Source organism: Lacerta agilis, chromosome Z (genome assembly GCF_009819535.1).
Source record: "Lacerta agilis isolate rLacAgi1 chromosome Z, rLacAgi1.pri, whole genome shotgun sequence".
Classification (NCBI taxonomy): Eukaryota; Metazoa; Chordata; class Lepidosauria; order Squamata; family Lacertidae; genus Lacerta; species Lacerta agilis.
In genome coordinates this window covers 38,137,777-38,259,672 of record NC_046331.1, presented here as the reverse complement: position 1 = coordinate 38,259,672, position 121,896 = coordinate 38,137,777, and the positions used below count along the sequence as shown (strand labels likewise).

At 43.9% G+C, this 121,896-nt stretch overlaps 1 protein-coding gene across 3 annotated transcripts; it reads right to left on the bottom strand.

The window, feature by feature from the left end:
• Positions 1–1,083: 1,083 nt before the first annotated feature.
• NRK (Nik related kinase) lies at positions 1,084–112,967 on the bottom strand. Of its 3 annotated transcripts, XM_033137425.1 has the most exons (31): positions 112,328–112,966; positions 103,133–103,198; positions 85,883–85,939; positions 79,353–79,478; positions 76,696–76,806; positions 75,738–75,828; positions 73,202–73,332; positions 71,481–71,535; positions 69,818–69,896; positions 68,638–68,813; positions 67,479–67,551; positions 65,390–65,597; positions 63,237–63,398; positions 62,655–62,819; positions 57,120–57,272; positions 47,881–48,012; positions 47,052–47,119; positions 46,197–46,312; positions 45,621–45,694; positions 44,183–44,307; positions 41,417–41,510; positions 36,594–36,773; positions 35,504–35,633; positions 33,437–33,595; positions 27,159–27,302; positions 22,298–22,432; positions 20,703–20,803; positions 18,294–18,443; positions 13,567–13,726; positions 4,151–4,290; positions 1,084–1,877 (listed from the first exon to the last, which is right to left on the bottom strand). In XM_033137425.1, exons 1-31 carry the CDS (start codon positions 112,382–112,384, stop codon positions 1,794–1,796), a joined length of 3,702 nt encoding a protein of 1,233 aa, XP_032993316.1. In that variant the 5' UTR covers positions 112,385–112,966; the 3' UTR covers positions 1,084–1,793. The 3 variants fall into 3 exon arrangements, with proteins under 3 accessions (XP_032993316.1, XP_032993318.1, XP_032993319.1); XM_033137427.1 differs by lacking the exons at positions 71,481–71,535; positions 73,202–73,332 and having other exon boundaries at positions 112,328–112,967; XM_033137428.1 differs by lacking the exons at positions 73,202–73,332; positions 76,696–76,806; positions 79,353–79,478; ... (1 more) ...; positions 103,133–103,198; positions 112,328–112,966.
• Positions 112,968–121,896: the final 8,929 nt, after the last annotated feature.

Below are 121,896 nucleotides of genomic sequence, written 5' to 3'. Positions count from 1 at the left end.
AAGAAAGAAAAGGGGTATCGCTTTAAGGTGGAGATTCTAACGAGGCAATTGCTTCAGGTGTGGCTTCCTTGCAGCTGCTTAATCTGGTGTAGTTACAGGTAGGTGTCCGTGTTGGTCTGCCATAGTCAAATTAAAAAAAAAAATCCTTCCAGTAGCACCTTAAAGACCAACCAAGTTTGTTCCTGGTATGAGCAATCTGGTGTAGTTAGCCGTACTCAGCCACAGCTGCAGCTTCTAGAATAAAATCAAAGAGCTTTCTCAGACATCTGAAGTCAACCTGATCAGAGCACTCCAATATCTGTTCTGCATATTTTAGCAATTAACTAAAATTGCTATAGCTTTGCATAGGTACATAGGGAGTTGCCTTAGTCAGGCTTTCTAGTGCAGTATTTTATGGTTTGACAAGCATTATCTCTCCAGTTTTTTCCCCAGTCATGCTGCTGAGATAATGCCAAGGACGGAATCTGAAACCATCCGCAAACATAAAATGCGTTACTGAGCTACAGTGTCCTTAGAAAACGTATCTGACTGAACATCCAGCATGTGTCTTATGTGGCCTTCCAGCTTCTGTTCTGGCACATCTCTATATTAATTTTAAAATACTGTACTTAATTCCCCCAACCTCCTATTCCCCCACCCCACCCCAATAAAAATTGCTGTATATCTATCTTGGATAAAAAATATTTTGTATCAAGTTTTCAGTTATTATATAATCATAGTATGTAGTACTTTTTATAGTGCTTTGCATTTTTCAAAGTATTGCATGAACTTTAGCAAAGTCACAATTGCACATGTAAACCTGAAAGCTGAAGTCTAGAGTAGCCCAAAATATAAACCCCTGAGAATATAATTTCATGGTGGAAAAACACCAGTGTGTCACTATTGCTCAGACATAATTCATACACAATGTGTATCAGGAGTTTTCTAGTTTTTAAAGGCTAATCAGTTTGAACAACTGGCAACTTCTGCTGTGTTAAGATCCCACTGAAATGAGAAGGAACCACCCCCATTTCAGCAAGAAGTCCCCAGTGAACTGTGGCCCTTGTTTCTTTGGGTTGAGAAAAGAAAATATTTACAGACTTGTACATAAATAGCAATTTCTATTGAAACCAGATTATGTCACCAAAAAAACTAGAAGGAGCTTGGATCCTGCACTTGAAATAAGGGCCACTTGTGCAAGCAAGATTTGTAGGATCCATCAACAAACACCCCATGTCTGTAAGCAATAAATTGCTGTTTAAAATATCATTAGAAGTACATTATACTGTAATGGTGTATATAGCAGTGTACTGTCATTATGTATACAAGGTTTCAAAACCTGATAAAAATCAGGATGTCTCCAGGAGAACCCAGCAGCCCCAAATGACTTAAGGCCAACAGATCACTGGGGAGTTCTCCTGGACTTGCCCCAACTGAAAAAAGAATCCAATAAGTCATTTTTGCTGAGAAGTAAAAGTTGTAAGTTCTGAGATGAAGATAAATACTTCTGGCTAAGATTTTTCAAGAAGAGCAAAAGGGTACAAAACCAATTTAACATCAAGTGGATTTCCAGCTCACAGCAAGACATATATCTACATATTGTTGTCCAGAATGAAAAGATAAAACACTTAGCAAAACAACATTACAATATTTATGTGAAAAGAAAAGAAAATCGAACTTTTCCACAGCTGAAGGACGGTATAATGATGGTAGGGTTCTTGTTACTCCTTGTGGAAAAATATGGAAACGTCTGTAGCCAGCTTCCTTTTTACATCCAGTGGGAAAGATCAAACGATATTTCATTCTTATGTGATTTACCAGTTGAATAGTATGTTCTGGCCAAGTGTCATAAAGTAAATTTGACTGCTGCCTCCAGACTGAACAGATGCAAAGAACACCTTGAGAAGAAATGGGGGGGGGGGAGAGCTAATGTTACTCTATGTTGATAAGAACATTTTAGCCATATCTGAGAATGTGGCACATACATCTACACCCACCCACCCACCCACACCCACACACCATGTTAATTCAAAGAGATATGCACTTCTTTTACTGTTTTAAAAATACAAAAACTGTCTAGCTGAATCAGACCAAATTTCACCAACTCCAATGTTCTGCATCTAACAGCAGCAAGCCCAATGAACCTTGGTGTTTACAAACAATACATGAAAGTTTGTCCTAAGGATCTGGCATAAAGATGTGCACTGCTGCGGCACAAGGAGGTTCTACTCAGTGACCAATACCGGTCCTAGGCATCTTCTTAATTATTTTTTTCCTCATTCATTTTTTAAAGGCGTCAAAGTAATGAATCTCATAAGTTAATTACACAGAAGCACTTCCTTTTGTTTGTCATGCTGATTATTATTAAAAGGGTACACTAATTGTCACTGCATGGTGTATTCTCCATTCACACGCATCAGAAAAGAAGATTCTTAGAACCATTTATCAATGGTTTCAAGTGGGCGGTAGGCTCAGTTATAAAAGAAACAGCAATTTCCCCAAGAAACTACAGGATTGATATGGAGTGTGGCTAATGTCATGTGCGCACAGGATGGATTCATAAATGGTTAAGTGCACAGATAGCTCCCAAGTTCAACTTCTGGATCTTCAGCAACAGAGTAGTCTGCCCAGACCACAGGGCTGGCTGGGCCTGATGGGAATTGGAAGGCAAACAACTAGCAGGCATCAGTTTATGGAAAGATGGCTTAGACCCTGCTAGACTTGATGGACCAATGCTGTGATTCAGCAATTGACAAATGAATGTTAATGGTGGTTGATGGCTTCTAAATAGATCAAAGGGCCAGAAAAATATTATTAACTGATTTATTGATTGGACTTATTAGCTGCTTGTTAACCAAAGGTCTCCATGGAATTTACAGCACATTTAAACATAAGCATAGATAAATTATACCATAATCATGCACACACAACACTCCTATTATTCATTTTTATATGTTGTATTTTTAATTGTAACCCACCCTGGGACCATGGGGGCGGGGGAAGGAAGGGCAAATAATAAATTAAAATAACTTGACACCACCACCAAACAACACCCCGTTAAAATTGGGAAATTTCTCAAGAATGTTATGAATTTAAAAAAAAGGGGGGGGGATGAAATTTGATGCCTTTCCCAAGCCTGAGTGTATCTGTGTAAAATAGTAGAAGCAGGTTTTTGGATATTAAAACAAAACAAAACAAAACAAAACAAAACAAAACAAAACAAAACAAAACACAAAACAGCAGTTTGAGAGAGATGCAGAGAGAGCTGAGTTGGGGGGTGTGAGCTGAAAACATCTGGGGATCTGATCACAAAAAGCAGTAGGTCTGCTAATTGCAGGAGTGCTTAGATTATTTATGCTTTGCCTGTACACATGTGAATAAATCCAAAGATTACAAAACACCAGGAGGTTGGCGGCAATGGGGATACCAGTACCCATTGGGGCTACTGGTGCAGGGCGCCAGCACCCCCAGGAGCGCCCCCGCAAGCGGAGGAGCCATGCAACCCCGCCGGTGGCTGGGCGCTCGCGGGCCGGCAGCACTGCCGCTGCCACCCATGCCGCTCCCAGGCAGGCTGCAATCGCCCTCGCGAGTGGGGGAGTCGTGCGGCCCCGCTGGCGGCCGGGCGCTTGCGTGCCGGCAGCGCTGCTCCCCAGGGAACAGGGGCGCCGGAGGGATCGCCGTGCCAGCTGAGAGTCTGGGGCCCGAGAGTTTAGTCCGGGGAAGAGCCCGCCCGTCGGTCGGAGCACCGCAACAGGCTCTTCTGCTGCGGGTGGCTCTGTGCCACGAGTTCGGGGGTGACCAAGCCAGCGAGATGCTGAGGTGGCTGGCCAGCTCCACACTCCTGCGCGCCTGGGACTGCGCAACCGGGGGTGGGGGTGCCGGGCAGATCTTTGCACCCTGGCGCCGCATATGCTTAAGACAGTCCTGTGCCCAATGGTAGCTTCCCCTTCGCAGGGATTTTTCAGGCAGGCAAAGGTACTCCAACAATACCTTCTGGGTGCAGAGCTGCCTCCCTCAGCAGCTATAAACAACTGACAGCTTGCTGATCCTCTCACAAGCCCCCCCCCCCCAATCTGATGTAGAGCCCTGCCTCTCATGAAGAAGAGAACCAATGCAACAAATTGTCTTTCTTATGTTGGGTGTGTGATCTTGCAGCGTTTAGCACATGTACCTTATCGTTCCTTTCACAAAGAAACTTCAGCTTCTGTGCTTTCTTGTGCATAAACACACCTTCCAGGCTTCCTGTCTCCACTGAGCGCAGTTCAATAGCTTTCTCTCCCCAGCCCATAACTTGGTTCGATTGAAGGTAGGCTTTAAAAACACAAAAGGAACACATGTTATTAGAGTAAAACAAAGAAGGCAGGTGTGTGACAGTGGCATATGGGAACAAGGACAGGGAGGGACAAAAATAAAAAAGATAATTCTCAGGGTTTTTTTTTTAAAGGGAGTTTGTCAAGGATGTGGGAATGTTATGTGGTTGGGGTTTTTTTTTGGTAAGCAATATAAAACAAATAACTATAAACTATAAAAATTGTGCATTATGTGTTGAATATGAAAGTTCAGAAAAATTACCTGAGAAATTAAGATTAATCATGGTTCTGATTGGTTCGCAGTGCTCATGGGAGCACAGATTCCAATGATGTCAACCCAAAAGCCCAGCTCTGTCCCGATACTGGGATATGCAGTTATTGTAGCTTATAGTGTCCAAAAACAGGCATACTGTGCTGGCCATGCAATTATTCTGTTTTTATCATTGCTCTCACAGGTGCATGATGCCAGCAGTGTGGTGAGGGGTGAACCATAAAAATAAACAGGAAATTTGCAAGCTTGGTTTAGTCCTCTCCACCTGCAAGTTGTTGGACCCGTTGAAATTAGGCCACCCTGCCAGGCCACCGCGGCCAAAGTCAGAGTCACCAGGCATTCCCTTACAGCATGGTCATGCGGGAAGAAGATGGCACTGGAACTGGGCCATGGCTGGGGGGGGGCAAACATCGCTCCACGGAGCCCCAGGTGAGCAGAGATTAATGTAAAATAATAATAATGCCAAGTTGCACAGAATGAGTCTGCACCATTGGTTCCCTTTATAACTCATAACTGATGTCTTCATTTTCTAGAATCCCTTTATTCTGACCAATCAAAATGTCACAAAATGGTCCTCAAACATTTGAGTTCACCAGAACTCTTCGTCAGGTCCAATGTGAAGCAAGAAAGCTGCCTTGGAATTGAAACCATAATGTCTGCATTGATCAAAGGTTCATTCTCGTTGTCTAGTCTTAGAAGGGGTGTGGCTATGGACTGTCTGTCAGAATTTATATCTGCATTACTGCTCACTAAGAGTTGGCATTTGCATTGCTTCCTTCCTTAATATGCAGCCAGAGCTTTATATGCTAACAAACAGAATTTTGGGTTGGTCAAGATTCCTCTCCTTACCCATCTCCCATGTGTGTGGAGAAACTATTATGAATCATGGTTCACCTCCTGCTTCCTAGTGGTAATATCATCTCCCAAGGGAACAGTAAATGCGTTTGCATTGGTATTGTGGAGGAGTCCCAATATCTTTAACTGAATTCTCTTTGCCTTCACTGAGTAGAACTCTCAGGATTCTTTGAGCAAAGGTGTCACAGTGTTATACTAAATTTTCCAGGTTAAATATAATTCTCAGGGAGGCTGCAACAGTTTGGGCCAGGTTTCTTCCATTTCTACAGAGCAAGGCTACAGTTAGCTGACATTTCTAGAGAGCCACAAAGCATCCTCAGAAGTGTGCTGGCAACCAGAGAACACAGGATGTGTGTTTCCTCCAGGGCAAGTCTGAGCTTGCCTGATCTATTGTTCAGTCATCCAGGTATCATGTTGTGGCTTAGCCTTCCTATAAATATATAGCTAACTCTGTTGTTAGATGCTTGAGAATAAGTCTCTGGTCCAAGAGATTCTGGATTTCTAACCTAGAAACTTCTGGGTTTGTTTGTTTTTTACTACAATTCTCCTGCAATGAAGTGAGATACAGTCTAGTTGCGTATTACTCCGGTTTCCGCTGATACAAAATTCTGGACATTTGGAGCACAGCAAACTACCTTACACTGGTCTGACAAATGGCCGTGCAGCTCAGAAGTGCCTACACTGACTGGCAGAAACTCAAGATTTCAGACAGGGGACAATCCTAGCTCTACTAGCAGATGCCAAGGTTTGAACCTGGAATCTTCTGTATGCAAGGCAGATGTGCTACCACTGAACCATGGTGTTTCTCTGTGGTGACTCTGTTAGGAAAATTCTATTTCCTTTGTGCATTTGTAAATTTCTTCTTAAAGTAAATCTGTGCATTCCATTCTTTTTGCAAGAAAATAATATGGAAAATGTTATGTACTGAGCTGAATGATAGAACAATAGGATCCAGAATGCAGCAGTTTGATTGGTCTGCAGGAGCCACCCAATCCAGCTCCAGGTGGAAGTGAATCAGTGACCTGATTGGCCTGCAAGAGCAGCCAATCAGGCTCCTGGAGGAAGTGAATCCGCAACCTGATTGGCCTACAGGAGTAGCCCGGAATTAGCCAATCACGTGGGGCCCATTGTGTAAATAATGTATATATAGCAGACGTTTTGGGGAAAGATTCATTCACTGCTACTATCAGCTGAATAAAGAGCATGAAATTCACACTTGACTCCGAGTATATTTCAGAAAATTTTAACCAAATTTATCTGCCCGTGTTAATGCATTTGTATTTTCAGCCACATTGCTAAGAAAATATAAGAGGGACATGCAAAACTAAGCAGGGTCCGGCATGGTTTCAAACTGGAGGGGGGACCATGTGTTGAGATTCCTGCATTGTGGAAGGTTAGACTAGATGACCCTAGGGGGACCTTCCAACTCTTCAATTCTATGATCATATCACTTCCCACTATTTTATCTTCACTACAACCCTGTGAGGTAGGTGGGAGACAGTGGCTGCACCAAGCTTTCCCAGTGAGTTTCAAGTTTCCCCACCCTAATCCAACACCTTTAACTACCATATTATACTGGCTCTAACTGTTAAAACTCATTGCCAGTTTTGATTTCTTAATGAATGCTGCTATTCTTGATAGTATGAAGAGGAGACTGAGAGGAGATATGATAGCCACCTTCAAATATCTAGAGGGTTGTTACATGGAGGGTGGAGCAAGCTTGTTTTCTCCTGCTCTGGAGAGGACTCAAACCAGGGTAATGAGGTAAAAACTCTCCCAAGGATCACAGAGACATTATGGAAGCCATGACAGTTAACTAACTAGAATAAAACCGATATATGCTTGTAGTGTAGATTTGGGGAGGTCCCACTTTTGGATAAGGTAAATTTCAAACTTGCAGCTTCTGTTTCCAAAGTATCATCCTCTCTTCCTGTCCGACAAAACCCCGTCTTTTAGTCATACACCTCTAGAATAGTCAATAAATTAAATACTGGAGTTCTATAATTTTAATTTCCCCATGGAGTCAAGTTTCCTCATTCCAATTACTAAATTGGCTACATAGCTTCTGTCAGCTTAAAATGACTATGATGGGTTTTTCTTGTCCTGCATCGATAAATTATATTTCATCCCTTACCAATTTTTGCAAAAGCCTTCTTTTTATTCCTAACATTGTGTAAGTAGCAGTTAGTTGCAATTCAGAGCTAGCCTATATTCCTACAAACTTCAAGACAATTGGGTGGCTATGGGGATCTGTCAAAAAGAACAATTTAGCCTTTAAACGGCTCAGGACCGCAACATCTCAAAGACTGCCTCTTCCCATATGCAGTGACCCAAAACTTGCAATCATCATCCGAGGCCCTTCTTCATGTGCTTCCTCCATATGAGCCAACTCCTAGCGGCTGTGGGGCTACCTTTGAAGGTGACTCGGAAACTACAACTAATCCAGAATGCAGCAGCTAGACCAGTGACTGGGAGTGGCCGCTGGGACCATATAATAACACCAGTCCTGAGAGACTGGCATTGGCTCCCAGTATACATTTCCGAGAACAATTCAAAGTGTTGGTGCTGACCTTTAAAGCCCTAAACGGCCTCGGTCCTGTATACCTGAAGGAGCGTCTCCACCCCCATCGTCCAGCCCAGACACTGAACTCCTCCTCTGAGGGTCTTCTGCTGGTTCCCTCACTTCGAGAAATGAAGTTACAAGGAACCAAGCAGAAGGCCCTCTTGGCAGTGGCAGCCTCCCTGTGGAATGCCCTCCCATCAGATGTCAAAGAGATAAAAGTATTACACAACTTTTAGAAGACATCTGAAGGCAGCCCTGTATCTGGAAATTTTTAATGTTTGATACTTTACCATGTTTTATATATGCTGTAAGCTGCCCAGAGTGGGAAACCCAGCCAGATCGGTGGACGGGGTATAAATAATAAAATTATTATTGTCTATTATTATTATTATTATTATTATTATTATTATTATTATTATACAGGGTTTATTGTCTGTCTCTTTGGTTATAAGTCACTTTGAGTGGCACTGGGCAAGACAAAGCAATTGAGAAACTTAACCACAAATAAACAAGGAAAGAAAGATTTCTCTTGTTGGAACCTAGTCAAGCCTGTTGTTGTTTAGTCGTTTAGTCGTGTCTGACTCTTTGTGACCCCATGGACCAGAGCAAGCCATGCACTCCTGTCTTCCACTGCCTCCCGCAGTTTGGTCAGACTCATGTTAATCAAGCCTAGCAAACCCCATTAAATAATGTTAATGGTGCATTTGTTTTATTTATTAAGAAAATTTACAGCACATCATTTTGCATTGTTGTTGTTTTTTGAACAAAGAAACTTAAGAAGAGACCTGCTGGGTTAGACCGAAGGCCCATCTTATCTATCTTGTTCTCACATTGGCCAACCTGATGTTATTGTGTTGTTATTCTATCTACAGAAAGTCTGCAAATAGGACTGAAGTGCAATATCTCTCTCCTGTACGTGATTTCCCAGAAACTGGTATTCAGAGAAGTACCACTTCCAATATGGGAGGTGGTCCATAGCTGTCATTCATGATTATCGGTAGTTGCTACTGGCTACCTTATTTCCATGGTTTGTCTTAACCCCCTGTTAAAATTAACAATGAACTAATCCTCACAACATTCTAGTGTATTTGGTTGATCCATGACATTCTTGTACCCTCCAACATTTCTCTTATGAACATAGGGATGTTCTATTCGATGATGATGATGATGATGTTATTATTTATACCCTACCCATCTGACTGAATTGCCACTTTGGGCAGCTTCCAACTTATTTAAAAAAACATAATAAAACATTAAGCATGAAAAAAAAACCAACCCTTCCCTATACAGAGCTGCCTTCAGATGTCTTCTAACGGTTATCTCCTTGGCTCGGGGGTCGCATAACTCCATACCCTCCAATGAAAATAGGGATGCCCTAAGGAAAAGCAGGACATTCCAGGATCAAATCAGAAACCGGGATGGCTTCTGCAAATCTGGGCCTGTCCCTGGAAAATAGGGACACTTGGAGGGCCTGCATTCTTTATATCAAAATCAATTCCAGGAAAACCTGAGGGAGCTCTCAGTTGTGGGCAGACCATTCTGACCCCTCAGTGCTGGTTGGCTGCCAGTACCAGGCAGGAGAGGGGAAACTTATGATGCTGTGATACTAGGGGCATAGGTAAATTTATTATTCTCATTCACCCTCACGATCATCCTCATCATAAATTAGCAGCTTAATGCTAACCTAGACTTCTATGCAGTTTATGAAGTAAACCCTAGTAAGCACCCTAGTTCCAGTAAAGCAACATAGCAATTTAAACAGAAGACTCAGTCGGAGATGAAGGGAATGCTTCTTTAATTGTACTAGAAGGTCACAGAGGGAGTTAATTGGACGCTGCTGCTAGAACTACACAGCTGCATCGTATCACTGTTTGGGGGTGTTTTACGTGGGAACAGATACTAGAGTAAAATAACTTCAGAAACGAAGGCCATCTGTCTATGAAAAACTGTTTTCTCAGTCATTATCATCAGGTAGGATAGATTGACTTGGGAAATGTTCCAATATGGGGAAAAAAATGCTGTCTGAAACACTTCTGGAATAAAACACCTTCTTGCTTCTCCTTTCTACTTTAAACAGTCCTCCAAAGATTCCTGGGAACCGTAGTCTTCTAAGGTTGCTGAGAGTTGTTAGGAGACACAACATCTATTCCCCTCACAAAGCAACAATTCCTACCAGAGTGGTTTAACCCTGGGAATTGTAGCTCTGGGAGGGAACTAGATGTCTCCTAAAAGCTCTCAGCACCCTTGACAAACTACAGTTCCCAGGATTCTTTGGTGGTGGTGGGGAGCATGATAGTGCTTTAAATGCATCGTGCAGACCGGGCCCTTGGCACTCATTCCAATTATTTGATCCCTCCTCTTGTCCCAAGTCTGAAGAACATAAAAATAAAACAATTCCATCTCTACCATTTCTTTCGCTGCATTTTTTCAAGGAGCAGAGATACACCAGGGCCCTTGGGGAGATAATATTGCACCATAATAAAACACACACACAAGCACAAATGTTCTGCTTCTAAAGCAGCATGCTGGCCTCTCTTGGGGTTGCCATATTTCAGACGGAAAAGTTGCTGAGGTTTTGTTTTTAGGTGTTTATATATTTTTTATTTTTGGGCAAAGTTGTTGAGCTTTCTTGGCAAAATCGTAAAAAGAAAAGAAAAGACGTTTTTGAGGTATTCTGGGTATTCCTGATTCCCTCCAAAACTTTATGTACAGAGCTGCAGTCTCTGTGGGCATTTTAAATCAGGCTTTTAAACAGGTTCAGTACCTAAAGCTAGATACTTAATCTTACTGGCTAATGATTCTTCTACCTTCGATAAGGCTTCACGCCGTGCTACTAAGGCTAGATTATCAGGATGCAAGGACTCAGCATCGTATATCCAGTGTTGAAAATTAATGTGGCATGGAAAAGAAATATCTTGGCATGTGTTAATTATATCTTACAGCTCTGTTAAAAATAAAATAAAATTGGGAAGGGGAAAGAACGAGGACTATGATGCCAAAAAAGCAGCAGCGTACGGTGTCCAGCCTTGCTCTATAAAGAAATGAACCATTTTTCAAACAGAGCTTCTCCATGCTTTTGCCATGAAGCTCTGAATCAGGGGTGAGCTTGGCAGCTGCTGCCCAATGAGGCTATAAGAACATACACTATCAACAACCTTTGCTGCTCAAGGCTAGACAAGCCCTCGGTGAACAGCATCTGAGAACACAAATGTTTCTTGGCCTCCCAAGGTTTTTTTGTGTTTTTCTCCCTTTCTTCCCTGCTGCACCTCAAACACTGTCATATATTCCTAATTTAGGCCAATGTGAATTAGAGAAGGATACCGGAGCTCAGAGTTTGCTTAGAAATGTCAGCCGCGGCATGGGGCTGGGGGAGAAACCAGCTTGCACTGCACTGGGACACCTTTGGAAAGTGGATCACAGCCTGCAGATTGGTCCATTTCGTTTGGGAAACAGTTCCAAGAATACTGGCAGGATCTCCTAGAGCATTGGGTGGGGAGCAACAGAGTGACCTTGGCATGGATTAGGGAGCCACCAGTATAATCCAGTAGATGAGATGAGAATACTTTGGTATTCTCCCCAGAATTTGCAACATTAAAGCAATGATGGCATACTAAATGAGACTCTGAGCTACTCTGGTTCATAGGGATTAAAAAATAATAATAATGCCCCTGATGCAATGTGGCTGCAGCTTTGTGGAGGAAGTAACATGTATGCGACAGGGCTTGGAAGCTAATGCCTGAACCTTAGGAAATCACATTTGTATGGTTTATCTCCCTCTGAAAGGGAGGCAGAAATAGAAAGAGCGGAATGGCAGGGACACAGAACCTGTGGCCTGTGTATTTAAAATATATTTACCCTCTCACAAAACTACAATTCCCAGCACCCTTAACAAACTACAGCTCCCAGAATTCTTTGGGGATAAGGCCTGAGCTTTAAATGTGTAGCATGTGCATAGCTCAGCTTCCACTAGCTCAAGTCAGCTTGTCCCTTAAGTCAGGAATACAGTGGTGCCCCGCTAGACGAATGCCTCGCTAGACGAAAAACTTGCTAGACGAACGGCATTCGTCTAGCGGAAGCTGCCCCGCAAGACGAAAAAGTCTATGGGGCTGCTTCGCAAGACGAAAAATTTTCGTCTTTTTTTTCCTTTTCGTTTAGCGGAGCGCGGCTGTCATTGCCACTTCGCTAGACGAAAAAACCACAATACGAAAAAATTCGTAGAACGAATTATTTTCGTCTTGCGGGGCACCACTGTAATGGAAAACTGAGTTCAAAAACAATGACATTCATAGTGCCACAGGTTCCCCATCTCAGCTCTTCAGGACCAGGCTTCAGTGCAGACAACTCTGGCTCTTACATGGCTTTCCCACATGACTCTGGTAATGGATTTTTAATGGGGGCTTGGTGATAGTAGGCCCCTCAGGGTGGGGGAGAGACTTATCAATGCCTGCAAGCAAGTATCCTGATTCTGCCCAGCCCTGGTGCAGATGACTGATGCTATTCAGAGAATGACTGAGCTTTTTTAATGCGCACAGCCCAATTGCTCCATTTAGTCCAGCATGCTGTTCCCACAGTAGCCAACCATGACTTTACATGCCCTAAGTCTCATGCCTGTCAGATTTTTTAAGGTATTTATGTTGTTACCATTCCCAAAAGAAAGGCTTCTGGTTTCTTGGGAAATGTTCTTTAATTTAATTTAATTTAATTTTAAATCGTTATAAATGAATTTGTTTAATCCACTTTTAAAACCATCCAAGTTGGTGGCCATCATCACATCTTGCGGGAGTGAGTTCCATAGTTTTAACTGCACACCGTGTGAAGAAGGAGTTTCTTTTGCCCACCTGGAGTGTCCCAGCATTCAACTTCTTTGGTTGTTCCCAAGTTCTCACATGAGAGGGAGATAAATGCTTTCCAACTAGGTGCCGTGTGCCTTTTCCCCAAGAAGAAAAGCCAGTGTACGGACAACAGGAGCAGAATGATCTGGGGCACCTTTCAATTTTCTGTTTTGTTAGTTTAGAAAAACAGTGACTAACAGGAAGCATAACAGAGGTTTATTGAACTGTGTATGGAATGGAGAAAGCAAAGCAATGATTTTCTCCCTCTGTCGTAATACTGGAACTCAGAGTCATCCATATGTTGTGAACCACCCTGAGATCTACAGCTGAAGGGTGGTATGCAAATTTTAATAATAATAATAATAATAATAATAATAATAATAATAGGCTCACACCTTCACTGTCGTCTTTTGGGAACCAGCTAAAAACATTTTCGTTTAGGCAAGCCTATCCAGTTATGTAGAATGTTGACAGGTGTTTTAATCTGGTTTTAGTTGATGGTTGGATTTAATTATTACGTTTTGATTGTTTTAGATAATTGTTTTTGCTGATAACTTCATTGTTTTGTTCTTTTTGAGGTTGTTGTTGTTTAAGGATCAAGTGGCATATGATTCTAATTAATAAATAAATAAAGATTCAGCTGGCCACTGTGAGAACAAGATGCAGGATTAGATGGGCTTTGGGCCTGATCCTGTTTAGTTCTCATTTTCCCTCCCTTGCATGGCATCGGGGCGGCTGTATTCTTTTCATACTTACCTACAGATGCTGGCATTTCTCCCCACTGCAAAACATTTTCCTTTGAGAAACGTCCATATATGTTGATGTAGACCCCTTCATCTTCGTAGGTAAGAAGAAGTTCCACTCCGCTGGTATTAGGGAGTATGATAACAGCATGAGGGTGGATATTCCCTTGGATCTGAAACAACATTTTTATTGAGATTTATATCATGGAAAACACTGTCATTTTAGCAACCGCAGTCCACCAATCCTGACTGAGCATTAAAACCAATGAACATTCTGGAAGCCACAATAATAATAATGATTGCTTGAAAAAGGTCTCTATGCTTCTTGCTGCCATTTGGCGATCTAGAGACCATAGAAATAGCAAGAAGTACTGAGCTACTAAGTGAAAAGCCAACATGGATGGCTTCAAAAGAGAATAAGAAAATTTATTGAGGGTAAGACTATTAAAGCGGTATAGAAATGAAATTAATAATAATAATAATAATAATAATAATAATAATAATAATAATGACAACTAACCATGCTGGCTATCTTCTACCTCCACTGTCAGTATTTAAAGGGGGGATATTTAACTATTAAAAAGCATACAATAGTCACTGTCCAAGTCCAATATTTCATTTTGTATTCTGTGTCTTGTGAGCAAAGAGCAATTTCAATGCAGTAAGACTAACAAGGGCATTATAGAAAAAGATTATACATTATACTTCAACTTAGTGATTCTCTTCTTTAAAACATTTGCAAGCAAAATTTTAGAAACCAAACACTAAACCATATAAAACGAAGTCTAAGTTGACAAAGTAATATTAAAGCTATATAGACAGATACAGATAGATATAGATATGAATGGACAAAGAATAAACTTTGGGTTTTCTTTTCTCTTAGTGTTTTTCGACAGCATAGCAGACATACTTGCTGCTCTAAAAAACAGTGAGGGGAAAGCTGGGATTAGAATTTGTTAGGTAGTGTGCGGATTTCATATTATCTGACCAACATTGTTTCCTTTCCAGAACTAACTACTTGTGTGGTGACAGTGATCTAAGGAGGATTTGGAGGGTCGACTCACTTGGCTTCCCCTATTTAAATAAAACTGCATTGTATGCATTGCATTTACTCATCAATGAGCTAGAGGCACAACAAAGATATAAAAAAACTGGTGCATTAAAGCTTTGCAAGAGAACTCTGGATAGTCTGCATATATTAAAAGAATTCAGCATCTAAACTTGCAAATAAGCAGACAGTGCAATAACACAGCAAAAGCTCCCATTGTTACAAACAGTTTACTAGTCTGGGTGTCATATTTAGCACATGCTCAATACACAGTGTAGCCCTATTTATTTTATTCTATTTATTTCATTCTAAGCACCATTTGCCATCATTCAACCTCTTTCTTCCACTTTGGAGGGAGAGATTGGCCTTCTGCCCTGATAGCTTTTGTCTCAACAAAATCCTGTGCTAACTTTAAAAGATGCACTGCACAAAGGTCGGCATATCAGCGAGTCAAGTTGGGTACTGCGTGGGAAAACTCTCTCAATATCTGTTATTCGCTTTGGGAAGGAAGGAGAAATCAAGCACCCTCCTACACACACCTGTAGCAAATAGCAGTGTTCAGATAAGAAGCACTTAAATGAGGGAAATATAACAGGGTGGGTGAGGCACAGTTAATCTCCTTCTCTCAGCACCAAGGCCCTCATGCAAGTGTCTCCTCAGAGGTCTGTTAACCAGAGAAAGAGCCATGTTTACATTCCCCTCTATCTGTGCTGTTTAGTCCTAGGCATTTTCCATGCAAAGTTGGCCACACCCAAATTTCTCTAAATTGGGTCTGCTCCAGATGTTGGGACTACAAATTTCATCGTTCCTGACTATTGTCCATGCAGATGGGGGCTGATGGGAGTCCCAACAGCATCTGGGGGGGGGCACTAGGTTGGGGGGAGGCTGCACAGACCTATTGCTCAAAGCTCATTCAGAAGTTTATGTTCAAAGCATGTTCAAAGCATGTCAAACACACACACACACACACACACACACACACACACACCCAAACAAACAAATACAGAGGAAAAGCAAGCAGCATTAAAGAATATACACATTCAACTCACTCTCAGAAAAACCTTGTGATTCACACTGTAAAATATTCAAATCCAAACTCTTCTTAAGCAATTTAGAAAATCTCAAATCCCAGCCCACTTCCAGAGGGGGGGGGGGGAGGAGAGAGAGGATTTGTAGTAAGTACACATGAAAGAGGGTTGTGCTTTGTTTTAAGGAACCTTGAGATAAAAACGCATACTGAAAACAGTCCTAACCCATCCTCTATGGTACCAGGAATAGGATTAACCTGAGTATCTAATTCAATTATGAAAGATCCATGCAATTAGCATTTTCACAAGGAGAACACCAGAACTCCCCTATTGCTTTTCATGAAGCGCAGAGGCACATGCAACTCAAAGGACATGCATTTCTGTGCCACCTCAATGCCACGTTTACCCATAAAGGAACCACAGATGCTTTACTTGCCAAAGTGAGTATACCGATTCCAGCCATGCAGTCTGGTGTCTCTGCAGCCACTATCCGTAGTACCAGGACAGGTATCCAGAGCCGGAGAGCAATTTTGATGTGTTGCCTTGGTATTACTTGCATGACCAATTGATGCAGAACACACACACACACACACACACACAGAGAGAGAGAGAGAGAGAGAGAGAGAGAAAGAGAGAGAGAGAGAGAAAGTGGGAGCCAGACATAGATGTGTCTACACCTAGTCTGCTGCCTTTAAAAGAAGCCTAGGATGCCTAGGATGCTGATTCCAGAAACCTCCTTGAAGAAAATTATATAGCGAACCTCTCACATTTGGACCCTTCCTGGAACAACAAGTCCCAGCAGCTGCAGGAATGACACACTTATTTAAGCTCCTGCACTCTTGGGGGTAAAGTGTATTTTTAGTGCACTCTGTCTCATGGTAGACAAGTGAGCAGAATAGAGTCACAACCATCCACGGGGAGCTCTCATATTGAGGGCATTGAGCTGGGAAATATTGCTTCTCTACATACCTAATTAAATTGGGGGCTGCTGTGACTGGCATCATTTTTCTTTTGAGGCTCTGACATTTCCCCTTTGCCATTGTACCTTCTGCTCAAAAGGTGGTGCCACCTCTCACCCTCTCTTTACAAACTCTTCTCAAAACTCACCTATGCCATACCTTCCAACAGGTTGCAACAAAAAACCAGGACACCATCTTCCGGGGCCACACTCCCATGTAAGTCACGTGACCTATGCGAGATTGTGCCCCCTCAAAAAAGGTGACCCATGTGAGATCATGCCCCTCCCAAAAACTTTTTTTTGGGGGGGGGGGGAATCACAGTGCAAAATCGTGCAAGATCACAACAAGACAAAACAGGATGTCTTAGGTTTACCAGGTGATTAACTATATGTGCAGCGCACAACCTTGTTTTTATTAACACACCCTTTCGACAAAATAATAAATTTAAAACATCATAGAGGCACCCTCGGTTGGACCACTGGCACCTCTTAGACTATGTAATTGTCTGAGCTGAAGATCGCCGTGATGTGCTCCTTACCAGAGCTATGATGAGAGCCGATGACAATCGCAGATAACAATGGCTCTCAAAGTGAACCATTAACATTAGGATCAGATCACTCAAATAGTGGGCCAGAGATCTAACTATCTTCACACAGGGGGACCATGTGGAGAGTCTGGCCGCATTAGATAGTTCTTGATCAAGGACAGCGTCCCTAGCAAGAATCCAACTCTATTCATTATTTTCATTGCCATGATCCTACACATTGTCAAAGGGAAACTCTCCACCAGAGTAGAAATCATATACAGTGATACCTCTGGTTGCAAACGGGATCCGTTCCGGAGGCCCGTTTGCAACCTGAAAAGTCTGCAACCTGAAGTGCCGTATTTGCACAGGTGCGCTGCATGATTTGGCACTTGTGAGCATGCGCAAAGTGCGATTTAGCACTACTGCGCATATGCGAGTGGCGAAACCCGGAAGTCACCCTTTCCGGTACTTCTGGGTCACTGCGGGACACAACCTGAAAAAACGTAACATGAAGCAAACATAACATGAGGTATGACTGTACCAGGACAGGTATGCAGAGCTGGAGAGCAATTCTGATGCTTTGCCTTGGTATTACTTGCATGACCAATTGATGCAGAACACACACACACACACACACACACACACACACACACACAGAAAGTGGGAGCCAGACACAGATGTGTCTACACCTAGTCTGTTGCCTTTAAAATACCCAAACTGCATGCACAGAGAGGACCAACTTAGATTTATAAAGCTCTTTATATCTTGAATGGTGCCACAATCAACAGGGATACTAGATGTTAAAATATTTTTCTATCCAGACACGTAGACATTACCTTGTTTGAACCTTATACTGCTAATTTTAATTATCTTTTAAAATGTTTTAAAATTTCTCATTCTTAACTGTTTCTTGTTAATATTTAATATTTAACTGCTTTCATATTTATTACAAACGACTTGGAGGTATCGTTACATTTATTGCAATAAATCTTGTTAAACAAATGAGAATTTCTGGCTTCTATGGACCCATGTGGATGCAAATGTGGAGTAGAAAAAAAATCAAATAATGGTAATAGTCACAGCATTAATAGCGATGAGACCCTCTTTAACTGCATAGGCTGAAGAAGAAGAAAACCCCCCTGCAAACTGTCATGATTCATAAATAATGATGTATCTTACATGTGTGGGAAGGTACAGGTCATACACTGAGCCAGAGTCCACATCAATAGCATGAAATCCAACTGGTGAGCCATAGATCACTTTTAACCTCTGTCCATTCTCAACCGTCAAGTCAACCAACAGTGGTTTGTGGTGAAGTGAAGTGAAGGACTGCAAAGAGAAGAATCAGACACTGTGCATCTTATTGTTAATTAAACATGAAACCAAAATGAGTCCTGATTAGCTCATCTCACTTTCAGGCCAAGGCGTTTGTCCACAGACAGTTTTCTGGTTCATGTGGCCAGCATGATTAAACCGCTTCTGGTGCAACAGGACACCATGACAGAAACCAGAGCACACGGAAACACTGTTTACCTTCCTGCCGCAGAAGTACCTATTTATCTACTTGCACTGGTGTGCTTTTGAACTGCTAGGTTGGCAGGAGCTGGGACAGAGCAATGGGAACTCACTTTGTCATGGGGATTTGAACAGCTGACCTTCTGCTCAGCAAGTCCAAGAGGCTCAGTGGTTTAGACCACAGTGCCACCCACATCCCTTTTCACAAAGAATGACTGCAGTCACGGACTATGAGTTATGAAAACAGGATACAATGAATACCTCAGTTGGTTAGAACACAGTGCTTACAATGCCAATGTTGTAGGTGCAATCCCCATAAGAGAAAGCTACGTATTTGTGCATTGCAGAGGGCTGGACTAGATGATCCTCAGGGTCCCTTCCAACTCTATGATTCTATGACATATCTATGAGATAGCCCAAGTTATGCGAGCTGAATTCATGTTCCCATAAAGCTCCCTATCTAATCCCACATCAAAATAAATGAATGAGAAAAATAGTGAGTTTGGGCAAACACATGCTACACTATAAATTTATAGCAGCCTTAGACCACTTTCCTGTCATGGCTTCTCCCAAATAATTCAGAAGAAGAAGAAGAAGAAGAGTTTGGATTTGATATCCCGCTTTTCACTACCTGAAGGAGTCTCAAAGCAGCTAACATTCTCCTTTCCCTTCCTCCCCTACAACAAACACTCTGTGAGGTGAGTGGGGCTGAGAGACTTCAGAGAAGTGTGACTAGCCCAAGGTCACCCAGCAGCTGCACGTGGAGGAGCAAAGATGCAAACCCGGTTCACCAGATCATGAGTCTACACCACACTGGCTCCCTGTAATTTGGCAAAATGCTGAAAGGCCTTTTGTTTGAAATCTCTAGCCTACCTTCACAGAACCATGGTTCTCAAGTTTATCTGGAAAGAGGGAATGGGCAGTGAAATCATTTTAATACCGTGGTGCAAATTAGGCAGTAGTGCTGCAACCCTTGCCTGATTAATCAGTGAGATTACGAGATTATAAATCTTTCTGGCCAATGAAGAAGGCAGCAGATTTTGATTTTTTTAAATAACTATTAGTTAAGAAGTTACTAAAGTAAATTAGAACTGAACGCAGAAGAGGGAAACGGGGGAAGTCCCCCCAAAGAAGAATAGAAATGAAGTTAGAGTAAATAGCTTTTTTGTTTGTTTGTTTCATTTGGCTGTTTTTGTTTAATTTGTAATGTGTGTGTTGTTTGTTTTATGTTTGTATGGAAAATTCAATAAAATATTTTTTTTAAAAAAAACAGATTACTGCTGTGAACTGAATGTGAGTAAAACTCTATTCTTACTTAAAAAAAAAATATTTTAATGCACCAGAACCTATCTGCCTTTTACCAGGCTAGTCTGTTTTCCCATCTAAACCGGTGGTAGTGGCTCTCAAGAGGTGGATCTAGACACAGTATAGTTATAATATATATATATATATATATATATATATATATATATATATATGGAAAATCACGTTTTAAAATTTCCTGCTGTCTGGTGCCCTCTGGTGTTGCATGTTTATAGTGCATTCAAATCACTGTTTCTTTACTAATGTAGCTGAGTCCCAGGATTTCAGGCAGAGAAGGGTCTTCCAACTCTACAATTCTAAGTATTTGGCTTGAATCCCCAAGAAAGCACTCCTGTCCAGTGTTAAAAGCAGCATAACCTAGGTGATAACCTAGTCTCTGGCATGCCTGGCTTACCTGGGTTTAGCAGTTACAGTATATAAGGAAGGGAACAAAAACCTGGATTGGGCAGACCCCCCTCTGCCTTCCATTACATTGCCTTCTGTGATACAGACAAGTTCCCTCTCATATGCAAATTTATGCAACTTTAGTTCAGTTAGGTTACTAAAACTAATATAAGCAAGCATAAATATTTGGGCGCCATCCCATAGGTTATTTGCCACTGGGTGTCCAATAATTGTCAGACAATGATCTTTTATCATTACAGGATGAAACAGAGACATGATCAGAACTCTGTTCATATGTGCGTTTTGCATGCGCATGCGTAGAGAATACTATGGAAAGCAAGTATGAATCTCTTCTTACTTACTTACCTTGAATGCCATAAATTTGTGATATGGTTTAGGAGCCCAGGCGTAGACTTCAACGGAGTTTTTCACAGCGATCACAAGAAATTTGATCCTCTCGTATTTCACTGAAAAGTAATAGTTTTCTTTTTTAACGAGCTAGGCACAGAAATTAGGAAAGACTCTCTAAATCATTCTTTGCACAGCAAAAGTATGAAGAATAAGTTTTTTAAAAACTCAATTTCCCAACAACAACAGCAACCACTATTCAAACGATACAAGCTAAATAATAATTAATCAAGACGTGTTCTAAGGGGGAGGGGGAGGGGTGGTCGTGACAAACCCAGAGCTCAGACACTTAAGCAAGTAGAGCTGTATAAGAAGTCCATATATCACACTGAACATAATGAATTTGGCTTACAATAGTGTTACGTGGCTTGAATTCATTTGTTTACATAGTTATCTATCCTGATATTTCAATCCCGAGACCAATAACAGTCTTCGATTTATCCATACACTCAGGTTCACATCAGAGGTTGGAATGAAATGACAGTCATGAACCCTCTAACAGAATTGTTATGTAACCATTTAGTATATAATTTTATGTACAATGTACAATTTAAAATAACTCATTTTACATTCTTAAGATATCAATGACTTCCCTTCTTCTCTTTCCATGGTTCATTTTACATAGCATAAACACCTGCATATTTTACAAAAACAAAACCATTCAGTATTCCATTATTGCATCCATCAAAACTTGTTTACACTGTTTAATTTATCTTAACGCTGCCACTGTTTTCAGCTGTATACATTTCCCATAAACTTTTTCCAATCATCTTTAAACGTATGTTCTTGTTCTCTTATTCTATATGTTAAATCTGCGAGTTGTGCATATTCTGTCAATTTAATTTGTCATTCTTCTTTGGTTGGGACCTCGCTCATTTTCCATTTTTGGGCTAACAAAACACCGGCTGCAGTAGCAGAATACACAAACAACCTTTTTTTGACACCTGGGAATTTCAGTCTGAATTATCCCCAACAGAAAGGACTCTGGATTTTTTTTGAGAAAGTACTTTTAAACATCTCTCCCTCCCCCCAATTCATTATGGATCATTTCCCAATACTCTTTTTGGGTCCACCACATATGAAAGAACCTTCCCTCTCTATGTAACCATTTAGAATCAAAACTTCTAAGAAGTGATAATGCAAAATCTTGATGGGATATTGCTCCTAGTTGGCAGTGCCTGTTGTTCCACGCGCAAATGACCATTTCAGCATGTGGATCTGAATGAAAGGCCTTGGAAATCTTGCTCATGTAGACAATAGCTATATTATCTCAGTGGTGTCAACCTCTGAATCTGGAGTGTTCAAATAAGCCCTCAAAGAAGGGGTGAGGAATCTCCATTCTGTAGGAGGTATACAAGATGACACCCAACCACTCCAGATTTGCACAGGGTTTACTCTTTAGCTTTTTCTCCTCCTGAATTAACAGGAAACTAAAGCATTATTTTAAAGATCTCGGAGTGAAACAGAATGCATCACAGTTAACAACAACAACTGAAATCTTGTGCTAAAATTGGCTATTTTATTGGCTAGCAGCCCACAAGGGGGAAACTCACCAACTTTGTAGTGTATGCAGCCTTCCAGGTCACCCACGGAGACCCAGCCTTGTCGCTTTTCCACATCCGGATCATTCCGCAAGATCTTATTCCTCAGCCAGGATAGATAGTAGACACGTAGCTTGTTCTTTTTGCCTGCCAATTTATTGGACCAGAAATAGAAAAGGAATTTTGTTTACAAACTTAACTTCTCTACATGACTGTGGAGTGTGCTAGGCTGTATCACACCACCAACTTGGCTGGAAGTAGTTTTGAGGTTGGTAATATATTAAACTAAGAGGAAAGGTACCCAATATCAAGCCAGTATTGCCTATTCTGGCCGTGTAAACACCATTCTATTAGGACATATTTAAAACACGTAGCTTCCTCCCCCCCAAATCCTGGGAACTGTGGTTTGCCCCTCACAGAGATGAAATTCCCAGCACCATTAACAAAGTACGGTCCCCAGGGTTTTTTGGGGGGGGGCAGGGGGAAGGGAAGCCAAGTGCTTTGAATCTGTGGTGTGCATACCAAACCTCTGTCTTGCAGCTGTTTCCACAAGGACAGAGGTCTTTCTAATATCTAATATCTTTCTAATATCTACTTGACTGATATCATTTTAAGCAGAGATGTCAGGCAGCGAAGCCAGGGTATTTCTGCGTGCAAAGCTCATGCTCAGTGACGGATCTACTGGTATGTCCTTGGATCATTGCAGTCAGACAGTAAAGCAACAGCACCACTCTGTGGTGAGAACGTATGTAAAAAAATAAATACTTGTGTATATGTGCCCTCAGATGTGCTCCTAGTTCAGTTAAGCTTTCGTTGTGTGAGCTGAGACTTATGAAAGGCACCACTCCTTAGTATCACTAGGACAACTGCAGCTCAGGGTGACGTTCCAAACAATCTGTTTTGCACCCCAGCCCTATCTGTTGGATCTCCTTTGTATACTTTGTAGTAGCTCCTTCACTCCACACCATATAAAGCAAAGGGTGGTGAACCTTCAGCCCGGATTTGTATTCACGTGCAGCCCAGTGCTGTGGTGGAGATTAAAATTGCCCCATCTCAGCACTGGGCAGGGTGGAGTGGTTTAAACTGTGGGGATGAATGTAATGTGTGGTGCGTCTGTGTGTCTGTGTGCGTGTGTTTAGGCATGCATATAGTATATATAGCAAGGAGAGACAAGAGGGCCTTCTTAAATGAACAATGCAAAGAAATAGAGGAAAACAACAGAATGGGAAAAACCAGATATCTGTTCAAGAAAATTGGAGATATGAAAGGAACATTTCATCCAAAGATTACCATAATAAAGGACAAAAGTGGGAAGGACCTAACAGAAGCAGAAGACATCAAGAAGAGGTGGCAAGAATACACAGAGGAATTATACCAGAAAGATAAGGAGGTCTCATACACCCCAGGTAGTGTGGTTGCTGACCTTGAGCCAGACATCCTGGAGAGTGAAGTCAAATGGGCCTTAGAAAGCACTGCTAATAACAAGGCCAGTGGAAGTGATGATATTCCAGCTGAACTATTTAAAATTTTAAAAGACGATGCTGTTAAGGTGCTATACTCAATATGTCAGCAAGTTTGGAAAACTCAGCAGTGGCCAGAGGATTGGAGAAGATCAGTCTACATCCCATCCCAAAGAAGGGCAGTGCCAAAGAATGCTCCGACTACTGCACAATTGCGCTCATTTCACACACTAGCAAGGTTATACTTAAAATTCTACAAGGCAGGCTTAAGCAGTATGTGGACCGAGAACTCCCAGAAATGCAAGCTGGATTTCGAAGGGGCAGAGGAACCAGAGACCAAATTGCAAACATGCGCTGGATTATGGAGAAAGCTAGAGAGTTCCAGAAAAACACCTACTTCTGCTTCATTGACTACACAAAAGCCTTTGACCACAGCAAACTATGGCAAGTTCTTAAGAAATGGGAGTGGCCTGATCACCTCATCTGTCTCCTGAGAAATCTCTATGTGGGGCAAGAAGCTACAGTTAGAACTGGATATGGAATAACTGATTGGTTCAAAATTGGGAAAGGAGTACGACAAGGCTGTATATTGTCCCCCTGCTTATTTAACTTATATGCAGAATTCATCATGCGAAAGGCTGGGCTGGATGAATCCCAAACCGGAATTAAGATTGCCGGAAAAAATATCAACAACCTCAGATATGCTGATGATACAACCTTGATGGCAGAAAGTGAGGAGGAATTGAAGAACCTTTTAATGAGGGTGAAAGAGGAAAGCGCAAAATATGGTCTGAAGCTCAACATCAAAAAAACTAATATCATGGCCACTGGTCCCATCACCTCCTGGCAAATAGAAGGGGAGGAAATGGAGGCAGTGAGAGATTTTACTTTCTTGGGTTCCATGATCACTGCAGATGGTGACAGCAGTCATGAAATTAAAAGACGCCTGCTTCTTGGGAGAAAAGCAATGACAAACCTAGACAGCATCTTAAAAAGCAAAGACATCACCTTGCCGACAAAGGTCCGTATAGTTAAAGCTATAGTTTTCCCAGTAGTGATGTATGGAAGTGAGAGCTGGACCATAAAGAAGGCTGATCGCTGAAGAATTGATGCTTTTGAATTATGGTGCTGGAGGAGACTCTTGAGAGTCCCATGGACTGCAAGAAGATCGAACCTATTCATTCTTAAGGAAATCAGCCCTGAGTGCTCACTGGAAGGACAGATCCTGAAGCTGAGGCTCCAGTACTTTGGCCACCTCATGAGAAGAGAAGACTCCCTGGAAAAGACCCTGATGTTGGGGAAGATGGAGGGCACAAGGAGAAGGGGGCGACAGAGGATGAGATGGTTGGACAGTGTTCTTGAAGCTACCTACATGAGTCTGACCAAACTGCAGGAGGCAGTAGAAGACAGGAGCACCTGGTGTGCTCTGGTCCATCGGGTCACGAAGAGTCAGACACAACTAAACGACTAAACAACAACAACAACAACAACAACAACAACAACAACAACAACAACAGTATATAGGCCTATATAATGTGTGTCAGTGCAGAGAGAGGGTGTGTTGATATGTATTTATTTATTTCCACGGTGATGTACACGGTTGCTGTGTGGTCTGCCTGTGTGCTGAGTGCGTCTGCTGCACAGGTGGGGTTGTGTGTGTGTGCATGCATGCATACATGAGAGTGTGCTTGGTAGCCCTCAGTTAGCAAGCATTGAGCATTGGCCCTCATTGTGTGTGTGTAAAGCCCCATTACTTCATCTTTCAACAAGTCACCCTGTTTTGATTTTGTCAGTTCAAAACATGTCCTAAAGGTTGAGGGCATTCTGTTTTAGTGAGTCATCGACCCCCCTTTTTTGGTCGTAAGCCAGAATCTGCGTGTGTGGTGCATCAGCATTGTTCAAAATAACAACAAATATGACCACTCCTGTAGCTATAGGAGATAACTTCACATGGGAGAGTTATGGGTCTTATCATGAAAAACCACCTGGATGGGTCTTCCCATGCTTTCTGACAAAGAGCAATTCGTAACGTGGAAGTCTGAACACTCTGTAACTAACAGTTTGTTCCCATAAAAGTTAGTACTGAATATAATTTGCAAACTTTAGTGGAGAGTCTAGGGCTGGATTGAAATCCACCCTTTAAAGGTTATTAGAACAATATTAAAAATATCATTCTAAAACGTCAAGGCATTTGGTTTCTTCCTTCGCTTCCTTTCCCAAAAGGTTTACCAGGTATTTTTTGGGATGGGGATAGCTCTGCAGTGCCCTCTAGTGCCACATTTAAACAACACATTACTAACGTTTGAAAAGAACTTCCTATGCCAGTGTTTTTCAACCTTTTTTGGGCAAAGGCACACTTGTTTCATGAAAAAAATCACGAGGCACACCACCATTAGAAAATGTTAAAAATTTTAACTCTGTGCCTATATTGACTATATATAAAGTAATTTTTCAATTTTTCCCACGGCACACCAGGCAACATCTCGCGGCACACTAGTGTGCCGCGGAACAGTGGTTGAAAAACACTGTCCTATGGCAATATGGTTATCAGAACCATTTTTGAAATTCATTTTTAGCATCAAAAACCATGAGTGCACATCCACCCTAGGTCACACCTACCACCATCATGATCATTACTATTAATGTTAAAAATGTATATCCTGCTTTCCAATGCCCAGGTGTCAAAGCAGCTTGTACAGGTACAAGATGCAAATTTTTAAACATAAATGAACTTTCAAAAATTTAAAGCCTCAGAAACTTAAAACCTCAGAAATGCAAACAAACAAACAGATTCTAAAGCATCAGAGAAGCACTCATGATGCAAAGCCCTCCTGAAATAAAACAGTTTTAACCAGGCATCCCAAATTCCATAGCAATTGTGCCTGTCTGACTTCTAGTGGCAGCGAATTCCATAGAGGAAGACTCATAAGACTGAAGGCATCTCTTCTTGTTGGCGAGAATTGTGCTAACAGGACTCCCTCAGATGATACCAGTGATCAAATAGGGATGGCCAGGGTAAGGTGGCCGTGACCCATAATTTCAGAACACTGATATCAGACATATACATGCCTAGCCTGTGCTCAGGGAGGAATAATTTAATGGTTGCTGCCATCAGCTTCCAGGGCAAGGATGGAAGCCACATTAGAGAAACAAACACAAAGAGATTGATGCTGTTCGACTCAGAAGCCAGCTTTAAACTAGTTTTAAGTATCTGGTGTACTCTATAAATCTTGCAAACCACTTTACATACTAAGCAGGCAATGAAACACCCTGAATCACATCTGCCCTAGATACAAGGATTGTAAGCATCAGGAGGAGCCGACAAGTTTTTACAACTCAATTTGCAGTCTAATCTTCTTTGTAATTGCTTCTGGTCCTACTGTAGGTCAGATGGTTCCAGGCACCAAACAAACCTGAGATGGTAATTAGCACATTGAGTCCTTCGAGCACATCCATCTGTTGGAACCGCCTCCTGGTTATCAATGAGTAAACTCTTCCTTGGCCGCTTCTGTCTAGAAGCCACAATCCATTCTCAGTCCCCACAAGCAAATTCACCCCTGTTAAAATATGGAAGAACACCAAAATCAGCGCAAGTAATCCTGACAATATAAACCATCTAAAGTCAGTTTGGACCACTTCCTCACTGGAGAGAGAATGGATGGAACAGCACTTTGGTTACTTTATTGGTATTCAACAGCTCTTACTCAAGACAGGTGGGACTGCAACGTAGCCTGTGCACACATTGCAGTGGTACCTCAGGTGACTCCGCTCACCCAGAAATAGTACCTTGGGTTAAGAACTTTGCTTCAGGATGAGAGCAGAAATCACGTGGCGGTGGGGGTGGGAGGCCCCATTAGCTAAAGTGGTACCTCAGGTTAAGAACAGTTTCAGGTTAAGAATGGACCTCCAGAACGAATTAAGTTCTTAACCCGAGGTACCACTGTACTGTCTTCAAGCACATCTAGGCTGTTGGTTTTCTCAATTCCTGTGGAAGCTGGTTTTGGGGGGGAGGTGCATCAAAACACAGCATTTAATACAAATCAGAGAATTGTAGAGTTGGAAGGGTGCCCTGAGTGTCACCCAGTCCAACCCCCTGCAATGCAGGGCCTCTCAACTAAAGCATCCATGACAGGTGGCCATCCAACCTCCAAGGAAGGAGAGGCCACAACCTCCTGAGGGAGTCCATTCCACTGCTGAACAGCTCTTACTGCCAGAAAGTTCTTCCTGATGTCTAGTCAGAATCTCCCTTCTTGTAACTTGAAATGGCAGGACAGAAATGGATGCAGCTAATGTTGTGTGCATGCTGCTTTCCAAACCAGCAGTGAGAATGCACGGGATGCAGATGCAATGGGAGTGTGTGCATGTCCTTAATGTTGCACCGTGGCCTGCTCTTGTTCAGGGTGCAAGCCAGCCAGCCGGCCAGCTGGGACCTTTCCCAGAATGCTCCATTCTCTCTCTTCCCCCCTTCTTGCCCTCTCAATAGAGAGCATTCCATGGTCACTGAGTAGGCTCAGTCCTCATTAGACTGTTTGGGGGGGGGCTGTTCCACTCCACCCCCAAATGATTTTTATTGGGTTTCGATAACAACAAGAAAAGCAGTGTTAACAAAAACTGAACTAAGCTAGCGGAGGTATCTATCAGATGGGTCTTACAATGCACATATTGTGAGTCAAAACTACTCTTTGTCCATTTGAGTCATTTCCTCCCCTTAGTAAATCTCTCATTTGTCCATCAGGAAGAGGGCACATTTAAAGTATAACCCCTCCACAGACTGACGACTCGAGTTGCTGGAGGTTCTAGCAAATTCCGATTCTTATTGACATATGCCAGAAAAGGCATCCAAATCACACCAGATTAGTGATTTTCCACGCCATCCCTCCAATTACTGTTTGCTGTTTTTCTGCCATCCCTGTAATCATACTATTGTGGTATGTCAGCCTTTCAAAGAAGGCCAAGACTTGGATATTATCTAGATAACCTTTGGCCATAAATCCTGTTTTCCGGTGACTTGCCAACTCAGTATGTGCTGCCGCAAACAATAGTGCTACCCTACTGATTCTTTGAGAACTCTACAGAGGATCAAGCCTTGATCTTCCTCCTAAAGTATTTAGAACCTGGGGGTTCCCCTGAGCCTGCTCATGCCCCACTGTTGTGAATGGGCATTCTGATTTTAGCTATATTAGTATATTCAGCGAAAGTTTCATTCAGAGGCAGCATGCCAGGGAATAACCCCTGCTGTGGGCAGAGGCATAGGAAGGTCAGGTGGTACCCGGTGCGGAAAATTTCTTGTCAGCCTCCCATGGATTCCCCCCCCCCAAAAAAATGGTTTTACATTATTTCATTTTTTTTTACAATGGAATAATAAAAAGTAATAATAATAAAAAACTTTCATTTATATCCCACCCTCCCCGGCTGAAGTCGGGCTCAGGGTGGCTAACATCAGATACATAACATTGGTATAAAATCAAACAATACTTAAATTACCTCCTAAAAAAAATCTCAAAATCAAATTAAACTCTAATTAGATGGCTTTCCACAGGGTTAGGGTTGGGAACAGTAAGTGCTCCACTGAACTGAAATTTCAGCCTTCACATAGGAAAACAGCCAAGTAAACAGCTATTTTGGTGGAGGAGGGTCAAGATATTAACCGATATGCAAGAAATTTCATATATAGCTATATAATCCCTAGTATAGTAAGATAAGACCTTCGGAGCAGGAATTTTTAAAAAAAAGTTTTTATGAACCGCCCTAGTAGGGAAGTAATTGTTCCTTGATAATTTGTCACCCCCTCCATTATGGAACCTGGGGCAATTCACCCCCTATGCCCCCCTTGCTATGCCCCTGGCTGTGGGGCAGATGTGGGGTGGAGCAATCTGCCCTCAGGTCCTGCTTTGAGGGCATCTGGTCAGCCACTGCTAGAGTCAGGGTGCTGGACTAGATTGTTTGTTGCTCTGATCCTGCAGGGGTCTATGTTTGTTTTTTGTTTATATTTATTTAATTTGGGGTGTTTTTTTTGGGGGGGGGTTATTTGCATTTCTCTAAAAGCATTTAATAGGGACCAGTATACCTACGAGATCGCCTTACTCCACATGCGCCCAAATGACTGATCAACGGAATTGGCATTACTGCAGGTGCCAAAGAACACAGTTTCTGCATTTGTAAGAACTCATTTTGTGTGGCAGCACCCACACTTTGGAACTCGCTGCCTATTGATACCAAGCTGATGCCTTCACTGTACTCTTTTTGGTGCCTGCTAATATATATATATATATTCATGTTTAGATAAGCCTACCCAAATTCTTAGAAACGCTGGTGTGAATTTTAATCTGTTTTAGTATTTTAACTTCCAGCACGTTTTAATGCATTGCCATTTTCCCTGATTTTATAGTTTTATCTTTGAGGGTGTTCTTTTTTTAAAAAAAAAATATCAAACAAGCGTGTAAATTTTATTAAACAAACAACTTAATATCTAAACATCCCCAAATGGCATGTGAAAATGATATGAAACAATCAAAGTGTTATAAAAGCTGCAAAACGGCACTACGGAAACAATTTTAAAAAGTAAAAAAGATGATTTCAGAAATAGCAGGGTTCAATTTCATGGGTCAGGAAAAGTCTAGGCAGAAAGAGAAGCCTTCACAAGATGTCTGAAGCAACTGATGGACGATGCTTCATGAATGACAGAGGAAATGACATTCCACAGAGCAGAGACAACGGCATAAAATTCCAATTTTCGGGTCACCACGCAGTGATAATCCATAGAGTCATGGCCTAAGTCAAGACCCTGGGGGAGCAGCCAATATGTGGCATTTAAAGCTTACACCTGTCACCCCAACCCCATGTACCTAGGATTAAGTACCACTGACTCCAATAGGCCTTACTTCTGAGTAGGCATGGTTAGGATTGCTCTGCCAGTTAGCTTTTGTGGGGAGAGAAGGGAACATTGCATGGTAACAGTTTTTGAGTTCCCATAGATTTGTCATTAAATGTCACTTGGAGTGGGGTACCCACTCTCGAGAAACATCCTAAGAAGTTAAACAAGACTTGCAAAATTTCTCTGGGTGAGACCCTCAAGTATCTGTCTACAGTTAAATTGTTTTCAAGCCAGGGGAAGTGCTGAGGGGACTGTGAATTCGAGCTGACACCCAACGGGCGAGGATTCCATTTGGTTGCCATGTTTCGATAAGGTTTCTTATCGATGTGTTCCTGGCGGAAATAATGAGATGGCATAAGGTATTACGCAGCACAAAAAAGAGAGAGAGAAAGCAGCGGAATGCTAGCAATGGGCTGGTAAGAACATAGCGCTCTCCACCTCAGCACACATATCATTTCCAGCTTTGCTATGGTGTTCTGTTCTTAATTTAAAATCTTGGCCTCCTCCAAACATACATCACATGAAACCCAGAGAGCTGTAAACTGTAAATCTACATTTCCTGGGATAATTTCTTCCGGCATTTCATTCATTTATTTTGTTTCTCATTTAAGGCTCGAATCAAGGCAGGAGGTGTGGGTAAAATATTGTATCAGCTCCATGGAGCTTGTCGTCGTGCTGCCTGGTGTCAGGAAGATGGAAAATTAAAGCTGATGGGGAGCTAAGGCATCAATAATGAGGATGGATCTTTAAATGACAGGTGGTGCAGTCCACCCAGCATTTCGGTATATCACACTCAGATGTAGGAAACTGGGCTTCATGTCAAGGCTAACTTAGAGGCAGAGAATTGCACTGAGGATCATAGTACATTCTGAGACCAATGGTAGCTGAGATACTGGTGGACACCACAAGGCTGCAATCCTGCAAACCTTCCAGGATTTCTGTTGCAGAGTGTTCTCCACTTCAGAAAGTGATGGACTCAAGTTATTGCCCAGGATGGAAAATGTACTGGTATCACAAGTCGGATGTGAGGGCGATCTGGCTGCGACATCTGTCACCCCATTGATAGCCAGGGTTGATTTGGCTGATCTGGCTGGCTAGGCGGGTGTCCCCTCCCTCCCTCACCGCTCCATGTGTGTCCCTCCTGAAGCTGTGCACTCGGTGGAAGAGGACTACCATCCCAGATAGAAGGAGTGTACCGTTCTTCGGTCAAGGGTATACGATAGCTGCGCTCCCCTGCTAGAACCTCCAAACAAGCTCAAGGTATCACAAGACCTCCCATCTCTGGGCATGACTTGAGAGGCAGAAAGAAGCAAAAAACTGACACATGCTCTAGACCAGGTCCCTACTAATGCTCCAGAAATGGGAAAGACTGGGTTACAGAAACTCAGTTGCTACCTAGCTGTTGCTCAAGCAACATCTCCTGTTGGACAGCTCCTCTGATGCTTTAGTGCAGGGGTCAGCAAACTTTTTCAGCAGGGGGCCGGTCCACTGTCCCTCAGACCTTGTGGGGGGCCGGACTATATTTTGAAAAAAAAATATGAACAAATTCCTATGCCCCACAAATAACCCAGAGATGTATTTTAAATAAAAGCACACATTCTACTCATGTAAAAACACCAGGCAGGCCCCACCAATAACCCAGAGACGCATTTTAAATAAAAGGACACATTCTACTCATGTAAAAGCACACTGATTCCCGGACTGTCCGCATTTAGAAGGCGATTGGGCTGCATACGGCCCCCAGGCCTTAGTTTGGGGACCCCTGCTTTAGTGCACTTTGTATTGAACCTGATCTTGCCTTGCTAGTAAGTGCTCCAGCTGCATTCCAGGACACTTCACCCCAACAATCAGGGTGAGCAGGAACAGGGCAATTTACTGAATGGGAACAGAAACAGGACTGCAATACCTCAAGGACCGCCTCTCTCCCATATAAACCGTTCTGGACTCCGTGTTCACCCTTCTTCGTGCGCCTCTTCCATGAGAGGTCCAGAAGGTGGCAACATGAGAATAGGCCTTTTCTGTGGTGACTCCCTGTTTGTGGGATGCTCTCCCCAGGGAGGTTCGCAAATCACCTTCATTATATATATATTAGCTACCAGGTGAAAACATTCCTTTTTAACCAGGCCTTGAGTTGATGAATATTCTATAGCTTTTTAAATGTATCTGTGGGAAGGGGGGAGGCTATGGCTTAGCTGTTGTGTTTTAATTATTTACTTGTTTTTACCCTGTACTTTATTGTGAACCACCCTGTGGCCCTTTGATGAGCAGTATATAAATCTAACAAATAATAATAGAAACATAGGAAGCTGCCTTGCAATGAAGAAGAAGAGAAGAGTTTGGATTTGATATCCCGCTTTTCACTACCCGAAGGAGTCTCAAAGCGGCTAACATTCTCCTTTCCCTTCCTCCCCCACAACAAACACTCTGTGAGGTGAGTGGGGCTGAGAGACTTCAAAGAAGTGTGACTAGCCCAAGGTCACCCACCAGCTGCATGTGGAGGAGCGGAGACACGAACCCGGTTCCCCAGATTACGAGTCTACCACTCTTAACCACTACACCACACTGGCTCTGAGTTAGGCTATTGGTCCATCTTCCTGCATATTGGCTACACTGACTGGCAGCAGCTCTCCAGGTTTCAGGTGGAAGTCTTTCCCAGTCCTACCTGGAGATGCTGGGGATTGAACCTAGGATCATGCAAAGTAAGTGCTCTTCCAGGGTGCTATGGCCCTTCCCCCTATATTTTTAAAGACCTGAACAAGCCTCCAAGAACCTCACAACCACAAGCCATCTATTTCTGCTTCAGATAAACTTTCTTACCCCACAATGCGGAACACAAGATCTCAGAGTTGAACTTCTTTTTGTATTTGCGGATTTCTGGGCTGTCACTCTGTGGCCGGATATTGGTGGGGTTCACATTGACAACGGAACCTTTCCTTGCGTTTTGCCTGCTGGTGGGCTCTGGTTTCACACTGGATGCTGGGGAAAAGAAGCAGAGGGTTTTTTTTATAAAACGATTGTTACCGGTATGTTTTCTTGCACAACACATGGCTTGTTCTTGGTATGAGCTTTCGTGTGCATGCACACTTCTTCAGATTTCGTGCATGCACACAAAAGCTCATACCAAGAACAAACTCAGTTGGTCTCTAAGGTGCTACTGGAAAGAATTTCCTATTTTGTTTCCTATTTTGTTTCGACTATGGCAGACCAACACGGCTACCCACCTGTAACTGGAACACATGGCTTGTGAGGCAACTGTGCCCCACACTCTAAGTGTGTCCCTCATGAAAGCAGGATTTCTAATCTCTTTTTGAATGACATCTAATATGCCACACCCACAATATACATTTAAAGCACACTGCTTCCCCCCAAGGAATCCAGGGAGCCGAGGCTTGTTAATGATGCTGCAAACTATAGCTCTGTGTGAGAGAATTTGCTTTAAATTTATGGTGTGGATGTGACCTAAGTGCCCAACCACAAGTGATGCTATTCATTTGCATTTAATGTGCGCATTTTAAAAATAAAAAATAACAACTACCGGAAGGAACCTGATAATGTCTAGGATCAGAGCAGGTGGGGTACAGGGAGTTTTGTCAGTCTTGACAAAAATCATTCCTTTGGAGCAACTATTTGCATGGTATTCCCTATGCATTGACATTCCATATTGGCACCATTAAATGTGACAGACCAGTGTATTCAGCCCACAGAACAAATAATTATCTAAGCAAATAAGGTACTTGTCTGCTGGGAGAAGGTCACTGGAGCCTGCCTTCTACCAGGCGAATTTGCAGGTCATGGAAAACCGTACATAATGGTTTACCATTCGTGGTTCACTTGAATAAACCATGAATTGGAAGCCAAAACTGAAGTTTGGCTTGGAGCAGAGGTGGATTAGAGTAGTGCGACATTGGGCACTGGGCCTAGGGAGTGCTCCAGGGCATTGCAACTATGATGCAGTGAACTGAGCAGAACAGTAGGCAGGAGGTGGAGGGGGCATCAAATTTTGGCCTTGCACAGGGTGATGCATAAATTTGAAAGACCCAAGTCCACCCTTGCTTGGAGTGAAGCAAGCCATGATCCTTGTAAGGCTAAGAAAGGGACTGGGGTGGGTGACCATGTCAATTTCATTTTCTCCCAGTTTCTCATCTTTCTAATTTTAAGTTCAGTTCTCTACATTTCCATATCAGTTTGTGATTTAAAAGACAACATTTCAGTTTAGTCCTAATATACACCTTTTTGTATGCATTTCTGCCTAATGTACATATTTTTTCCAAAGCAATTTCCTGCATATGTATGTGGTTTTCACTAATATATGCATTTATATGGCCACTTTTGTTCATATGTGTATTTTTGTACACATTGCTTGACTGGAGTCCTGCTTTGTAAAATTTGGAGAAGGGCACATTATGAAGCATGCCTGTGCCTTGGTTCATGCATTGTTTCAGAAAGTGCAAATTGGGTAAGTTCATATTTAGATGTGCAACCAAACTGAATTTCTCCCTTATCGCTACCCAGGAATTGCGGTTTGTTCTACTGGTGCCAGGGGAGAAGCAAAGTAAGAGTACCTGATTATGGAAAACCATTGCGCGTCATTTACAAGCGAATTCTACCATTGAGCCAGACCATTAGTCCATCTAGCTCATTATTGTCTACACTGACTAGCAGAGGCTCACAAGAAATTCAAATGGGTATCCCACTCTGTCCCTGCCAGCTGCTCCTAGAGATGCTGAGGATTGAACTTGGGACCTTCTGCATGCAAAGCAGATGCTCTGCCACTGAGCTATGGCCCTACCCTGCATTCTAAAGAGGGAAACAATGTGTGTTTCCCTCCTCCCCTCCAAAAGAGGCAAATATGGCATGTTCTGTAATAAAAGCAACTGTACTCACGAGAACCACAGTTTGGCCCAGTTGGACTTGAAGGAGGTGACATTTGTAGAAGCCTAGGATCTATGAATGATGTGAATGATGTCGTAGATGAGGAACTGTTTTTTGAGGGGGCGTTGTTAGTGCTCGGTGGCTAAAATGAGGAAAAAAATTAAGATGAAACAAAGGAACTTAATCACATCTGACTGCATTGATGGTGCTACATGTATACAATACAGTGACCTTTCCCAACCTTGGGCCCCCAGATGCTGTTGGACTACAACTCCCATCATTCTTAAGACAGCAGAACCAGTGGTCAGGGATGACGGGAGTTGTAGTCCAACAAGATCTGGGGGCCCAAGGTTGGGAAAGGCTGCTGTCTCTGGGATGGATGGTTCTACTTCAACACCCTCCTTTAAAAAAAAAAAAACCCAAACTAAACTAAAACCTTGCTTTGAAAGTGATACTACAACTTAATTACCTCGGTTTACGAACTTAATCCATTCCGGAAGTCCGTTCTTAAACTGAAGCCATTCTTAAACTGAGGTGCACTTTCCCTAACGAGGTTTCCTGCCGCCCTTCCCTTCCATCGTTCAGATTCTCTTCCTAGACTGAGGTAAAGTTCATAGACTTCTGGCTTTGCGGACATTCGTAACCCGAATAGTTCGTAAACAGGGCTGTTCGTAAACCAAGGTACCACTGCAGAGCTTATGTACATTGCATTCTACTGGGTTGCTGCACTAAATGCCCTGTGGCCAATGCTACTAGAAAGCTACCTAGGCTGTGAAGAAGAAAGTGGGGTAATATGGGAAGGAGCAGTAGGTCTGACCAGAACCCTAGTTGGGTGAGTAGCAGAATCTGGCTCACTGCATTGAAACCCATTCCAGACATCCAGTAAGACTGGGTACTTATCAGGGCTCTGGAATGGAAGGTGTGCAGAAGTTCTAGCTAGGGTAGCTCTGTTGGTAGAGCATGTGGCTCTTAATCTCAGAGTCATGGGTTCAAGTCCAGTGTTTTTTGATTGGAGAACTGCATCATAATATTCAGAGAAGTCTGAATCTCAAAGGAAGGGTTGCATTTCAGTTTGTTTATTGTCATAATATGTGACATTTACCTTGTTGGGAATAGGCTTGCTCTGAGGTTCCGGAAAATGGTTCTGAGCAACTTTCAGCTGGTTTGCTGAACAATTCGAAACCTGGCTCTGTTGCAAGAGGTCTGGGAGAAGATAGTTTTGGTTGCTCATGCCCCAGAATCGTTCCTGAGAAGTGCAGCTGAGCTTTCCTGCAACACAACCCTGCACACAATGACAACTTTTTAAGAGCTGGTCTGTGACCTAAGTCAAGTTATTCTCCCCTCCTTTCCTCCCAGCATGCAGCACTGCTCACTTGTGGCAACACTTATGGTAACAAATGCTGGTGAATGTTGGAAGTCTAAATCTCTGTAGTACATCACAGCTAATGAAAATCAGATTATGGCAGGAATGTCAGCGCATCAGGAGAAAAACGTAATAAAATAAAATGACACTGGAAATGGGATTCTGATGGATGGGAGCTGCTTAAAGGACACTAGTAATGCTGCATGTTTATACAGTGAAGTTCATCTTCAAAGCACTTCGCAAATGATATCTAATCTATCCTCTCAGGCCCCCATGACAGAGAGGCAAAGAAGCATTAGCATTCCAGCAGCAAGGTAATGAGGTGGAGTCTCTTTAAGAAGCCAACATCAAAACTAGAAGAAGGGTGAATCTCAGCGATTGCTTCACCTTGTAAGAGTGCCTCTTATGATCTTCTACTAGGGAAGCTCTACCCACAACCCCTTTCAGATGAAGCCAGAAAGGTGGCTGGGAGGAGGACAACCTTTTTTCTTCTGGCAGTGGTGCTGAGGCTTGGTATGAACTATAAAAAGGGGGAACTGTGACTCCTTGCTGAGCCTTCAGAAAACAATAAAATATAAGGCTCACATATTTCTTTTATAGATCTTTGGAAATGAAGCCAAAGAGTTTAATCTGGATGTTTGCTTGGCACCGAAACTGAATTTAGCCTGGATTATTTTTTTTTAAAAAAGGATTTTCAGTAAAAGGAGAGGTGGAATCTATCCCCCCCCCCCCCGGAGGGCTTCTTGCAATCTATCTCTATGTTCAGATTTCTTTCCAATGGTTACTGATCTAAGCTTTTTTCTTTTTTGGTGGCGAAGGATTTGGACCAGAATTGACCAACTATCCTAAAACTGCCTCTGTTAGGGAGCTATAGCCAAATAACTACTGGACAGCCACAGATTCCCCACTCCTGGGACCAATCTATACCAGTGAATTATAACATTATAAATGTGTTACATTACAAAAACATGACAGCAGCCACTGTACAGCAGTCAATGAAAAAATTGCATTGAGAGCTATATAACTTTATTTTTCTTAGCATTTTTAAGATCAGTGTAGATCAGGCATAGGCAAACTCGGCCTTCCAGACTACAACTCCCATCATTCCTGACCACTGGTCCTGTTAGTTAGGGATGATGGGAGTTGTAGTCCCAAAACATCTGGAGTTTGCCTATGCCTGGTGTAGATCAAGTCCTGGTGCAAAGGGTGAGGGGTCACAAAGAGGGAACCCTTAAGATATGAGGAAAGGGACACCATCTGGGGGGGGGCAAGGCTTCCCAAAATGTTCAAGGAGGGGGCCAGGTCTGCTGAATATTCTACAGCCTGCAGGGGACCCCGCCAGGCCTTTCCTGCAGCCATGGTGGGACCTGCCAGACCTTCCTACAATTACAATGGGCCCCCCTAGGCCTACCTGCAGCTGCGGCAGGCCTTGCAGGATAGGCGCCAGTGAGCCTCCCTGTGGCCCCCAAAGTTGGGCAGAACCCTGTGTGGGTGCATGAGCACAAATGCGGCGCCAATTGCTCAGCTGGTAGGTAATTAACCTACTGCCACTTTGAGGACTCTGACTATCATACAAGCTTATTTTAATTAAAAAGCCCTTTTTAAAATTAAGATGTGCAATAAGAGCAGGCCTCTTCTTATGTTCTGAACTCCAATGCTCTATCACATGGATTTATTATGGCGAGTGCATGCCATAAAATGACTGGCTATGGACCAGTAGGTGATCTCTGACCTCTTCCAGTCCTTTGGTCCCATGACAGCTGGAATGCTCCAGATGCCTGTGAAGGATGCAGTATTTGAATACCTGACAGTTCTGGGAAGGATGAGGCTCCCATTAAAAACCAAGATGGATGCTGATAGCCTTTGCACAGCCATTCCCCCTCTAAGCTCTGCTGAAGCAATAACCCACAGAGATGTATTTTATGGCTGGCACCAAAGATAGAAACCAGTCTTCTGTGTGGTTTGCTACAAGAGATAAACAATGGACTGGAGCTAAGCATCTGCGGGTGCCAGCCTGTATGTTTGCAGGCAAACCGTGAATCTTAAGTAGTAACAGCCTGATGTTTCAAAAGCCAAATCGCTAATTGGAAAATGTGGAAATGAGAAGGAGGCCAGGAAGCATTTTGCCTCCTGCTTAGCATTAAGAAACCACAACAGTAAAACATGAATTGCAATTCTTTCTCTCTTTTGAGTTCCGCAAACCTTCTTACAGATTCAGCTCTTAGAACAGGAGCAGGGAGGAAGAAGAAGAAGAAGAAGAAGAAGAAGAAGAAGAAGAAGAAGAAGAAGAAGAAGAAGAAGAAAGGGAAGAAGGTTTGTACACCTTCTCCTCTCCTCATCCCCTTGCCAGGCTCCCAACTCTGCTTCAATGTACTGGTGCCTTTTGAAGGCTTGGGCAATCCTTCACACACCCCGACTTTAGGACCTAACTACATCACAGCCAAATTGGCTTAATAGCCATTCTCGAAACCCTGGAAATTGTGGACCTGTGATAGGGAAGGAAAGTATCACTAACCAAATTCTTGGCATGCCGGCCAAGCTCCAATTCTACAATTCTTTGAGGAGATATACAATCCCCTTAAATTTACAAAGTAGGTACAAACTGAGCTTTGTATTGTCCATAACCTATCATGTTGCAGAGCCACCTCACTCTCAAACAATGGCTAAACAGAAGAGCAAGCTTAAGCAAAAGTTACAGAGGAGGGCTGGTTTCTTGACAGCCACAGAATTTGTTTCAGAAACTGGTGTTTCTAGAAGAATTGAGATTTTCTGCAATAAGTGGTTATGACCTAGGTCACATCCACAGCATACATTTAGACCATGGATGGGGAATTGTTTTCCCCCCCTCCACAGGCCAAATTTGACAGGTGAGTGAGGCCACACACCTGCCTATCCCCTGATGTCACTAATAATGTCAGGGGATTGGGTGCTTTGAAGTCCTGGAGTCAGGTTGGCCCTTTAAGACTCTGGATTTCACCACAAAGGGAGGATGCAAGTCTGGTCTAAAAGGCCTCAGTCTGCTCCCAGCAGACTGGGACTTCCTGGAACAAGTTGCTCACTTTGGACTTATCTGTGGTCCTACAACTTCTGACCTGCCTTGCCTTCTTTTCCATGGGACCCAGAATCGGGCAGGGAACACAACAATAGCATTCTGCTGGCTGGCAAATTCCTATCTATATAGGTCTGTGGGCTGAATACTTTCCTGGGTTGTCTTGTAGGGATTCACCTTAACTGGCTGCTGCTCTGTTTTCATTGGAACATCATCTGCCTCTGAGACTCTTAATCACAGGGTCATGGGCTTCAGTCCCATGCTGGGCAAAAAGATTTCTGCATTGAGGGAGTTGGACTAGGTGACCCTTGTGGTCCCTTCCAACTCTACAATTCTATGATTCTTTCTTAAATTTTTTAATACCCTTTCAATCTGATTACTCCAGTTTTCACAGGTCAGGGATGAGAACATATTTCAGCCTGAGGGACACATTTCCTTCTGAGCATCTTTCTGCCGGCCATGTGCCAGTGGTGTGAGGGGCCAGGGTCAAAAGTGAGTGGAGCAACAGACGTACAGTACAGTAGGCTAGTTTCTATACATGCTCACACAAGGTTTAAAGCAGCTCCATTTTAAATTCAGGATGCTTTGCTGTGCCACAGAAGTGTAAATGAAGCATTGATCTAATAGACATTTAATCTGGTTTAATAACCTTTCATAATTCCCTCCCTTAACCTGATTACTCTAATTCTCATAAAACGCAAGGATAAAATATGGCTAGCACATTTAGCACATTCATTCCAAAGTATGAGTAATTAGGGGTAGAATCCAAATGTACAGACTAGCATACAGAAAACTGGAAGTATGAGGACAGCAACTGCAAATTATTGTGGGATGCAAAGCTCGCCTGGAACATTAGGGGTCAGTAGAAACTACATGGGAGAATGGGTCAAATGAAGTCATTAATTTGTCTTGGGTCAGCCACTATATTTCTGCCTTAGTACTTTCCCAGGGCCAGTTTCTATAGCAGCCCATCCATGCATGATGCTTGCAAAGGGTAATATTAGCAATATTACCACAGAAGATGGCAGGATCCCCAAGGGCATGCTCTATGGGGTGCTGGCTTCAGGCACTAGGTCCGTTGGCAGACCAACTCTGCATTACAAAGATGTCTGCAAATGTGACATTAAAGCTGGCAACATCAACCCCGCCATGTGGGACTCCCTTACAGATGAACACAGTGCTTGGAGACACAAAAGTTGTGCACCCCTAGTAGTGACCAGAGGAGGAATGACCACTGCAAGGAGCATAGAGAGAAGAAATGCCATGGCACATCTGCAGCAGCACAACCAGACGCCTTCATTTGCCCCAGCTGCAACAAAACATGTCACTCCCATATCAGTGTCTACAGCAACTGTGCAGGCGCTATGACCTTCTGACAGTTAGACTGCACCCTCCATTGTCTCCAAAGACAGATGGATGCCAACCAGCATGGCTGCAATATTAGCAATCAGAATTTGATCTCTCTAGTTCTATGCACAGAGAAATGCCCCTTTGAAATGGATGGTTGAATTACCTTCTGATCCATTACACAACTCTGAGGGTTCGGTTCAGTCTCATCTGGAACTCTTGCCCTTGAGAAACCCATCACTCCATTGCTGGGTGGTTGCCTAGTAACAAATGCCAATTAGTGAACAGAGATGGGGTAGGGAAGGCAAGAAAGGAAGGAAGGAAAACTCAAAAGGAAAAATCCACATGCATTCTAAACAAAAATAAAATAAAGTTACTCAACAGGAACAAGTGTCATGCCTTTCTTTCTTTCTTTCCCTACAGCACCAAGCACATCAAGAGTAAAATTCACATTTTACTTTTAAAATTTTATTGATTTATACAAATATTTGTATACCACTATTCATGATTTTTTAAAAAAAATAATAATAATCAAATATCTTCTCAGAGTAAAAAAAAATAAAAATCCTTCCAGTAGCATCTTAGAGACCAACTCATACCAATAACAAACTTAGTTGGTCTCTAAGGTGCTACTGGAAGGAATTTTTTATTTTTTATTTTGTTTTGACTACGGCAGACCAACACGGCTACCTACCTGTAACTTCTCCGAGTAGACATACTGAAAGACATGGCTAACTTAGGTTGGCTACAACCACTAGTTTAAAAAATGCAATATGAATCGCCTCTGATCTTGGGATGGTTGATATGTGAAATCAGATATCAAGGGCTTCCTGAGTCCCATGGAGTTTGGAGTGGCTCTGCCTGCTTTCAAATAATCATGGCCATTTGGGCAGCAACCAATGGCAGTTAAACAGGATTTGCTCCAAAGATATACAGTCCTATCAACCAAAAGTGGCTTTCAAAAGGAAACGGAACAATGTTCTTGTCTTTTGTTTCTCTTGGTCCAGGGGTGGGAAACTGGATCCAGAAAGATATGACCACTGACTATTCAATCACCTGGCATCATAGGGCATCAAGTTATTAAGACTTTGGAAGGAAGAATTGGGAATGTACTGAAATCTGCCTCCCAATTATTCCATGAACCCCAGCTTTCATTTAAGTTGGGAATGCAAAGGAAGAAACTTTACAGCTGTGGGCTTGAATTCAAGCTAGGGCTGCTAAGATTCCCACTGAAAGTGGGGCATTGGTCTCAGCATGAATTTAAACCCAGCACTGACTGCAAACACAGCTTTCTGTAGGAGGTCTTGAGTGGAAGCAGTCCCACTGAGGCCAAATTCAGTGCCAAATTTAAAAGGCACCGTAAGCAAGCTCTGCTTGCCGAAGTATAACCACGAACATGCTTTAAGGTTCCCAATTGCTTCCCTTTGCATTTGTGGAGCAAGTGTGGGACAGGTGGGTGTGGCCGGAGGAAAAACAATACTGTGAGCCAAATCAGGACTCTTAGCAAGCTTATTCCAGCACATAGGCTGGAGGTTTCCTGTGCATGTATTAGCACCTGGAGCTGGATTGGGTGGCTCCTGCGGACCAATCAGACTGCTGCATTCTGGATCCTATTGTTCTAGGACCAATCAGACTGCTGCATTCTGAATCCTTTTGTTCTAGGACCAATCAGACTGCTGCATTTTGGATCCTATTCAACTCAGTACATAACAGATCCCATAGTGGGGAAGCGGAATCTAGCATTTAACTTAAATGGCAAAAGACACAGGTGGTGTTATCAACTGCAAATGACACACATGCTCTCAAATCTCTGGCTGCAATATGTATGAACGTGGTCATAAAAGGACAGGTCCTTCTATGTTTGTTACTGGGAAATGTTTGTGTACCATGTACCACAGATGGTGTCATTCATTCTTTCACCATTTCAGTTGTGAACAGGCATTTTACTGGGAAGCACAAATATATGGATTGTTTCTTCCTAGGGCTTTCCAGATTTTTTGATGCAGCACACCGAGACCAACAGTTATGCGAAAATTGTGCTAGGAATGAGTGTTGGTGTCAGTGTTGACAGACGGTATGTGAATAAAAGTCACATGGACCCTCCTGGTATGATATGTCACCTTGTTTTTGCAGGTATCAGGAGAACTAAACTGAAAGAACAAGCAGCCTTTAGACTGGTATAGGGCACACTGGAACGACAAGTGCATCTTAACTACCCTCCTTTGCAGAAAATTGCACCCAATTTTTATGGAAGTTTGTCGATTCTCCTAGTGCAATATGAGACAAACTCCAACCAACCATTACTGAGACAGTTCGTATCTATTTTTTCCTTCTCCAGCGGAATATAATAAATGAAATTAAAATTATAAGAGGGAATTAACTTCTGGTTCATGCATTAAATGTATTATTTGTCTATATAAAGGGTCTGGTCTCACCAGTGGATGAGTTAAGTATACATCTGCTAACTGTTGCTTGAATAGCAATCTCCAATAACCATAAAAATCATGGGCACTTATATTGTAACCCCCGGGCTGAATATAAAGGGTGTCGGGGTTTGCTCATAAGGTAAAATTAAGCAACATGGTGAGAATGAGGGAAGGCAAGCCACTTGATAATTTTTAAAATTAAAAATGGATTTTTAAAAAATGCATTGGTGCAACAAGATGTAAGAAAATACCTGCCCATTTGTACTGCTGGAAACACAATCCGAAATAGTATTTTTTAATGAAGTCTCTGACCTTTTGCTGGATTATGGAAGTGTGTTTGTGTTTATGTTTTTATACATACTGTATGCATAGAAACACCTGTGAGATGTTTCTTTATGCTTCATGCTTGCATTATGCTCTCTGATACAACAATGGGGTATGTGCGGAAAATCTAACTAATCTTCAATTTATAATGCATGGACAGAGGAAAGTGTAGGAAAGCAAACCTTATCTGATTGCCATCGTTGTCATCGTCGTCACTGCTGCACACCTCATCACTGGAGGATGAATATTCTGATGATTTCTGGAACAAGTTGCCACCATCTCTCCCCTTGCCAAAAAAGGGTGGACTCTGGAAAAAGAAGAACTGATTGCTTCTGTCCACACTGGAACTCACATCATATGAGGAGCCCAGTTTAATTTTTCTTTCAGGTTGTCCTAGAATAAGGGCAATCATTCTAAAATTATACTGCAACCTTCCCCAACCTGATGCCCTCTTAATTGGGCTACAATTCCCACCAGCATGAGAACCAAGTCGAGGAAGGCTGCCACAGTGGAACCAGATACTCCATTCAGGAGGAAGTTTTGAACCCAGGACAGAAAACTCCACTGGATTAAATGGGGTGTAATTCTGAGCAAAGTAACAGTGGCTCAAGCTGCACATAATGGTGGTAAACCTATTTGTTTAAAACTCAGCTTGTGCCAATCATGTATAAATAGCTTGTGCCTCCCCATTTTTTAAACAAAATGAATGCACAGGTTAGGTTACCCTAACCATCACTGTCCCCACTGCTTATCACCCCACTGCCTTCCCCACACCACCGTTGTCCGTCCCGTCCCCCTGCCCAGACAGGTTCCCTTACAATTCTAGAGGCCACCAAGGCAGGGGGAATAATACTGGGCTGAAGAGAAGTCAGCTATGGATGAAGAGCTTGGCACCTGTTTTGCTCAAATAGCACCAATACCTAGTTGCCCCAACCCCTGCTTTATAGGCGATTGGAGAAGATCCATATTTAAACAAGTAGGTCTGTTGCTTCCATGTGTAGGGTGACCCTAAAGTAAAATGGCACAATGGTAGAGAGCATGCTTTGCATTATCAAGTGCCCGGGTTCAATCCTTGGCATCTCTAGGAGGGTGTGGGAAACTCTGGCAACCTGGTGCAAATAATCATAGGCACTACAGAGCTAACTTGGTGTAAGGCAGCTGCACACATCCACATGATTGGCTTCCTCTAGAAGGGGAGAGTAGCTAATTCTTATCAAGATATTTATTTTAAGCACATAGATCAAAGGTTCCCTTGTCTGCAATCCTCTCTTTGAAGATAATTTGTCACTGCAGCAATAAAAATAAAATCTAATTTGCTCTGCATGTTAGTTGAAGCCTCATGATCTAAATCTCGGAATATTCAAAACACCAACTGAGAGGCAAAAAACAAATGAAGTATGCTGCTTCCTTTTGATCTGTGTTACACACACACACACACACACACACACACACACACACACACTGCCCCATTGACTGATCTATTAAAAAGACCAACCCCCCCCCCATACAATCAATTAAAGGTGTGTTTTATTTTAAAGGGCAACAAACATAATCATCAGAAGGAGCCAAAGAAGAATTGCAATAGTTGAAAAATATGCTTACAGTAAAAATAAAACCTACTGAAATATGAAACTGATGAGATGCATTTCCAGGTTTCTTGTATGACTGGTGGTGGCTGTTTAGCCTGGATGACCCTGGGTGTCCCAAAAAGAAAATTTGAGAATGAGAGAAAGAGATATATTAGTTCATCAATCATATCAAACATGTAAATAAGAGGATCCAATCTCAAGGCATGCAAGTGAGGGCTGGCCAGGTGGCCACAGCTGCATCTTGTGGGAGCCAAGTCTGTTGTTTGACTATGCACTCTGTCACTTTCATTGGATGGCCCCAAGTCCTGGTATCACAAAAGTTCTTTCTCCATAGCATAATTTTATACACCTTTATCATGTCCTCCCTTACACATTTCCACCACCACCCCATACTAGAAAGAAATAACAGGTTGCTGAAACTATATATAGAACTATATATTTAAAAAAAAAAACCAGAGAAGAAAACCTGTATCAACAAACTAGAGGCGCTTAGCAAAATTATATTATGAATAGAATGGCCTTGCTATCATGCCCTGTCCCACTGGGAATGGAAGTGCCTCACAATAATTGCTTGTGTGGACAGAGAAAAGTGTGACCTGTGGATTACCTGAAGTCGATCGCTTGTTCTGATGAGATGCCGACTCCCTTTGTCTGCTGCTGCTGGAGTTGCAGCAGCTGTTGTTGGTTTTCGTTGTGGGTCCCCCCAGGGATGGTTGCTGTGTGCTGTAGAGAACAAAGACCAGAAAAGTGTGTGTGGGGGGGGGGAGCAGCAACAGACGATGAGAACTCCCACTGCACATTGTTCCAGGGTCTCAAAGCCACTTCTAAAAACAGCCCAACCAATGCTCACAATATCCTTAGGGGGGTAGCTATTATAATATCCAGGTGGAAACTTAGCATTCCTGGAATGGGATTCATGTTTAAAATATGCAACAATATTAGGGACACTTCCCCACTCCCCAGACATGGAAATAGGCCTCTTGGGGACATGTAATGTTTGATTCAAATATTAGATGAGCTTCATGACCCCTCAATTCTTCTCTAGCTTGGATTGCAATCTGAGTTGGCGGGGGGGGGGGGGGAAACCACTTCTCTCTTCAACCCAGTCCCTGTTGAAATCCTCTCAACTCTTTCTGTCTCCATCAAGTGGTTTAGGGACACTGATGTTTTCTACCTCTCCCACTCCCACTGGCAGCTACCATTATTGGATTAGCAGCAACACCTTTGCACAAGGGTGGAGCAATGTAGGGGGCTTATCCATGCATTTATTTATTTCAAGGATCATTGGGGAGTGATCAGGTGGGATGGCCTCAGAAAGCAAAGCAGATTGCCAGTTATGCCATACTGTTCCCTGATTATCTGGGGGAGATGGCTCATAGATGGCATCTGCCTGCTACACTGCGATGAATTTGTACAGACATATATCAAAGGAAGTTTAAGGCGGAATCACCAAGGAGCTTACCTTGATGGGTAACTCTGGTGACCAAGATGATCTCTGGTATAAATCTTTGAGGTTGTCCTTTCAGGAACCTTAAGGATCAAAGCAAATATGCCTGTTCACTGTTCTTACATACATACATGCATAAAACAATGCATAGCCACCTGCCTATAGTCAGTATAGGCACAGAGTATTAAAAACGTAGCTCATCACAATCATTTTACTGATATTCAGAAAACCTAGTTCCCAAGACCCCAATGGAAAATATATGAGCAATATTTGGTTTTATTTAAAAGGAAAAAAGGGGGGGACAGGGACTTCCAGTGGGCAATGAGTAAGAATTCAAGGTTCCATAAGAAGATCTCAACTGGGTCAAACCAAAGGACCATCTGTCCCAACAACCTGCTCTCATAGCCACCAGCCTGATGCCTATGGTAATCCTACAAACAGACTTGTCCCTTGCCTTGGCTAGTGTACAAAAATTAAACTACATAGAATAAACAAATCACCTTCATGAACTTTAGAATCCTACTATTTCTTCATACAGAACAGTTTTGGCCAACTGGTGGTCCTCAAGATGTTGCTGGGTGACAACGGAGATGATAAATTTGGTTTATTGCCCACCCTTCACCATACAATCCCAGGGAAGGTCACAACAAATGAAAACTTCAGTTCCCATAATCTCTGACCATCGGCCATGTTGGCTGGGGCTGATGGGAGCTGGAGTCTAGCAACATTTGGAAGGTCACAGGTTAGCCACAGCTGACAAAGGACTGGGTTTACTTGGGGAACATAAGTTTTATATTTCTAAACTCTTATTAATCTATAGACAATCCAAAGAATTTCCCAATACCTTTGGAGGTTGCTCTTCGCTTTGACATATACTCCAGAAGACATCGTCCTGACTGGGGCTTGCTGGGATGACAGCCACATCAGACAATGAACTGCTGTGATACATATCTCGACTGGCCCGTAGGTTTTCACTCTTCAAACAAATAAAACATACAGCAAGTTCATTTCTCATGGGAGAAGGGGACGACAGAGGACGAGATGGTTGGACCGTGTTCTTGAAGCTACCAACATGAGTATGACCAAACTGTGGGAGGCAGTGGAAGACAGGAGTGCCTGGCGTGCTCTGGTCCACGGGGTCACGAAGTGTCAGACACGACTAAACAACAACAAGTTTTTACTCAGTGTAGACTGAATGATGGCCCAGCATCAACCAGAGGACCAAAGGTTCCCCATCCCTGTTGGGGTTACTTTCAGGGCAGCCACCAGAGTTTGGAAGAAACTCAGCAGGGTGTAGTCTAGGGCCCCTTGCTAGCTAAGCATCTGAGTGGAAGACCTCCTTAGTCAAGAAGGTTGTGTTGGAGGTTCCCTGAAATGCAGTACAGTAAAATGCCTGATTGGTTGTGTTTTTTTAAATCATTGTGGGTTTAAAAACAACCATGGCCACCATCTCACGAAAACATGGTTTTCAGAAAAAGAAAAATGGTGGCCCGGAGTGCCAATCCCTCAGGGACCAGAATGCAGGGTTCAAGCAGTAGTAGGTGTTCTCATAGTTGGAAGGCTCTGGCATTTACTAAACCAATGTTCATGATTGTGCTGTGGCTGATTTAGTCAAAAAGCTTCACATGATGGGGGAGATTTGAAAGAAAAGAGCTTCACGTTGGTGTTCTGGAGGCAGTTCAATTCTTAGAGCCAGAACCATAGCTGTCAACTTTCAGATTTGAAAATAAAGGATCAGCAGCCTCACCTATGACAGTCACATGGCAGTGGTGGGCAGAGCCAGAAGCAAAAGTGGGCAGAGCAGCTAGAACGCGTCGTCCAGGCATGATAGAAATATGATAACGATATTAATACAAAGAATACTTTGCTGTGCCCTCCCAACGCCTTCTCGCTCCAGCACCCGCTGTTCTGAAGTGGGAAGAAACTGAGAAGGGGAGAAAGGCCTTTCCCCCGCAGGTCAAGCCGCATGGCCGGCTCCTCTCTCTCCTCGCCGGTAGCCATTGTGTCCGCCCCTTTTCAGGTTACCTGAAAAGTGGCGGGGTAAAGCGCGCCTGGCTCCTGCCGCATTTTCCTGCACCTGTGCCACCAAGACTTCCTGCCCGGACCTACCTCGGTCGGGGGCAGCACAATTTGAGGACCAGGCAGGCGTGTTTCCTCCCTGCCCCCTTCCCAAGCCGAGAAGGGAGGCGGGGGACGCCGCTACTGCTCTGACAGCTGTGAAGGCCTTCGCTTGCAAGGCGCGCTTTGCATAACAAGCGAAAGGTAGGTGTGTGTGTATGCGCGCGCACCAGTGGGCGTAAGTGAGGCTGCTGAGAGGCAGGAAGAGGGACGCGGCCGGAGCGAGGGAGGGAGGGAGGTAAGGGAGAGAGATGGGGGGGGTTTCCTCCTCCGGAATGTAGCATGCATGGCTGGGGGCTCCGTCAAGATGCAGCCCCTGTGTGACAGGGCCGACTCTCTGCTCATCAGCAAGAGCTCTGCCGGCGCCAGAGACCAGTAGCAGCAAGTGCAGCTGCGGCAAAAGCTGAGGGAACTGCCGGCGCTGCTTCGGAGCGGACTCACGCTGCGGAGGAAGAGCTCAGCCGCCGGGGGCCGGGTAAGGGACAGCCTCCTCCGTCTTCTCTTTCTCTCTGCCCCGCCGAGCAGGGCAGGCAGGCAGGCAAGCAGTCCCTCCGGTGAGCAGAGGAGGGCGCAGCAGCCAGCCGGGGAGGAGAGAGAGAGAGAGAGAGCTTGGCCAGGCTGCCGACTGAGCGCTCCCCCCAGTGGCTTTTCGCTCGCTCTCCTGGCTCTCCTGCTCCGCTCGCAGCCAAGGGAAGCGCCACCGGCTTGTCTCTCCTCCCCCTGGGCATTCCCGGCCCTCTGGCCTGGGCAGAGGGGAAACCCCGAGGGGGAGGACTCCACCTCCGCTGCCTCCCTCCTGCTTTCCCAGGCCGAGGAGCACCCGTCGGGCCGCTGCCCCAAAGCACCCCATCCACTTTCTCACACAACCTGGGGATATACGGGTTTTTTAGTCATCTGGGACAGCAGCGGGAAACGTGTTTAAAAACGGGGGAATCCCGGCCAATACGGGATACTTGACACCACTGGCCAGAACATGCCTTCTCTGCCAGTGTTTTTGCACTGGCTGACTTGAGAGGGTAAACCTTCCCACATTGGGCTTTCTCTGCTTTGTACATTGGTGCAGTTGGGGAGATTTGGGCAGGTGCAATTTGTCACAATACGACAACCGCTGAAATCCTCTCACTTATGCTTAACCATTAATAGGTAAAGGATGAAGTTTTGACAGAGCAAATACAGCATTTTGCAGAGCAATACTGTAAGGTTGTTTCTGATAGTTTACGGACAAAGTAAACTTAGAGCAGGCCTGGATAGCTTGCAGGCAGCAATACATTGCTCAAACTGAGGAAATGGGCCACAGCTGGAGGCTTTATGGAGCCAGTAAGATTCATATTAGCCACTTTAAACCACCTTATAACCAGGGATGGGGAGGAAATTAGATTCTGATCACAATGAAAGGTGAATCCACTTAATTCACACTTGGTAGGGGGGAATATGAGAAACAAAACCCAGCCATGTTTCAAAATTCACAGCTCTCTGAATTTTTCAACGCAATTCTCCAGTTCTAAAAAAATGCATGAAGTGTACATAAAAATGTGCACTGAAAATAACAGAAAAAAGCAGAATATTAGAGGAGATTGCCTTGCCAAACTGTGTATTATGCAAAATTGTACACAAACACACATATTAGGAATAATTTGCGGTAAAATGATAATGAATTTTTATGACTTTCTTTTTTAATCACAAACTGATATGAAAATGTGGAGAACTGAACTTAATACTGGAGAAAAGAGAAACTGAAATTGCCAGATTTCATGGGTCATAGCACCCATGAAAACGTTTGCCTGGTGCCACTGGGCAGCCGCCCTAGGAAGAAAGTCATGGTGCAAAATGTGGAGGTACCTTCTAAGTGATTTCATGAAATGTGAGCGAGTGTGATTTGGCTTCCTTGTATATTTTTTCCTCTCATAATTGCACCTCTCTGTGTGTGTAATGAATATTGTGTGATCTCCACAGTCAGGGATACTGGGATGTAGCTTACTTCCCAAGGTAAGCATAAGGCTGTTGTTGGTACTCCCTATCCTGACCCTTCCAGTGACGAGGAAGAGGAAGAGAGTATAGATTTACAACAGGGGTTTGAGGGAGGTTGCAGCTCAGAGGCAGATGAGGGAATGAGCTGGGAAATCATGGGAGAGTTGGAACAACACTCAGCTGACACATTGTCATTAGAAAGCATTTCAGACCCTCCATCTCCCAGAACCCAGTGAGCCTTAAAGTAGGAGAGCAAAGAGCTCAAAGATAGAGGACACTTAGGAGCACCCATAGAGGAGGTGATGATGATGAATGAGGAAGTGGGAGTGATGGGGTGTGGAGATTCACTCAGGACAACGCCATTATCCAAGAGGCTGGGTTCTATAGCCTCTCTCTGTAAAGATTGAAATGAAAAAGGACGGTAAGAAACTTTTCCTTGTATTTATTTTTTTCCTGGGCACAACTAGCTGGGAGCTGCTGACAGCATCCTGACACTACCTGTGCCTTACAACTTACAGCTTATTCCGCAGCCTTGATTTATAAACTACTTTATACTTAAATACAGTTGGGGGTGGGGTGGGGAAAATATGGCATGCAATTGCAAAACAACACCAAGAAAAGTCTTGTCTTCCTACTACATAGAAGCCTTTTATACAACACACCCTCAAGCAGGGCTTGCGATGCCAGACTTCTGGCTCAGCATGAAACAGAACCACTTTGAAATCCATGCATCCATCGGGTGACTGGGCTATGTACATGATTTAGATACTTCAAAGGAGAAGAGCAAAAAAGAATCTGTTTAAGAGATGTCAATCAACATTCCTGGATTCCAGAAATGAATGGTAATACGAGGGCCATGGTCTGGCTGCATTTTCTGATGGTATGTGCAACTAAGACAGCCCTCTTGAGTGGGCTGATATACAAGGGCTGGGTTTCAGGCACTCTCTCTCTCTCTCTCTCTCTCTCTCTCTCTCTCTCTCTCTGTGTGTGTGTGTGTGTGTGTGTCAAAAGCCAGCATGTCTTTAGCTGGAATATAAGAGCTTATAGGACAACTCATAGCAATTGCTAGAGATCAGGGGGCGGGGAGGAGAAAAGGCTGCCATCGCCACAGCCCAATCCCACGCTATGTGCCAGCTTTTTCTAAAATTTATTTATTAGTGTGTGTTTTTCTTTTTTGGAAATACACCAAAGAATAAAATAAAATTGGGATCCATCTCAGGATGGTGGAGGGTGTGTTCACTGGTGGTACTCACCCTTCTTCTAATAGGAAATGCTCGGGGGGGGGGAATGGGGGGGTCGAGGAGTGTCACTCGGTGGGGAGTGAGACATGTCCCTATTTTCGTCTGAGGAATGGTAGAGGGTATGGTATCCTCCAGTTGGAAACTGCAGGACAGGAGAGTGCTGAGAAAAAGGCTGCTGGACTAGATGGGCCACTGCTCTAACCCTGCATAGCTTTTCTTATGCTCATGTGATGGGCTGAAACCCAAGTCCCTGACAGACACCACAGCCTTCAAAACAGCACAACCCAACAACTCAGGGAAGTCCAAGATGTGAATCTCTAAAGGCCCCCTTCCGCTTCACTCCAGGACACCTAGTGCTGCCTTTGTGTCCCTCTGCCACTGCTGCTGTGAGCCTGGCTCATACAGTTCCTATATCCTGATGTGGCCCTGACAGAAATATGGAGAAGGACGCCCAGAGCTATACCATCTTGTTCTGCTATTCTGTCAGATATCACATGCTGAGAAGGAGCGGAGCTCTCAAAAGGGGTATTCTTTATTCATTAGCAGACATTTCCCTCCTCTGAGTCAGAACGGATTCAGGGTCACAATGCACTGATAACTGCTGTGCTTCAAACTCACTCCTTCAAATGCAAAAGAATAAAATATTTATTTTGAAGATGCCCCCCCATCCCCTGTAGCTCTTAAAGATACCCTGGCAATTTTTGCAAGAATAAAAAAAGAGTTTAAATGAATGATAATGCTACTTAAAAAAAATAAAAAGCCCTTCTGTGGGGTGTGTGTGTGTTTTTTTTAATAAGAAAACACCTGTATGAATAATTCAGCAGTAGCTTGAGTCCTAAGCACACTCAAGACATTCCATTTTCAATATGCAGCGTCTGTCTCCATCCTCCCAATATAACCTTGCAAGGAATCACACAACTAAACCAATTTGGAAACAAACAAACAAACAAACAAACAAACAAACAAACAAACAAACAAACAAACTAGGGATTTCAGAGGTTGCAATGCAATGTACGTTTAATTTGGAGGAAGTTCTACTGGGACTCCAAAGGGATTCACTTTTGAGAAAATGTGCTGTGTGGCTGCTAGACGTCCATAGGGAACTGAAGACAAAACTACAAATTGCATGTAGCCCCACAGTTCTTTGGGGACGTTCGCTGTGCTTTTAAGTGGAACACTGCTGGGAAGGTAGAGGGGCTTCTAAAGCCCATTTTCGTTCAGACTGCATAGCTCTTGAAATTCTCTCCCCCCTCCCCGAGATATTTACCCCCTCCTGGGGAAATGATGGGAGTATTTCTGGCCACTTCCAAACTACCTGCTCCTTCTGAGTTCGTCCTGTTTTGCTTGCTGGGTGGCTGGACAATGCCAGCTATTTAAAAGTAAAGGGACCCCTGACCGTTAGGTCCAGTTGTGGACGACTCTGGGGTTGCGGTGCTCATTTCGTGTTACTGGCCGAGGGAGCTGGCGTACAGCTTCCAGGTCATGTGGCCAGCATGACTAAGCCGCTTCTGGCGAACCAGAGCAGCACACGGAAACGCCGTTTACTGGGCATTAATTCTGATTTGTTTGTTTTGAGGCTATGTGACCTTGTGTCAAGCAAAAGTTGCCCCACACTTTCTAGTGCATATGCTGTCAGTTTTCTTATTGAAACAAACAAACAAACAAACCTCTGGTTTGGGGTGGGGAGAACTGGGCTCACTGCACAAATGCTCCAAATGAACTTGAACAGGGTACCCTGAATTTGCCGGTATGTGATTGAATTCTTACCAGAAAATAGACACAGACTGGAAGCATCCCATGCCTCTCCTCCAGCAAAGAGGTTAGGGAGGTGTCTGTCCCTGGAAAAATAGCACAAGGGCAAATGCCCTTGTGCTATTTTTTCACGAAAACCTTCCATGTGTGCCCATGAAGGTACTGTAGGTCCTTGAAGTTGTTCCTTCACCTATGTTCCAGAAGAAACATAGCAGAGTGCTGATGGTAGAAATGTGAGTATTTACTTCCCTGCACTTGCTGCAATGCTAAGTGGGGCAGGAGGGGGGAGAGAGAGATCTGTTACTACAAACTTCTGCTCTTGCCTCCTCATCCAGCAAGGTGTTCAGCTGTTTTATCTCAGTTCTTGGCAAATATTTTACCTTTTTCAAGCAAACAGCTTTTTCAGCAGGTATGGCATCTAATAATATGGTACTTAAAAAGACTTGTTTTCCTCTTTTTTTGTCCAATATGATTGCAACTAATGATAGTATTTATTTAACCAGACTAGTTTGTAGTGTCAAGCTGTTCTCAAAAAGCAGCTAACCCAGGTATGAGAAGGTAGGCGTTATCAAGCCTGTTATCAAGATGCCTGTCATTTCCCCAGAGCCTGAGTCAGCAAAAGGCTTAAAGCATTTTCTGAACCATAAGCCGTTCCAAAGGAACAACTGAAATCAGCAGAAGGAGCTGCTTGCATGCTTGAAAGTTCGTGCTGCCAATAAGTACCTTGGTGACCTGGATGGGCTAGATGAGTGGCATCTGAGAACAGCCCATGAAGCATCCAGCAAGCAGCCATTTGATGAGTTACGAAACTAGGGCTGAGTGAAAATTGCTGTCTGTTTCACTGCCCCACTTGCAGGAAGTGTAATGGGGGGAGGCCCTTCCAGCAATTCAAGGGGTAGGGATGGCAGATAAAACTTAGCCAGGAAACTGACAATTGCCATTACTTCCAATGAATGACACAGAAGGATAATGAAGAGCACGTCCATACAGCAACTTCCTGTGGACTGCTTGTGCATGCATGTTTTGCATAGCATCCTCACAATATCATCCTGTCCTTTGGGTGAAAGATTCAAGGGACTGGATCATAAGCTTTAGTACATTCAAGTGTTCAAAACACTTCACAGCACTGGAAGAAGCCCCAAAAGATCTTCCCCAGGATGAGCATTTGGGTGCTTTGCTTGCTTCGCTGGGGGGCTGTGTCTTGAGAAAAGCTGAGATCCCATTTTCAGGAGACAAGCCCACAATGGTTCTTGAACTGGTGGCCCAGGAGATAATCAGGCAACAGGTCAACTTGCCTGCCACCACCCACCTCAGGCCAAAAATGAGGGAACTTTCAGGAGTTTAGCCATGCCAGCAAAGATACCTCTTAATTCTGATGGACTAAAGTGGGTCAGGTGGAAACTCAACACCTTCTTATGCTCCCAAGTCAGGTTGTTTACCAGTCTGAGGTGCAATTAGCAAGCTTATATGGAGTCAGAGCATTGGTCTAGCTAGTTCAGTATTGCTTACACTGACTGGCAGCAGCTGTCCAGGGTTTCAGGATGGAATCTCTCTAAGTTCTACCTGGAGACACTGGGAACTGAACCTGGGGCCTCCTGCATGCAAACAGATGCTCCAGCACTGAGCTACAACCCTTCTTCTGCTTCTCAGCTCAATGATGGGTGCTGCTTGTCTGTTTTCTAATCCCACCTTTATGGGGAGCAGAGTCTGACACAGGGAAGCCACAGCCCAAGCAAACAGAGACAGACCCTCCTACCCAACCTCCCTCACAATGACCTCTGTAACTAGGCCCTCTGGGAAGAGAACCTTCCTTCCTTCTTGCTCTGCCAAACACAAAGATACATTTATTGTGCACTATGAATTATGCACAATAAAATATTTCCAATGGAAATACAGCAGATGTAGTGGGCCAAGGCTTTTTGTGCAACATGCAAGAATAATATCCCAGAATTTATCCAGTCAGGCATTAATGTCATCACAAATAACAGTCATTTAAGCAGACCTTGCTAGGCTTGCCTTGCATCTCTCGCTTATCGTTCAGCAGGAAATGGAAGTATTAACAAACAATTGATTGTCACAGCCCAATTCTCTATTCTGTCTGAGTTCTTGGCCAAAAGTGGGGAGAGAAAGGGGAAAAAAAGAGAGGGGATTCTTGTCCATTTGGCCACTGCAGAAGCTGACACGAATTGCAGGAGAGGGCAACTGTATTTCTGGAAAGGGATTTAGTGGAACAACATTTGCTTTGCATGCAGAAGGTCCCTGGTTCAATATCTGGCATCTCCATGCAGGAGAGACTCCTAGTTTGGAATCCCAGAGAGCTGAAATTGATGTAGATTATATTGAGCTAGATGATCTGTATCACCTGATTTACTTCCTTCTCTATAGCACAGAAAACATAAAAGACAGAGAAACTGGACTGCACCATCGAATAGAGGACCTTTTAAAAAGAAGGAGAATTGAAACATATGTTTCGGGAAGAAACATTGTTTGGACAGGGTAACAAACCAAGGCTTGGCATCATGCCTAAACCATCTGTAGGAAGAGGGGAGAAATTTGATTCCATTTACCATACATTTAAAGGAAACTTACCTAATTATTTCCAAAACAAGAAGCAAAACAAACCACAAAATTCTTCAATTTTCACAGCGCAGTTCCCCAGCCAAGTAATATGTACAAAAATGCATACAGTAGCATATGCATATAAAGTGTGCATTTGAATTAATAGAATATTGAAAACAATGTAGAAAAATGTATTATATTTGGAAAAATGGCTTTGCAAAAATGTGTACATTAGGCAACAATGCCTGAAAAAATGTAGAATAAATTCACACTAAAATGTTAATGAATTATCCTGAAGATTTTGTGTGTGTGTGTGTGTGTGTGTGTGTGTGTGTGTGTGTGTATCAGAAACTTATGTGGAAATGTGAGAAAAACCAAAATTGACAGATCCTCTCATCTCATAGACCTCTACAACTGTAAATAATCTTCAGTGGGGATCTCCTACCTGAGCCATCACTGCTCTTTGCAAAGCTGGAGTACAAGGGCTGGAGTTGCTTCCAGAACCTAGTCGACCATGTGAGGTGGCATCATGCCCAAGAACGGCTGCCCAGTTGAGATCAGTTTGGATACTATCACTCTTCTCACACTTGCTCTCAGTCTGGAAACAAACCAACAGAGGCAGACATATTCAACAAATTCAACAATGAGATGGTGGGAAGGGTGTCTGTTTTACCCGTTTTTGTTGAGTTGCCCTGTGTATAAGGAGATAAGTTGCCCTGTGTATAAGGAGGCACCTGCAACATTTTCTTGCTTGCATTTCCTATATTTGCTGTTAAATCAACAACGTTAAAATCCCAAGGGCTATCCAACAGCAACGGGTATGTAAATGAAATGGTGGTTTTGTTTGCCTTCACAGTGGAGACTCCCCCACACCATGGGCATGTCGTGAATTGTTCTAATGATCGATGACCATATGGGTTTTGACATCCATTTTATCAGATTATGGTTTTTGCCATGACCTATGGTTCAGAGAAATCCATATATGATGTACCTGTGCAGTCCCCTGCCGTTTTTGGATTTTATTTTGCCCTGGTAGCTCGGTACTGTTGTTATGGCTTAAGGCCAAACCAATAAATCTACTTACCGGTACTTTTGATATTGCAGCTAGGTCTTATGCAGTATGACATACGCCGGTGTAGATACAAAGCCCTACTTTCTTCAGCTAGACTTCCCTGTGCATTTTCTTCTGGCTTCGCCCTCTCAACCCGGTTTTAAATTCATTCTTCACTAGTTACCATTACCACAACTCCTCCTCCTATTTTATAATGATGCTAATGCAAAAGGGACTGCTAGATTAGTACTAGAAGTTATGTAGCAGTCATGGGATTCCCAGTCCTGTGTCTGCACCTACCGTGACTGGAGGCGCAGCTGTTTGGAGGGGAAGTGGAAGGCAGGACATTGTGCATAACCCTTCCTTTCTTGTGTTGCTGCTGACTGGTGTGTGTGTTTGGGGGGGGGGAACATGGCTAAGGATGAGGGGGAGGAGGGGGAGGAGCATGAGGCAGGGGATAGTGATATATTCCTTCCACCCACTGATTCTCCCTTGCAGTCATCTTGAAAGGCTTCTTCATGCTCATCTTAGAGGGTGAAACATGGGGTTGGGAAGCCAGGAACTGGCGAACAACATTTGCTTCTGCCCTTGGCTAGGCTAAGACAGGGGTAGAGAAGCTTTTGCAGTCCAAGCACCCCACTCTCTTATGGGCAGCTTTCTGAAGGCTGCATGGCATTGACGGGTGAAGCAGGGCAATGGGTGTGATTCCTACTTTTGTACAGTAGGCTTCATTCCAGCCAGTCAAATGCCATCTGTTTCTACACTTGTACACACCTTGTACACAGCAAGAGGCTTTATTGCTGTTCAAGGACACATTTCAGTCACCCAAAAGCACTCAGGGTGGGTGTGTTCCCCTCACATACCCTCCAACATTTCTCTGATGAAAATAGGGATGTCTTTGCCATCGCCATCCCTTTATTATGAGTACCCCATCCATCTCGCTGGGTTGCCCCAGCCACTCTGGCCAGATTCCAGCATCTATAAAAACACTATACAGGGCTGCCTTCCCATGTATTCTAAAGGTTGTAGAATTCTTATCGGTTCAAAGGCTGCAAAACTGCATATCGTCCAGCATAATAGGGACGCCCTAAGGAAAAGTGGGGACGCCCTAAGAAAATAGGGACGCCGTAAGGAAAAGTGGGATATACCAGGATTAAATCAGAAACCAGGATGAACTTTGTAAATCCAGTACTTTGTAAATCCAGGACTGTCCCTGGAAAATAGGGATAATTGGAGGGTCTAGTCTCCAAGAAGAAGTGGCTCGGAGGAGATGCATGTTTCTGAGCACAATTGGTGCTGACCTTTAAACCCCGGGCCTAAACGGCTTCGGTCCTGTATACCTGAAGGAGCGTCTCCACCCCCACCATTCAGCCCGGACACTGAGGTCCAGCACTGAGGGCCTTCTAGTGGTTACCTCACGGTGAGAAGTGAGGTTACAGTTAACCAGGCAGAGGGCCTTCTCGGTAGTGGCGCCCGCCACGTGGAACACCCTCCCATCAAATATCAAGGAAATAAACACTTTTAGAAGACAGCCAGTTTTTAATGTTTAATGTTTTATCATGTTTTTAATATTCTGTTGGGAGCCACCCAGAGTTGCTGGGGAAATTCAGCCAAATGGGCAGAGTATAAATAAAATAACAACAACAACAACAACAACAACATGCCCAAGAGCTAGACAGAGAAGCCTGAAGGACAAGGCTTGAAGCCAGATTGTGGCCTTTAAGGTTTCTCTAATATGGCCCTTGTGATTTTCCACACCTCTTCTTTCCGAAATCCCCACTGGCTCTGCTTTGCCCCCTGAATGTTTTCACCTAGCTGGAATGTATCCAGGGACTCTGACAAAGCCCCTAGCTTGTCTGGAAGGAGGATAGAAAGTGATGTGTGAGTGTGCACAGAACCTAGCCTCCTGTGCAAAAGAAAAAAACTGCATTAGTTCATACACCCACTTTTGCCTCTGACCCCCCAGAATGTGCCCAGATGGGAATGCATCCATGCATCTGGAGAAAGATGATATAAATAGTCACTTAATAACTTCTCTCTCAAAAAAAAAATGCAGGCCCACATTTTATTTTATTTTTCGACATGCAGGCTGCCATGCCTTCCTCCAAGCAGATGGCGACAGCTTCCTTGTTAATATAACGCCAGGAGATTCACCTAAATGACAACCATCTTGATAAGAAGTAATTATTATTTCACAGGGGGGAAATGGTTTGAGTCAATGATTTTGTCCCTGTGAATCCTAACAACTCCCCTCCCTCCCCGAGCAAAATCGACATGGTGCCAAATGGGATTAAAGGAACTGAACAGGCAGAACCACAACGGCAGCGGCATAGCGTTGGAAACACACGAAGCACAATCAGCACTTGCAAGAGAAACTGCATATTTATGTCAGGCCCAATTTGCTTCCTTTTAATGCCGCACACTTCCAACAGAGACTCACTGCCTACAACTGCTAATGTCAGAAATCCACAACAGTACATTTCGATTAAAATTTAACAGTAATGGCATGGACTAAATTTTACAATGTGTTTCATTCCAGTACAAAGAGGTCATTTATGGAATACATGTCAGCGACGCAGATGAATATTGGAGCTGACATTTTGCGATGTGTGTTTTCCCCCCCTCAGGCTACAGATTAAAATAAAATAAAATAAAGGAGAAAGTTGAAACAATGAAGCTGAGCTGCATTTCCCATCCCTTAAAGCAGAATTGGCTAACCTGTAGTCCTCAAACTGTGCCTGGATTTCTGACTCTTATTATCACTGACCATTGGCCTTGCAGACTGGGGGGTTGTGGGAACTGCAATCCAGCAATATCTAAAGGGCCAAAGGTTAGCCAACCCTGCCCTAAAGCCTAGAACAGGCATAGGCAAACTCTGGCCCTCCAGATGTTTGGGACTACAATTCCCATCATCTCTAGCTAACAGGACCAGTGGTCAGGGATGATGGGAATTGTAGACCCAAACATCTGGAGGGCCAGAGTTTGCCTATGCCTGGCTTAGAACTACGCAACTAACCAACCAACCAACCTCTAATAAGTCATTTATATTGACTCTCTGCTGAACCCATGATTTTGGGGAGCCCCCAAACTAGTGACCATAGGTGGCCTATAATCAGAGAGTAGATCAGAGCTTTCCAAACTTTTCATGTCGGTGACCCACTTTCTTGACATGCATCATTTTGTGACAAAGTAATTCAGTTTTACTAGTAAACCAGAGGTTAACCTAACCTCTCCAGCCCTGGGAGGAGCATGGGGAGTGTTTGCACAACACACCAAAGTCATTCAGGTTTACTAGCAACCTGGAGGTGCACAAAATTCCTGAGCATCATCTACCCAGATGATGAAAGAGGAGTTTTGCCATTCTCAATCCTATTGCTGGCTAAGAATGGTGTCTCTCAGTCAGCTGCATTATCTAGACAAGATGCCCATCTTTATATTCTGCACTTATTCACTTGAACATACACCCTGGATGCATACTGACAAACACCAACAATGATTAAAACCCACAACCCACCTTTCAGTACGCACTGAAAGTATACTTTAAAAAATTCATTACCCTAACTGGGAGTAAAATAAGATTGTTCACTTAGTTCTCACTGAAGCGGTAAATTTCTGTCTCAGCTGTAAAATTCAGACTACTTGGGATGGGCAGGGCTGATGTTTATTTACTTATTTAAAACATTTTTTAAAAAACCACACTCTTCAGCTGAAAAAAGGCTCCCAGAGCACCTAACCATTATCAATAATAACATGGGCCCTGCCACTGGTCCCTAATACACAACATAAATGGAAAAGGAAGAGGAGGAATGGAATGCATTCAAAGGGAGGAGAAGTAAAAGCTGCTCATTTCTTTGCAGGCCTATCTCTCCCTCTTCTACAGCCTGATGAATGGTCCTCTATGTGCACGCAAAACACTTCATGCGCTTAGAAATACAGCATATCAGGGATAGGCTTAGGCAAGAACACTTCTCCATGGCATGCTAGTTTTTTCTAGCCAGATTTTTTTTTTCCTGCACGGAGGAGCATTCAATCACTTCAGCTCACACTGCTGGTCTGAATTTCTACAGTTGTTCCCTCTCAGGCTACAACCATGAGGAAAGCAACAAAACTCCTTAGCTTTTGTTTAAAGGCTTTAACCAGCTTCCTTTAGTTTCTTCAGAGGACGCCTGTGGATCTCGAGACTCAGATAGCTGTCCTTCTTTGTCACCCCTTAGAATCCAGGCTCCTAGAGCCTTCCATGTATTTGCAGAAAATGGCTAGCTTTTCCCTGATTGCTTAGCTACCCACAAATAGTTTCTTCTTTTTTTAAGCACCTGCTTTTTCCCTTTCCTTTTAAAAAAAAATGAAAATTCTTGGTTGCATTTCTGTACAGCCCAAACAACAATCCATTTGTCTGCAGGCTTGAAGTAGAAGCAAATGGTTGCCAGCCATGTGACAGCTTAAACCAGAGATGGGGAATTTTTTTTTCCAGTCTAAGGGACAGAGTCTCTCCCAGGCAACCTTCTGGGAAAGTTGTATGCCTGTGGTGGGTACACCGGAAGCAAATGTGAGTGCTGTAAGGGATGTGATTCTCACTTTTGTACAGGCTATGTCCCAGCCAAGTCAGAGGTTGCTGCAAATGTGCACATACACACATTCTCCAAACTGACATGAAAGAGGCATCAAGCTAAAAGTACATAAGGAAGGTGCAGAGGAGAGCTAGAGATGCATAGGGCCTGGGGAGAATCCCAAAGGCCATACAGAAAGACATCAAGGGCCATATTTGGCCCCTGAGCTTGAGGTTCCCCACTCCTGGCTTAGATAAACAAAGAATCTCATGGCTTCCTTTTTCTCCAAGTGAAATTTTGAGCATGTTTTAAAACCCCCACCTGCCTAAGCAGATCATTTTCAATCCAGAGAACAGCCCATTCCCAGAGAGCTGCAATGTACCTCTTTGCTCGTACTGTTCGATGGGAGACGGGTTTGGGGGCTGAGGAGCTTCGGAGGATCTTTATTCTTCTGCTTGTGGTCATGCTGGAGAGAAAGCAGCTGTGTTTGATCTTTAGGAAGAGTCCGATGAAGCTTCTTGCCATGATGCACTTCTTCAACTTTTTTCTAGGGGGGGGGGGAGAAGCAAGAAAACACTGTGAGGAAAGAGGAACCCAAAAATTTATAAACCCAATGGACTTTTGGCTAGGTCTGGTGAACCATCCCTTCCCTCTAAGGATGAGTGCAAATGCCTGAATCAGGCACAGGGTCTGATTCAGGCATTTGGAACCATGAGAACAATGTGACTGGGAGTAGACATAGTGAGGACATGTGCCTAGTAGAATTCAAATAGGTGGGACCCACATCTAGGGATGTGAGGAAGCAGCAATTTCTGTCCTGCCCTGGGTTTGTTGCAATCAGCATTGCTTCCATTCCACTACAGTTCAGCTTCAGTTAAAACTTCAATTTTTCTTCCAGGCTCTACATCTCACATTTGCCACATGAAATGTGGAGAAGTTCTCTTTTGCAAAACTACATCCACACCTGATAATTTTCCAGTTTCCTGTCTCCTTCCACTTTGCTCCACTCATCTTCATGACTTTGCAGGTCATCTTTATCCTTCTCCATTTTGTTTTGAGCTGCCTTGATCTCTGGACATCTCCTTTCAAAGTCCAAATGCTTCCGAAGCTCTTCTCTCTTCTGGTGCTAAACACATGCCAGGAAATAATATTGGTTTCATTTCATCTCCCATCATAGATTGCTCATAAAAGGAATTGCTATTAAAGTCATACTGCTGCTATGGCTAATTCTGTGCAAACATGGCTTTGAAACGAAGGGGACCCATGCTCTACAATAGCTACTATCTACAAAAGCTGGAAATGTCTTCTCATCTTTATTAACTTGTGTTGACAAGCTAACTTGTAAGTGGTGTGAAAGAAATTGCCCTGAAGTACCCCAAAAGAGAACAGCTTTGGTGGGAACATTAAGATGCTAATGAACCCTTTGGCTGTGCACACAGCCCCTTTGCTCTTGCCTTTTTGGTGGGAGCAAATACATCAGTAAGTCTTCCATCAACCAAAGTTTCCTGTTTCATCTGATCTGGGAAACTAGGTGTCAGGAAACCCCCCTCGCCCAGGCAGGTAGCATTCCCGGGGCATTTGCGATACAGGGAACCACCATCCCCGGTGCGCAGTTCGTCGTCTTCCTCAAGCGGAGGAAGCGACCAATCCTCTAGTGGGGAGGGAGAGATGGAAGCAGGAAGTCGGGGCAGGGGCTGCGTCAACGTCAGAGAGCCTCAGCACCAAGCAGGAAGCGGGGGACAGGGACCTTTTCCCGCACCCCGTTTTCGCAGGGAGGAAGGACGTGGAAGGGGGAGGCGGGGGTTCAGGATCCCGCACCTCTTATGTTGGACTAAAAACCAGAAGCGGACATTCCCGGACTCTGCGGAGGGATGAGCTGAACGTCTTTACTGTTACTCCACTGTAAATATCTGCACAATAAAGAACTTAGTTTGTAGAAGTTTGGAGTCAGCCTGTTTCCTCAGGAGCAACCACTGAGAGTCCTCACACTAGGGTTATTGGCTCCAAAACAAGCTGGGATATGGAGGTGTTGGGTTCATAACCTTCATTAACCAAAGTTTCCCAGTTCAGGAGAACTGTAGTCAGCTGAAGTGATCCTAGCTCATTTGTTTCCATCACAAAGTAGGCTGCATTTGTGGTCACAAGATTCATTCATGTATTGGCCGGTTAAGCTGAGATGTGATAGTTTAAACTAGTTGATTGTCACTCATCAAAAAGTGTGAGCACTAACAATAACATTTATAAAGATAGGGGTTCTGTAAGTGACCTACCTCACCCACCAATGGCCTTGCTCTAGAACAGAGTTTGGAATAGGGGCAAGTTACACCAGCATCATTTACCCTGGTGTAACCTGCACTTGCTTCCTATATTTTGGATGGCTTTGCACACCTCACTCCAAACTGAGACAAAGTTTATGCACATAAAACAGCATTACCTGCTACCTCTGTCCAGCAGTGGAGAACATGTGGGCCTCCATATATTGTTGGACTAGAACCTCCATCACACTTGATTATTAGCCATACTGGCTGGTGCTGATGGGATTCTACCTGGAATGTGGAGGGCGACAGATCTCCCACTCCTGCCTCTGTCTTTCTCCCTTCCACCTGCTGCCTTCCCAATATAAAAATGTAGAAGATAAGCACCTTGGTGTCCAGGGCCTGGCCTTTCTGCTATGATTTGCATAGGGTTACACTTAAGCTACTCTGCATATGTGCACTGACAACATAAAATAATAGCAGGAATCTGTTTTAAAACATCTGCACTGTACATTTAAAGCTGCATTGTACCTCTTAAAATGGTCACGGCTTCCTCCAAAGGATCATGGGAACTGCAGTTGTTAAAGGTGCTGGAAGTTGTTAGGAGATCCCTCTTCCCCCCCTTCATAGGACTACAATTCCCAGAGTTCCCCGGGAAGAGGGGCTAATTGTTACATCACTCTGGTTTACAGTTTCCAGGATTCCTTAGGGGAAGCCATGGCTGTTTAAAGCATCATGATGATGCTTGAGATGGAGTGCAGATGGGGACACAAAAATCATGGCGTCCTTTCTTATTTGATATTTGTAATGCAGTACTACTGTAATGCAGGAAAAAGCAAACAAATCTGAATCTAAATCGTACATCCTCCAACTTTTTCCTCTGCAGCTTTTGTTCCACAATCCGTTTCTGCCTCTCTTCCGAGAGCTGCTTTTTGTACTTTTCCTGGTCTTTAAGCTGCTGCTTCTGGATCTGCTGCTGTCGCTGAGGTTCGGAACGGCTTTTGTTCTCTTGCTGAAGCCTCAGGAATTCGCGGCGGAGGGTGGATTCACCAGGGAGATTAACAATGGAGCTTAATTTTTTTTCCCAAATAAAAAAAGAGGAAATATCTGTTTGACTAACCATAATATTAAGGCGACAGAGCAAACACAGTGCCACTGGGGAACAGCTTGCTGTCCTAGCTTACAGAAGAAGAATGTTCCAGGAAAAAAAAATCACAGAATCTCTCTCCCCCACCAGCCCTCCTCTGTATTTACAATGCCTCTGTTTTAACAACACTTCAGAAACCAGGCTAAAGCTGATTATCTGTTTGTTCACTGGAGATTTTACTTCACTGTTGCCCTCCCAAAACAAATTTTACCATCTGTTCACACTTTATATTCATCAGCAAACACCGAATGGGAACAAGAGACAATTCAGATATATATATATATATATATATATATATATATATATGAGTTTTCATGGAATCCCATTTCGATGGCAAGGGGCAGGGGGGAGCATCAGGTCAATGCTTCAAAGTCTAGTGGAGTTTCCCTCAGATTTTAGCAGCTTAAGTAAGTAAGATGTCCAGCATGATTAATTTGTTTATTAGGAATGAGAGCTGCTTCCTCTACAGTAGTACCTTGAGTTACAAATGCCTCAGGTTACAAACATTTCCGGTTACAAACTCCGCTAACCTGGAAGAGTTACCTCAAGTTGAGAACTTTGCCCCAGGATGAAAATGGAAATCATATGCTGACGGCGCAGCGGCAGCAAGAGGCCCCATTAGCGAAAGCACGCCTCTGGTTAAGAACAGTTTCAGGTTAAGAACAGACCTCCAGATAGAATTAGGTTCGTAACTAGAGGTACCACTGTATTTCCATAGAATCCTAAAACTGCTTAAAGGTAAAGGTAAGGGGACCCCTGACCGTTAGGCCCAGTCACAGATGACTCTGGGGTTGCGGCGCTCATCTCGCTTTACTGGCTGAGGGAGCCAGTGTACAGATTTCGGGTCATGTGGCCAGCATGACTAAGCCGCTTCTGGAGAACCAGAGCAGAGCACGGAAATGCCATTTACCTTCCTGCCGGAACGGTACCTATTTATCTACTTGCACTTTGACGTGATTTCGGACTGCTAGGTTGGCAGGAGCAGGGACTGAGCAACAGGAGCTTACCCCGTCACGGGGATTCGAACCGCCGACCTTCTGATCAGCAAGCCCTAGGCTCTGTGGTTTAACCCACAGTGCCACCTAGTAAATGTAATTGAACTTAGTGGGATTTGCTTCAAAGTAGACATATGTGCATTGTGAGCTTTTAAAGTCTGGCAAGCACAACCCCAGCCTCCTCAACTCTTCTGCAATTCCCTCGACATGGCAAATCATTGGGGCTTACTTTCTAGTAGGCCTATTTGGTTGAGGGGTTTGGTTGGTTCACAAACTCTGTGTCTTATTTTCTCAGGAAGAAGAGAAGCTGTAGCTCCCTCTTCTCTGAGTGAGATAGATGCAGTTGCTGTGAACCAACCCTGCTCACTGCATCTGTATCCTTCTGGGAAGAGAGAGAAATAGTGACCAGATGTGGCTGGCAGGTCTGAGTGCCTTTTCAGCCAGCTGCGTTTCTCCTGTGGCTTCCTCTTCCCAGTGGCAGCAGCGCACTGTGGGTGGTGGCAGGCATGGACCAGAGCCTGCCACCTGAGATGGTAGCCTTATCAATGGGCCTCAGTGAGTGCCCAAACATGCCGACTCCTGATACTGGCCCTATGTGGCTCCTTCTTCCCCGAGTAGAGTTTCTAGGCCCCCATGTGCAGGCAATCGTGCATGGGAAAGAGCAACTTAATTCTGCCACTCTATCCAACATAAGAACACAACACAAGGAAATGACTCCAAAAATTGCTCTGGAAGTGTACAGATCAAACTTTGGAGTCATCTCTCTCCTGGGTGCAACCCAGATCTTATCTACAAATGCAAAATGTAACCTTGGTTCTCCTTCATCTTCGTTCAGCTCATCGGCTTCTTCCTCACTTCCACTGTATTCATATTCTGTTTCATCTGAAAGAAGAAGGAAAACCAAATCCAGCTAGGAAACTTGACTGCTTTGTGTTTTACAATCTGCCCCCACATTTATTGCAACGAACGCTGGAAACTGTCAAACATTTTAAACATACGAGCAGCCTGACATTCACTTGTTTTCTGCTTAAATGCAATATTATCTGATTGTTGATCTTACTGATCTGTAATGATGATGAAGTCTTGTAAATGCCTAATTGCCTAATCAATCTTTTACTAATATGTATATGTAGCTAGAGTCAGCTCTCAGTGAAGTCCTACTTCAGTTTTAAAAAAACAACAACCACAGCTTCACACACAAGCTATTTCAGGTTCACAGCTAAAAACGCAGTATGTGAATGCTTTGAATGCAACCATCACATTTGCAAAACTGTCTATCAGGCCGTGTGCTAATCAGGGAGCCAGAGCTGACTGAGGCTGCCTTCTGAATGTACATTCAGGGGCAAACCCAAGCTGGTCAAAGCATTATGTGTTGGTCAAAGCATAATGTGTGAAGGTAAAGCTGGGACAGAATCCTGTCTGAAATCCCAGAGAGCTGCTTCCAGTCAGTGCAGACATTACTAAGCTAGATGGACTAATGATATTCTCAGTATAAGGCCGCTTCTTATGTTCCTATGTTCTCTTCCATGCAAAATTTTGCTTAGGTTAACAGGGAGGAAGCTGGCAGCAATGTATTTATTCAATTAATTAATTTCATGAAATTGACACACCTCTTGATTGCAAAAAGCCTCAAAGCGTTTTCCAAAAGATAAATCAGTAAAGTCAAGAAAAAATTAAAGCCCCGCTTTAAAACATACAAAAGCTAAAATAATAAAACAAATAAAAATTACCCCAAGTTCCTAAGCACCTGGGTAGGCTTGTCAAAACAGGAATGTTTTTAGTAGGCTTGATCTCAAGAGGCAGGGAGTTCCAAAGTACCACACTAAAAATATCGTTTTAACAAATCTGGAACAGGTATTATGTAGTCCCTGCAGCAGTGCCAATTCTCCCAACTGAAGTGGTTGAATTGGCACTGGTTCGCTAAGGCGATCTCAAACTGGTCCCAGGTTATTAAGCTTTAGTCCTTACCTTTCTCTCCCTTCTTCTTCCTGGTCCTATCTAGATGATCTTTTAGCAAGATGCGCACCTGTCGTTCATTCTGCATGTCTCTGATAAAGGAATGTTTAAGCAGGGTATCTGTTGCTGGGCGATGCACATAATTCTTAACCAAACAGGTGTCCACAAAGTTCAGAAATTTCTTTGACCTAAAAACACAACAACTTAAAATACTTCTTTTCACTCGGCACTTCTCCTTTGCAATTCCTCAAACAGTTTAGCAGAATATCTCAGCAAGTCTAAACTACTGCAAGGCACTCTATGCGGGGTTGCCCTTGAGACTGTCCAGAAGCTGCAGCTAGCGCAAAATGCAGCAACTGGACTATTCTAGCGTATCTCCCATCATGTGTGCATTACACGGCTCCTAAAGGAGCTGCATTGGCAGCCCATAAGCTGCTGGGCTAATTTTAAGGCTTTGGTTTTGACCTACAAAGTCCTAAACAGTTTGGGACCAGGATCCCTAAATAAGAACTCCCCCCACCCCTTACTGGCTAGCACTATTGCAATCAACTGATGAGGCCCTCTTGGTTGTGCTGCAACTTTTGGAAGTTCAGTTGGCGGCAATCAAAAGGTGCCCCTATCATGGAGCCATCTCACTTCTGAGCTTAGGCATGCACCTCAGATTGGTGTCTGCTACTACATTCCATGTTACCTGCTCAGGAGATGTCAGGGATTGACCTTGGTGCCTTCTGCATGCAAAGGGTCATCTACACTGGCAGTCCTGTACTATACCCCTGAGTCACTCGCTTGCACTGCTTTAATGTAAATCACGTTTGCACAGAGGCCATTGCAACAACGGACAAAACTTCCAGTGCAGATAAGAGCTTGGAAGGAATCAATATGATCACAGTATCTGGGATGCATAGAAAGCTTTCAATAGTCTGAATCGAAACAGCTGCCAAGATTGTGATCCAAGCCAGCATATCAATGACTACTAGCCATGATGGCTATACAATACCTCTACTATCAGAGGCAATATGTTGATGATGGAAACCACAGGTGGGCAGAGTGCTGTTGCGCTCATGTCCACAGTGCAGGTTGGTCCCTGTGAAAACAGGATGCTGGACTAGATGGACCATTGGCCTGATTCAGCAGGCCCTTCTTATGTTCTTAACAAGTTAGCATTTATTGCCATTTAAGGGAAGCCTCTTACCATTTTCTGGATTTCAGTTTTGGAGGAGGGTTCCTTGGAATGAGAAACAGAGCCCTCATGGGATGCATGTCACACAATGCTGCAAGAAGAAGAGGAAGAACAAGCACACATATGCAATCTGTTAAAATGGATACCTCCAGCCTGGCTCTCCCAATCCTGCCATCATTTTTGATTGCATTGCGTGCTTGATGAGAACATGTGAACAGACTTTGCTGAAAAGCACTGGGTTGGATCCAGACTTAATTGTACTTGCAACAGCACAAATGAGATTTAGGTTAGTCATGACTCACAAGTCCCATTGATTTCAATGGGCCTGCTTTAGGTATGACTAAGTGTGATCTATTGTGTACAAGGCAATCTGAAAATGCTATCTATGTTGTTCTAACTGTGATGTCACCTTCAGACAAATGCAAGTTAACAAACAGCACACAACATTTCATGAGCAACTCGCATGCCTTAACTAGCCATTGATGGCAGCAAGATGAATTTATAAATTGGCTCCACGTATAAGGCTTGAGTTTCTGATTGTGTGACGTGATGTGAAAATTGTCACTGTGGTGCTTGATCCATGTTGTCCCAAGTCTTCACTTCAAGTGATGAACATGCATATGTGAGCCAGCCCTTCCTCTTGCTACATGCTTGGCTCTTCTATCAAGCCAAATGCATTTCCAGTTCTAACTTTCTGCATTTTACTCCATTGGTTGGAGTCTTGTTATTTTGTAAGATTCTCTGTACAGTGGTGCCCCGCTAGACGAAAATAATTCGTCCCGCGAAAATTTTCGTCTAGCGGGGTTTTCGTCTTGCGGAGCGGCAATGGGAGCCGCGCTCCGCAAAACGAAAAAAAAAAGACGAAATTTTTTCGTCTTGCGAGGCAGCCCCATAGACTTTTTCGTCTAGCGGGGCAGCCTCCCGCTAGACGAATGCTTTCGTCTAGCGAGTTTTTCGTCTAGCGAAGCATTCGTCTAGCGGGGTACCACTGTATCATTTATCATGGAAAACCACAGCCTTCACAGCTCCAGGAGGGGTGGGAGGGAGAATGGGATTTGTGGAACAGGCAAGTATGTTGCCAGGGGTGGGTTTAGGGCTGTGTGCTGGGCTTTGGAAAGGAGGTGTGGGGCTCTAACAGGGGTTTAGAGTCCTTCTGTCTCCTTCCCAAATCCTAGTTAGCACTTTCCCAGCTTGAGGAAGGAGGTGGGAGGGCTCTAGGACCCTGCCAGAGCCTTTGTGCCTCTTTCCAAAGCCAGACACCTCTTTACCCACCTTTGGGATGGCAGTGTTAGGGCTGCTGGTGGGAGGGAGGAGTTTTGGCCTTGCATAGGGTGCCATAGTACCCTAGTCCACCACTGATGTTGCATTGGTTTTCCATCACACAATGGCTTCAAAAGGGTTGGGTGGAAATTGGCTGCATGAATGAATAGCAAAGAGTTTCTTGCTTTGAGCAACAGTGCTGCTGCTGCTGCTGCTGTGTGTGTGTGTGTGTGTGTGTGTGTGTTTACCTCTAGTTACAAATAAATCTATTATTCGGTTTAGTAACCACAAGGACAATTTACTGGAGGCTATGCAAACTTGGAAATACACATATTCAGCCAATGTTCTACATTCAACAAGGGCACTGACATTAAGATGGAACATGTTATAGAAGGCAAAACAAAACTAAACTTACGAGGAGCCCCTTCAGCCATCTCGATAGCTGTGATTCCCAGTGACCACAAGTCACTCTAAAGGAAAACAGACAATGCATAAATATAAAGAGACAGTAGAGAGCAGGTTGGCACCACTTAGGGCCTACCACATTGAATGCAACTCAAACATTGCATAGGGATTGCAAATGTGCCGATTACACTTTCTCTTTTTCTCATTTTTCGAATCTTAAATTAAATTAACCATATTTACACATCAGTTTGCATTTTTTAAAGGTCCTCGTGAAAATTCATCAGCATTTTAGTGCAAATTTCTTCTAATAAATACATTTATGAATGCAATTTTGCCTGATATGCACATTTTTGCAGAGCAATTTTTCCTAATACAATGCATCTATCTATGTTATTTTCATTCATGTATGCACACTCTGCTTTAGTGCATCCATTTTTGTACACTTCACCTTTCTGGGGAACTGCACTGCAAATTTCAGAGAAGTGCAAATTCCAAAGGATGGCTGTGCTTTGGCTTCTGAATTGTTTCAGAAAGTGCAAATTAGGTGGGATCAACTTTAAGTGTAAACTAAATCAATCCTCTCCCATACCTACCAATGTATGAGTATAAAGGTAAAGGTAAAGGGACCCCTGATCATTAGGTCCAGTCATGGATGACTCTGGGGTTGTGGCGCTCATCTTGCTTTACTGGCTGAGGGAGCCGGCGTACAGCTTCTGGGTCATGTGGCTAGCATGACTTAGCCGCTTCTGGCGAACCAGAGCAGCGCACGGAAACGCTGTGAGCGGTACCTATTTATCTACTTGCACTTTGACGTGTTTTCGAACTGCTAGGTTGGCAGGAGCAGGGACCAAACAACGGGAGCTCACCCCGTCGCAGGGATTCAAACTGCCGACCTTCTGATCGGCAAGCCCTAGGCTCTGTGGTTTAGACCACAGCGCCACCTGCGTCCCTATGTATGAGTATAGGGATAGGTAAAAAAAATAAAAATATTGTCCAGTAGCATCTTAGAGACCAACTAAGTTTGTTTTGGGTATAAGCTTTCATGTGCATGCAAGGTGTTCAATCCCTTTAAGCCAACTTTCACTGGCAATTAGAGTTAACCCCAGACAGAGTGTTTAATTAAGGAACAATAAAAATAAATTCTCAGGTAAACTGAAATCTCTGATGAACAGGATCAGAGTTACTAATTTCCTAAACCCATTCCCACCCAAGCAAACCACTTTCATCCTCTCCCAGTTGTCAACTGTCTTAAAATGTTATACTCCAAGGGCTCTTCTCCTTCCTTTTCTCTCTCATCCAAACTCAGTCTATTACAGAAACAAAACACCTGCTTATTCTGTTCATTGACCAAGGTTTTAAGTGAGAGCAAAGTGACTGAAGAGGAATCAGAACTGAGCAAGAAAACAGAGGGAGAAAACGACAGTGAAGGTGTGATGTGGTCAAAACAAAAAACAGGGAGCTGACTTTAGATACAGAAGGGATGCTGTGGAAGAAATAGCAGTGGTCTGGAAGGCAGTGTAGGGGACAAAGGAGGGCTGGATACAGAAGGCAATATTTATGAGGTGGAAGACTGTTGTGGTGCAGATCACAGTGGTTGATTTCAAGAAGTGGAGGGAAAAAAACAAACATCTTTGTTTCCAGAGCAAAGAAAAAAGTGAGAACAAAGCATGTTTTGGCCAAGTGCTTGGAGAGGAGGTGGGCAGGAGGTCAGCCAGCAGCAACAGGACTTACTCTGTAGTCATATGTTGACTCTGGGTTTTCATCACAAGCAATGACCTCAGGTGCCATCCAGTAGGGGGTCCCAATGAATGTGTTCCTTCTGCCAATTGTCCTGTCTAGTTGGGCACTCACTCCAAAATCCACTGCAAAAGCCAAGCAGGCACAAGCAATGAAGCAAGCGAGGGGTGCGTGGAACCACACAGCTGGTTGCAAAAAAAGCAGAGCACAACCACAGGGAAGGGCCCTCATATGCTCTTGGTGACGTGCAGCTGAATTGCATGAACTGAATCCAGTCAAAACATTGTGCTTGAGGTGATGAGGAGGGATAAAATGCTTAGTTGATCAAGCAATTACATTGTGTCACGTCCAATGTACTGCTAAGTTAAAAGTCATTCAGCGATATACTTGTTCTGCTGGTGAAATGTTTTGCACTAGCGAAACACCGTTGCACAACCAACCTAAGCAGGTTGCTGGTAACTTTGTTGTGCAATAGATTGCACAATATGTTGCACCAGTTTCTGATAGTGCAGCTATTGCAATGCAGCTATTGCATTGGATTCTGCTCTTGCACAACAATAAAACCTGCGTTAGCTGAAAATGAACATTGGATATAGCCCATTCAATTGAGACTGATTAAAAACTTGGTCCAAGTGAATCAGGAAGGTGTTGTTGTTTTTTAAAAAAAAATGTTAATGCTTTTTAGAAATGTAAGTACTTATAACTCCACATTCTAAGAAGAGGCATTCTCTTAGTCAGGAGGGAATCACTTTTCAAATACCCTCTTAGAATGGACATTCCTAGTTCTTCATCACACAGGAATGAAGGATGCTTCTTGCATGTTTTTGAAGGGTGAGAATGCCTCTTCAAATGCCCTCCTTTGAAGAGGCATTCTTCTTTTGCACATGAGGGAGTGTCTCTTTAGAGATGGTGCCTGCTGTGCATATAGGCATCATTGTGAAAAGTGCTATGCATATAGGCATCATTGTGAAAAGTAAAAATGCATTTCCCCCCTTCAAAACTAATGCTTTTCTAGCCCACACACTTATGTATATATAATAGATCTAATTAATCAGTTAAGAAGGACAGACAATGGCTGAATATATGCAGATATAGGCTTCATTTAGATGTAATGGAAAGCCATTGCTTCCCACTATGGCAAGAAACAATGGCAAGCCTTAAGCTAATGCATTCCCTCTCTCCTGATTTGTACTATCAAGAAAGAAGAGCTTCTGATTTTAAGTTAACCACAGTTCCCTGTAATGTGCAAACTTGGGGAACTACGGCTTGCTTAAAGTTCGAGAGCAAGTCAGGATTAGAAACCATGGTGTGATCCTGGCTTGTTCTCACTAGCTATAATTAAATCAAACAGTTCTTTGATTTAGGACATCACAAGGAACTGTGGCTTGGTTAAAACTGTAAATGGATGCTTTCAATCTCCTCACAGGCACAAACAAGGCAGCGAGGGAAGCATGTAAGCTGAAGGTTCGCTACGTGTGTGTGTGTGTGTGTACAAAATAAAGTGAAAAAAGAAGAACCAAGTTCATTATGTGCTAATTTATACACGATTCTTATAAATGCTAATACATATATGATTATTAATAACTTACTGTATTCTGTATAAACTTCTTCCAAATATAAATATATTTATCTATACAAAATCTGAGGCTACAAGCAATCCATTCGTATGTTGCAAGTGCCACCACGTATTATTCTCACCATGGGAAGCCATGGGTTCCTGTTGTCTCTGAGCTGAGCCCATGCAACATGCACTCCATCCGAGCTAAGACTAAATATTCTATCTGTGGTGTTTGAGCTGCTTTGATCATCCGTGCTGCCTACAACACTTGATACTGCGGGTGTCAAATTATTGTCAAACTGTCAAATTATGTCGTCAAATTATGGGCATGCATATGTAAGCAAACCCTGAGGACAAAGGTTCAACTACTCCTTAAATCACTCTTCAAACTCCATCTCTATTCTCACTGAAGGAGCTACAGGTGATTTTCTTCACTTGATGAGAAAGCTTAACTATATGCTTCCAAGTGTGTATTACAAAGAAAGAAAGAAAAATTAAAGGGAAAGGTGCCGCCGGCACCCCCCCCCCCAAAATAATTCTCAATAATTCTGTATCTTTGTGACAAGGGATGGATGGATCTGCATCTTTCCAGGACACAGCCATTTTGCTGGCATTCATTCACAAATCCATTCTGCCCCGTTTTTCTTAGTTAATCTTATATTCACAAATTTCAATGAGTGGATATGCAAAGTCACATTTATATATGTATTTTATTTCAATGTATGCATTTCTTAATGTATGCACCTTAGCGCTTTTAAAAAGGCTTTTCGAGCTGAGAACTACACCACAGAATTCAGACGTGTGTCTGGGGGCTGTGGATCAAAATTCACAAATGTGAAATCCCTCAAGTGTCCCTATTTGCAACACTACAGTTACCTCTGAAGCATCGCTACTCGTTGTGCGTTGTAGTGGCAGGGGATGCATTCAGTAGCACATAACAGTCCCCATCAAAAAAAGACAAGGAACACATACCTAGCTTCACCTCAGCATTTTCTGTCAGGAGCACATTCTGCCCTTTAATGTCTCGGTGGATAACATGATGAGCATGTAAGTGTGCTAATCCCTGGAAGATAAAACAAAAACAAAAACACTCTGAGCTATCTTGCCCCTTCCTGCTTCTATTCAAACTAGATAACAAAAGCTCGTATCTTGGGTGAGGAAATGACCTCTCCCACTGCCTCATTCATTCATCATCTAAATATAATCATCTGGGGTGGATAGTGGGTGGGAGGTCCTTGTAATAGAGAACATATTGCAGCGCAGTTGACTGTATGGTGACTTGCCCAATAGTGTTGACATTGTGTGCTGTCTAGATAGGCTAAGGATAAGGACCTAAAAACATAAAAGAAGAGCCCTGCTGGATCAATCCAAGGCCCATTTAGTCCAGCATCTTGTTCTCACAGTGTCCAGCGCCAGATGCTCTGATGGGAAGCCCACAATCCTCAGCAAGAGGACCAATAACTCAGGGAGATGACAGCATCCATGGCACGTGGTGGCACCAATTACGTTGAAAAATACAGATTCTAGAAGCAAAATTTAGGTTGCTAGGTAAGATGTTGCAGTTCTCTGAGGTTTAATTTTAAGAAAGGGTGCTACCTCCATGCATGGGGCCAACTGCTCTTCTAACATACTGTCTGGCTTCTGCCTCCCCTCCTCACAGACTGCCATTCCATTGCCACAGAGCAAGCTCACTGGGCTACATGGAATCCCTGCATTCTCCTCTCTTTCCTACTTCTGAAAACATCAGAATTCCCCTGGAAGTGTTGCTGATAACTTCCTCATTTTCCAGTAGCTCCATAGGCGAAGTCATCATAGCACAGCTCTTGAGTTCACACTTAGTACGTATGATGGTGTCAGATGCATGCCATCCCAAGTCTGACTCAAACAAAGACCAATGTTTGCTTCTGTATTTCGTGGAGGTGACTCCTACCCTGAGAACCTCTCTGCATATATATGCAATCCAGTCTTCTTTGAAAGAGTTTCCTTTTGTCTTCTTCACCAAATCTGTCACAGAACCAGCTCCACAATATTCCATCACCAGCTGCGGGAGATCAAAAGCACAGTTATTTATGGCTGAAAAGAAGAAATTTAAGTAACAGGTACATTATTATTATTTAACTGGCTGCAGTTAGATGCAACATTTTATTTATTTATTTTTAAAGAAACTTTAAATTTAATTTAGAGCAATTTGCTTAAGGTTTGACCAGTGACAATTGGTTTACCTGCTGTGGCTTCAATACTGTATGCTGTTGGATTTTGTGGTTTTATCCTGTTTTTACTATTTTCTCATATGATGCCCAGAGAGCAATAGCTACTGAGTGTCTAATACATTTAGGAAATAAACAATCACTGCCCCTGGGAGACAAACTGTGGTTTGGGCATGCCATCTGAACTGAGTGCATGTTAGTTTCCTGTGCATGTATGGCTGAATAATTACTGTGCTCCTAGCACTTGCCAAGCAAATCTAATGGCTGGCAAAAGGGTGAGGAGACCACTATGTTGTTATTCCATATGCCATCTCAAATAATGAATGGGCTAGATCTGCTTTTGAAAGTGACTCTTCAAGGATGGAAGAAGAGCATCTTGAAGCTCCTGTTAATACTAGAATTTGACCAGTTCTTAATTTTGGGGTGTCATCCACTTGGTCTTTGGATATCACTTTTGTTTTGCCACAGGTACCAATCAAGCACACAAAACAAACCCTGAAAACCAATTGGCAATTATTTTCAGCACATTTACCAGGTTTTTTTTTATTATCAGCAGCAATTTTTTTTTTACCATGCCTTTTAGCCACAAGAGCTCCCAGAGTGACTTGTCTAATATCAGTTAAAAGGAACACACACAAGCCAGTTCCTGCTTGCAATCTACAAAACACAACACATAAAGAAGAAAGGATGAGGAGGGAAGAGGAAAACACGTATTCAGACCCCAGTTTGTAAAAGCTACATAGCAGTTCTTATAAAGACCATCTGGAATGGAAAATGTTCAGAGAGAAGAGGAGGAACCAAATGAAGCTGGTCTCTCAGCCAAGCTGATGGTGGGGTCTTGCTTTCCATCTGCCTGAAGAAATGGCTGCTGCTAGATGACAGCTGAGGATGGAAAGAGCCAGATGGAGCTGGCGTCTTGGGAGAGCCATTGAAATTGCCTTGCCTCTCTCTCTACTACAGCCTGATGGAATGGCTGCTGGTCAACGATATTAAAAACAAACATACTCATGCAGACACACACTGCATTAAGTTGCTAATGTTCCCATTGTTCCCATCTTGCCTGTAATAACCTTTTAAAATATGTATATATAACTAAAGCACCTTCTAATGCCACAGTCAACATTTGCATCTATTAGATTCCTTTGCTCTGGTCACAACTGCTAATTTCATGGACAACTGTGCAAAACGGCAATTACAGTGGCCATCAGTCGGCTTCCAGATGGTCGATAACCATGACCGATCTCCCTATGCAGCCACAAAGTTACAGGCATGGAGAAGACCTGAAGGCCAATGAGTCCCATGTTTTGCACTAATGTATGATCCTCCCTAACAAAATATTAGCCCATGTCTCCCAGATACTAAACTGCAGGCAGGATAAGCCAAAAAGGTTCCTGATCTGTGCACTGGTGTCCCTTGTGAATAGAGGAAAAAGGGAAGTGTTTGCCTTCCCAGGACAAGCATGGTCCATCCACTCCTCATTCTCCTTTCCTTCCTTCTGACCTAGATTAGTTATAAGCAGTAGCAGAAATTGTGGAGTGCCTCTGCTCACCTGTGACTGCTGCTTGGCCACATTGCTGCTGCTTGCTGGGAGGTGGAAAGGAAAGGTGAGCCAATGGGGAGGTTGGTGCAGTGCAAGCCAGTGTGGCGTAATGGTTAGAGTGCTGGAATAGGACCCGGGAGAGCAGGGTTCAATCCTGTACTCAAACAATGAAGCTCCGCTGGGTGACCTTGGGCCAGTCACCATCTCTGAACCTAACCTACCTCACAGGGTTGTTGTAAGGGTGAAATGGGGGGGGGAGCCATGCACAACACCTTGAGTTCCTTTGAAGATAAAGGTGATATATAAATGCAATAAATAGAAATAATAATAATAATAGGATAACAGTCCCCACTTAGAAGGCTTGTTGAGAGAGGAAAGTCTTCAATAGGTGCCAAAAATAATAGAAATGATTCCTGTAATGAGTGTTTCAAATGGTAGGTGCCACCACACTAAAGGCCTGATTCTCATTTCATGCGTAACAGACTTCCTGATAAGATGATATTTGTAGAGTGCAATGAGTAGCTGGGTATGTAAAGGAATTTTCAGAAATTCTTCTACACCCTACTAACTGGTCCCAGTAGTGGAAGCTTCTACCAGTGCAATGGAAGGGGGAGGGAATTGTTCTGAAATGCTTGCCCTGACAGAATGTTGGGGAAAGTGTGACACTGAATTCCCCCCCTAGTTCAGGAAGCAAGGAATGAAGAGGGGAAAGGGAGAGAGAAAAAGAGAGAATATAAAGGAGTTGAATGGGGGGAAACCTCTGTTCCCTAAATGGGCACTGAGACTAACTGATAAAACAGGGACCTTTAAAGATGCACGAAGAGTAAACTGGGTACCTACCCACAGCTGGTCATCCTGACCCACAGGACTTTTCTTTACAAATGCTCCATAATATGTTGCAATGTTCCTGTGATGGGAATATTTCTTCAACATGTTTATTTCCAGTTTGATTTCTTCTTCTTCATCCTGGGGCAAAAAGAAGGGTGGGGAGATTACAGGGGCATCAATATACAGAGAGAGTTCTCAGAAGCCTGACCTGAGCCCAGTGAAGAAAGACTACTCAAGGCAGTGTTTGTGGAACTCACTGCCACAAGCTTGGAGAGCTTTAAAATGAGACTGGACAAGTGCTTGGCAAACAGGTCCACCAACTGCTAAGTTGCACATGACGTTAAATGCACTACTTCCATATGTCATGATGCTGATGGAAATTGCTCCCCAATGCAATGAAGATCAAAGCACCCAGAATTTGCTTAGGTAGTATCTGGCCTGTAAACAACAGCAGGACCAGTCCAAGGCATTTTGCTGTCTGAGGGAGAGCACCAAATAGCATCTTACACCTCACATATCATGGTGGTACATATTGCCCAAGGCTAGCCAAGTTACTCTGTAACCTTGAAGCAGAAAATCCTACAAGCACCTCCCCACCTCCATGGCAGTAAAAAAATACTAAGCTCTTTCCAATGCTGGTCCTTCTCAAATTACACCCATTAATGGATATGCCTCACTTAGGTTCATTAATCTGAACTGTATGCTCTCTGCTCTTTCAGAGTCAGTTTCCTGAGGCCACTGCCTCATTTTGCCCTACAGCAGAGCCGGCTTTGAACAAACTGTTGTTCAAAGCAGCTCTGACATGCGAAGGAGATGTTGCTTGCTTGACGTGTGTTATTTCTTGGGTTGATGTTTACATTCAGAAACCAATCTGAAACCCACCCAGACCTAAGGTGCAAAGCACACGCCTTTAACCTCAAAAGAAAGACATTCACATTACAGTATGGCCAACTTCATTTCTGATTACCTCCTCTATAAGTAATATTATTAGTATATATTTATTCATTCCCCTGACAGGGTCACAAGGCATCTTAGAGATAAAGTAAGACAGCTAAAAACAGACAAGAAACCCCCAAATCATCAAAAAAGAATAAACATACCTATCTATCTATCTATCTATCTATCTATCTATAACATGACAACATTAACTGGCAACATTAACTCCGCCATGTGGAAATCCCTTGCAGACGATCACAGTCCCTGGAGACAGTCAAGTTATGTATCCATAGCAGTGACCAGAGGAGGAATGATCACTGGGAGGCGCACAGAGAGAAGAAGCACCATGGAGCATCTGCAACAGCACAACCAGACACCTTCATCTGCCCCAGCTGCAACAAAACATGTCTCACCCGTATTGGCCTCAAAAACTACAGCAGGTGCTGTAACTCTCCAAAGGCTTGACTTTACCCCCAAAGGTGCATTCTTCCATTTTGTGTTGAACCAAAGGTGAACTGTTTTGGAAGCTCTGCAAACATCATCTTGGTAGTCAATAAAACCCCACAATTAAATGGTAGCTGTTGTAGCAATGAGCTCATATATGTTTATATTTGCTTACTTTGATACAGGTTAATTGACTTGCTTTGAAGTTATCCTTATCTGGGGGCTTGGGGTGCTGGGCTCTGATCCCAGAACAGGGAACAATCTGCAAGATTTGGGTATTTGCCACTTATGCCCTCATCTGGTCAGGTGCTGCTTTGTTTTTTAAAGAACTTATAAATGATTGCTTGGGTGTGGACAAGCTATCTCCTTACTGCAGTAAAAAAAAAAAAAATCCTTCCAGTAGCACCTTAGAGACCAACTAAGTTTGTTCTTGGTATGAACTTTCGTGTGCATGCACACTACTTCAGATAGACTGAAACGGAAGTCACCAGACACTTATATATAGTTGAGAGAGTGGGGAGAGGTATTACTCAGAAGGGTGGTGGGAATGGGGGATTGGCTGATAGGTGTGCAGTGTCCTTCTGTAAACCTGGCAGGGTGATTTGCTGTAAGTCTACACCAGGGGTCAGCAAACTTTTTCAGCAGGGAGCAGGTCCACTGTCCCTCAGACCTTGTGCGGGGCCGGACTATATTTTGGGGGGGGGGGAAATATGAACAAATTCCTATGCCCCACAAATAACCCAGAGATGCATTTTAAATAAAAGGACACATTCTACTCATGTAAAAGCACACTGATTCCCGGACCGTCCGTGGGCCGCATTTAGAAGGCGATTGGGCGGCATCCGTCCCCCGGGCCTTAGTTTGGGACCCCCTGGTCTACACCTTTCTTAAATAAATGGCATTTTTGAGATTTTTTTTTGTATCCCTGCACCCAACCTCTCCCATAAGCCTTCCTTTGGGCCTGCAGCTCAGAACATATTGTTTCCTGAGACAGACAGATGCCAACTCAGAATATACTGTTAAAAAATATAATTACCACAAAAACAGCACAGCACCAGACCCCTCATTAAAAGCACATACCCTCCAACATTTCTCCATTGAAAATAGGGGAAGTCCTATTCCATAATGATAATTTTACTATTTATACCCCACACATCTTGCTGGGTTGCCCTAGCCATTCTGGGCAGCTTCCAACATACATAAAAACATAAGTAAACATTAAACAATTATTATTATTTTTTTAAAAAAATCTCTATAGGGGATTGTCTTCAGACAGCTCAGAGGTGAGATAACTCCATACCCTCCAATATTTCTCCAATGAAAATAGGGACGTCTTAAGGAAAAGTGGAACATTCCAGGATCAAATCAGAAACTGGGATGGTTTCTCTAAACCAGGGACGTCCCTGGAAAATAGGAACACTTGGAGGATCTGAAAGCAGTCAGTTCTTAAAACCATGTTGGAACAAGAAGGTCTTAACCTGACAGCAGGACAGCAATGAGGGAGCCAGTCTAGCTTCTCTAGGGAGGGCGTTGCAAAGTCTGAGAGCAGCCATCGAGAAGGCCTTCTCCACAACATGGCTGTGTGTGGCGGAACTGAGAGGAGGGCCTCCCCTGAAGGTATCAGAACCTGGGCAGGTGCATATGAGGGAATATGCAAGGGAAGTTGTATAGGGCTTTATAGGTCATAAATGGCACTTTGAATTGTGCTCAGAAACAGACAGGTAGCCAGCCAGTAGAGCTGTTGTAACAAGGAAGCTGCATGTTCGCAAAGTTGAAGTTCCCAAGCACTTTTCAAAGGTATTACAAAGCATTACAAATCTTCCCCCAATTTTTCGAGAAGCAAAAGCTGTGCTTCGCATCCACCAAAAACTCACTAGGTGGGCTGGATTTAGATTTGGAAGAAGGCTACCCAACAACCACCTGGAGCACAAGGCTCAGAGAGGTACCCACCTGTCACAGGCTATCAGCTTAGCTTTCTGCAAAATAGTACAAAGCAGCTGATCTTCACTTGCAAACCTGGCACCAATTCACTACGAAGCCATTGCTGTGTTAACGTTCTTGTAAAAAAGGGGGGGGCATGAAAATCTACCACTGATTCAACAGATAATGTGGCTGATCCTACTTAGACCCATGATTGCACATTTATATGGAAGGGATAAACTGTGCATGCAAATTGTGCATCAGGGTTGTGAAATGGACTACACTAGCAGCATTAAAATGCTCCCCCCCCCAAAAAAAGACACCTATATGAAGCTATTTGGAGGCAGGCCATAGTTCCCTCTTGCTCAGTATTGTTTACACCAGGAGTCAGCAATCTTGGGTCTCCAGATACTGCTAGACTTCAACGCCTAACACCCCTATCCTTCATTGCCAGAGTGGTCAAGGGTGGTGGGATGTGTGGCCCAATAACATCTGATGACCCAAGATTGAGGAAGGGTGTTCCACAACATGTAGCAGCTGCTTTTCCATCCCTACATGGAGTTGCTGGAAACTAAACCTGGGGTCTTTCACATGGAAAGCGTGTACTGAACAACTGAGCTATTGTGCCTCTGTTATCTCAAACGCAACCTCCAACTACACTTTAGGGCTACCAATCTTGGGTATCTTACAGAGTCGCTCTTATTGACATAATAAAAATAAAAAGCAGGCACCTTCAATCTTTTCAGGCCCCAGATCCATTTAGGGTCCAAATACGCCTTTAAAGAGCCATCTCTTAATCTTCTACCATATATTTGCATGGTGGGAGTGCTCCTGTTGCAACCCACCTTGAATCAGGCTATGATCCACTGGTGGGTCCCAGCCCATCAGTTGAATAGCAGCCTTGAAATCCACTGTGTGAAATGTGAAGTATTATGATTAGTTTGCAGTACTTATATGGCATTATGAATGGAGGGACACAAAGGAATAAGAGCCGAATGAACTAGAGTGTCTGGCAGCTGCCCTCGTTATATCCGTTTCCCCTCAAAAAGAAGAATGCAACCGAGACTTTGATCTTGTCGAAAAAGCGCCCTGCCCAGTTAATTCTGTCAGATAACAGGAAGTGCGGCTGCTGGGGAGATGCTTGCAAAAACCACACTGATTCTCATATCCAATGCAGCAGGCTGAAAGTTCCCAGGCCCCTCCCAAAAGCTTGACACTGAAGCAACTCTTCCTGACAGATGGGCAAATCGTCCCAGGGTGATCACCACAGCATCCTGCTGCCTGAGCAGTTTACAATGAAGTGGCTCAAGATCAAAGCTTAAAAATGAAGGGGGACCCAGAGCCACTAAGCTGCCAGAGTCCTTCAAACTGAGCAAACTACACTTTGCAGCCACTTTAAAAGCCGAGGGTGCCCCCCCCCAAAACCCTTTTCAATGGCAGCACCTCAGTGACAGAGCCTTGTACCCAGAAGGTCCCAGGTGTTGATCTGGGCCCTGCTAGGCATGCAGTGTGCATCACACTCAGCAGTTGTGGTATGTTTTGTGCACACAGAAGAACAGCCGTGATGGATCGAAACGGATGACGCTGTGCAATGTCTGTCTTCCCTGTACAAGCCGATCAGGCCCCAGTTTGCATTTCTGCTGCTTTTGATAATGGCTCACAGAGACCTTGGCATTATGATTAGAAAAGCAGCCGTGTCACCTAATCAAGAGTGAGAGCATAACATGTTTTGGCAAACCAATGCAAAAGGTCCCTGAGCAGGGAACCACTGATGCAGCGGGGGTCCCAATTGGTCAGATTTCTCCCTCCCAGGTCAATTATGGTGATTCATAGTTCATGTTTTATTCCTTTAAAAAAAAAAGACTTCAGTACAAAGCCTTTGACAGCTACCACCAGTCAGAGAAGCCAACACTGGGTCAACCATCTAGCTGGTAGCAGGGAGCCCAACGTAACCACTCAGATTTGTAGTCCTGCCACACCAATTTGCAAGCTGGGCGGCAGCAAACAAAAGCTGTCCCCCCCCCACCTCTTTCCTCTTTTAAACAACTGGTGGGGTGGGGAATCGAAAGATGTATTTGCATCAACAACTTGTGGGTTGCCAGCCTGTCTACAGTGGCCTAGATTTCACAGAGCAAACGGCTGGTATATCCAGGGGGCAGTGATGTTATGAAAACGCAGCAGGGGCTGCAGTGAACCAACAGGAAATCTTCTATTTGCTATCTCTGGAAACAGATAATCACCCAGAAATAAGTAGGAAGAGGCTCCATTGCTTCATTATTATAGACCAGAAAAATATACACAACTAAGCATCATCTATTGCCATGCCCCAATTGCAGAAGCATGATTGAAAACGGGACCAGCTGCCTATATAACCATCCTCAGTTGCCTTTGGAAAAGGGATGTGTGGTGCAAAGAACTGTATTTATACAAGCAGATCATTTTCTGCCATAAAGAAGCCATAATTTTAACACTCAGGGATGGGTCCCTTATAACGCCCCTCTTGTAACTTGTAGTACTGTATTAACCAGCAAACTCCTAACAGCTCTAAGTTCTCCGGGCAGTTAAAATGTAGAAAAAATGGGTATGCTAGAGTTATAAGCATGCATATAAATGCATATATTTGTGAAAATGGCACACAGAGATGCATTATATTAGGAAAAGATTGCTTTGAAGAAATGTATAAAAATGAATATATTAGGAGAAACTTAAACTAAAATCTTAGGAATTTTTTTTATGAAAACTTAAAAACAAGCCAGCCAGCCAGTAAGTCAACAAACCAACCAACCAACCAACAAACAAACAAACCCATAAGCTGATGAAACTTGGAGAGCTTAATTTAAGGCTGGAAAACCAAGGCTGGAGGAACCATGAGAAACTGAAATTGCCAGATGTTGCCATCCCTAACCAACCTTCCATTCCATTTCTTCTTAAAGCTAGAGCAGGGGTCCCGAAACTAAGGCCAAGGGGCCAGATCCGGCCCAACCGCCTTCTAAATGCGGCCCGCGGACGGTCCGGGAATCAGCGTTTTTACATGAGTAGAATGTGTGCTTTTATTTAAAATACATCTCTGGGTGTATTTTCCAAAGTATAGTCTGGCCCCCCACAAGGTCTGAGGGACAGTGGACCCTGCTGAAAAAGTTTGCTGACCCCTGAGCTAGAGTGTAACAGAAAGCTGGAAACTGCTTATTTTCTATAGAACCCCCTCACCACTTCCAGAAAAGCCTGGTGATCTCTCTGCTCACCTCTGTCACATTCATAACCTTGATTGCTGCAAGCTGCCCAGTCTTCACATGGCGACCCTGGGAAGGCGATAAGAACACAATACAGGCAAATAAGCACACAATGCTGGCATAATTATGCAGATTAATGACCTGTGTAAGCCACTGAATCAAAGCACCAGTTTTTCAGCAGACACAATTTTAAAACTGCTCAGCTGAGCGAAAGTCATTTGTACAGCATCTGACAGTGAACATAAAAACTCCTAGGATGATAGTCCATGATGTGGCTAGCAGAAGCTGAAAGTGAGGATTTGAAACCCTCACCCTACACCTGCCTACGTCCTGTCCTTTGGGTGATACTGAAAGAAGATTGGACAGATTTCTGGAGGTAAAGGCCGTCAATGGGTACCAGCCATGATGCCTATGATCTGCCTCCATAATCAGAGGCAGTTATGCTTCTGAATGACAGCTGCTGGAAACCACTGAAGGGGAGAGCTGCTGTTGCAATCAGGTCTTGCTTACATGAGCTGGGTTCAAGGTTGTTGTATTGATTTATAAAGCCCTGACAACTTGGGTCCAGGATACCTCAGGGATTGCCTGAAACCTTATATTTCAGCGCGATCACTGAGTTCATTTGCAGGAGCCCCAAATTGGCAAGGCTCATTTGACAACATTGAGAAATCAAGCTTTTAGTGTCATTGGCCCAGCCCTGTGGAACTCACTGCCAATAGACATTCAGTGGGCACCTTCTTAAAAGCCTGCTGAAAACGTTTCTATTCCTCCAGGACTATGCAGCTAGTTAAGAATGCATTCCCCACAATGGATCTATTGATGTTTGTTTTTAATTTCCTTTTAACTAGTTTTTAACCTTTTATGATTTCACTGTCTGGTTTCATGCTTTTATATTGTTGTAAACAGCTGTGATATATTTTTCATGAATCTATATATATATATAAATGTTCCCATTGCGTGCGCGTCCAGCCGTACCTTGCTCCGTAACCGCTGGACCAAATCACATCAAATTTAGGACAAAGCGTAACATAACCATGGGGGAAGGATATAGCATAATTAAAAAATTTTTAAAACACACCTGTCATGCCTAAAATATAGAATAAAGGCCAAAAAAATGGTGCGCCTATTATACCTCACCAGCAAAAGGAATGAAGACTCCAACAGCATCCAATAGAAAGGCGGATTGCCTGCTGACGTCATCAGACCTGGCCAGAGCAACAATGCCTTTGCCCTCACCTAAAATGGCTGCCACAGCTTTGCATGTGCCAAGAAAAACAAACAAGGAGCAGGAGGCATGCCTGAGAGGTCACACTGAGTAAGACCAGCTCTGAGGGGATTGTGTCGCTGGGGTGCGTGATTTTGGGACTGGGTAATTTTGGGACTGGGGTAGGGGAGAATGCTCTTTTAAGGCTCCAGTGCCCTAACCTAAAATGGCTGCCACAGCTTCGCATGTAAAATGCATCTCTGGGTTATTTGTGGGGCATAGGAATTAGTTCATTCCCCCCCCCCCAATATAGTCCGGCCTACCACATGGTCTGAGGGAAAGTGGACCGGCCCACGGCTGAAAAAGGTTGCTGACTCCTGCTGTAAAGGGACAGGAAAGAACGAAAACAGGAACTTCTAGAATACTCTTGGGGTCAGGAGAATTTTAAAAAGAAAAAAGAAAAAACCCCACAGCAATGCGAAAGCCGGGGGGGGGGAGACAGAGAGGTGCCAGGCAAGAGTTCAACAGGAGAAGCTGTGGGGAGGAAGGCGAAAGTGGAGGGGAGACAGAGAGGTGCCAGACAAGAGTTCAATGGGAGAAGCTGTGGGGAGGAAGGCTAAAACAGGGGGGAGGGAGACAGAGAGGTGCCAGGCAAGAGTTCAACGGGAGAAGCTGTGGGGAGGAAGGCTAAAACGGGGGAAAGACAAACAGGAGGCAGGCGGAAGTTCAACGGGAGAAGCTGTGGGGAGGCAAGCGAAAATGGGAAATATGGAGAGGAGGCAGGTGGGAGTTCAACAGGATAAGCTGTGGGGAGGCATGCACTTTCTCTTTTACATCTTCCTTTGCCATTTCACAAAATGAGCCACAGCAACACGTGGCCGGGTCAGCTAGTATATTTATAAAAAATAAAAATACAGCCTTCCCTACCCACCCCACCCCTTTGCTCCCATAATAATGGTCTCTTTGTCATGCCTTCAAAGCAGTATTTCTAGAACCACCTCTAAGTCAGGGTAGCAGACAATGCTCTGATTGGCAGATTGTTCAGATAAGTAAGGAGTCAGTGAAAAACCAGTATACTCCAAATTCTAAGAACTCAGGGAACTGTCTGATACCAGGTCAATTTACTTTGTCCATCTAGCGCAGTGTTGTCTGTTCTGACAGGCAGCAGCTGTCGAGGGCACGAGAGTCTATGTCTGTTGGAAGCTGCAGTACAGCATTATCTTTACGACCCTGGGTCCCCAACGATGGCAAAGATGGAATATCAGGTCCAAGTAAATACGGCATCCCACATGCAGACAGGCCACGCAGAACAAGCTTCTATTGACAGTGAGACTGGATTCCAAAACCCAGAAAGGGCTCAGCACCCTGACAACACCACCAAAGCTTCTGTCTGATTTTGGGTGCTAACGCCCTCCATGCCCCATTCCTCATTGTAATGCTTTGGAGAGGCTTCCTAGGGGTTGCAGAGAGAAAGAGGAGATAGGAAACACGAATCTCCTTACACACACATACTGGTACTTATCAATGTGGCTGTCTGTAGCAGAGCCACTCCTACCATTGGGCTAAGTGAGTTGACTGCCTCAGTCAGCAGATGCTGGGGCGGAGTGCATGGCAGTAGACCCCTTGCTATTTTCAAGTTCCCATGACCTGTCCTAGCCACCCTAAACTAGACTGCTACTTCAGGTGCAGGAGAAGATGCTAACACTTCACCAGTGCTGTGTAAGGACACATCAACACCATAGATTTAAAGCACTAAGGTACCATTTTGAAGAACGCGGGTGGCGCTGTGGGTTAAACCACAGAGCCTAGGGCTTGCTGATCAGAAGGTCGGTGGTTCGAATCCCCGCGACGGGGTGAGCTCCCATTGCTCAGCCCTTGCTCCTGCCCACCTAGCAGTTCGAAAGCACGTCAAAGTGGAAGTAGATAAATAGGTACTGCTCCAGTGGGAAGGTAAACGGTGTTTCCGTGCACTGCTCTGGTTCACCAGAAGCGGCTTAGTCATGCTGGCCACATGACTGGAAGCTGTACGCCGGCTCCCTCGGCCAGTAACGCGAGATGAGCGCCACAACACCAGAGTAGGACATGACTGGACCTAATGGTCAGGAGTCCCTTTACCTTTACCATTTTGAAAGTCATGGGAACTGCCACTTCTAAGGGTGATTAGAGTAGTTAGATGCCTCTCAGAACTACAATTCACAGCACCCCTAGCAAACTACAGTTGCCATGGGTTTTTTTTTTTTTTGAGGGGGGTGGAGGGCCATGACTTTTAAAGTGGTATAACAGTGATTTCAATGTGAGGTGTGCATGTGACCAGAGATTCAACTGCCATCCTGTATGTATGACTTCTGTATGTAGAATGGAAAGTGGACAGCACCATACTTTTGCCCCAGGCAGCAAACTGCAGGTTTGTAGGGTTGGTTGCTGTCTGAGACAGAGGAGTCTGTTCTTATTTTGTAACCAGCCAATGCCACTCACCTCCACATTGCTTCCTACTACAGCTCCTGCTTCTTTATGGAAAGCCATTGTTTGCAAATGTTTCCAGGCATTGAAAACTTCACAGTATAGTACGAAGCCCTTCTAGACAGGCTGGCACCCTCATTTAAAGCCCAAACTTTCCCTGGCTACTTTCCCTGGAACTTGAAATGGTTAATATTCTTTTTCTTTGAACACACACACACAGAGACACACACACACACACACACACACCAGGCTTCCATTGTAATAAATGGCCCATTTCTCAAGGATCACACCGTTTTAAACCTAGAGCAAATGATTCACATAGCCCATTGTGACAGCTGGGTTGGGGGGGGGGAATCCATCACTCCGTGGCAGTTAATTAGCAAGGATCTTTCACCATAAAGTACCCAGATGAGTCCTTGATGGGTTTATGCAGTTCTGATGAAAGACTGTCCCTTTTGTTTTAATCACCTCCTAAGAGAGCCTGGGAAGGAGGGAGAGGGAGAAAGAGATAGAGATATGCTGCTATTATAAACTCCCAATGGCAGGCTCCTATTGTTCGTGTGTTCTTTGTTTTCTTGATTCAGCATATTCTAATCAGAACAGAGAGATTGTGTTCATACCATCACTTCATGGATGCAAAGCACAGGTAAAGTTTGTAATTCTAACAGGTGGCCTCAGCTCAGTGATGTTCTGCCAGGGTTCAATCCCTGGCAGATCCAGGTAGGACTCGGGAAAACTCCCCATCTGGCATCCTGGAGAGCTGCTGCCAGCCAGTGTGGACAATACTCAGTGTTCAAAATTCTCATTGTTCGGGGCGCATTTTGTGACAGGGAATTTCATTAGCACGAACAGTTTCTGAGCTCTGGGAACAGTAGGCCTACCCCACCTAAGATTTCAGATTAAAACTGCAGAGTGGAAGGAAAGAAGGAGCTATTTCTGCCTCCCCGCTTCCAGCTATTCTCCGAAGGCTTGAGAAGCGACCCTCTTATGAATATTAGGGGAGTGGGCAGGGCAAGGATTAGACCATATTGAACATAGTATTTCAGCTCCACTTCATTCATTTTCAGCTTTGTATTCTTGTTATAAAAAAGCATGCTTAGACAATCCATTGTTGCACCCATAACCCAGGTTTAAGGTGCCATTTAGCTCCTAGCTTTCATATCTCAGTTTCTAACACTAACAGTACTGAGCTAGATGGACCAGTGGTCTGACAATTATAAGGCTGCTTCCTATATTCATAATCTTAAAGGACCCCTGGACGGTTAAGTCCAGTCAAAGGCAGTCATAGGGTGCGGTGCTCATCTCGCTTCAGGCCGAGAGAGACAGCGTTTGTCCACAGACAGCTTTCCGGGTCATGTGGCCAGCAGGACTAAATCACTTCTGGCGCAACAGAACACTGTGACGGAAACCAGAGCGCACAGAAACGCTGTTTACCTTCCCATCACAGTGATACCTATTTATCTACTTGCACTGGCATGCTTTCGAACTACTAGGTTGGCAGGAGCTGGGACAGAGCAACGGGAGCTCACTCTGTCATGGGGATTTGAACCGCCAGCCTTCCAATCGGCAAGCCCAAGAGGCTCAGTGGTTTAGACCACAGTGCCATCCGCATTCCTTCATAATCTTACTATGCTATTACTATAGAACTGAGTGATACATAACAGACATTGTAAATCATGAACTGTGGAGAGACTGAAAATGTCAGCCTCAAAACTGTAAGAAGCCAAGGTTTGACACAGTTGTATCCCAAAGAGATAATCTGGTTTAAATTTAGCAATTGAGCCCAGCAAAGCTCAGGCTGCTAAAAACTGTTTCATAGCAGATTCTGGCCTGCTTCACAACAATTAACATGAGTCACCCATCCTACAAGTCAACTAGGGCTGCTTTTCTTACATTGCCATCGTGTCAGAAGCACGTCAGTATTCAGAACTTTACAGGTTTGTGAAGACTGAGTGCATTTAGGCAAGGCAGGAACAGATGCTGCATGGAAAAAATTGGGAAGGGGTGTAAAAAAAATGACTTTGTCAGGAGTACACAGTAGGGTAAGCAACCAAACCCGAAGAAGAGGAAACCTACCACCAAGCTCGGCTAAGTATTAAGAATGCCATGACATTTTAATAGGACACAGGAAGGAATTCTCCCCAACTATGATTTTGGTTTCCCCACACACACTGTATGAGACAGTACAAATGACCACAACTGAAGATGGAAAGAGTTGACAGAGAAGACTTATACCATGAAATTAGAGGAATTGCTTTTGGTGATGCCGTATCCGCCTCCCCCAACAATGGACAGAGGAACCACAAAACTTGTTTTGCATTAGGTGTTGCAGTTTGCATCTTTGTATAAAGAGGGACTACCAGGTGGCCTAGTGCCATGAAATACAGTGGTACCTTGGGTTAAGTACTTAAATTCATTCCGGAGATCCGTTCTTAACCTGAAACTGTTGTTAACCTGAAGCACCACTTTAGCTAATGGGGCCTCCTGCTGCCGCTGCACCGCCAGAGCACAATTTCTGTTCTTGTCCTGAAGCAAAGTTCTTAAACTGAAGCGTTATTTCTGGGTTAGAGGAGTTTGTAACCTGAAGCGTATGTAACCCGAGGTACCACTGTATTCCCCTGAATGCTAAATTCCCTCCTTCTCTCTCTCTCCCCGCCCCCTCTCTCTCACATACATTTTAACATTGAGGGATTACATCACATTTCACTCTAACATATTAAAATAGCCAGCATTTCCCAAATAAGAAGACTCCGGTTTCCAAGGCAGCAACAATCCAGACAAACACTGGCTTGTGAGGGCTTTCCTCTTGTCTCTTGTGCTTGCCTGAGGATGTTTAACCTTAAAGAAAGGGGTGCTGGATGCTCTAGGGCAGTGTTTTTCAACCTTTTTTGGGCAAAGGCACACTTGTTTCATGAAAAAAATCACAAGGCACACCATCATTAGAAAATGTTAAAAAATTTAACTCTGTGCCTATATTGACTATATATAAAGTAATTCTCTTGAATTTTTCATTTTTTCCCACGGCACACCAGGCAACATCTCGCGGCACACTAGTGTGCCGCGGAACAGTGGTTGAAAAACACTGCTCTAGGGGCAGGAAGACCACATTCCTTTAAGGGCAACTTTCCAGGGGCCACATCATGCCAGTAGTGGGTGGGGGCAGAGGCAAAAGTGGGTGGAGCAATCAATGCAAATTTTATCAGGATACACCAGGCTGATTTCTTCACACACACACCCTCCTTCTTGGGATGGCTGCATTTGCCCCCTGGTCTGCCATTCCCTAATCTTGCCCTATGGGAAGAGGACAGTCCCAGCTAAAAGGGAAGCCTGGCCATGAAGCTACGTGCCTAGCAGTGCATTCTGGCACAGAGGAGAGACCTGTGGGGAAGGTGGCAATCCCTGTGCTGCACTTTCTGTGTGTGAGATGGATAACTTGTATTGACCTTTGGTGAAGTTTAAGCAGCTTAACAACGTCCAGGGCTGCAACATCTGGGCCCCAAAGCATTTCCTTCCATTGTAGAAGTGGAAATGCAGAATGTGTCCTTTGCTTAAGGTTTCTTGAAAAGAGAGGGGGGGATGGGGACCACGAGCAGAAGGAAGTATGAAGAGGAAGCAGTGGGATGAATAGAATATTCAAAACATCACCAGCACCAAAATGCACATAATGACACTTTGCATGGGGTGGAAGTGGGGGGCAACCTCTATTATGTGCTTGCTGCCATCTGTCAATATATTTGACTTAGTGTTTCAGTTTTAAAGGGCTGTTTTTTAAAAGGCTGAAGAGAGGCTGTTAAATGGCCACACCCACTAAAATCAGCGGTGTTTTAATTCTGATAATGATTAAATAGGGCCAGCCCATGACATTTCGCTGTCTCCGATGGAAAACCCATCTATAAACTGAATGTGGAGGAGCATAACCCAGTTGGAAGTTCTCCCAAACAAGCTCTTTTGAAACGGTCCTGGCACAAAGCTTGTAATTCCACTGCCCCACTAAAGCTAAGCAGCAGCAGGGCTTATCCACACCATAAATTTAAAGCCTTTTCAAAGCACTTGGCTTTCCCAAGGGAATCCTGGGAGCTGTAGTTTGCTAGGAATTGTAACTCTCTTTATAATGCAGTAATAGACCCAAACAAGTAAACTACAAAACAAAACAAAACAAAACAAAACAAAACAAAACAAAAATCCTTCCAGTAGCACCTTAGAGACCAACTAGGTTTGTTCTTGGTATGAGCTTTCGTGTGCATGCACACTTCTTCAGGTAAACTACAGTTACTGGGATTCTTTGGGGGAGACCATGTACTTCAAAAGTGTGTTTAATGTGCTTTAAAGATATGATCAAGGCGTTTAGAAACCAAGTCTTATGAGGAACGATTAAGGGAGTTGGGTATGTTTAGCCTGACATAAAGGAGATATCTGAGCAGAGGGCTGTCACATGGAGGATGGAGCAAGCTTGTTTTCTCCTGCCCCAGAGGCTTCAAGTTACAAGAAAGGAGATTCTGACTAAACATCAGTAAGAACTTTCTGGCAGCAAGAGCTTTTTGATAGGAGAGCAGACTCCCTCAGAAGGTGGTGGACTAGACCAGTGTTTCCCAAACTTGGGTCTCCAGCTGTTGTTGGAGTACAACTCCCATCATCCCTAGCTAGCAGGACCAGTGATCAGAGATGATGGGAACTTTGGTTCATCAACAGCTGGAGACCCAAGTTTGGACTAGACCCTTCCATCTCTACAATCCTATGGTTCTCTATCCCTGCCCGCAAAGAGTGTGTTAAAAAGAAATAGATGAGCAGCTGAAATAAAATGAGTGGAGTGGTTTGGCTGCCACTGCCTGCCACTTGGCCATGCATCCACCCCAGCAACTTCTGCTTAAGGCAATTAGAATTCTCAAGAGGAAAAACAGCTGACTGGGCAGTTCCAAGAAAACAGCTAAATATACAATGGCAGCAGCCTGACCTAATGACTAAACAAGAAGAGAGAGAGAGAGAGAGAGAGAGAGAGAGAGAGAGAGAGAGAGAGAGAGAGAGAGAAGAGACCTTTCTGGCAGCTTTAAAGGAGCACAAACAAGGAACACAAGCTTTGCCAAGACAATAAATCACATACTTGGGATGCACGTTTCTTGGTCCAAACAACAAAAATGACTTCCCCAGATTTTGCAAGGCAAAAGTAAAACTTGCAACCTGTGCAATGCTGGGAAATGTTGTTTTGAATTGAGTTGGGGGATCCTTGGCCACTGAGACATTGCCGAGCTGCAACTCCCATCTGGGCTTGGGTCAAAAATTCCCCACCTTGGCTTTAAAAGCACCCACTGAATGGGGAAATATGAAGGTAGGTTTGTGACATCTTCCATCTACTTTCCTACCTTGCCATCCACATGTGAACTGCAAATGCCCCCCCCCCCCCAAATATCTACCGGTACCTTAAATAATTGCACTTTTGTGATCACTTATCTGCAGAAGCAATTTGGCCTTTCTTTTTGCAAATGGACTGCTTGAACAGATTTAATCAATCTTTTATGTTAAGATGGAAAGGGCAAACATTAAAGGAATGTTATTTCTCTTTCAGCTTCTTTTTTTAAAAAAAATTGTCGGGCTCACTGCAAACTACGTGTGGACACTGCATGTAAATAAATCATGGAGTCTGTTATCTAAATCAACAGTAAATTTATTTTATAAATGTGGCTTTCCTTATATATTTTGGGGTGAATGTTCTCAAGAACAAAGTTATAAAAGCAAGATGTCTGAGCAAATGCAGCGTAGCAGAAATGATCTGTAAATTGTTTATTCGTTGTTGTTTTTTTCCATTTAAAATCCCAAGTTTCTTTTAAAGAAAACAACAGAAAAGAAACCCTCATAAAATTTTACTCAACAGAGCCAGAAGCTTTCTGGCATCAAAAGAATGCATTGCTTTTTGAAAAAAAGAAAAAAGAAAAGAAAAGAAACTAGAGAGAAAAAAGTATTTCATCATATGCTTTTCTCTAAAAAGAACTACCCCCTCTCTGACTAAATTACTTAATGCATTTGTAAGGAACAAATCAAGTTCCTGAGTGATGATATAAGCAATATATGTGGATTCCCCCCCCCCCCACACACACACCCAGGCAAAATAACGTGTTGTTATTTTGCAAGCCAAGCAGAAGTCAATGAAGGGCTGATTAAACTTGAACATATATCTTGTGTGTGGCTTTGGTCATAAAGCATGGAGCCAGGGACCAATTTATAGTGAGATTGGCATGGCACTGTTCTACGTTCTCCATGAGAGACAGTATGCTTCTGAATACCAGGTGCTGGAAATTGCAGGTGAGGAAGAGTGCTGTTGTGCCCTGGTCCTGCTTGCAGGCTTCTCAGAGGCATTTGGATGGCCACTGTTGAGAACAGAATGCTGGACTAGGTGAGCCATTGGCCTTACCCAGCAATGTCTTGTTATGTTACTATGAGAAAAGTGCGTCTTCAGCCAGAACGGGGTGGCATCTAGCATGATGCTGCAGATAACCAGTGGGAAGCAGTTGCAGTTTCCAGGGTCTCCGCCTGAGTCCTATGCTGGAAAAGAACATTGCATCTGCTTTGCCTGTAGAAGATCGCTCATTCAGTCAACAGCATTTCCAAGGAGAAGTAGGGAAGACTCCTGCCTGAAACCCTGCTGCCAGTCAGTGTAGACATAACTAAGGTAGATGGAGAAAATTAAGCTTGCGAGCCTGCTGAACAGCAAACAGGCACAGGCAAAACAAGATTAAGATTAAGAACAAGATCTCCTTCCTTGGAGATTTTTAAGCAGAGGCTGGGTGGCCATCTGTCTTGGTTGCTTTAGCAGAGATTCCTGCATTGCAGGGGGTTGGGCTAGATGACCCTTGGGGGGTCCCTTTCAACTCTATGATTCTAAGTCCCACCATTTGCAATGGGTTTAATTAATTTCGGTTAAAGATACTAAAAGCTGCAGTACTTAACTCAAACTTACCTGGGAGGAGTAACCTCCATTTAACTCTGGACTTGCTTCTGAGTAAACCTGCAGAGGAGTGTCCTGTGGCTTTGGTTGGATCACACACAGGGTAGTTCTAAGTGACTCATTCGATTAGGGCAAGGATTTCGTCCCTGTACAATTATGGAACTTCTGTCTCCTCCCCGGGAACTCCCGAAAAGCTCCAAATTTGGGGAGGATTCATTGTACATGCAGGGGGAGGTGAATTCCAATGAATCCTTGTGCTAACGAGTGCATTGGGTACTGCCCACAAAACTATCTTATACTGCTCTCCCTGTGTGTAACAATTTCTTTTCTGGCTTGTGGAGTAAACAGGGTTGTGTGGATTTGATGGAAAATAAAGCCGTCCTCTTCCACCACAAAAGGATGCCAAATGGTAAAATGGCTACATCCACAGGACTCTTTGGGATCTTGCCCCAGTGACTGTGATGAGATTAAGACTCTCCGGTGCAATAGGATATGTGCCATTAATAGGCCACATAAAGGGCCTTCTGATTATATAGTTTCTGGATGTGTTGGCAAGGAAAGAGTAAGAACCACTTCCAGCAAACCAAAGGAGCGGAAATGCTACACGATTTCCTGTGTGTGTGTGTGTGTGTGTGTATGCGGTTTCCTCTAAGTTATTTCCGTCTACTGATCCTAGACATTGTTGGAAAAGGAAAGGAAAGACACACACACACGAACACACACAGTCTTTAAAAGCTGTTAATAACTATGCTTGAAGAGGAAAGCCCTTGTATTCAGGGTCTGACACAGGCTAGGACAATTAGTGTGACCATCTACAAAGGAAAACCTAAACCTGTGATGTACCATTTTTTTAAATATGGCATGAATGCCTATGGGGAAAAACAAACAAATGCTAAACAAAAATTTAATCAGGGTTGGGCAAACATTTGACCTGCTACTGGGTTTGGGAGAGAAGGAGACAGTCAACCCCACCACCATGGCTTTCTTTGAGCTGCCATTGTGGCTAGAATCCACAGGTGCTCTTGGCCTCCATGAATTTGTCTAATCCTCTTTCAAAGTCATTCAAGTGGCGCGACTAGCTCTTGTGTATGAGCAAATTCCATACTTCCTTTTGTCTGTTCTGAATCTTAGAACACTGAACTTCACTAGATGTCTAAAATAAGAACCCCTTACTTCAACTCCATATGAGAACCTCGCCCCCTTTTCTCCAGGATCATTAGGAGGTTTATTTGAATTGTTGCTTTGGGAACCATTTTCACACTACCAGACAATGGTTTACATTTTAAAAAAATACCGATTGGATGGTTGACAGGGGCTTTTGACCAAAGCAGTATAAAGGAGCCATCTTACTTCTGTTTTCTCCTAAAGGTCACTGAGTGGCATAAATCAGCCAGTCGTCTCCTACTGTCCTGCTTGGTAACTCCACAGCTGTCCTCAGTTGGAGTGCTCAGTTGCAGGAGTGCTTGCAGCTCTGTGGCCAAACCTACACTTTGTTTACAAGGGAGTGCCTGGTTTGATCCCTTACATCTCCACTTTAAAGCAGATCTCAGGTAACATACCTGATAAAGTTTTTGGAAAGCTGAAGGGACCCAGAAGACAGGGCTGGAAAGATGGACTGACATTGACATTAAAATGCTACTTAGGGCCCCTCCATGCAGGTGTTTTATTATGAGTATATTGGGCAAATATATATCCAATAATAAAATTGAATTATGGTGCTGGAGGAGACTCTTGAGAATCCCATGGACTGCAGAAAGATCAAACTTATCCATCCTTAAAGAAATCAGCCCCGAGTGCTCACTGGAAGGGCAGATCCTGAACTTGAGGCTCCAGTACTTTGGCCACCTCATGAGAAGAGAAGACTCCCTGGAAAAGACCCTGGTGTTGGGAAAGATGGAGGGCACAAGGAGAAGGGGACAACAGAGGACGAGATGGTTGGACAGTGTTCTCGAAGTGACTAGCCTGAGTTTGGCAAAACTGCGGGAGGCAGGGGGGGATAGGCGTGCCTGGCGTGCTCTGGTCCATGGGGTCACAAAGAGTCGGACACGACTGAACGACTGAACAACAACATATTGGGCAAAAGGTTCTTGACACAACCATGATGTAATAGCGATGGGTCTATTCTGATAGAATAGCTGTTCTGTACTGCATTAGCCACATTTACACCATCTTTTAAAGCACTATGATACCACTGCAAACAATCATCATGGCCTGCAATTGCTCCAATTGGAGAGTAGGCTTCACCAAGACATCATGGACTTTGAAGAAGCACAAACTCAGGACAAAAGGGAGAAAAGAGCTAAGAGGAAGGCATGTTTTGCAAACCCTCACTGTGATCAACTCCTGCCTATGTCCCCACTGTGGAAGGACGTGTGGATCCAGAATACTGATCCAGAATACAGAATACCACAGTCATGTCTAGACACACCAACCATGTTCATGGAAGACAAGCTTACTTGGCTATGAGTGATCACCAAAGAAGAAAGAAGTAGTTTATTAAGAGTGCTGAGAGTTGTTAGGTGTCCCATATCCCCCTCACAGAGCTACAATTCTCAGAATTCCTCATGAAGAGGGATTGGTTGTTAGTCCACTCTGAGAATTGTAGTCTGTGAAGGGAATGGGGACTGCCTAACAACTCTCAGCACCCTTAACAAACTACAGTTCCCGGGGTTCTTTGGGGGAAGGCATGACAAGCGGTATCACAGTACTTTGAATGCATGGTGTGAATGTGGTAATTATTGCCGCACAATGAAAGCAGGGCAAAAATAAATCAGAAACATTCTTGGTTATGCAGGTAAACCATATGCGGAACGAGTCTACCCCTGTGGCCTGCCGGACGTAGAATCTGTTTCTCATGTTTTATTACGCTGCCGCTTTTACAACGACATACGCCGGGTTTTTATTTTCCCGGCCATACAAAATCCTTTAAATGAATTCCTATGCCTTAAATGCTTTGTAGAAGATATGGACCCTGAGATTACCCTGAAAGTAGCTAAATACTGTGTAGCAGCCATAAAGCTCAGAGAACAAACGGTGTTATCGCTATGAATAGGACCTTAAATGGCAATTTTTAGGCCATATTTTAATGCCCCAATTCTAATCTATATATTTTAAATGCTGCTGTATATGTATATATACGTGTATGGTTTTTGTTGTGCAGATTTTAATGTATTATTTCTGTATTATTGATTTAGTAAGTTGGTCTGTGACCGTAAAAATAAATTCATTCATTCATTCAACATTCTTGGCAAACTTCACAAGTGCAAGCAGTATTCAAAGCATGATCATGTATGACTGCCCCAATAGCACCATGAACATGAATCATCATGAATGTGCAATGAAAATGGTGTCTGGAGGGGCCACAGTGGTGGTAGTGTAGGCACTCTCTGAGCCACCTCACCCACAGGACTTAACCCTGAGATCAAGTGCTTTCCCAAAAAACCAAAGCTGAGACCATATGAGATCAATAGGCAGGAAAAGAGAGGAGTGCAGGGCAGATGAGGCAGCAGTGGAGAGAAGGATGGAGTGGGGAGGGGGAAGGAGACTGAAGGATGTGGTGGTGGGAGAGGAAGAAAGAGGAAGTCGTAATGCACCAGCCCTGAAGAAGTATTTGTTTAAAGATTTCAGGGATTACAATAAGTCTCTGTGCAGCAAGACATATATTTCTGTCCCTCGTGGACAGAAGATTTTGCCCTCCCCAAAACAGTAGTCACAAGTGCAGTATTTAATGTTTCTCTGTGCCACAGCAAAGGGGCACCCTCACAGACACAAGGGTGCAAGCTGAACCTCCTCTCTGCCTTTGGGGACTACAGTGACTATTAAAAGTAGCCTGTTCAATTTGCATAGCCCCACCCTTTTCATTTGCATAAAATGGATTCTTCTCCATATACCACCACACTTTAACAAAGCTGTCTTTTCCATTGTGAGCTTGGGAAAGCTTTCTTCAGTCATGGTAAAGAACAACCACTTTGGAGAGGAAGATGCACAGTATCTGACTTGGGACAGATAAAAAATAAAAAAGTAAGAATCCTGGATGATTAAGTCCAGTCAAAGGCACTCATAGGGTGCGGTGCTCATCTCGCTTCAGGCCGAGGGAGCTGGCATTTGTCCACAGACAGCTTTCTGCGTCATGTGGCCAGCATGACTAAACCGCTTCTGGTGCAATGGAACTCTGTGATGGAAACCAGAGCACACAGAAACGGCGTTTACCTTCCCACCACAGCGGTACCTATTGATCTACTTGCACTGGTGTGCTTTTGAACTGATAGGTTGGCAGGAGCTGGGACAGAGCAATGGGAGCTCACTGCATTGCGTGGATTTGAATTGCTGTCTTTCCAATCAAAAAGCCAAACAGGCTCAGTGCCACCTACATCCTTTAAAAAATACCTGGCTCATGAGTAAAAGCAGGAGATCAGGCAAAGGAACATCCAACTCTGCCTTATGCTGAATCAGACCATTTGTCTAGTTCAGTATTATCTGAATTGAATGACAGCAGCTCTTGGGAGTTTCAGATGCAGAATCTTTCCCAGCCTTAACCTAATATGTCAGAGATTGACTTGAGGACCTTCTGCATGCAAGACAGATGTTTTACCACTGAGCCACAGCCCTCTCCTAAGTGAATGAATACATGGGAGGAGCCTAGAGAGGATGCCAAGTCAAAAGGGCAGAGTCTAATGATGTCATCACAGCACAAGGTCAAATGAAACCATTTTCTAAGCCCTTGAAATACTGGATTTATTCAAGAAAGTACTCAACACTGAAGGTCAAAATGCAAAGTGGGTGGAAAATATACCTGGCAGTTGGTAACTGTATCTAGGGGAAAAACAAAATCGAAAATTCTTTCTAGTAGCACCTTAGAGACCAACTGAGTTTGTTCCTGGTATGAGCTTTCGTGTGTATCTAGGGGAGGCATGCAAGAAGCTTAAGGCTCAAGGCCACAGCCCAATGCATTTGTCCTTCCAGCCTGCCCCCCCCCCATTATTTTTGCTCTTGGGCGTACATGTTTCTTAAATTTAGCCTTCCAGTAATTGCCTCCGGTGCTCCAGTCCGCTCAGGCTTTCTGCACGGCACACAAGATGCTTTCACACTTCATAATTTAACAAGGCCATGCGATCCATTGCACTCCGCCCAGATTCCCCCCCCCCACTGCCGCCTCCCAAACATAAAAGTTAGTTTTACTTATGCAATTCTTTCTCTGCTCCAGAGAAAGGCTAGTGTCTCAGTTGGCTGCTTTTACACAGACCCAGAAACACCACAAGTGGGGGAAAAGAAAGTCCTTTCCAAAACCAAAAACCAAGAGCTCAAGTCTTTCCTTCCCAGGGTCAAAGGATGGGTCTTGCCATGCTAACTGTAAAAGTGTGCCTGCTTCAAATAGGACAGTCCTCTATTTGAAGGCACCCTCTAGTTGAAGAGCTGTCCAGTCTAAGCCGCTTCTTCCTGCCCAAAGGAGGCTGTTTGTCCAGTGCTGTTGTGCAGCCAAGCTAATCTGCAATTAATTTTAAATTGCTCACAGTTCATGACAGAAACAGAGAGAAAACAATGCAATGTCAACAGCAGCAACACCACCACACCCTCAAAAGACAAAGTTCCAAGTTGTTGTGGGGTGTTTTTTTTTAGTCCACTGGCAAGCATCTATCAGGGATAAAAATGCATTCTCATCATGACATGCCTGCTCACTTGATTTGTCTCCCAAATGTAAAGGAGCCTGGAAGGACAGTCATGAGAGCAGGACTAGCAGAGAATGAACAACCAAACAGCCAGGGTGAAAGAGCACCTACATCAAAGAAGCAGAGAGGAAATGACAATGAAACCAGCAGTGCACACAACAGCTTTGTTCTGGATCAGATGGAAATCAGTTACATGACACCTCACAGTTAAAAACACAGTTAACAGTTTACCATGAATGCACAGAATGTTCCTGCTTTGCTCCTTCCTTCTAGCCAGCAGGCATAACAGACCATAATCTCTAGTTTAGCATTATGACTGAACTGGGGACTATGGCTTGTTTGGAGTAAAACAGGCCACAACCCCCAGTTAATTCTAAGCCAAAGTTTGGCCTTGGCTTACCAATCATGGAAAGCCATTCACGACTTCTAGTTCATAAGGAATGCTAAGCCAAAGGTCATGGTTTGTTGCTCCTAATGGTGAGAAAGGAGGAGTTCAGAAAGAGTGAGTGCTACACCCACAGGCCACCATTAAATGGGGTTTACTATGACAGGTCCCCTGGGCCATTGACTCAATTCAGACTTTACTCCAAACTGTGGTTTGTGATATTTAGAACCCACACCATGGTTTGAGTTTACAAACATACAGCAGGCAAACCATGGCTTTGAGGTATCCGTTTACTTTAATTTTTCCTCTGCTCAGACTCACTTTCATATGTTCACTCCTATCCCCATGGTGCAGCAGCCCTTGAAGCACAGCAGTGGTGTGTCTGTGAATTCAGAAAGATAAGCAAACCACCCCTAGTACAAATGGTGACTTTAAAACCAGCTTTGAAACATGGTTTCAGATCTGGACTAGGGAAGCCCTCATGAACTATGGTTTGTAAGCAGGCTGGCTTGCCTAACCAAGGTTTGGTGTAATGTCTGAGTATAGCCATTATGTCCAGGATTTCAGTTTTGTCAATATGCCATGAAATATATTGAGTTTTGTTCATTACCTTATAGACTTGCCCATACGTCCCATTTCCAACAACTTGTACTAGTTCAAATATCCCTGCTGGATCCTGAAAAAAACAACAACAATAAAGAAACACATTGATTAATTTTACTTAAAGAACCAAGCTATTGTGTCCTATATGATTCCATCTCTTGGAATCAGATTATGAAGAATTAGGGGTACAACTCACTTGGAAGGTCTCCTGCACAAGCTTATTTAAAATGAATGGGACCTGCACCACACACATTGTTGGGCACACATGCACACACGGTAGATGTGTCCTATTGCAGTCCTACTGCAGCCCTTCCCAATCTGGTGCCATCCAGATACTGTTGAATGCCAACTCCCATCAGCTCCATCTGGCATGGCCAATGGTCAGGGGTGATGGGAGTTGTAGTCCAGCAACATCTGGAGGGTGACAGGTTGGGGAAGCCTGCCTTTTTCAAATTCATTGGGGAGAAGGAAGCATATCCTCCCTGCAGAGAGTTAATGGCGTAGCTATGTTAAAAGCCATGTGGGCCAAAGCAGGTCCTGGAATGTGGAAATGCCAGTGTAAGGGAGCCACAGCTATTCTTGTAAAGCATGGAGAGAACAGAAAATTAAACTGTACTCAACCTCACCCAAGCCAAAGGCAGGCAACCCAGTTTTCTAAAAACAAAAAGTTTGGAAGGAAGATCATGGGGAAGCCTGTCCAAAATCACAGAGGATCCAGTGCCAAACTGTTGCAGTACAAATACTATGGGGTTTCAAAGGGCAGTGCCTAAAATCTTGACCAGCAAATGTTGCTTCATTTGAGACTGCAAAAGAGGATTGTTTAAATTAAGATTACCAGATTTTTTTTTCAACGAATCCAGGGACATTTTTCAACTTCAATGGATTATGTATGGGGACTGATTTGTAAATCTGGGGACTGTCCCTGGGAAACAGAGACGTCTGGTAACCATAGTTTAAATATCCCCTCCTGAATTTAGAAGTTGAATCTACCTGCTGCTTCTGTCAAGGTCACCAGCTTGAAAGTAAAAGAAAACTATCCAAAAATAGTTTGGGTACTTGAATGCTTACATTTCAGCAAGACAGCAAAGCCAAAAGGACAATCTTGTTAACTAAAAATGTGCTTTTGTCCCAATGTGGTTGATTTCCAGTTAATATCTTGCAAAGTCTAAACCATGGGTAGACAAACTAAGGCCCATGGGCCGGATCAGGCCCAATTGCCTTCTGGATCCAGCCTGCGGACGGTCTAGGAATTGCTGCGTGAATCGCCAGTGCCTGTGTTCTTTCCCTCTCCCTCCCTTTCCCTCCCACGGCGGTGGCGCCTCCTCCCTCCCTCCCTCCCTCCTCCTGGCTTCTCCTCGCCCTGCCTAGAGGAGGAAGGGGGCTGGGCTTTGTTGGTGCCAGCAGCAGCAGCAGCAGCAGCAGCAGCAGCAGCAGCAGCAGCAGCAGCAGCAGCAGCGTTTGAGCTGCCGCCATTTTAAGCAGCCCCTCTCCATAGCCCTTTTGCGCTCCGCTCATCGTCCCTCTGCCACCGCCAGCCCCTGCTGCTCGCAAGACACAGGTAAGCAGCCACCGGGGCTCGTGGTGCTTTTGCATCATTTCCCCTCCAAAAAATATAGTCTGCCCCCCCCACAAGTTCTGAGGGACAGTGGACCGGCCCCCTGCTGAAAAGGTTTCCTCACGCCTGGTCTAAACTAATGTGCAAGAAACCCTTGACGTTCCATCATTCATTTTATATACAAGAAAGTTTACCAGTGAAAGAGTTCTGGAACAAGCAATAACCTTCAAGTCAGAGGGAAAATACTTAGCTGTTTTATCCTAAGAAATAAGAGCATCCTGATTACATCTAATTATTTAACTTAGGTTTTTGACAAATTATTTGGGAGATGCAGGGTACTCTTTACAAAAAAGAAAGTGGGTTGTTTTCCCTTTTAATGTTGTTGAGTTTATTTGAAATTTATTGTAGGACCCCTAAGACCCGATGGACAGATTGGACAATCCAAAAACAAACAAGTTAATAATAGGATTTATTTATTTTTTTAAAAATCAACTTCTCATGCTTTCAAGAATAAAGAACAAAACCAAAACTGCAAAGTCTTGGCTTCCACCTGGTTTAAATATAAAGGAAACGCAGTATGCTCTGGTTTCCTGTACAGGTTTCTGTCTCACAGTTTTACAGAGGAGCATGAATATAGCAAGTTGGTTTTCGTGGCATCCAGGTCAGCTGCCTTGCTCCAGCCTTTTGGACTCCTCATCCAATGATAAAGACGAAGCAAGAAGAGCAGCATATGGTACAGTGCATTACAGTAATTAACCTCAAAGTGATTAATGTTTGGGTCAGAATTTTGGCATCTGTCAAAGGAAATGTAGCAAACTTGGCAGTAGCTGGATAGCAAGGGGCCATACAGACTCTGGAATACCAAATGCTGTTGGAGAGGAAGCTCGTCCAGCTCTGAGACAATTAGGAACTTGGCCTGGTTGGAAGGCTAAGCTGTAATAGACCATAGAGTGCTCCAATCAGAACAAGGACAGATCCAAGGACTAAATTCAGAGCCCAGCATGAGATGTCTGCCGTCTGTAACACAAGGGCCAACTGATGGCAAAAAGACACCTCCATTTTCAAGCAGGCTTGTGTGCAATGACTTGCTTATGATGAGTGAGAGCTGGCCTCTTTGCAAACAGGCGATGGAATTCCTGCGTACTGTGAGAACTTTGGTGCCTTTCTTAGTGAAGGAACTATGTCCAAGTGGTAGAACATAAACAGAAGGCCCAAGGTAGGATGGGTCCTACCATGATGGGCAAAAGGACACCCCTTCCATACTGAAGCCAATTAGACTGACACTTCAATCTTACTTCAGCACTGGAAATAGGACAGCATCTTTCACCTGAGTGCAGAAGCATCTTTCACCTTGCTCCTTCTCACTTTGCTCCGCGTTGTGCCTGCTCAGACAAATTCTGCCAGCATGTGTCACATGGACAGACCAGTGTGTGCTTGCCTGCTATGTTGGCCAGGAACCTTTCCCAACACTGTCTTGACTACCCAAGACAGCTAGATAGCCTAGGTCAGCAAAAATGAATCATCACCATTGTCAGGTGCTGGCAAAGGAGGATGGGAATGGTTCAAGAGAATGGCACTCAAGCATCCACTTGCTATTTACACTTAAATTCCACCTTTTCTCCAAGAAGCTCAAATTGGCGTCCATGGTTCTCTCCTTCTCCATATTATCCTCACAACAACCTTGTTTCAGAGACCTTGTTCCCTGGAGACCCACAAAACACATTATGCAAATCCATGTTCCTGTATGCACCACAACTTATAATAGTACACATCTATAAAACACACACTTATTAAATGATCCACAAATTAGTATAAGCTTTGGGAAGTGGTCTTCAGTTTCCTGGAGAATTTGTAAACCAAATGAAGCTTCGCCATTCTCCTGCAAAGTTATCTTTGCACTTTGTTGCTCTTGCCAATCTTAATATGTGAGTCAATTTAGCAGTGAGGGCAATATGCCATACTCTATTGCATCAAGCATTTAAGTTTACACCTTTTAAGTCCTTCCAAAATGTGGCTATAACCAAACATGCAACTGTTAAGAGAAATCCAATTAGTAGCTCATCCACAAAGTCCTGGTTCTTGTTTAAATACAGCTTCGGTAACACAAGTTCTGAGGCCTTCGTGACATGCTGATGTGTAATTGTACTTGTTTCATTAAACACTCGCTCCCAAAAATTGGCCACCTTCAGGCACATCCACAAGTGCCTATAGCTGCCTCTCCCCACACCCTCAACAGCACATGGGTGAACTATGTTCATGCATAGCTGAAAGTTTAACTGGGGAGCAGGGGTAAAGTCCTGAAGAACAGAGGTGTGTGTGCCCTCCTATGCTAGCCTGCTTCCCTCCAGATGCTGTGGATGATACAGATGAAGTGGAAAAATCTTCATAAAGGCAAGCAAAGAAACATAATTAGAGTTCCAGGACACATTTCCAGCCATGCAAAGACACTCAAGCAGGCTGCAAAGCAAAACTGGAGATGTGCATGGCCTGGGGAGAAGGGGTGAATCCTGAGGACCAGATAGAGAGGCCTGGGGCCTGAGGTTCCCTATCCCTGCCCTAGTTAAGCATCCTTAAGATTGCAGTCATGCCATGCACACCTATATGGGTCTTTTCAGAAGTAAACCCTATTGGGTTAATGGGACTTCTCAGCAAGCATATGATTAAAGAACTGATGTCATTAGTTTTGCAGCATACTCTAGATGGACTGAAGCCACCTAGAAGATATGGGTAGAAATACTGTGCAAAAAGTGAAACAGCAGTGGAATCACACTTGGACAGAATGAGAGGGATGGGTGCTGGAAAAATGATCTGCAAAATTAATCCTATTTCACAGAAACCTCCAGTGATCTCCTCCAGAAGAAATTAACAAGAGTGATAAATTACATAGCAAGAAATCAAGGAATTGGACTCTGGAGGTTATAAATACATACATACATACATACAAACAAACATACATGCACACGCACACACACACACACACACACACTCCTCCAACAAAGTTTAACTGAAGTGATGGACTTTGTACTAGATGCACCAGACGTTTCTTCCTGACTGGAAAAGTCTGCAAGATGTGTGATGGAATCTTTTTATTTAACATGATGAACAAAACACAGCAAGAGTTATGGTGGTTCCACATTGCAGGGTGCATTCATATGACCAATTTTTTTCCTTTTCACCCATGGGGTGATGCTTATTGGAATCCCTTTATGACGGAAACCCTTTGCCCCCACCCCAGTCCTGGAAATGGCTCAATATGCATTCAAATCACAGGGCTAAGCAAAACTTCAGCCAGGCTATATACATATATATATATATACACACACAAAACAAAACTCTGCCAAACTCATGTTTGCTGATGATAAGGAGGGAAAGCAAACCTCTCTTACAAACCCAACGGTTCCCTGGCCACCACCCTTCTCAGTGCTTTTGGCCAGGGATTGGTTGAATAAATAAAGGGAAGGACTAAACTTTGGGTGGATCCCATCTAGAAACTGCTCTGGATCTGCAGAACAACTGAAGTCTGTTTTCTGGGTTTTTTATTATTATAACAAACACAAAGTTGCTATCCTCCTGCCAAAAGATCAGGAGTGGGGAGGGCCGATGAGCTCTTCAAACATATTGGCAAGGCTCACATTCAATATTACAGGACCCCTGAATATCTTTCAAAAGCACAGCAGGTGTGGGGGAGATTGGTTGCCCAACTACAGATGTTGCTGTCACCCCTGGCTCCTGGCCATGCTTGGTGTGTTTAAGGGGAGCTGTAGTTCAGCCTCATCTGGAGGGCCAGAGATTTCCCCCTCACACAACTAAAGAGCAGGAACCTATCCTGTGTTACTCATTCTCAGAGGAGACCTATTGAAATTATTAACACAACTAGTTTTAGCCTATTTTGCACTTGTCATCCGATGCCCTTTTCAAAGTCCTCAATCCCCAAGAGGTCTGGAGGGTAGCAACACGAGAACAGGCCTTTACTGTGGTGGCCTCCCATCTGTGAATGCTCTCTCCAGAGAGACTTTATATGTATTTAGGCACCAGGCAAAAAAACATTCCTCTTTACCCAGACCTTTGACCATGAAATAATCTATGGCCTGTTAAAGGTGGTGGTGAGGCTGCTATTGTGAATATTTTCTTATTATGCTGTCTAGTATTATGCTTCGCATTCTGTTTTTTTAATTTTTTATTATAATCCACAAAATATGTTTTCAATGTCGTACACTGCCCTGGGATCTTTTGATAAAGGGTGGTATGTAAATCGAATAAACAATCTACACTAATAAAGTGCAAGTGTCTCTGCATCCAGTCCCTGTGTCTGTGGGATTGCGCTACTGCGCATGTGCCCCACGGACAGCCATTGGGACTTGGAGCGCAGAGACTTCGGGTGGCCGGGCGAAACTGTTGAAGCGGTGGAGAGTGCGCGGGCATGCGGAGGGTGTGCACTCGCGTGGACGTACTTCTAAGCGGCAGCGGCCGTTACAAGTGGCGGCGGGCGAGCAGTCTGTTTTTAAAAATGTTTCACCACATATGTTCTAGCACCCGTTAATTTAACGGGTTTAAAGCACTAGTAAATAATAATAGCATAATTTTGAAGGGTCTACATGGTGTGGAACCTAGCTGGAGACAGCCCATAGCCTTTAAAGACATGCACACCAAAATGTGTTGGCTAAGTCTGCTTAACTTTGAGAGTTCAAAGCTTCAGAGAAGAGGTGGTGAAAGGTCTGCCTGCAAGCAGTGCTTAGGCAGAAAGTGAGTGGCGCTAGAGGCAAAAGTAGGAGGAGGAACGGTTGTGCCTCTTCCCTTTTTACAGTAGGCGGCATTCCAGCCACGCATACATCAAAGGCTTCCATATATACACAAACATCTCCGTACGCCAACCAGGCAAACTAGTGGCATCGTCCCAAGGCATATTCCAGCTGAGCAAAAACAATTGGGGAAGGGCATGGTGCATGGCAATATCCATGGCCTTGATATTGGGTGTGGCTTCTGGAGCACCCCAAGAGCCGGAGAAGGAGTCCTGGGGTGCACAATTGGAAGCACCCATTATGTATTACCAGCAAGTCACTACTTCTCAACCTCAGTCCCCCCCCCCACCCTGGCCAACATCTGTGACAAGAGGATAAAAGTTTTGGACTAATTTATAGGATACTTGAAAGCATTAGAAAGGCAACATCTGCATGAGCTGCTTTGACCATATGAATTCTAGAATCTATGGCTGCAAGCTTTTTGAAATATATTTAAGTATATTTGCATTGAGCCATGATGAGAACTGGAATGTTGCAGATTCATGTCTTACCCCAGCTATTAGTACATCAGATGGGATATGGCATGCTAATGTTGCCTCAGCCCCCTGAATCTGCAGAATGGGCTCAAGAAGGGAGCAAGGTTGGGCAATTGCTTGGGTTCCCAAAACTGATCAAGGGCCCAATGGCATGTACCAGCACTCTAACTGCACCCAAGAAAGTTAATGTGTTGGATTTCCCAGTCTACACACTGCACCTGCTCCAGTTGCCTATCGGGATAACCACACAGGCTACATTTCAGGGCTGTTGTACAGATTATTGAGATAATGTCCATGTGAAATGGCAAAGAATTTTCATAGCTTGTTTTGCCTCTTCTGAGTTCATCACAGGCACTTTATCCAAGTCTCCTCTGCCTACTCCCCACTCAATCCCAGATACAGCATGGAAAATAATCACAAACATAGAGCCCTACCTTTCAGGGCTGTTGTGAAGTTTTTCAAGAAAAAGCATATAAAACATGCAGTCAGCTTAACTGCAGATGCATCAGCACAGGTCCATTCAGCCCCTCTTAGAGCATGCACAGCTCATTTGCAATCAGGTGGCAGGAAGCTGGCTTCCTTAAACCAGGTCACACCATAAGCCCATCATGCTCGGTATTGTCTACACTGACTAGCAGCAGCTTGCCAGGATGTAAGAAGGTTCAGGTTGTAGGAGTACAGAGTTCAGTCTCCTGCCACCTGGACCTTTTAACTGGAGTTGCAAGTGGTTGGACCCTGAGCAAGAGTACCTGCTTTCCAAGGCTGAGATGAGGGGCTGAATTCATACCGAGAGAAACTCAATCACGTCTTAGCTCAAATCTCACTGATTTCAATATAAACTAGTTACAGGTGGGTAGCCGTGTTGGTCTGCCATAGTTGAAACAAAATAGAAAATTCTTTCCGGTAGCACCTTAGAGACCAACTGAGTTTGTTCTTGTTGTGCATGCACACTTCAGATACGAAGTGTGCATGCACACGAAAGCTCATACCAAGAACAAACTCAGTTGGTCTCTAAGGTGCTACTGGAAAGAATTTTCTATTTTGTTTCGACTGGTATCTGAAGAAGTGTGCATGCACATGAAAGCTCATACCAAGAACAAACTCAGTTGGTCTCTAAGGTGCTACTGGAAAGAATTTTCAATATAAACTAGGTACAACTTGGAGCCTGAGGTCATCTTTTGTGTTCTCCCTCTGTGCCAGTTTCTGTGTGCTTCCCTCCACAAATTGCTAGGAGAATCTTGACCAAAAAAAAATGGGCCTTCTCAGTGGTGGCCCCCCCCCTCGGTCAATGAAGGCTTGTGTGACACTAATGTCAACATCTTTCTAGCAGCAGGCAAAGACATGCTGGTTCTCCCAGGCCTTTGTATATAATTTTCATTGCTGTGCTGAACTAGTCTATGTTGAGGGGTAGGTTATGGAGGCATTGTTTTCATTGTTTTATTACTTTAATACATATATACCAGTATACTGTATAATTTATTTCATTTTGTAGACCGGTTTGAGAATTTAATGTAACGCAACTAATAAGATGAATAAATAACAGCAACTTGCAACAGGTTGCAGTCCTGAAACCATTCACCAGGGAGTCAGCTCCTCTGAACACAACAGGTATTACTTCGGAGTAGACTTATATATGGGCATATGCTGTTAGTATCCAGTCCAATGCATGCAAAGCTCTTCAAGCCCTAATAATAATAATAATAATAATAATAATAATAATAATACCCAATTATTTTTATTTTATTCAGCCGGAACTCACCAGAACTCAGTTCCAGCACCTTTCATGTGGGCGCCAGTACCGTTCTAAGAGACCAAGGGGAAAATAGCACTGATAATACCAACAGACTGGATTGAGACTAAGTTAGTTACACGTAGTTATCACTGAGGTCTTAAGTCATGGCTAACTTGTTTGTTTCAACAGTTCACCCAATTTAGCCTTCATCCAATGCCATGCCACCAACTAAGAGACCCAAAGCATGCTTTGTAAGAGCTGAGCTGCCAGATCACACCAAGAGTTACAAGACCACTTCTCCATGAAGAGCAAAAGTGACATCTGGGAAGTGACATCTTTTTGCTGCCGCCAGCCCCCTCTGGAGGCTTATGAAGGAGCCAGCTGTAAGCGCTCTGAGAACATAGAAATCTCAGACCGTTGGGTCCATCTAGTTCAGTAGTGTCCGCACTGACAGGCAGCGGGCTCTTCAGGGTTTCAGGCAAGGGGTCTCTCTCCGAGCCCCTACCTAGAGATGCCATGAGGGGTAAGCACCCAGGACTTTCCGCATGCATGGTCTGCCGCTGAGCAGTGCCATCTCTCTCCCCCTGGCTCCCACGCTCCAGCTCGTCTCTTCCTTCTCAGCCAGAACATAGGCACTTACCCTGAGCGCAGACAGGTCGATGCTGTCCAGGCTCCTCGCCGTGTAGTCGCTGGCCATGACTTCTTAACGATGCAGTAGCGCCGGCGGGTCTCTGCGCTGCGCTTGCCAAGCGCTTCTGGGGCACGGAAAGCCGTTTGGGGACGCAGCTGCAGTTGCTAAGAAAAAGAGGGGGTTGTAAAGAAAGTCCCCTGCACGGGATGCTTGCTGAGGTTGAGGACTTGATCGGCTCGCAATCTCTTCTTCTTCTTCTTCTTCTTCTTCTTCTTCTTCTTCTTCTTCTTCTTCTTCTTCTTCTTCTTCTTCTTCTTCTTCTTCTATTTATTTCTCTCCTCCCCTTGCCAGTCTAACGGTCCCGGTGGCTCAGCCCTTGCCAGGCAGCCTGTCCATACTGGCGGTTCTTCTCTTGGTGACAAACACAGGAAACCTGACATGCAAATCCGGGGGGGGGGGGGGACGAGAAAAAAAGGAAAGGAAAGGAAAGGAAACGAAAGGGGGGTGAGAGAGAGAAAGGTCCCTCTCTTCCCCCGCCCCCCGCAGTCAGAGGGCGAGGAAACAGCCCCACAGCCTCCAGCCTTTGAAGACAAACAACTTTTGCACGGGCATATTCTCGGGAAAGTTTGCAAGGAAGTGACGTGCCACGGAGGATGGGCTCAGCCGGACTGAGCTGGAGAGTTGAAGGCGGGTGATAGTGGGGAGATTGATGCAACAGCTGGATCTGGTGGGACGAGGGGGCACAAGGGGTGTCCGTGCTGCAGGAAACAGGTCGGGTATTCTGGCTCCTTCTGCTACTGCCCAAAGGGGACAGAACGAGTGCGTTTTCCCATACCCACTGACACCCAAAACCAGATAGTTGGGGGATGGGGGAGTGTGGCCCTCCAGATGTTGTTGAGCCCTAAAGCAAAGAAGAACAATGGTGAAGGATGAGCCATGTATCAAGGGCCGTCATTTTAGAGGGCGAAACTTTATTTTTGCAAATTTGCAAATTTGGATGTGAGCATTTCAAATCTACTATTATTTTTGTGATTGGACAACATTTAGCTTGGTAGGTCTGCATCTGAAGGAAGAAGCATATTGGCTTTTTGAAAAAAAAACCTTTAGTTTTACCTTCTGAAAATGTCAGGTAATGATTAATAATAATAATAATAATAATAATATAAGGTCAGCAGTTCGAATCCCCGTGACGGGATGAGCTCTTGTTGTTCGGTCCCAGCTCCTGCCCACCTAGCAGTTCGAAAGCACTTCAAAATGCAAGTAGATTAATAGGTACCCCTCAGGCGGGAAGGTAAACGCCGTTTCCGTGCGCTGCTCTGGTTCGCCAGAAGCGGCTTAGTCATGCTGGCCACATGACCTGGAAGCTGTACGCCGGCTCCCTCGGCCAGTAAAGCGAGATGAGCACCACAACCCCAGAGTCGTCCGCAGCTGGACCTAATGGTCAGTGGTATCTTTACCTTTACCTATGCAATTTTGCACACATTTTTCTTACCAAGCAAAACTAAATTATATAAATTTAACCAAAATAACTTTTCCAAGTCATGTCACAACTTTTTAGCACCCCTTATCTTTGGAATGTGAAAGTTGAAAAAACTAAACACGCCCTATCCAGGTATTAAAGTGCCAGGCTAGGACCTGGGAGAATCAGAGTTCAAATCCCCACTCTGCCATAAAGCCTATTGCAGGGGGTCAGCAGCCTTTTTCAGCCATGGGCCGGTCCACTGTCCTTTAGACCAGTGTTTCCCAACCTTGTGCCTCCAGCTGTTTTTGGACTACAACTCCCATCATCCCTAGCTAGCAAGACCAGTGGTCAGGGATGGTGGGAATTGTAGTCCGAAAACATCTGGAGGCACATGGTTGGGAAACACTGCTTTAGACCTTGTTGAGGGCCGGACTATATTTTTTTTGGGGGGGGGGGAATGAATGAATTCCTATGCACCACAAATAACCCAGAGATGCATTTTAAATAAAAGCACACATTCTACTCGTGTAAAAACACGCTGATTCCTGGACTGTCTGCGGGCCGGATTGAGAAGGCAATTGGGCCACATCCGGCCCACGGGCCTTAGGCTGCCTACCCCTGGGAGTGATCAGCCTCTGCCACTCAGCCTCACAAGATTGCTGTCAGGATTCAGTGAGGAAGGGGACAAACCATCTGCACCACATTGAGCTCATTTGGGGAAAAGGTGGGATATACATGTCCCAGGTGCCCAACCCATGCCTTAAGGACCGGCAGATTTGGTCTGGCAGGAGATTTGCAATGGACTAAATGTATAAAGTATCCTCCCTGGTTGACAGATTTGTTGTTGTTGTTAATTGCAGGTTTATTGCCTAAGTTTATTCTAAAGATAGCAAGGCTGTTCTTACCTTCTGTCTTCACAAGCACTTTGTGAGGTAGGGTAAGAAGAAGCTGCAGGCTCAAAGCCACCCAGTGACTCAGCTCACCCTGCCATAAATTCAGCATGCTAACCACTAAAGCCTGCAAAGAAGACTGTGACCGGTGGAGGTTCTGCTTGGCTTGTTTCTACATAGCACTCAAATGTATACAACAGGCAAAGCTGACGACACAAGCACCATAGCTTCGCCCCCCTTTTCAAAAACCTACAATTTTCTTTCTACGGGGCTTTTTACAGTAGGGTTCCTCAGATGTTTCCACTGCATGGGCTTAGCCTTGGAACTAATGGAATGAGAACCCACACAATGCATTTCACTCAGCACTCACTCACCACTCCAGTGACCTGGATAGCTCAGTTGGTTAGTGTGTGGTGCTAATAATGCCAAGGTTGCAGGTTCGATCCCCATATGGGATGGCTGCATATTCCTGCATTGCATGGGGTTGGACTAGATGATCCCCAGGAACCCTTCCAACTCTACTGTTCTAAGATTCTATGATATTGGGTGCCCTTAGCTTCCATGCATTTGTCTCATCCTCTTTTAAAGCCATCTAAATTGGTGGCCATCACTAGGGGCTGCATACACACCATACATTTAAAGCACATGACACACACACACCCCGGAGAATCCTGGGAACTAGTTTGTCTCATTGAGCTACAATTCCCAGCACCCTTAACAAACTATGATTCCCATTATTCCTTGTGAGTGGGAGGAAATGTGCTTTACATATTATGGTGGACATGCAGCCCCAGCATGTCTCTTACAATGCTGAGAAGAGGCATTCTCTGCTCTGTGACTGAGGGTGCCTCTCCTAAGATAGCAACCACCATGGGTTTGGATGGCCTGAAGCTACTTGTTGAGGCATGCCTGCATGGTGCCTTCGGGTTCAGTCTGTATGAACTGACTCAGCACATCTGATTCCCTACAAGCCACAGTTGTTTTTTTTTTTTTTTACATGTTGTGATTTAAGCAAGAGGGATGAACCTGAGTCACAAAGTGTGTGTCAGCTCTCTATTAACACACATGGTTGTGGCTGCAGATCCAAACAGCTGTGGGACAGAATGCTGCAATAAATCATGAAGCAATTTCCTTAAAAGAGATTCCAAGAGGCTCCTCCAGACTTCAAAGAAATCCCACACTGTCACCCTGCGCGCGCGCGCGCGCGCACACACACACACACACACACACACACACAGAGTGCTCAAAAAGCAGCAGCACTGGTCAGGGTGGGTTTTCATAGCCCCCTACCCCCTCTTTGCTCTAGCAAGTAGCACCACAGACGAACGAGCAAAAGAAGAAACCTACTTTTTTAAAAAAAGAAGAAAAAGAAAAACAAGAACAACTCCAGACTTATTTAGAAGAGGAGAGAAATGATAAGAAGCCCCGTGTTTGAAACTATAGCAAGAAAAGTTATAAATATTAAAAGAAGATGCTAAAAAGGGAAGCAAATTGAGAATTGAAGCTGTAATCCTAAAACAGGGAGGCCATTGGAATTATTATTATTATTATTATTATTATTAATCATTATTTCCTCATCTTTCACCAGCAGGTCCCAGGATGAGTTAGAGTTTACAGCTTAAAATTATAAATTAAACAGATTATAATCACAGTAATAAGAGTGGGTACTGAAAACATACTTCTCGAAGAAGAAGAAGAAGAAGAAGAAGAAGAAGAAGAAGAAGAAGAAGAAGAAGAAGTTGATTTTGGATTTCATATCTCAAAGCGGCTAACCTTCTCCTTTCCCTTCCTCCCCCACAACAAACACTCTGTGAGGTGAGTGGGGCTGAGAGACTTCAGAGAAGTGTGACTAGCCCAAGGTCACCCAGCAGCTGCATGTGGAGGAGTGGAGACGCGAACCCGGTTCACCAGATTACGAGTCCACCACTCTTAAGCACTACACAACACTGGCAAGATAAAAGAGGTTTGTCTTCACTATACAAAAGCTGTATAGTGAAGAAGCCAGTTGCACTGCTGTGGGGAGGGAATTTTACCATTTCAGAGCCGCCAAGTGACCACCTAGGCCACTACCACCACCTGAGCTACCAAGAGGTGGAACTTCCAAGAGGGCCACGCTTTGCCCACATACATTTGCCTCTGGCCCATCAACCTTTGGCAGGTGACACATGGAAAGTTATCCATGAGGGCTGCAGCCCTAGGACTGAAAAAAGATTCCCCACCTCTTCCATACTGGAATTCAGTGGAAGATAATTCCTCTGCAAATGTCTCTTTAGACATGCTGGACCTTCAGGCCGTCTTTAGAGGTTCTTCTTTAAGCTCAATTTCTTTCCAAACTAGGTGCTGGAGGGTGACTACATAAGGAAGGGCCTTGTCTGTAGCGGCTCCCTTGTTTCATAGCTCTTCTCTACGGTCGGGTCTTTGAACACTAGTTTTGGTTTCTCTCTCCTCCTGTGGCTGGTTTATGCTTGATCTGTGTTACGCTTTACTGCAGAGCTTTCCAAACTTTTCATGCTGGTGACACACTTTTTAGACATGCATCATTTCGCAACACCGTAATTCAGTTTTACTAGCAAACCGGAGATTAAACTAGCCCCTTTCCAGCCCTGGGAGGAATGCAGAGAGAGTTCTCATGACAGACCTGCACACTGCAGCTGACACACTAATGTTTCATGGCACACAGTTTGGAAAGCTCTTCTTTACTGTGTTTCTGTTCTGGTTGTTGTTGTTGTTGTTAGTGTTCATTTTTTACTGTATGTATAGTAGTAGTAGTAGTAGTAGTAGTAGTAGTAATAATAATAATAATAATAATAATAATAATAATAATAATGTCTGGTTGTGTGTTTTTTTTAAGGAAAGAGACAGAGAGGAAGCAAGGAGCCATCCCTGCGCCCCATTTCATGGCAATCCTCAGAAGGATGCACCCTGGTGCTTCCCTTTGAGGATCGCCAGGGCACCTTCCAGGAAAGCTGAGGTCCCTTTGGCCCCTCCAATAAAATATTTGAGGGAGCTACCCCCCCAAAAAGTTGATGGGCATTGCCATTCAAATGGTGCATGTGTGCTGAGTCTTTTCATTGATTATACCAGGTGGGGCTTATCTGCCACCCCTCCTCCCAAAATATTTTATTCAAGTTGGCACCCCTGATATTGGTTCAGATTTTCTTCCAGTATGGGAACATGCAATCAAGTTTTACTCAGGGCTCTTCCTGACACCATGATTATTTGCGTTCATGGTGCGTATCAGGGTGGTTCTATGGGATTCAGTGTTCATTACCATTTGTGCCTGTGAAACCTTTGGGTTTAGCATACTGGTTCATTCCCAGTCGGTGCATGTTGTCCTCTTAACTTTCAGCTGAAATCTGGTAATTTGCCACACCACTAATGTTCAGCTTAAGTTCGTGTCTTGCTTTTGTTGCCCTATAGTGCAAGACTCCCCTCCCCATAGATGGCAATAATGCAACTAATAATGTCAACTGATGTGTGGATGGTCTAGTGTAAATCCATGAGCAATGCGCTATTACTGTGTCAAAGACATGTTACAGTATACACTCCTGCTGCAAATGAAAACAAACAGAAAAAAACAGTGTTCAGGGGCCCATGAAAGTAAATACTACTGAGGCCAAAGAGACTTGCTGCCAAGTAAGTATGCATAGGATTGTAGCCAGAACTGTAATAAACAATAATAAAATATACGTGGGAAAGTTACTATGGTAAAGCAGGTCATGGGAATGGTTGTCCTGTACCTGAGACCCTGGAGAACTGCTTCCAGTCAGAATAAAAATAAAATAATACTGGGATACGTGGAAAAATCATCTGTCCTGGTAGGTTCCTATGGCGAGGCCAATTTTTGATTAATGTTCTCTTTGCCTTCCAGATATAAAATCTATTCATGTGAGTTTGCAACATGCAGGTAGTTTTGACTTAGGGACAGAGAACCACAAGCCTGGGGGGCTGAATGCACCCCTCCAGGACTTCAGGAAACTCCCCAGGCAACCTACCACTGGTCTACTCTACACCCTCCATGAATACCTTTTGTGTTGCTGGAGCTGTGCCCTGGAACTGTTGCAGTGCCTCTTGCTTGCCTGTGTTGGACAGGGTTCCGCTAATGCAAAAAAATTAGCAAGCAAAGATGCCCCTCCTGCCTCAAATGTTGTTAAAAGTAATAGCCAGAACTTGGCCCACATTGAATTTCTGTTTCTCCGACCGCTGTTAAAGGTTAAGAGCAGGGGCAGTAAAAAAACAAGTAGGCAACCTTATACAAAACCCACAATGAATCATTTTTACAGAAATGCAGAATGCTGGAAATAGATTTGCCAACCCCCATTGCATGAGGGCTGGTAAAAAAAAAAAAAGTGGGGGACACACAATAAAGCTAAAGGATGCTTGCATGGAAAAGGGAAGTGAGAAGAGGAACTTTGCTTCGTTCAGCAGAGGAAATGTGATTTTGCCCGAGGATTGGCAGGGGTGGTGGTGGTTGGTGGTAGAGAAGGAAGAGAAATCCAGTTCAGTTTGTACTTAAAGGCAAAGCTACCCAATTCAGAGTTTCCAAAACAATGTGAAGAGCAAACACAGCCATCCTTTTGAAATCTGCACTTCTTTGAATGCAGCAATGAAGTTATCCAACCAACTAATGTGTACAAAACCACTGTTTTAAATTGTTTTTAGCTGCAGATTTTGTTGCTGTTGTTTTTAATGTTGTAACCTGCCCTAGGACCTTAGGGTGAAGGACCATTCCAAAAACGGGTATGTTGAACAAAGCCGTGTACAAAATGTGTATACTGGGACAAATTTGCAATAAAATGCTTTTTTTTTTTTTTAAACAGAATTTATTGACATTTTCACAAAATAACACAAACCCAACCCCCACACCTACAAATATCAAAACAAATACAAATACACATAATGTCAGGATTCTTCTTCTTATCTGTATACCTTACTAAAAAAAAAAATTTCTAGTTCCAAATCTTGACGTTTGACTTCCCCCGCCTATACACCTTCGGTTTTAAAACAGTACACTATTTCCTTAACAACTTTTCTCTATAAAGATTAACTTTACTTAAAAAAGAAAAAACACCTTTGTCTTAATCTTTGCATTATAACCTAAAACTTAACCAAATATTCTTACAGCTAAACTTGTTTCTTCTATCATTTATCATGCTGCTTTTCACTTAAATTCAATATCTCCTTACTTATTTAAAATAAACTTGTAATTAACAGACTTCACACTCCGATTTCGGATACCATGGCAGACCATCTATATTATACATTAATTGGTTCAACCCACTCCCCTTCTGTCCATTATCTTCTCCTGTCTTTCACCAGAACCGGATCTCCTATTATATTCTTCTGAATATCCACAGATCCAGGTTGCACCCACAACAAACCCTGCATCGAGCTCCAAGATGTTCATCCTCTCCATTCTGAGTTTCTCCGTGCCTTTGTACCATACTTCTTCTTCTTGTAGAAATCTTAATTCTGTGTCCCTCGACCCCGAACTGCCACCTCGGAGTCTGGATATTAAAAATCTTTCCGTTCCAGGGCTACTGCCACCCCCTGAAATCGGCCCCTGTTCCACTCGGATTTGCTCAGCCATCTCAAACCATCCTTCCAACACATCTTCCAGCTCTTTGCAAAAGTCTGTTTCCATTGAATAAAACTTTCGAAAAGCCTCCTCTGTGGAAAACAAATTCTTTCCATTTATAATCCCACTCAAGGCTCTTAATTTTCGATCAAGCAGTTCCAATTGAAAGACAGTAAGCTTTTCCTCATCCTCCCAGTCCTTCAGTGCCAACATAAGCGCAAAGTCCAACATCTTCGGGGAGATGGGTATCAAGTTACGTTTCCTGTCTTTTCCTTCCTTTGTCTCAATTTTTTCCTACGCAAGTCCAAATCGCCGCCATTTCTTCCGATGTCGGAGTATAAAGACCAAAACTTCAAACGGAGATATTTTTTCCTCAGTTAACCCCCAAAAGGAGATCTCAACAGACTCAGCTTTCAAATTCAAAATGCTTTCAATTGATTGTTGTAGCAGCAGTCACTTAAAGGGTTAATTTCTTTCACCACCCGAAGGGAGAGAGGCGGGCTGCCTTTCTTCTTAATCCCAGAGCTTTCCCGGAATACAAAGAGTCAGTCAATTGCTCACAGCTTCTGGTTTCTTAGCAACTCCTTAATGACAGGTAGAACAGAGACGCTCATCACGGACTTTGCCGCCGCATGTAAACATCCCGGTTGGGGCATGTCCCCTAAAGCCCGGCTCCGTGGTCCCTTCACCCCCACTCCCCCTTTACAGGGGGCGCGGGGGAAGGGTTCGGAGCACAACGGGCACAGCCGGGGAGCCCAGGGCACGGGACGCTCTTCCCGCGCCCCAACCGAAGCCCCGCTATGCGGCTGCAGGGCTCCTAACCCCCGGGATGAACTGGGTGCTTCGCAGCCGAAGCAGCCCACGACCATCCATAATGGCGCCAGCCGCCGGAAGCCCAAATTTGCAATAAAATGCTAGCAAATTTTCATGATGACTTTTTTGGGGGGGGGTTAAAAAAATACAACTGATGTGGAATGTTGTTGCCGCTATTAAGGCAGAAATATATTTGCCCCTCGCCACCTTGCAGTAGGAATGTAAAAAAAAGAGCCTGTTGGTGCAGGAAATGGTCCACGTAGTTCAGGTTCCTGCTCCTACAATGGCCAAACAGATGCCTATGAGGAGCCCCAAAGCAGGACCTGAGCACATGAGCACTTTTCCTTCCTGTGGTTTCCAGCAAGTGGTATTCAGAAGCATTTCTTCTGCCTCTGGCTGTGGAGACAAAGTACAGCCACCATGGCTAGTAGTCACGGGTAGCCTCTCTTCCTCCATGCATACACACCACTGAGCATGAGCTCCTGTGCCTGTGACCATCATGTGAGAAAAGTCTTAAGGATTTATGGGAGTCCTCCATCCCAAAATATGCCTGGGAAAAGGGTACAAAAGTAACTCATAATATTAATATACCAACAGGTTATTGTTGCATTTATTAATTTAACAAGCTTTAGATACCACCTTTAAAAATATATATCTCTAATCAGTTTACATAAAACTGTGTAGAATGTTAATTAAAATAGCAATAAAAACAGGCTCAAAAACTGTAATCAATAAAGTGATCAAAATGTAAATAAAACCAATAGATTAAAAAAAATTACAAAAAGAGTTACATGTTTGGGCGGATTTGCCTTAAAAAACTTCTTAGTGGGCATCA

Excerpts from the sequence above, each read along its gene's own strand:
- NRK (XM_033137425.1), bottom strand. The coding sequence starts at position 112,384 with ATGGCCAGCGACTACACGGCGAGGAGCCTGGACAGCATCGACCTGTCT. Across the intron at positions 46,313-47,051 it reads CACCAGAGTTACCCATCAAG|CACACAGCAACCATCCCTGG; the intron begins GTAAGCTCCTTG and ends TGTTCTCTACAG. Across the intron at positions 45,695-46,196 it reads GAACAAGCGATCGACTTCAG|GGTCATCCAGGCTAAACAGC; the intron begins GTAATCCACAGG and ends TGGGACACCCAG.